Source organism: Vipera ursinii (genome assembly GCF_947247035.1).
Source record: "Vipera ursinii genome assembly, chromosome: W".
In the NCBI taxonomy this organism is placed as follows: Eukaryota; Metazoa; Chordata; class Lepidosauria; order Squamata; family Viperidae; genus Vipera; species Vipera ursinii.
The window spans coordinates 2200408-2344586 of NC_139522.1; positions in this window are offsets into that span (position 1 = coordinate 2200408).

A 144179-nucleotide genomic window follows, 5' to 3' on the forward strand; every position below is an offset into this window, starting at 1 on the left:
CAGAACAAGAGGGTCAGAACGCCTCACCGCTTGCAAGTAGCGGAGAGGCCTTCCCTGAGATCGATATGGCCCTCTGTTCCTGCACCTGCTGCCATTCCCTAATGTCGTGGGAATGGGCAATCCCACGACTTGCCCTGGAGCCCCGGGGGCAACCGACCCCCGCTCCTCCCCTCCGCGATCAATCCCGGCCCTGGCCTGAACAGCGGTTGCTGGACTGCCCCCCATATCCAAACAACCAAAAGAAGTTCCCACCCCCCTCCCTAACCTCCTAAAAAATTTAACCAAAAAACTAACCAGGGGCCTCTTATTTGGCTTATATCGGAGGCCCCTACCCGTGCCCAGCCATCTCTCAGGGTCCCAAGACTCGGGCCCTTCATCAAGAGGAGATGTAAAGAGTAAGGCGGGTCGCTCCCAGGATGGGGGGGCCCCCTGAGGGCGTATAAGGTCGTGCTAGAATAAGTCAGACGCATGATCTTAAACAAGTCCGACAAAAAAGACAGCAAGGCAGACCAGATCGACACGGGAGGATCTCAAAATAAATAAGTCGAAGGCAAATGACCAGAGAGCCAGCCCAGCTCCACTGCCACTAGAGCTGGGAAATCCCGGAACAGATCGAATCCCGCCCTCTCACGGCGGTCGAGGCCGGGGGGCAACCTGGTACATAAGACCGGGGGAGCAATACCACCCAGAGCTCTCACCTCTGGGAGGCAGCAGATGTAAAATCTTAACCACTCTCCCACAGTGGTTATAACCCGGGCCTTCCATTATAGGGGAGGGGGGAGAAGAGGAGGGAGTTAGAGCAAAAGAATCTATAAAATACATCAGGATTAATAAGCCGGTATAGTCACAAAATGGTAGGAGAGATTCCGATTGTATAAGTCACTTCCATGTTGCAAAAAGACTGGATGATAGTCAGTCAAGGAGGAAACCACAACATGGTCTAATCATTTTCTGGCGGCGCAGAGATTAAATTTTGCCTCACAAACGTCCGAGGCAACAGCGTCCGCGTTCCACCACCAGGCCAGGTCACCATGTCAGAGAGGCCAACTCCCTTCATCGTCAGCCATCTCGGAAACCAGCCAGACGACGTCTCCACCACTCCAGCATTTTCACCCCCCCACCGCTCCAAGCCGCGATTCATAGTCAGTCCAACAACACGCGGCTCCCCAAGCAGCAGGAAGGCATTCCGGAGCACCACCAAGCTGTAAAAAATTAATCCGGGCGTCACAGGTCTCAGGAACGCCACCAGGCTCCGTAGAGGGGGTCTCGAGACCCCCGTTGCACAGACGGTCAGCCGGTCGGCGCCACGTTGAGCAGAGCTCCAGCGAAAAATCGGGATCTTTTCGGGCACCTCAGCAGCCTCAGCAGCCTCCATCGGGGCTCCGCCCAGCTCCTCCGCGTCCAACAGCCTCCATTGGAGTTCGCCGGGTCCCTGCGGCACCGACAAACAGCTGGTCGGCGCCGTACAACACGGGGTTCTGCTCAGCTCTTCCATGTCCACCAAGCCGTCCAGAAACTCCTCCAGGCTCCTCCGGGCTCAGCTGATAGTCCTCAAAGAGTCCTCAGAGTCCTCGGAGCCCTCAGCGAGTCCAGGCTCCCAGAGCCAAGGTAAACCATGTAGGCGTTCTAAAGGCAGGCACCGAAGCTCAGCTCCCTCGTCCTCGTCCTCATCCTCACCCGAAACCTTCACAGGACTCAAATATCACTGTGAAGCTCCCCAGGGTCGCCACATTGCTAAAATTGCCGAAGCTCCTAACGGAGCTCAGCCATGCACGTCCGCCATCTTGGGCATGCAGCAATTACTGCCTCAATGCGGCGTGGCATGGAAGCTATCAGCCTGTGGCACTGCTGAGGTGTTATGGAAGACCAGGATGCTTCAATAGCGGCCTTCAGCTCTTCTGCATTGTTCGGTCTCATGTCTCTCATCTTTCTCTTGGCAATGCCCCATAGATTTTCTATGGGGTTCAGGTCAGGCGCGTTTGCTGGCCAATCAAGCACAGTAATCCCACGGTCATTGAACCAGGTTTTGGTGCTTTTGGCAGTGTGGGCAGGTGCCAAGTCCTGCTGGAAAATGAAGTCAGCATCCCCATAAAGCTCGTCTGCGGAAGGAAGCATGAAGTGCTCCAAAATCTCCTGGTAGACGGCTGCGTTGACCCTGGACTTAATGAAGCACAGTGGACCAACACCAGCAGATGACATGGCTCCCCAAATCAACACAGACTGTGGAAACTTCACACTGGACTTCAAGCATCTTGCAGTGTGTGCCTCTCCATTCTTCCTCCAGACTCTGGGTCCTTGGTTTCCAAATGAGATGCAAAAGTTGCTCTCATCAGAAAAGAGGACTTTGGACCACTGAGCAACAGACCAGGTCTGTTTTTCTTTAGCCCAGGTAAGACACTTCTGATGTTGTTTGTTGTTCAGGAGCGGCTTGACAAGAGGAATACGACATTTGAAGCCCATGTCCAGGATCCGTCTGTGTGTGGTGGCTCTTGATGCACTGACTCCAGCCTCAGTCCACTCCTTGTGAAAGTCCCCAACACTTTTGAATGGCCTTTTCCTGACAATCCTGACAATCCTCTCCAGGCTGCGGTCATCCCTGCTGCTTGTGCACCTTTTTCTTCCACACTTTTCCCTTCCACATAACTTTCTATTAATGTGCTTTGATACAGCACTTGGGGAACATCCAACTTCTTTTGCAATTACCTTTTGAGGCTTTCCCTCCTTATGGAGGGTGTCAATGATGGTTTTCTGCACAACTGTCAGGTCAGCAGTCTTCCCCATGATTGTGATTCCTACTGAACCAGACTGAGAGACCATTTAAAGGCTCAGGAACCCTTTGCAGGTGTTATGGCTTAATTAGTTGATTAGAGTGGGACACTTTGAGCCTATAATATTGCACCTTTTCACAATATTCTAATTTTCTGAGATTGTGGATTTGGGGTTTTCATGAGCTGTAAGCCATAATCATCACAATTATGACAAATCACGGCTTGAACTATCTTGCTTTGCATGTAATGAGTCTATCTCATATATTAGTTTCCCCTTTTAAGTTGCATCACTGAAATAAATGAATTTTTGCACAATATTCTAATTTTTTGAGTTTCACCTGTAAATCAGCCTGCACTAACTGTAAAACCCTGTTAGTTTGTCTCAAGCTTTTCTTACTTACAGTGCTATTCAAAGAGAAAAAAGATGGGTTGCTTAGGCTCTGGGTGGACTTTAAGGGCCTCAACAGGGTGAGTGTGGAAAATATGTACCCCCTTCCCTTATTGAAAGACTTGCTAACTCATCTGGCAAAGGGGAGAATCTTTACCAAATTAGACCTAAAAGAGGAGTACTACTGCGTAAGAATTAGAGAAGGTGATGAATGGAAAACTGCTTTCAACAGCCCTCTGAGTAGCTATCAGTTTAAGGTCATGCCATTTGGATTACAGGGAGCACCTGCCATATTTCATGCATCTGATTAACCAGGTGCTAAACTAACATTTATACAAAGGGGTTTTGGTGTATCTTGATGACATCTTAATCTATACAGAGACTATGGCAGAGCATATAGGTTTAGTGCAAGTGGTATTGAAAAAACTGCTGAACACTAAACTCTATGCCAAACTTTCTAAATGTGAATTCCATCAGACACGTTTGGATTATTTGGACTATAGAATTTCTAGCGAAGGCATCGAAATGGATCCAACTAAGGTGAAGGCTGTTATAGAATGGCAGCCCCCAAAGACTTGGAAACAACTCCAGAGTTTCCTTGGATTTGCTAATTTCTACCGTCAGTTCATTCCTTTGTTTGCCGAGATTGCTTTGCCCCTAACAGAACTATTAAAAACTGGCAAGGATGGGGGGAAACCTCATCCAGGTCAGCCTTTGCACTGGTCGTTAGAGTGCCAAACCACTTTTGAGAATTTAAAAAGACTGTTCACTGCTGAACCAATTCTAAAGCATCCTCACCAAGAGGAGCAATTTGTAATTCAAGCTATGTGGATTACCAACAGACAAATTGGACTGATCTCCTCCCTTTCGCTGAGGTGGCTTATAACAACACTGTACACAGCAGCACCAGATTTATGCCATTTAAAATAGCCACAGGGAGGGATTTCATCCCGATGCCTGAATACCCCCAGGAACCACCTGTATCTCAGGCTTTAGATCAATGGGTGTCTGCTTCTAAGGAGGTGTAGGACAATGCAAATAAAGCTTTGAAAAAAGCCTCAGAGACTTACAAAAAACAAGCTGATAAGAAAAGGGCACCTCAAAAGTCATTTTGTGTGGCAGAGAAGGTTTATCTTTCCACAAAATATTTAAGACTCAAATTACCTAGCAAAAAATTGGGGCCAAAATACCTGGGACCATTTCCCATAGTGTGGATTTTAAACCCAGTGACTGTGGAACTAAAACTTCCTCGACTTTTAGGAAAGACCCACCCAGTATTTCACTGCAGTTTGTTGAAGCCTTTCAGAGATTCTACCATGAGACCCCCTCCCAAGAAAGCACCTGGCCCGCTTGTGGTAGCTGGAGAGACTCATTACGAAGTGAAGCATATTCTTGATTCTAGATTATATAAAGGGAAATTGCAATATTTAGTGCAGTGGAAGGGATATCCATTATCAGAGGCTACCTGGGTGAAGTGTACTGATGTGAAAGCTGATAGGCTCATACATAAATTTTATGATAAACATCCAAACAAACCTGTAATGTAGTGGGTCCGACGCAAGGAAGAGACGTCAGCCGGAGTACGTGTTCAGCTCTTTATTGGAAGGGGGGTATCGTACTGAGGAATGAGGGTTACCTGGCCTCCTTAAATACCTAGCCAGGTAAGCGGACAGCCAATGGGGTTGGCCCTAGGTTTCCCGCCAAAACCGTTCAGGCCAACGCCCCCTGGTGGCTGTTGCTATGCAGGTGCATAACACCCCTCCCCCCTTAGAGAAAAAACACATAACAGCTATAGAACAATTTTGCAACTAGCTACATAACTATATACACTGTGTGTCAATGCACGGCAACTGTGGGGTGATCACTTGCACACATAGTCTGCCAGGTAGGCAGGTGTCCTGTGGGGCCGGGTGGACCGTCTGGGCGTGGCTTGGCCCTGGGCTTGGACAGCTGGTTCGTGAGGCCTCTGTGCTGGGTTGAGCAGAGCTGGGTTCAGGAGGCCCTCCTCCTCTGGTTCCTGTTCTGTGTTGTTTCCGGCTGGGCTGACCTCTCCCGGGGTGTGGCTCTCCTGTTGGGCGTGTGTGGTGCACTCAGGGACCCTTCCTCTGAGCTGGTCGATGTGTCGCCTTATGTGTCTGTGCCCCTCCACCCCCACGATGTAAGAGAGGGGCCCAGTTTTCTCAACCACTGTCCCCGGAATCCATGGATGTCCTGCCCCATAGTTCCTTGCCCAGACCAGGTCCCCCACGTTGAGAACTCTGTGTGGGGGCTGCAGCTGCTGCTGATGATGGTGATGGTGGCCTATCCATCTTGGCTGCTACTCGGTCTGGGTGTAAACGGTCCAGCTTGGTGATGAGACGCCGTCCCCATCACAGTTCTGCTGGGCTCTTCCCAGTAGTAACGCACGGTGTAGTGTGTTGGGCAAGTAGAAATTTTGCCAGTCTGTGATGCCAGTCCCCGCTGATGATGCGCCGGAGTGCGTCCTTGGTCGTCCTTACCATCAGCTTGCCCGTTAGTCGATGGGTGAAAGGGCATGGAGGTGGCGTGTCTAATCCAATTCGCCTTCAAGAATGCCTGGAAATCAGTAGCGGTAAACTGAGGCCCGTTATCTGATACAAGGACGTTGGGGAGGCCGTGTGTGGCAAAGAGAGCTCTGAGCACCTGGATTGTCCTAGCCGAGGTCATGTTGGGAACAGGGACTACCTCCAGCCACTTGGAGTGGCTGTCCACTACCACTAAGAACAGTTGGCCCTGAAATGGCCCTGCATAGTCAATGTGGATGCGGGACCAGGGTGTGTGTGTGGCCTCCCACGTGTGTACTGGTGCATGGGGCATTTCTGGCCTGGATCTCTGGCACGTGTAACAGGCCTTGACCCTTTCCTCAATGTCCCTGTCCAGCCCTGGCCACCAGAGGTAGCTTCTGGCCAGTGCCTTCATCCTAACCACCCCCGGGTGTCCCTCATGTAAGGATTCCAATACCCTCCGCCAGACTGCGGTGGGGATAATGACCCTGCTTCCCCAGAGGAGGCAAACCCTGTGTGTGGAGAGCTCGTGGGGCCTGGTGAAATAGGCCTGGAACTCAGGCCCCAGGGACTTGTCCTGCCACCCTGTGCAAACCCATGAGTGTACCCTGCTCAAGATGTTGTCTGTGGCTGTGTTGCTGGCAATGTCCTTGGCATGAACTGGGCATTCTGGCAATTCTTGCAAGGCTAGGATCTGTGTTGCTGGTGCCGGGTCTGGTTCAGTTGTATCGAGGGGAAGCCTATTTAAACCGTCTGCGTGGCCCATCTCCTTCCCTGGCTTGTGCACCAGCTTGCAATTGTATGCTGCAAGGAAGATGGGCCACCGGAGCATCCTGGGGGACAGAATTTGGGGCGTCTGCCTGTCCGTTGTGAACAGGCCCAGGAGTGGTTTGTGGTCCGTGAAAACAGTGAACTCCCTGCCATACAGATAATCGTGGAACTTTTTAATTCCTGCCACGATTGCCAGGGCTTCCCTGTCAATTTGGGCATAGTTCCTTTCTGCTCCAGACAGCGTCCTTGAATAGTAGGCGATGGGGATTTGAGCCCCATTAGGCTCTAGGTGACTGAGGACAGCGCCCACGCCATAAGGGGATGCATCGCACGCAATGCATATGGGCTTTGTTTCTATGAGGTGTGTTACTGTGGACTTGTCAGACAGTAGTGCCTTCAATGCTCTAAAGCTTTGCTCGTGGATGGAAGTCCAGGCCCATGCTGCCTTTTTATCCAGTAACCTGTGAAGTGGCTCTGCAATGGCTGCCTTGTGTGGGAGGAATGTATGATAGAAATTTAGCAGACCCAGGAATGCCTGTAGCTCTGCCTTGTTCTTGGGTGTGGGTGCTAGTTTGATGGCCCTCACCTTGGACTCTGTGGGGTGGATTCCCTTGGCATCTACCCTGAATCCCAAGAATTCTGTGGAGGAAACACCTATGCTGCATTTCTCCCTCTTAAGTTTGAGGCCAGCTGTGTGCAGCCTGGACAGCACCTCCCTAAGCCTACCTGCCAGCTCTTCTGCTGATGCTCCTGCAATCAGGATGTCATCAAAATAGGGGCAAACTCCTGGGATGCCCCTGAGTGTCTTCTCCATAACTTCCTGGAAGATGCCAGGAGCAACGCTGACCCCAAACTGCAGCCTGTTCACCCGGAACGCTCCCCTGTGTGTTACTATAGTCTGAATGTCAGCTGTTGCCCTAGTAACTGTGAGTTGCTGGTACGCCTGCGCAAGATAGAGCCTTGCAAAGATGGCGCCGCCTTGGAGGGAAGCGAGAACGTGGCTGACCGTGGGGACCGGGTAAGCATGCGGGTTTAGGGCGCGGTTCACCAAGCACTTGTAGTCGGCGCAGATCCTTATTTCCCCGTTGGATTTGAGGGGGGTGACGATAGGGGTTTCCCACTCCCCCCCATCTACGGGCTCTAAGATCCCCTGGGCCACCAGCTTATCCAGTTCGCACTCGATTTTGTGTTTGAGCGCGAAGGGGACTCGCCGCAGCCAGACCCTGACGGGGGGAATGTTCGAGTTAAGCTTGAACGATATGGGGGGCCCTGTGTACCTGCCCAGCATTTCGTCGAAGACGTCTGCGAACTCCTTGCAGACGGCCTCGACGGAGTCTCCCTGGATCCGGTGGATCCCGGAGACTGATTCCCAGGGCCTCAAACCAGTCTAGACCGACCAGGCTGGCTCTCCGGCCCTCTACCACTACAACCTCCAGGTGCTCTTCGCGACCCTTAAACTCCACCGAGATGGTAGCCTCCCCCTTTACCTTGACCGGCGAATTCTGGAAATCGGTCAGGGTTAAATTTGTAGGCCATAATTTAATCCGCTGCTTGCTCTGGCTATTAATATAGTTAAGGGTCTCGTCCGAAATGATTGAGACCGCTGATCCGTAGTCAAGCTCCATGCTGCAAGGAACACCTTGCAAGCGGATTGTTAATCTAATTTTGGGTTTGAGCAGCCGGCAGCTACCCATGTGGTTAATGGCCAGCTGGCTCTCAACATAGCCAATTTGCGTTTTGGTCGGGGCCCCAGTACCTTCGAATGGCGATTCCTCCAGTTGCAGCTCGTGGATCTCCTCTCGGGGGCGGCGGCTATGACAGACCGCAGCTATGTGGCCTGTCTTCTTACAGGCCCGACACGTGGCCAACCAGAACTTACAGAGGCTGCACACGTGGTTCCCACCACACCCTGCACACTTGTGAGGGTTGGCGGCATTGCTGGGAGGCCTGGGCTTGTCCGGGCATCTGACTCGCTGGTCGGGGGTCGACTTTCGCTGGAGGAGGTCGATGCTCTGGTCGTCCTCGGCTGTGGCGACCTGCCGGTGGATGCTGGCTGCCTGGCTGCCGGTCCGGGTCTCCTGGACTACTTGGACGGCCCCGCAGGCCGCTTCATGGGCCAGGATGGCGTCTTCGGCTTCCTGGAGCGAAACCTCCTCTCTTTCGAACAGGCGCTCTTGCAGCCGCCTGTCTCGTAGGCCGCAGATCAGCCGGTCCCGTAGCCGCTCCTCCAAGTTTGAAAACTTGCAGGCGACGGCGGCTTCTCGTAGGGCGGCGAGGAATTCGGCACCGGACTCGTCGGGGCGCTGGTCTCTTTTTTCAAACTGTGACCTCGCGGCCACTTTGGAGCGCCGGGGCCGGAAGTTGGTGTTGAGCTTGGCCATGAGGTCCTGGTACGCGATGGTATTGATTGCTTCTGGGGCGAACAGGTTCGCGGCGATCTCTAGGAGTGCAGGCCCCCCAATGCAGAGCAGGGCTGCCGCCTTCGCGCCATCCTCAGAGATCTGGTTGAAGTGCATGTACAGTTCGGCGTGAGCCAGGTACCTGGCCCATGTCTCGGGGTGGCGGGTGTTGAATTCGCGGGGTTGTCCGGCCCTTGCCATCGTGGCGTTGGTTTTGGGTCTTGAGTCACGGATGCGGTGACCGGCGTGGTCCGGTTGGCTGGCGGTCACGTTGGGAGGAAGGGGAAGATTCCTCCTTCCTTCAGCGTGCGGTGCGCTCCCCAAGTGACTTCAGCTCCTTGTCGGCAGCAATCCCACCTTCATCGCCACTGTAATGTAGTGGGTCCGACGCAAGGAAGAGACACCAGCCGGAGTACGTGTTCAGCTCTTTATTGGAAGGGGGGTAGCATACTGAGGAATGAGGGTTACCTGGCCTCCTTAAATACCTAGCCAGGTAAGCGGACAGCCAATGGGGTTGGCCCTAGGTTTCCAGCCGAAACTGGGTTTCCCGCCAAAACCGTTCAGGCCAACGCCCCCTGGTGGCTGTTGCTATGCAGGTGCCTGCATACATAACACCACCGAGGGGGAATTCCCAACTTTTATTCTTTTTTGATTTGCAGGATTTTTCCTTTCTTTTAAGAGGAGCCAAATGTCAACCTTGTAACAAACTGAAATGAAGCCATTTTTCATTTTGTCTTCATTGCCACATTTTAGTTTAGAGATTTTAGATGAAGGAGGTGGAGCGGGATGTTAAGTTTCTCAGTTAGCCATAATAATACTTCTGTGTCAGAATCAAGGTCAGTCCTGATAAGAGTTTTGGTGGGCTGAAAAGCTGGGAGGAGAGCCCACGTTTTGAAATAATTGGTGAATGTGATTTATGACAGCAATTTGGGATGGGAATTGCAAGTTGTTACTTTGTAACCAAAGGGAGGGGATTTTAGTCTTGGGTTCACCTATGTAAGTGCCGATACTTTGTTTCCTAAATAAAACGTTCTTTAAGGAAGAAATCTTTGACTCAAACTTCTTTTAATTGGTTTCATCTATCGGAACCATGACACACAGACTTATTATGCTGAGGTAACCCAGGTGTAAATGCAGTACACAGTGGTTTGTATTTAATTATGGTTTATATTACACTATCTACAAATATACACTAGAAATAAAATACATACACGTGGTGAAACAGCAACTCCAATACACAGTAATTACAGCAGTCAAACGGATGAGAGAAAGTAACTCCAGCAAAAAACTTTTCTTTAATACTCAACCTCTTAAAGGCACAGACACGGACCCTGCTGAGTCATTCCTAATATTGCATCATCCTGTTGGAAGAAAAGTCTTCATCATGGTTCCTCCAAGCAGGGAATAAACATGGCAACTGCTATGGGAAGAAGGTTGTAGTTTATTGCAGAGGAATGCCAGACAGAAAGATGGATCCAACAGAAAGAAGAGGCTGACCACATGTGGGTAGTGAGTTTTTATACCCCCTGGACTCTATTGTCTGGAGTTATTTCCTGTTTTAAGCTTTGTATTTCCTTTGTCACATATTCTGTCCTGAGCCTAGGTGTGCCCCTCTAGGATTCTTGGTGGTTGAAGTCCCAGCCCACCTCCCTGGGGCTGGGGTATGTAGATTTTAGATGTCTGAAGTCTTCTTAGCTTCAACCTTCCTGGATGGTTTACATCTGCATTTCTATAGAGTTGGTTTCTGCCTGGGGGAGGGAGACTTGGGGCTATTAAGAAAAACTGGGCATGCTTTTCTGCCTCTTTAACTTCTTTTTAGGAAATGTATTTTCCTGCCCTTTTAATATTTCCTTCTCTGGGGAGCTGACTTCCCACAATCCCCCCTTTGTGCCATAAGTGTGTGAATGACACACTTACTGGCACAAGATTAAAATTGGTCTGATCAGGGATACTTGGTAAACAAACTTTAAATTGTTAATGCAGAAAGAAAAACACTAATGGAAGCAGCAGAAAAAGATCCCTGCCCATAAAGTTCTAAACGTCAGGGCAAAAATTAGGTGGAAAAGAAATTTATAGTTACCAATATTCTGTGCCAATTATTTTCAAATGTTGGATGTCACCTTTAGCTTCCAGACAGGTTTGCACATTCCTCTCAAAATTCTTCACAGCCATGGTTTGCCTCAGTACATACCACTGGCTGCCCATTTTCAAGAGTTGTTTCCTGCCTTAGCTCTTAATTCAGTGCATCCAGGTTTGTAATTTGTAATGTCCAATTGATGTTAGCCAGTATGCAAGCAAGGCTATTCAATCCTTTAAATTGCACACAGTGAGCCCAATCTGAGTCCACCAGAGCAAGATATTCAGGGCTTAGATCTCTTTCATGGCATATGAATTGCAAATCACCTGAGGGGTCCTGGTTCCCTCCCCCTTTGAATTTTGCTGGAGGTTGTTCCTACACAGGGCAAGAATCAGGCTGGAGCTTTACTGAAGGTAAGTAGAAGGGAGACTCAATGTGATTCTAAATGGTGTGTGTGTGTGTGTCTCTGTGTGTAGCTACTAATACAAACAGGCAATACAAACATTCTGGATAAATTTTTCCTCCCACCATACAGAAGTCCCAAGGAGTTCAGGACTTGCTGTGCCAACTATTCCCAAATGCCATCTCTCCATAAATACATTCAACTGGCTTATTACAATACAAATGAAGCAAGAAAGAAAACTTTAAAATGAGTTTACACCCTCCCCCCATAGTCCAATTTTTCTTTTAAAGCTTCACGTGGGATCCCATGGCTCCTTCCTTCAGCTTTTCACAGGTATCTGGGGGACTGGTAGAACTTGGGGCATCCTCAGGTTGCATGGTGGCTTTTTGTAGATGGCTGGATTCAAAACTCAATTCCATGGCTCCATGGCATCTGGGTCAGTATGTGCTCTGCTTCCAAAGGTTGGGGAGGGTTATCTGTGCAGAGCTGAAAGACATGAGAACAAGAACTCCTCCCCCCTTTCTGGGTGGACTCTCCCAGGAGAGGCAGACAAAGGCATGGAAAACAAAGGATAAGAAAAGGAGAAATAGAATTGGGAGTGGGGTAATTTGCAGGAAGAGTTTTGAAAAGGCATTAATACTGCGGTTGTTAAAGATTCTGGTAAGAGAACATACATGAAAGGTATTGATAAAAGAAGGACATCGCCTCCTCACCCCAAAGAAAAAATATCTTGGCAAATACAGGAAGAACCCAATAACTAGTCTGACTCAGTGGCAGCCTGAGGCTAAATAAACAAACACTTAACACACACACTGGCTACAAGGAATGTAGAACTGGCTAACAGCAATTAGAACTGATAGAATTAGAATAGGAACACCAAAAGGTACACAACAATAAAATAATTAACACCGGATCCCTCCTGGAGCAAATGTTAACACCTTTTAGACAGATTTGAGAAAGAAATTAACCCAAACCCAACAATAGACACTGACCAACAAATCAGAAAAGACAAATTTAAACTCACCAAAAGGAAATGACAATTTTGGAAACCATGAAAAGGTATAAGAACTCATGCTTAGGACCATTCTGTCTCACTAGCTGGGGTTTCATGCTGAACTGTCACTCAACTTTAATCTCTGTGATCAAACCTATATTTCCAGTAGCTGGCTTCACGTTCTATTTGTTCCCCTCTGCACTGATTCTGAGAATCCCAGCTGGAAGAGTCTTGAATGGGAGAATTCCTCCCAACAGTCTCATTTCTGAACTGAACATTTGTAACGTGTTAGGACTTAGGTTATATCAGTCACAATGTCTGTAACTGGTCCAATGAAATAACAACAACAACAATAATAATACGGTTTGCATCCATCCATGGTTTTCCGCGGAGCTCCGGGAGATGAAGCGTCGGAGACGGGGCCTAGAGAGCGGTTGGAGATCCAGCCGATCCGAATCCGACCGATTGCGACTAAGAGCCTATATTAGGTCTTATCTCGCTGCGATAAGGGTGGCGAGGTCTAATCACTTTGCTACCCTTATCGCGTCTGCAGATAATCGCCCGGTCGCCCTGTTTAGGGTGACTCGCTCCCTCCTTAATCAAGAGGTGAGGGAGGAACCCTTGCAGGGTCGTGCTGAGGAGTTTAACCAACATCTGTCGGACAAAATCGCTCAGATTCGGACCGGTCTGGACTCTGACTGGGCAGAGTCTGACGATCAGGACACGGGCGGTCTTGTCGATATTACCTGGGAGGAGTTTGATTCTGTGACTCCGGAGGAAGTGGACAGGATTATGGGGAGGCTGAGCTCCACCACATGTTTATTGGACCCGTGCCCTTCCTGGCTGGTTTATGCAGCCCGGGAGAGGACACGAAGCTGGTTCCAGGCAGTTATATCGGATTCTTTGAGTGAGGGTAGTTTCCCCGCCGTCTTAAAAGAGGCGGTGGTGAGGCCTCTCCTCAAGAAGCCTGCCTTGGACCCAGCTGTGTTGAACAACTTTCGTCCGGTCTCCAACCTTCGCTTTCTTGCGAAGGTTGTTGAGAGTGTGGTGGCGCATCAGCTCCCTTTGGTCCTGGATGAAGCGGATTATCTAGACCCGTACCAATCGGGTTTCAGGCCCAGGTACAGCACGGAGACGGCATTGGTCGCGCTGGTGAATGATCTCTGGAGGGCTCGGGACAGGGGATATTCCTCTGTCCTAGTCCTATTACACCTCTCAGCGGCTTTCGATACCATCGACCAAGGTATCTTGCTGCGGCGTCTCAGGGGATTGGGAGTGGGAGGCACGGTTTTGCAGTGGTTCTCCTCCTATCTCCTAGGACGTTCGCAGTCGGTGTTGACAGGGGGGCAGAGGTCGACCTCGAGGTCTCTCGTTTGTGGAGTTCCTCAGGGGTCGGTCCTCTCGCCTCTCCTGTTCAACATCTATATGAAACCGCTGGGTGAGATCATTCGTGGCTTTGGAGATGGGTATCATCAGTACGCTGATGATACCCAGCTTTTCATTTCGACCCCAAACCACCCCAGTGATGCCCTCAACGTGATGTCCCGTTGCCTGGAGGCGGTTCGGGTCTGGATGGGGAGGAACAGACTTCAACTCAACCCCGACAAGACTGAGTGGCTTTGCATACCCGGGTTATTCCGCATATTCCATCTCTCTCTATGGGGGGTGAACTATTACCACCCGTAGATAGGGCTCGCAACTTGGGAGTCCACCTAGATTCACGGCTCACTTTGGAAGACCACATAGTGGCTGTGACTAGGGGGGCTTTCGCCCAGGTTCGCCTGGTGCGCCAGTTGCGGCCCTATCTAGGCCGGGATGACTTATGCACGGTCACTCACGCGCTCGTGACCTCTCGTCTAGACTACTGCAATGCTCTCTACATGGGGCTGCCCTTGAGGACCACCCAGAGGCTCCAACTGGTACAGAATGCAGCCGCGAGAGTTGTGTTGGGAGTCTCCCGATACTCCCATGTCACACCTCTGCTCCATGAGCTGCATTGGTTACCAGTTGTCTTCCGGGTGAGATTCAAGGTACTAGTAATGGTGTTTAAGGCCCTACATGGCAGGGGTTCGGAGTACCTTAGGGAACACCTAACATCAACTTCCCTTTGCCCTGTGCGTTCCCACAGAGAGGGCCTCCTCAGGGTGCCACCGATCAGAGAATGTCGATTGGTGGCCCCCAGGGGGAGATCCTTCTCTGTGGGCGCCCCGGAGCTATGGAATCAGTTACCGGTTGAGCTCCGGATGGCGCCCGATCTTCGCTCCTTCCGTCGCGATCTAAAGACATTCTTATTTGAACAAGCCGGCCTGGCCTGATGGGGGATTGGTGGGGTTTTTTATTGTTATTTTAATATTTGTATTTACTGTTTTTAGTGGGCATATATTTAATTCTTTTTTAAATTTTGTAACTTTGTATTTTTTATTCTTGCCCTGTTCACCGCCCTGAGTCCTTCGGGAGAAGGGCGGTATATAAATAAAATTATTATTATTATTATTAAAGAGAGGGACTGAGTTACTTGGCAATAAACTTACAGATTTTCTGGAGGAATATTTAAGCTAAAAAATGGGGACAGTGAATTAATTGATACAGAACATCCCTGTCCCCGGCAATCAAAAACTACAGGGTTAGCAGTGCATGTAACATAGATGTGTGTGTGGACAAGAATATCAAGCTTGCTATCAAGCAAAATCAAGCTTTTGACAGCAAGTGCCAAACAAAGTACACTAACCAAACAGGTGGTAAGAAAATAAGGGGAACTCAGGCACCACACACAGGTTATGTAGAAAGTAAACACAGGGTCAATTATAAAGGATTCAAATGTCTGTACACCAATGCACAGAGTATGAACAGTAAACAGGGTGAACTAGAAATTCAGGTAAATGAGGGCAGATATGATAATGTTGCCATTATGGAAACCTGGTGGGTTGAAACCCACAAATGGAATCATTTAAAGGAAACAGACCAAATAAAAGAGATGGAGTTTCTCTCTATATAAGAAATGACTACATCTCCACAGAAACAGAGCACAACAATGATGAAAAATCTTGAATGCATTTGGGTCAATATAAAAAGGGGAAAAAATGACATTGCCATAGGTGTATACTATAGGCCACCCAACCAAACAGAGGAAACAGGTGAACCTTTTGCTAGTCAGCTAACTAAGGTATGTAGGAAGCACAAGCAATAGAACATAGTCAAACTAGAGTCTTGGACTTTAAGAGAGCTAATTTCAATAAACTTAGAGAGGGCTTGGGAGGGATTCCATGGATGAGAATCCTCAAGGGAAAAACAATTCAAAAAGCTTGGGAAATTTTGAAAAAAAAGTTTAGCACAATACCAACAAAGAAAAAATAACAGCTCTCAAAAGATATTAGCATGGCTGCATAAAGAATTTTCTGATAAATTGAAAGATAAAAAAGACAAGCATAAAAAGTGGAAAGGGGCACATAACTAAAGCAGAATATCAGCAAATAGTCCAAGCCTGCAAAGATGAAGTGAGGAAAGTTAAGGCTCAAAATGAACTAAGGCTTGTGACCAAAGTCAAAAATAACAAAAAAGCTTCTTTCAACAAGAAAAAAAAGAAAAAAAATAAAGAAATGATTGTGGCAAGAAGGTGAGAAGCAACAGGGAAAAAGTAGAACTATTTAACTCTTTTTTTTCTGTGTCTTTACACAAAAGAAAAAAAGTTATCAAAAACAATACATAAAAAATAGATTAGAAACACAAACTAAAATACGCAAGAAAATGGCAAGTGAGCACCTATCCAACCTAGACGAGTTCAAATTACCAGGACCAGATGGATTACACCCCAAGGTTCTCAAGGAACTGGCAGATATGATCTCAGAACCATTGAACTATATTTTTCAAAGATCCTGGAGCACTAGGGAACTACCAGAGGACTGGAAAAGAGCTGATGTAGTTCCCTTTTTTTTCTCTTAAAAAAAGAAGAAAGGAAAGAAAAAATAGATCTAGGAAACTACAGACCTATCAGCCTGACCTCACCTGGGCAGATACTGGAAAAGATAATCAGACAACAAATCAACAAACACCTAGAGGCAAACAAAGTCATTACTAAAAGCCAACATGGGTTTGTCAAAAACAGATCATGCTAAACAAATCTTATTGCATTCTTTGACCAAGTGACAAAATTAGTGGACCAGAGGAATGCTGTTGATACGGGTACAGAATGCGGCTGCGAGAGTTGTCTTGGGAGTTTCCCGGTACTCCCATGTTACACCTTTGCTCCGCGAGCTGCATTGGTTACCAGTTGTCTTCCGGGTGAGGTTCAAGGTCTTGGTTATGATCTTTAAGTCCTTACATGGCATGGGTCCGGGATACCTCGAGGACCACCTGCTGCCGGCGTCAACTCCCCTCCTCAGGGTGCCTCTGGTCAGGGAATGTCGACTGGTGGCCCCCAGGGGGAGGGCCTTCTCTGTGGGTGCTCCGGCATTATGGAACCAACTGCCGGTTGAGCTCCGGATGACATCGGACCTCCGATCCTTCCGTCACGGGTTGAAGACCCACTTATTTGAGTTAGCTGGTCTGGCCTGATGGGGAATATGGGTTTTTAATTGGTTTTTATTACATTATTGCTGTATTTTAATTGGGCATGGTTTAATTCTCTTTTAATTTTTGTATAGCTATTTATATATGCCCTGTGAACCGCCCTGAGTCCCTTGGGAGAAGGGCGGTATAGAAATCAAATAAATGAAATGAAAATGAAATGAAATTTACTTGGGCTTCAGTAAGGCATTTGATAAAGTTGGTATAGGGTTTCCTGCCTGAGCAGAGGGTTGGACTAGATGACCAAGGTCCCTTCCAACTTTATCATTCTTATTAAATGCAAAAGTGAAACTTTTCCAGCAGATGAACTTAAAAACATTCCCCCCTGCTAACTTTGGGCTGTTCTTAAGAGTACATTGAGAGAAAGAGAAAACAAACAAACAAACAAACACATTTTTCTTCACTCTGTTTGTTGGCCAGACAGACAGAGTGAGGGTATTTTCTTTTTGGTAGCTTATTTTAAGCAGAATTTCTAGCAGAATTTTAAAATTCTTTTCTCTTTGGATTAGACAGTTAACAGTCACATTTACCTCACACACAAAGACTTTGACACACATACAGGTGAAACTCGAAAAATTAGAATATCGTGCAAAAGTTCATTTATTTCAGTAATGCAACTTAAAAGGGGAAACTAATGTATGAGATAGACTAATTACATGCAAAGCAAGATAGTTCAAGCTGTGATTTGTCATAATTGTGATGATTATGGCGTACAGCTCATGAAACCCCCAAATCCACAATCTCAGAAAATTAGAATCTTACATGCAGTCAATAAAACAAGGAGTGTACATAGAACAATATCGGACCTCTGAAAAGTATAAGCATGCATATGTACGCAGTACTTGGTTTGGGCCCCTTTTGCAGCAATTACTGCCTCAATGCAGCGTGGCATGGAAGCTATCAGCCTGTGGCACTGCTGAGGTGTTATGGAAGACCAGGATGCTTCAATAGCGGCCTTCAGCTCGTCTGCATTGTTCGGTCTCATGTCTCTCATCTTTCTCTTGGCAATGCCCCATAGATTCTCTATGGGGTTCAGGTCAGGCGAGTTTGCTGGCCAATCAAGCACAGTAATCCCACGGTCATTGAACCAGGTTTTGCTGCTTTTGGCAGTGTGGGCAGGTGCCAAGTCCTGCTGGAAAATGAAGTCAGCATCCCTATAAAGCTCGTCTGCGGAAGGAAGCATGAAGTGCTCCAAAATCTCCTGGTACACGGCTGCGTTGATCCTGGACTTAATGAAGCACAGTGGACCAACACCAGCAGATGACATGGCTCCCCAAATCAACACAGACTGTGGAAACTTCACACTGGACTTCAAGCATCTTGCAGTGTGTGCCTCTCCATTCTTCCTCCAGACTCTGGGTCCTTGGTTTCCAAATGAGATGCAAAAGTTGCTCTCATCAGAAAAGAGGACTTTGGACCACTGAGCAACAGACCAGGTCTGTTTTTCTTTAGCCCAGGTAAGACGCTTCTTGTTAAGTCGGGTTCATGGATTGATGAGATGCAGACGTGAGGGTACAAGGAGCCTTTATTAGATGACAGCGTGATCTGAACTGAGGAACACAGGTTACCTGGCTTGCTTTATACCTGTCCAGGTGAATGTCTGGCCAATAGGTTTAAACTCAGGTTTCCCGCCGGCAGGGCAGCCAATCCCTTTAAATCCGGCTTTCCCGCTGAACGCTGTTCCTGCACGGAGCTGTCCAGCTCCGCACCTCCTTATTTGGCTGCTACACGTGTATGCTAACCCAGCATACACTACACCCCTTCCCCCATAAGAATAGACAATGCCCTTGTGTTACAATTCCCAATTTCCCCCCAACATAACTATATACAATAAACCTCCTTCACAGACTCCCCGTGCCCTCCCCTCAAGTTCGCACATAATCTGAGAGGTAAGCAGGAGGCCTCGGGGTTCCCCCCCTTCAGGCAAGGTGTTACCACTTGTGTTGTTTGGCCTGAGGTTGTGGTGTGCCCCAGGTACCGGTGATGATGTTTCAGGTGTGGGGTTGTGACTGCCCACATTGGACCTGGAGTTATGAGGGCTCCCTGGTACTGTGGCAGATGTCATAGGCCCGTTATTATTGTCCAGGTGTTGATGGGGTAGGAATTGTCCCAAAGACCAAGATTTGGAAAACACTCCCCTTTCCCCTGTGTCCCCTTTGTCATTTTGAGTGAGTTCAGGTCCGGGAAGGTCCTCCTGGTTGTTACTGGCTGGAACTTTTTCAGGAACACAACGCCTGAGCTGGTCAACATGTCTCCTCCATTGGAGGCCCCCCTCCACCCTTACAATGTATGACAATGGGCCTGTTCTCTCAACCACTTCCCCCTGCACCCATGCCTCCCCAAATCCAACAGAAAAAAGAGGCTGACCACATGTGGGTAGTGAGTTTTTATACCCCCTGGACTCTATTGTCTGGAGTTATTTCCTGTTTCAAGCTTTGTATTTCCTTTGTCACATATTCTGTCCTGAGCCTAGGTGTGCCCCTCTAGGATTCTTGCTGGTTGAAGTCCCAGCCCACCTCCCTGGGGCTGGGGTATGTAGATTTTAGATGTCTGAAGTCTTCTTAGCTTCAACCTTCCTGGATGGTTTACATCTGCATTTCTATAGAGTTGGTTTCTGCCTGGGGGAGGGAGACTTGGGGCTATTAAGAAAAACTGGGCATGCTTTTCTGCCTCTTTAACTTCTTTTTAGGAAATGTATTTTCCTGCCCTTTTAATATTTCCTTCTCTGGGGAGCTGACTTCCCACAATCCTATCATTGCATCATCCACATTACATTACATTTTTAAATAAGCTGTTTAGCCTTTAAATCATTAAAGCTTGACAATATCATCTTTCAAGCAAACTATTACTTTTGACAGGGTCTGTTAGCACTCAAAGACAAATTTATCATCTTATAGGCTTTTGTAGATTTTGTAGATGACAGTCCACTTTCTGATGCTCCACATACCCAGAGTAGAGTGTTTTGACTTGAAAACTCTTCCCCATATCATTACCTCACTTCCTGCTCTACTCCCAGTGCTGGATATTTTTGGATATATAACAGAATAACAGAGTTGGAAGGGACCTTGGAGGTTGATGAGAAACCCCCTTCACCCCAATGAAAGGATATAATTTAATCAAACAAAATACATTAGCCAATACAGAAAAAAAACAATGCAAAAAAATCAGTCTGACTCAGGTCCAAGCTAAGCAGTCCCAGGCAAACAAACACTTAACATACCAGATACAAAGTGTCACCTTAAACATTTAAAATAAGCTTAACCGCCAGAATGCAAGACCAGCTATCAACAATTAAGACTGACAGGATTAGAACAAGGACATAAAAAGAACATAATAATAACAAATAGATAACAAATAGAAACACATCAGATCCTCTCCTGAGGCAAGGATTAACCTTTTTCCTGAGAAATATCTGTTAAATTAACCCATCAATAGACACTGCTCCATGAATCAGAAATGACAGTTTTGAAAACAAGAAAAGGTATAAAAACACACACTTGGGGACCACTCTTTCTAGCTAGCTGGGGATTCATGCTGAATTGTCACTCAACTTTAATCTCCGTGATTAAACCTTTCTTTCCAGTAGCTGGCTTCTTGTTCTATTTGTTCTTTGAGCTCTGATTGTGGAAATCCCAGCTGGAAGAGCCCAAAATGGGGGAGTTCCTCCCAACAAGGTCTTCTAGTCCAACCCCCATATCAGGCCGGAAACCGAAACCCTACAACTTTTCAGACAAATGGTTGTCCAATCGCTTCTTAAAAGAGTCCAGTCTGCTTCCAAGTGCAATTCAAGGTGTTGGTGATCACTTTTAAAGCCCTTCATGGCATGGGTCCAGGTTACTTGAGGCACTGTCTCACCCCACTCATGCTGGCAGAGGCATGCTGCAGGTCCCATCAGCCCAATTATTTTAGCTGGAGGGGTCCAGGAGGAGGGCCTTCTCTGCTGTTGCTCCTGCCTCTGGAACATCTTGCCCCTCCCCCCCATGTGAGGTTAGCCCCAACCCTATCTTTTCATAAAGGTCTAAAGACATGGCTCTGCCAGTCGGCTTGGGTTCCCAGTGGGGGAACAGCGCAATGGAGGTGGTTGATTAATAACAGATCTCAACTCCCCCCCACTCTGCCCCCGCCCTTCCCATGTTGGACTAGATGACCTCCAAGGTCCCTTCCAACTTACTTCTTATTCTTATTCTTATTCTTATTCTTATTCTTATTCTTATTCTTATTCTTATTCTTATTCTTATTCTTATTCTTATTCTTATTCTTATTCTTATTCTTATTCTTATTCTTATTCTTATTCTTATTATTCCATTGCTTTAATGTCTGATTTTAACTTTTTATGTTTTAACTGTATATGTAACTGTAAGCCACCCAGAGTTACCCTATGGTAAGATGGGCGGCCAATATATTTTATAAATACATACATACATACATACATACTTCCAGTGTTGGAGCACACAGAACCTATGGAGTCATTCCACTGAGTAATTGTTCTGTCAGGAAATTTCTCCTTAGTTCTAGGTTGCTTTTCTCCTTGATTAGTTTCCATCCATTGCTTCTTGTCCTGCCCTCAGGTGCTTTCGAGAATAGCTTGACTCCCTCTTATTTGTAGTAACCCCTGAAATATTGAAACACTGCTATCATGTCACCCCTAGTCCTTCTTTTCATTAAACAAGACATACCCAATTCCAGCAACCATTCTTTATATGTTTTAGCCTCCAGTCCTCTGATCATTTTTGTTGCTCTTCTCTGCACTCTTTCTAGAGTCTCAACATCTCTTTTACATCATGGTGACCAAAATTGCATGTAGTATTCCAGGTGTGGTCTTACCAAAGCATTATAAAGTGGTACTCACACTTCATGTGATCTTGATTCTATCCCTCTGTTAATGCAGCCTAGGACTGCATTGACCTTTTTTTGGCAGCCGCTGCACACTGCTGGCTCATATTTAAGTGATTGAGGGTGAAGGTTCATTCTCCAAGCTTGTGGGTTGGTTTCTGAACATTTCATTACCAGGCTAGGTAACATATTCAGCGGTGTTTAGGGGATGTCTGTGTCAGTGCTCTTCTATTTATAAGGGCTTCAGGTGTGGGTGTGTCAAGTGAAGGTCTTGTGATGAGTCATCAGAGAGAGGCTTGTGATGGGTCTTGTGATGGGGAGGTTACTTCAGGTCATGGTCGTTGGAGGGTATGAATTATCAGTGGGTCAGGGGTGAGTCATCAGTGAGAGGCTGGTGATGGGTCTTCTGATAGAGAGATTACATCAGGTCAGGGTCACTGGAAGGTGAACTTCTGGGGGGGAGGGGCTTGCATGGGTGGGTGAGGGTTGGTGCTATCTCCGGTTGGCTGTGCAATTGATTTGGATTCTGAGGGGTTCGTAGGCTGGTTGTGCATCAATGTGTCTGTTGATGGAATTGCTTGTGGAGTACCAGGCTTCGATGAACTCATGAGCATGGAGGGTGGTAGTGAGGCTGATGATTTTAGTGTTGCTCCAATTGAACTGGTGTTGTTTAGTGTCAATGTGGGTAGCGATTAAGGATTTGGGATTGTGGCGTTTGACTGCTAGGCAGTGTTCATGATCCTGGTTTTTAATTGACGTGATGTTTACCTTGCATAGAAGTGGTTGCAATTGTTACAGTTGATTTTGTAGATGACATTGTTTCTTTTATCCTTCTGTGTCTTGTCTTTGGTTCTGGATAATTTCTGGCGGAGTGTGGCTGTGGGTTTGTGGGCTATGGTTATTCCTAGGAGTTAGAGAATTCTGGCTGTCATTTCTGACTCCCCTTTTGTGTATGATAGGGTTAGTTTTTGCGTGGTGGTCGGCTGTGTGGTGTGTTGTGGTTTGGGTGCTGTGTGTCGGAATATGAAGTTTTTCAGATAGCCATTACAGAGAAAGACGTCAAGCAGCCATTTATCTTCTGCTTTTCTTAGTCTTATGGTGCTGCAGTGTGTCCTGGCCCTTCTGAAGAGGGTCTGAACACAGCTTCTTTTGTGTGCAATGGGGTGGTTGCTTAAGAAGCTGAGGATCTGGTCCGTGTGTGTAGGTTTGCGGTAGACACAGGTTCCCAGTTCTCCATTGTCCAGTCTCCTTACGCTGATGTCGAAGAATGGGAGTCTGTTGTCTGTTTCCTCTTCACGTGTAAATTTGATCCCAGGGAATATGTTCTTAAGTGTGTGGTGTATTTCTTCAATTTGGGAGTGTTTGATGATGACAAAGGTGTCATCAATGTAGCGTGTCCAGAGCTTTGGTTGGATGGTGGGTAAGCTTTGTAGGTAGAGCTATGGATACCCACCATCTTAAAGGCAGAAAGCAGCCCCAGTCTTCCTGCCATAGGAAAACAGCCTCAAGCAGAAGCCTGAAGAGGCTAGGCTTTATGAATGGATATTTTGTATCTTGATATTTTGTCTCTTGAGAAACCTATATGTGGGCCAAGAAGCAACAGTGAGAACTGGACACGGAACCACTGATTGGTTCAAAATTGGGAAAGGAGTCTGGCAAGGCTGTATACTGTCGCCCTGCCTATTTAACTTATATGCAGAGCACATCATGAGAAAGGCAGGGCTAGATGAATCAAAAGTTGGAATTAAGATTGCCGGAAGAAATATCAACAACCTAAGATATGCAGATGATACCACTCTAATGGCAGAAAGTGAAGAAGAACTAAAGAGCCTCTTGTTGCGGGTGAAGAAGGAGAGTGCAAAACTTGGGTTGAAACTTAACATTAAGAAAACCAAGATCATGGCATCCGGCCCTCTCAATTCCTGGCAAATAGATGGGGAAGAAATGGAGGTAGTGACAGATTTTATTTTCCCAGGCTCCAAGGTCACCGCAGATGGGGACCGTAGCCAAGAAATTAAAAGACGCTTGCTCCTTGGGAGGAAAGCCATGGCAAATCTAGACAGCACACTAAAAAGCAGAGACATCACCCTGTCAACAAAAGTGCGTATAGTCAAGGCTATGGTCTTCCCAGTTGCAATGTATGGCAGTGAAAGCTGGACAATAAGAAAGGCTGAGCGCCAAAGAATTGAAGCCTTTGAACTATGGTGCTGGAGAAGACTCCTGCGAGTTCCTTGGACTGCAAGGTGATCAAACCGGTCAGTCCTAGAGGAGATCAACCCTGACTGCTCTTTAGAAGGCCAGATCCTGAAGCTAAAACTCAAATACTTTGGCCACCTAATGAGAAGGAAGGACTCACTGGAGAAGAGCCTAATGCTGGGAAATATTGAGGGCAAGAGAAGAAGGGGACGACAGAGAATGAGGTGGCTGGATGGAGTCACTGAAGCAGTAGGCGTGAGCTTAAATGGACTCCAGAAGATGGTAGAGGACAGGAAGGCCTGGAGGAACGTTGTCCATAGGGTCGCGATGGGTCAGACACGACTTCGCAGCTAACAACAACAAATTTTGTATCCATTCAGAAAGCTGGGCCACTCTATTCATAAACAAAGAGCAGCAGAAACTCCAGATAAGCAACACAATAGGCAAGGAGCCAAAACTGACAAGATTAGCTCAAACAAAACACCTAGGATTTGCATTTCCCCTTTTGCCTATAGAGCTAGCCATGACCCTATAGGAATCTGGCAACAGCCATTAAAATAATCAAGGACATATTCTTGCACAGGAACAGGTATCTCAATCACAAAGCCCCAAAGAATGTATAAAAGCCCACCTACTCTCAACCCCATTTTGTCAGCCGCCCCCAAAATATGCTGCTGTCACTGTACTTTCTGGTTACCAAATAAACAGAGACCTCCTTGCAGCCTGCCTCCATTTTATTTCAGCATCTTTCTCTCAGCTTGGAACCAGACCTGATTTTACTTCCAACAGTATATATACACATTACATGTAGTCATGACAATCAGTTTAAATAGTGTTTTTATCATCTTTTATCATTATGATCACAAGTCACGATGGCCCTTAACCGAGATGGCCTCACTTAATGAACCCCACCCCTTGATTTCCCTGATGCAGTTGTTAAATGACCACATGGGTTATTAAACAGAGCATCGGGTGCCTTGGGTGGCGGGTCCACACAGCTGGTTCCAAAAAGGAGGCAGACAAGCAGCAAAAAGCTTTGCAAAACCAAAAACAACTCAGCAGGGGGGAAGAGCCCAGCTAGATTAGGGCTCAGTGTTGTGTTCAATATTGAAGAGGCTTCCAAACAAGCCTCCATGCTTGGTCAGAAGAAGTCCTGTTACATTAAAACACCAGGGAGGAAGCTCAATGATCCATTCACTGGTGGTATTTTGCAAAAGAAGGAAGCCACGCTTGTGGACTAGGCCTCTGCCCTGATCAGCTGGCAGTCAGGAGACTGCAGGTCTCTCCTAGCTCTTGCTAGGCTTTGGGGAACTGAGCCCCCTGCATGAAAAGGCAGCAGCTCCAGGACAAGCTTCTCAAAACCTTTCCCCTCCCTCCCTCACAAACCCACATTTTTTCAATAAAGAAAACAGAAAAAAACTGGGCAAAACAGATCTCTTAATCTTTCTCCCTCCCCCCCATTACATGCTGAAACTAAACTTTTTGTTTCCTTTTTGGCTTTAGATGTTGTTTATCTCAATGTGCCTGTTGATGGCCAATTTGTCTGAATGCTAGGCTTCCAGGAATTCTCTAGGATTTTTGGACTTGGCTTGGTCTAGGTCTAGGATGCTCAGTTTCCCAGTTGAAACTATGGTTAAGTCCATGTGTTGTGAAATTAAGGCATTTTCATCATATCTTCTGACTGCTAGTTGGTGTTCATGGATGCGTTCTGCTAGTCTTCTGCCTGTTTGTCCTACATTGTGGCTGTTGCAGTTGTTACACTGCATGTTGTAGATGACTCCTGTTGTTTTTTTCTTCTGGGGCTGCTGGGTCTTTAGGTTTACTTCAGATGCTTTGAAGGGCTTTAGTAGGCTTGTGTGCTATGGTGATGCCATGTGGTTGCAATAGTCTGTTCGTGGTTTCTGAGATGGTGGGAGCCACAGCAGAAAGGGTCTCCTTCTGGTACCCAGAGCATGTACTCTTTACAGTACTCTGATAAACTCCACCCATGATAAGATTTGGGAATTAAATGACCAAAGCCCAGGTGTTTCGAAAGGAGTAACTTTTTTTTTCTTTGTAGCCTTACCTTATAGAAACTGGTCCCTTCTATGAAGTGTTAACTTTATAGGGCTTCTTCCTTTTATATAAGTCATTTATACTTTTATTAATGGTGTGCCATATTTTTTAAAAAATCTTCATTTTTATATTGTAAATAACCTTTCCCATCTAGTAAGTTATGTATTATTTTTTTCTCTTTCTGTTTTTAAGTTTATAAGCTAACCACCTTCCCAGTTTATTGGCATTTTCAAAAAAGTTCTGTTTCGCTCTCTGTATCTGTTCTGCCACTTTTTCTGAGTCCAACAGATTTAGTTTATGTTTTATTATGTCCATTTCTCTTTTCAAAGTCTTTTTGTGGATTTTTTTGCAGTTCTAATTCTAACTTTCCAAATTTTTCTTTTAATAATGCATATTGCTGTTTTCTTTATTTTTCCTTGCCATCTATGTTATAGCTATGCCTCTAAAGTACGCTTTAGCTGTATCCCATAGATTTTTTACTGTTGTATCTTCTTTTTTATTTTCTTTGAAGAAAAATTCCATTTCTTTTTTCGCTAACTCTATAAATTCTTTTTCTTTTAATATGGATTGATTTAAAGTCCATCTTGGTCTTTTTTGTATTCCTTTCCAGGTCACTCAGAGGATTATGATCTGCCCATGTGCCTATTTCTATCTCAATATCCTGTATGTTCATTCTCACGTCAGCAGTCATCCAAATCATATAAATCCTTGACCATGGCTATTTGAATAAAAGGTGTATTGCAATTTTTGTGGATTAATCTCCCTCCAGACGTCTTGGATTCCAATTTCCTCCGCCTTATCAAAAAATGTCTTAGGTAACCTGCTTCCAGTTTTTCCTGTTTTATTACTTTTATAATCAATTTTTCCATCTATTATTGCGTTGAAATCTCCTAGTGAGCAAATATTTTGGTACTCCATTTCTATTATTTTTCTATGTAGGTTTTTATAAAATTTTTCTTGATTGTTGTTTGGTGCGTAAATTGCCACTAACTATATTTGCTTTTGGCGCAGATGTATTTCTACCATTAAGATTCTTCCTTCTTTATCTGAATATACCAATTTAGAATCTATTGTCTCTTTAATATATACAGCGACCCCTCTTTTTTTCTGATGCGCTGATGTGTAGTAAAGTTTTCCAATTTTTGGGTATTTCAATAGTTTATGATGTTGTTTTTTTATATGTGTTTCTTGTAGACAAATTATATCTAGATTCAGTTTCTGTAACTTCCTAAAAACCTTATTTCTTTTGATTGGGAAATTTAGTCCATTTATATTTACTGAAAAGATTCCATTTTCTTTCTCCATTTCCATTTCCATTTATTTATATTTAGATCTAGTGGATCTAGTAGTCCTCTGTTCTCTGGCAAATCCCTCACCTTCACCCTCTTGATCGTCTTTCTCTTTCTGTTCTCCTGTTTGTGCAGTCGCTCCTTGAGTCATCTCTTCTGTTTGTTTCTGCTCCTTACTCTCCCCTTGTCTTTGTTTCACTCCTTCATCTAGAATTGCTCTATTGCTTACTTCAAAATCTTCTGCTTTCCAGACAGAATCCAATCAATATCTTATATTGTTCCAGTTTATTAAAATGCCTTCCGGCATCAGCCATCTAAAGTTTATACCATTGGCAATCAGCTTTGTAGTCAGGAAGTGATAATGTCTTCGAGTATCTCTTACTCTCTTGGGTATCTGCTTTAAAACCACAATTTCTTTATTTTTATATTGTATTGGCTCATCTCTGGCTTTCCGTAGTACTTCATCTCTTGTTGTCTTCTTTATAAACCGTACATGTACTTCCCTTGGCAGTTTATTTCTTCTTGCATAGCTTGAGTTCATACGGAATATTTCATCAACCACTACTTGAATTTCTCCTCTATCTATATTCTCCTCCTCTCTCTCTATATATATATATTTTACCTCCAGAGAAGATGGCCGTGGCTCGCGGCTGAGCTAGAGAATGCGGGAGGGTGAGTCCTGGCTGGCTGAGCCCTGAGGAGGCTGTTGCTTGCTGCACGGCCTCGGCTGGGCACCGGGAGTTCCCGGTGCCGTAACAACTTGCCGATGCCACGGGAGATGTCGGTGTGGCGGTCCAGGTGCGCCGGGCCTGACCCGCGGCGGCGGCAACGTTTCTGAGGCCGCCGGAGATGAGTCGGGCGGCGAGGAGCCTGGGCCTAAAGTGGCCGGGCCGATCCAAGTGGTGGGGCGCCTGGGGCCTGCAGCGGAGTGCCTGGGGCCTGCGGCGACCGCGGTGATGCCTTTTGAGGCCGTTCGGCATTTTCACTGGATGGCGAGGCACCGGGACCCACGGCAGTTGGGATGCTTCGGCGAGGCTTTTCGGCCTATGATGACTGCAGTAACATCTTATGGGGCCCGCTCGAGGTGCGATCCGGGCGGTGAGATGCCCAGGGCCTGTGGTGGCCGAGACGATCTTCTCGTGGCCATTTGTGATCTGGGCGGAGGGGCGCTTGGCCTGGGATGGCCGAGTGCTCAATCTGACGGTCGGTTGGTGGACTTTCCCCTCCGGTGGAAGTTCCGCGGGGGTGGAGACATGCCAACCGAGGGGCCACGGGCTTTTCCTCCCCTGTGAAGGCCCTTTTGGGGCCGTTTGTTGGAGGATGGAGGCTGCCGGCGATACCGCCCGAAGAAGAAGACCATGGTGAGACCACCCATTTCCCTGGACGATATTTAAATTATGTGGCTTGCTACAGCCTTTCGGTCGTGAATTCAACTGGAGATGGGGATGCATGACTGGTTTGAACTTTATTGCTACCATTTTCCATCCGGGGTGGCTTTGGAGGTGCTGCGGTGGGGCCTAACGATGTTAGGCGGCAGGAGGGCCCGGCTGTGGTTGGCCGGACCTGTAACCTGAAGCCAGAGACTTGATTACATCTATTCGTTATTAGAACTATGGATGCCTCCACCGACAAATGGACTATTACTACCTCCCAGTCATTGGACTTTTCTTCTCCCTCTCTGCAACCTGTTCGGAACTGGATGGCGAAATTCCCTGATGCCAGAAGATCTTCTTGTCACTGTGAGAGGGTGACTTTGCTTGGGAGTCACTATCCAGCCCTGTAATTTTATCATCAATGGCTGTTGTATTGATTTTAGCCGATTCGTTTCCTCCTGCTTATAGCTTACTTTATTTTTTTCTATCTTATTGATGATCTATTCCGCGGGCACTTTGCTTGCCCTGAGAGATTCCCCCCTCTCCCAGGTGTGGCCCTCTGGTTTGTGCCGCCGATTCCTTAATGACGGATCCTGGGATCCCGAGAGGTGGCATGGCACAAAGAGGAGGCTTAGGGATTTTTTACGTAAACTTTTTAACGGGTTAGGGAGGGGGGAGGGATGTAAGTTCCAGCAGAAAGTTGGGGGGACTTTGCTGGATCTTTCCCAATCCAGGTTGGTAAATGGTCGCTGTGGTGGGGGGGAAGGTCTTGGGACCCGAGGGGATGGGGTGAGGACATTGATCCCCACGGTGATTGGGAATGGCGGCAGACGGATGAACAGAGGGCCATATCGAAACTTGGGATCGCGCCCCCGCTATCTTCGAGCGGTGGCGCACTCCAACCCTCTGGCCTCATCCTGCTTTTCCGGGGGTGGGGGAGGACAGGTGCCTGAGCTCAGGCTGGTTTATTTGAATGCCAGGTCTGTGGTGAATAAGGCTCCCCTCATTCGGGATTTGATTGAAGAGGAAGGTGCAGACCTGGCATGCATTACTGAAACCTGGTTGGACCCAGAGGGAGGGGTCCCTTTGATTGAGTTATGCCCACCAGGTTTCCGTGTGCTTCACCAGCCTCGGGCTCAGGGTAGGGGCGGGGGGGTGGCAGTTGTTTTTAAGGAGGCCCTTTGTCTGCGGCAGACCACTGCCCCTCAGATTGGCAGATGTGAGTCCCTTCTCCTGAGGTGGGGTCCTGGGGGTCAGTTGGGTCTGTTGCTCAAGTACCTTTCTCCCAGCTGTGTGGCAACAGCCCTGCCCGGGCTACTCGACGCTCTCTCAGGGTTGGCGGTTGAGTTTCCCAGGCTTATGGTTCTGGGAGATTTTAATCTGCCTTCCCTGGGTGGTGCGTTGGGGGTGGCCCGAGAGTTCATGGCTTCCATGATAGCCATGGACCTGACCCAGATTATCCAGGGTCCGACTCACGAGGGGGGAAACACGCCCGACCTTATTTTCATCTCTGGGCAGTGGTTTAATGGTCTGGGTGGGGTTACTCCAACATCTCAACCCCTTTCATGGACAGACCATTATCTCCTGTGGCTGAGCCTCCGTCATGCCACTCCCCGCTGCTGGGAGGCGGAACCGACCAGGTGGTTCCGCCCCAGGAGCCTGATGGACCCAGATAGGTTCCAGACGGCGCTTGGACTGATTCCTTCCTCCCTTTCCCACAGCCTGATCGAGACCTTAGTTGATGCCTGGCAACGGGTGGCTTCGGAGGCTCTCGACTGTGTTGTGCCTTTGCGGCCTCTGACCCGGCGCAGATCACGGCTCGCTCCTTGGTTCTCCACGGACCTGCGGGAGATGAAGCGCCGGAGAAGGGGCCTAGAGGGCATTGGTCGCGCTGGTGAATGATCTCTGGCGGGCCCGAGACAGGGGTTATTCCTCTGTCCTGGTCCTTTTAGATCTCTCAGCGGCTTTTGATACCATCGACCATGGTATCTTGCTGCGACGTCTTGCAGGGTTGGGAGTGGGAGGCACCGTTTTACGGTGGTTCTCCTCCTACCTCTCGGGCCGCTCGCAGACGGTGTTGACAGGAGGGCAGAGGTCAGCTCCTAGGCCCCTTAGTTGTGGGGTGCCTTAGGGGTCGGTACTCTCGCCCCTCCTGTTCAACGTCTATATGAAGCCGCTGGGTGAGATCATCCGTGGTTTTGGGGTGAGGTATCATCAATATGCCAATGATACCCAGCTCTTTATCTCCACCCCGAACCAAGCCAGTGATGCCCTCGATGTGATGTCCCGTTGCCTGGAAGCGGTACGGATTTGGATGGGGAAGAACAGGCTCCAGCTCAACCTGGCCAAGACTGAGTGGCTTTACGTACCGGCATCTCGACTTGTCCAAGAGGTTCCACCTTTGGTTATGGGAGGAGAGGTGTTGCCTCCCGTTGATAGGGCGTGCAATTTAGGCATCCTCCTGGACTCACGACTCAGTTTTGAAGATCATATTGGAGTCGTGGCCAGGGGGGCATTTGCCCAGGTTCGCCTAGTGCGCCAGTTGCGCCCCTATCTGGACCGAGATGCCCTACGTACGATCACTCATGCACTCGTTGACTCTCGGATAGATTACTGCAATGCTCTTTACATGGGGCTGCCCTTGAAGACCACCTGGAGGCTTCAGCTGTGCAGAATGCAGCCGCGTGGGTAGTGATGGGAGCATCCCGATACTCCCATATTACACTCCTCCTGCGTGAGCTGCATTGGCTACCGGTTGTCTTCCGGGCGAGATTTAAGGTGCTGGTACTTACCTTTAAAGCCCTACATGGCTTAGGCCCGGGATATTTGCAGGACTGCCTGCTGCCGGGGACGACTTCCCATCGCCCAGTGCGCTCACACAGAGAGGGTCTCCTCAGGGTGCCGTCGGCCAGACAATGTCGGCTGGCGACCCCCAGGGGGAGGGCCTTCTCTGTGGGAGCACCAGCCCTTTGGAACCAACTCCCCCTTGACTTTCAGATGGCCCCGGACCTCTGGTCCTTTCGCCGCGACCTCAAAACTTTCCTTTTCCATCAGGCTGACCTGGATTGACGATGGGTTTTTAAAATGTTTTAATTTTTAACTATGTAGTTAATTTATTTTGGGGCTGTTTATTTAATTCTTTTTTAATTTTTGTATTGTTGTTTTTATTGTTGTTAGCCGCCCTGAGTCCTTCGGGAGATAGGGCGGCATATAAGTCCCAAAAATAAATAAATAAATCTGCCTTTAAAACCTCCTCCAGGATGTCAATAATCACGTCTGCTATATTTTCTTCTCTATCCTCAGGAATATTTTGAAATCTTAAACAGTGTTCTGCTTTTTCCATCTCTAAAATTTTAATTGCGTTCTCTAATTTTTCATTTTCTTGTAATAACATTTCTATCTTTTTATTGTTATCATTGGACTTTTCTTCAATTTTCTGTATTCTCTGTTGCTTTTTAATTATCATTTGATTTTGAGCTTCAAATTTTTCCTTTATATCCAGGATTTCTTCACTTACTTTCTCAAGTTTACTTTGTGTCTCTTTATGGTTCTTTTGTGTCTCTGCATGATTCCTCTGCATCATCTCTTGATTACTTTGCATCATCTCTTGAAGCAGTTTTAATGAAGTCTGTGTTTCACTTTGAGCAGTACTTATTTTTTCATGTTGCAACATTGCTTCAATAGATCCCTGTGTTGTTGGACTAGATTGTCCTACTGAGGGTGCAGAAGAGGTTTTTTTCATAAGTCTGGTAATATTTGATGAACTCATTTTACAGCTTACAGTCTAAGGCCAAAACAGTATCTATTTAAGTTTAGCCAAAATCAACAAAAATAACTTTTTTTATCCAATTTATATCCGGCCCTTCTCAGGGTGGCTTACAATCTAAGAAGCACAAATCAATGTGCTTAGCAATAGCCTTCATTCTATGTATATGCCTGCTTATTAGGGCTTTTGCCCCCGCCCCAAGCAGCATTTTTACAAAGTCAGCTTATTGCCCCCAACAACCTGGGTCCTCATTTTACCTACCTCGGAAGGATGGAAGGCTGAGTCAACCTTGAGCCTGGTGGGACTCGAACCTGCACTAATTGCAGGCAGCTGGTGTTACTTAAGGAGGCATTAGCCCACTGCTCCACCAATGCTTTAAAAAGTCTTTTTCCCTTGCAATCTCACAACAAGGAACTTTTGTTATTTGCAGCTGTGTCCTCCAAGATCACTGTTGTAAAAACATTTTTTCCATTTCTCACTATTTGTACTGTCGTTTCTTCTTTTGCCACTAGATGTCCTCCTCAGCTTATTTATAAATGTCCGATATTCTTAACAAAGAGCACTTCCCCTTCTCTGTAATTACTTGCCACTTTTTACTTTAATCATTCTGGTGGTCTTTACTTTTCAGCCCTTTCCCACCAGGGGCTCAACATTTATAATCCTCAAGGAAAAGGAAAGAAAATTCTGGCTCACCCAACCTCTGCATGCAGTGGAGAATGAGCTGTTTTGCAGTGCTTCCCTTCCTGCTGGAGACAACTAGGGCTGCCTTGGCTCACCCGGCAGCCTTCCCCCCACTTTTTCAGAGGGGTCTGCAGTCCGCTCCGATTGGTCACCACCTGATCTGAGCTCCTGAAGTATCCCTCCTTCTTCATTGCCCCTCCAGGGCAACTTTCCAACCCTTTAAGGGTCGCTAGGCAAAAAGAAACCAGACTGGAAAGCCGAGGCACCAGCTTTTCCCAGTTCTCCCATCGGCTGCCAAACAGGAAGTCCTTGGCTGCCAAACAGGAATTGTATGATAAGGAGGAAACTTCAAGAGAGAAAACTGTAAAATATCTTGAAGAAAATAATCTTCCAAAGATCTCAGAGACATTTAAAATTATGTTAGATGAAAGGGTTACAATGATGGAAATATCAGAGGCCATAAAAAGACAAAAAAATGGAAAAACACCAGGGCAAGATGGGCTTCTGGCGGAGCTATATAAGAACCTCCAAGAGATACTAAGTGAACTGTTGAAAGACGTTTGCAATGAAGTCTTATTAGAAGCCAGACTGTTGTGATTCAGCGTCAGCCTGTAGTTTCGGCAGCTGAATCGGACAATTCTGAGGAGGAGGAGGAGGAGGGGTTTGGAGAGCCTTTGGTTGCAGATGCATCGCAGAGCTCTCAGCCAGGCCCCTCCCATCTTGTTCCTCCTCAGACCCAGCTGTGTGAGCCTGAAAGATTAGACGAAGATGATCCACAGCTGGCTTTGTTCAAGGACGCTCAAAGCAGGAGGCAGACAAGCAGAAGTGAACAAAGAAAAGCAATGAGGCACCTCGGGAGGAGGCAAAGAGAAGCCATGCCCTGAGACTGTTGTTTAAAAGGGGAATGTGTGGGAGGTGCTGGTTGCTGAAGGCAACCGTTTGCAGAGCTTCTGATATAAGAGCCTTGGTGGAGCAGTGGGCTAATGCCTCCTTAAGTAACACCAGCTGCCTGCAATTAGTGCAGGTTCGCATCCCACCAGGCTCAAGGTTGACTCAGCCTTCCATCCTTCCGAGGTAGGTAAAATGAGGACCCAGATTGTTGGGGGCAATTAAGCTGACTTTGTAATAATGCCGCTTGGGGGTGTGTGAAAGCCCTAATAAGCAGGCATATACATAGAATGAAGGCTACTGCTAAGTTTGTAAGCCGCCCTGAGTCTTCGGAGAAGGGCGGGATATAAATGGAATAAAAATAAAAATAAATAAATAAATATAGTCTCAGTCTGTATTTGTTTTACTCTGTTTTGAACTGTTTCGTTTAGTTTTTGCAAATAAATTTGGTTGGCTTAATTCCAGCCTCTTGAATATAACAAAGGGGTTGTCCCTAACATTTCTGCAGGGCCAGTTGTAGGCTGGAACAGAACAGTTTGCCTTCAGCCTCCCACCCCTTATTATTACTATGGAGCAGCTACGTGCTGAGAAAACCCAGCTCACCCAGCAACTCGCTTTGTTGGCAGCTCAGGTGGCTCAATTGCAAGCACAGGTCCATGCTGCACCACCACCATCACCACCACCCAGGAGAAAATGTCAAGTTGCGATGCCGGATAAATTTAATAGCAATCCAGAGCTGTTTCCTGCTTTCCTGGGACAATGCCAGCTATTTATCAGTGTGAGAGCAGCTGATTTCCCCACTGACCGGGATAAGGTGGGGTTTGTGTTAAGCCTTCTCTCTGGTGATGCAGCTCGTTGGGGCACACCTCTGCTGGCTCAACCTAGTCTCCTGCAGAAGAAGACTCGGTTTCAGTGGAACGCTCCAGAACAACGGGCTTTCCAGGCTTTGAAGGAAGCCTTCATGACAGAGCCCATCTTGAAGCATCCTGACCCGCAACGGCCATTTGTCGTGGAGGCGGACGCCTCCGACATTGCCATTGGGGCAGTGTTACTCCAGGCAATGACGCCCAGTGGTACCCTCTTCCCTTGCGCGTACCATTCACGAAAACTGAACCCTTTGGAGCGCAATTATACAATCTGGGAGAAGGAGCTGATGGCCATCAAAGTGGCGTTCGAGGCCTGGAGGCATCATCTGGAGGGAGCATGGCATCAAATCGAGGTCCGGATGGACCATAAGAATTTGGAAAGCCTGCAGACCGCTCGGAAATTGAATCAACGCCAGATTCGGTGGTCTCTTTTCTTTGCGAGGTTCAATTTCCAAGTCAAGTACATACCCAGCGGTCACAATCAAAGAGCGGATGCTCTGTCCAGGAAGCCCAAATATTCCCGAGCAGAAGACAAGCTTCTCCCCATCGAGTCTTTTGCTGCGGTGCAGGAGCCGATTGATATACGGGCTCGGATCCAGGAGGCACAGTAGCTGGATGTGTGGGTGGCTCAGCGGAAGGAGGAGGTGGGGCCAGATACTTTTTGGACAGTCACAGATGGACTCTTGTATTATCGTGACTGGCTCTATGTTCTGGGAGGACCACTCAGGGGACTCATTCTCAGCCAGTGTCACGATAACCCGGCGGCGGGGCATTTTGGCCTGTTCAAGACCCTGAACTTGGTCTCCCGTACCTTCTGGTGGCCCCGAGTCCGACATGACATCCAGACCTATGTCACTTCCTGTATCCCATGTAGGCAGGCCAAGTCAGCGACAGGGCCCCCGCCTGGATTACTGCAGCCCTTGCCGACACCCAAAAGACCCTGGGGGGATGTGTCCATGGACTTTCTGACAGATTTACCCCCGTCTTCTGGTTTTATGACTGTGTTTGTGGTGGTGGACATGCTGACCAAGATCGCGCATTTCATCCCATGTCATGGTTTACCATCAGCCCATGCCACTAGTCGTATGTTCATTCAGCAGGTGTTTTGGCTGCATGGCCTCCCTGATAGAGTCGTCTCTGACAGAGGGGCCCAGTTTACAGCCCGTTTCTGGCAGGAGTTGATGCATGCGTTGGATATCAAGATTTGCCTCTCGTCCGTGCATCATCCTCAAACTGATGGGGAAACCGAGAAGGTCATCGGTATTCTAGAACAATATCTGCGCTGCTATGTCAATCTGCAGCAAAACAATTGGGTGGACTATCTGGCCATAGCTGAGTTTGCATTTAACAATTCACAGCACACCTCCACACAGATGACACCGTTCTTGGCCAATGTGGGATATCACCCCCGGTTTTTCCCCCTTTCTCCCGTGGACTCACCGGAGCCGGCAGCGAACGACTTCATGGCAGAGTTACAGGCGATCCATCGATTGGTGCGACGTCAGTTAGAGAAGGCCAAGGCCGATTACAAAAGGTTTGCTGACCGTTCAAGGCGGGATACGCCTCCACTATCGGTGGGAGATCGGGTCTGGTTGTCCACCAGGAATCTACCATCAACACGGCTGGTGAGAAAGTTAGATCACCGATATTTAGGACCGTTCCCAGTCGAGGCTGTCATCAATCCGGTCGCCTATCGCTTAACTCTGCCACGTTCCCTGCGCAATTTGCAACTGACTTTATCCACTATCGGATTTTGTGTATTTGAAAGCCTGTTCCCTATTCTTCTTATTGAAGGTTAAGAACTTTGAGAGAATTGTTATTTCTTCTTCCCTTTTTTTTCTTTTGAACTTTGATTCTGCTGGGTGAAAGAGGAAATTGAAACTTAAGAGATGGCTGCGAGACGTGGGGGAGGGCCCCCGCTTTCTAAGAATGTTATCTCCTCACCTATACCACAAGCTGCAGGGCAGACTTCGATGAAACCTACAGTACAACCACCCTCTCCCCCACCTCCTGCATTTACACTGACAGACATCCAGCAAGTTGTGATGCAGTCAACGCAAGTTTTGCAACAAGAAATAAAGAATCAAAACAACCAGATGAGGGAAGATATAGTGCATGCACTCCAGGGCTTAGCTGCACATATAGAACGCCTGGATGTTCGTGTGGACTCAGTTATGGAGTATGTGGAGAACTTAGAAAATAAAATTATTGATGCTGAACAGAAGATTGATAGAGCAGAGGCCAAGATTGACAGAACAGAAGACGAGGTTATTATATCAGAATATAAGAACATGGAGTTTGCTTTGCGTATTAGAGGCCTCAAAGAGAATCCTAAAGAAAATCTGGAATGGGAAATAGCACAAGCAGTGGCTCCTGTTTTGAAATGGGAACCTGAAGAACTACTTAAGGAAATGGATAAGATATTTAGGGTTAACTCCTGGATTGCTAGGCAAAAAAATCTACCTAGAGATGTAGTGATTTATTTTTCCAGGAGATCAACCAGAAATTCTATTATCCAGGCTTTTTATCGGGGAAAATTTCAGATTACAGGCCAAGATATTATGATTTTAAAGGAGATACCTTCAAAAATTCTAAGAAAGAGGAAAGACTTTGCCTTTTTGTCTGATGAGCTTAAGAAGCGACAAATCCAGTTCAGATGGGAAATACCTATTGGAATTGTGGTAAATTATGCAGGGACCAGATACAGACTGGATACAATCTTAAAAGGAAAAGATTTCTACACTAAGGTCCTGAAAGCAGGTTTACCACCATCTCCCCGAATTAAAAGAACAGAAGCTAGACAAGATGATAAACAATTGAGTGAAGGGGCAATGTTACTGCCCCTTGAGGAGACGCAGAAGCCGGAGGTCATGGAGCAGAGTTTGGTATTAAAGGAAGATCTAAAAGAACAGAGGATGACAAGAGCTGCAAATAAGCGTATGGAAAAAGAGCAAAAATAAAAGCCTGTAACTGGTCCAGCTACTCAAGATGCGGCCGTTTTAGAGCCCGTGGGAGGAGCACGTCCTAAGAGAGCAACAGCTGATCTTCAGGCCACGTTCCAAAGGCTCATGGTCACCAGAGATGGTGAAGTTCCTGACATGGAATGTTAATGGGTTAAATTCACCACAGAAAAGAAAGAAAGTATTTTTTTATCTGAAACAACATAAAAATGACATTGTTTGCTTACAAGAGACACATATTGCATTAAAAGATCAAAAATATTTGATTAATTCCCGATTGGGAACACATTTTGCATCTTTTGCTCCGGACAAGAAGGCTGGAGTGGTTATTTACTTAAGAAAAGACTTTTCAGCAAGATTGATTGAATCGGATAAACAAGGGAGATATGTTAGTATTGAATTAACATTACAAGGAAAGAAAGTTCTTCTTATTGGATTATATGCTCCAAATCAACAACAGCAAAAAAAAATTTAATTTTTACATCAGAGACTAATTGAACTGGATTACAAATCTGTTATTATGATGGGGGACTGGAATGGGGTTTTTGTGCCATCTGAAGACAAGAAGGGATCTTCTAAAAACTTTTTTAATTCAAAATTGCCTAAAGCTTTTTTTATTTGAAGGAAGATCTGGAATTAAGAGATGTATGGCGGGAAAGGAATATGAGAGACAGAGATTTTACTTTTTTTTCGGATAGACATAAATCTTTTTCCAGGATTGACTTTATTTTGATTACTACTGATCTTTCCTCTTTGGTTAAGAACGTTAAGATTTTTCCTAGGACAATGTCTGACCATAGTCCTGTTTGGCTGGAGTTCTTTGCTGAAGACACTAGTAGGAGATCCTGGAGGCTGAATGAGAATTTATTTACAAATGACTTGTTCTTGCAGAAATATAGAGAACATATGAAAGAATTTTTTGTCATGAATATGCATAAAGGTACCTCGATGGAAATGGTTTGGGATGCTAGTAAAGCCTATATGAGAGGGTTTTTGATTTATATGAATAATGCTTATAGGCGTAAGCAAGTGCAAAAACGTTTAGATATTGAGGAAGAGATTAAAACTAAGGAGAAAAAGTTCATTTTGAATCCATTGGATAATAATTTAAAGATCTCAATACATTTATTGAAAGAACAATTTAATATGCTATTGGCTGATCAAGTAGCAACTAATTTGCGTTATGCCAAACACAATACTTTTTGTAACGCCAATAAGCCTGGTAGATGGTTGGCTTATCAATTAAGGAAGAAACAGAAATTATGTACTATAGACAAAATAGAATATAAAGGAAAAGAAGTCTACCAACAAAATTTGATTAAGAGGAGTTTTCTAGATTTTTACTCGAAATTATATTCTAAAGAGAATATACAAGCTTTAGATGTAGACAAGTATTTACAGGGAGCTCATTTTCCAAGACTTTCACAAGAACAACAACTTGAGATGAATTGCCCAATTAGATCAGAAGAAATTTCTTTAGCTATTAAACAGTTGAAATTGGGCAAAGCTCCGGGAACAGATGGATTAACAGCAATTTATTATAAAAAGTTGTTGCCTGAAATGATTGAACCCTTAAAAATTTTGTTTAATGAAATTCAGACTGGAGGCGCAGTTCCTCCATCATGGAGGACAGCTTTTGTATCGTTGATCCCAAAGGAGGATCAAGATCTTACTCAACCTAAAAATTATAGACCTATATCGCTTTTAAATACAGATTATAAGATTTTTGCTAAAGTATTGGCTAATAGATTAATGCAAGTTTTGAAACAAATGATTCATAGTGATCAATCGGGATTTATATCTGGGAGGTATATGAAATATAATGTAAGACAAATTGTTAACTTGCTTGAATATTTGGATAAGAACAACCAAGTCTCAGCAGCATTGATATTTTTGGATGCAGAGAAAGCCTTTGACCAATTGAACTGGCAATTTTTATTAAGAGTTGTTGAGGAGATGAATTTTGGAGAAGGTTTTCTTCATGCTATTTGTAAGGTACACACCTGTCTGGCCACCTGATTGGCCAAGCTGCGCGGCGGGAATTCCTGGACACCGGGTTGGGTGGCCAGGGGCAGCGCGGGAAACCTGAGCCTGCGGGTTGGACAGCGCCGGGCAAGCCGGGCACATAAATACCAGCGACCGGGCAGGTAGGGTCAGTTCGGCCACGTGTACTTCAATAAACAAGTTAACAGCAGTCCGTCTCAGCGTGTTCACTCGCCCAACCGACTAGACACAACAGTGGTGACGAGGATGGGATCGGCAGCGGCAGAGACAGAGCGCGAGACGAGCAAATGTGGAGCGGGAAATTCAAAGAGACGTCAATAGCGAAAACCCCGAACCCTGCGGAGGAGAATGGCGCAAGTCGACTCAATCCGGGAATTCGACCCTCAGTACCCAGAGGACTGGGAGGAATACATGGGACAGGTCGAGGGGTACATGCTGGTGAACGGAATCACGGAGGATCGGAAGAAAGCCGCCGCGTTGCTAACGATTAGCGGGACGCCAGTCTACCGGGTCGCCGTGGGTTTGTGCCAGCCAGCAGCGGTAGCCAGCGTCTCTTACGCCGAACTCCTGGGGAAACTGCGTGAGCATTTCACCCCGAAAAGATTGGAACTGTTCTGGAGGAGGATTTTCGAAAAACGCAACCAGAAACCGGGGGAATCAATAACGCAGTTCGTGGCAGCAGTGAGAGAAGCCGCGCTCCGCTGCAAGTATGATAACCTGGAGGTGCGCATTTGAGATTGAGTGGTCCTGGGCTTACGCGACTAACAACTCCAGAACAGGATCATATCCAAGCCCACGGGGAACTTACAAGAAGTCTTCGACGAGCTGCTCACCTACGAGAGCACCGGCCAACGAGACCCCCCCCACAACAGCAATGGCGCGAACGGGTCCATTCACCAAGAGTGCCTTGTGGACGGTGGGGTGGAGGACTACCAATGGGAGACAGACATCAATGAAGTCACCCGCCGGTTCGGTAAAGCCACAATGAAGCCTCAGCGAGTGGACGATGGCAAGCGGAACAGGAGGCCACCTCCCCCGCAAGCAAGACCACCGAGGGAAGGCCTGAACAGGCACAGGGACTCCAAAACCAAGTGTGGGAGCTGCGGCGGCAACCATCCACACGCAAGCTGCCGGTTTAGGAACGCCAAATGCAGAAATTGCAGGAAAACCGGCCACATTCAGAGCATCTGCAGGAGCAAGCCGCGGGAGAACCTGAACGACATCGACGCCTGGGCCGCTGGTAAGGTAACCCCCCGAAACGGTGGCAAAGGGCCCCTTAGGCCACGCACGCACACACAGGACTGGGGAGGGGCAAGGGCCATCAACCAAGTGTTTAGGCCCAAACTACTAGTCGAGGTCCAGTTACAGGGCACCCCTTGCAGAATGGAGGTAGATTCGGGAGCGGCCGTGTCCATAATCTCTAGAGAGACACTGGCCCGCATCGAGGCCAACAGCAGGGTCCCAATCAAGCAATCACACATACAACTGGCAGACTTCCAAAAATCACCTATCAAAGTTTGCGGGTCCATCACTATAGACGTCAGTTTCAAGGGGTTCAAAGGACCCCTCGAACTTCTAGTCACAGAGGGCCGGAGGACCAGCCTAATCAGCCTCAACTGGTTCGAGCCGCTAGGCATATGGGTCGGGGGAATAAACTCCATTCAAACACAGACCCTGCAGGCCGTCTGTGACAAATAGGCGGACGTTTTCGACGACACCTTAGGGAAATATAAGGGCCCACTGATCAGCTTTAAACTAGACCCCACAGTACAGCCCATCCGAATTAAAGTCAGGCGAGTGCCATTCGCACTCAAGCAAAAGATAGAAGCCGAACTAGACAAGCTAGTAGGCCAGGGGGTGCTAGAACCGGTAGACGGGGGCCCTGGGAAACGCCTATCGTTACCCCCCTTAAACCTAACGGGGACGTGAGAATTTGCGCGGACTATAAAGCCACGCTAAACCGCAGATTAAAGCAGCATGCTTACCCGGTCCCAACGGTGAAGCAAGTCCTCGCTACCATCCAGGACGGCGCCATCTTCACTAAACTCGATTTGGCGCAGGCGTATTTGCAACTCACAGTCACCAGAGAAGCAGCAGATGCTCAGACGATTGTTACCCACAAGGGGGCGTTCCGAGTCAATAGGCTGCAATTTGGAATAGCTACAGCCCCAGGTATCTTCCAAGAAGTGATGGAGAAGACACTAAAAGGTATACCTGGGGTGTGCCCGTATTTTGATGACGTGCTCATTGCAGGAAAAAATGAGGGGACACTAGCTGAAAGATTAGAAAAGGTTCTGGATAGGTTTAGGAAGGCTGGGCTTAAATTAAAGAAGGGGAAGTGCTCCATAGGAGTACCTTCCACAGAGTTTCTGGGATACAGGATACAGGATACAGGGCATACATCCCACAGAGGGGAAAATAAAAGCAATCAAGGCAGCCCCAGAACCAAAAAACAAGGCAGAACTACAGGCATTCTTAGGCCTGATTAATTTTTATCACACATTCATCCCCCTCAAGGCTGCCATAGCTGAGCCACTACACAGGCTGTTGGACAACAAAACACCATGGCACTGGCAAGAACAACATAAAAAAAGTTTCCAGTCCCTTAAGGACATATTAGCCAGCAAACCTGCAGTGACACACTTCATTGAGGGGAAGCCAATCTGTTTAGCATGTGATGCTTCACCATACGGGGTAGGAGCCGTGATCAGCCATTGGGATGGCAACGGGCATCAAAGGCCCATAGCATATTATTCAAGAACTCTAACCAAGGCTGAGCACAACTATGCCCAAATAGACCGGGAAGCATTAGCGATAGTGGCAGGGGTAAGGAAATTCCATGATTACCTATATGGTAGGGAATTCACAATACTCACAGACCACAAACCCCTCCTAGGGTTATTCACCACAGACAAACAGACCCCGCAAATAATGTCACCTAGGATGCTGAGGTGGTCCATATTCCTGTCTGCCTACACATTTTCCTTACAATACAGACCGGGAAGGACATGGGCCACGCGGATGCACTAAGCAGATTACCATTACCTGAAACTGACAATGACCCAGCACCAGCCAGTCAAATCCTAACAATAGAAGAGCTCCCTGAATGCCCAGTGACGGCCAAAGACATTGCCATAGCCACCAGCAAGGACCCGGTGCTAAGGAGGGTGGCGACATGGGTCCTAGGCGGGTGGAGCCAAGGGAGTCAGGAACCACAATTCCAGGCCTACCTAAGGAGGCGGGATGAAATATCAACCCACCGAGGGTGCCTCTTGTGGGGGAACAGGGTAATAATTCCAGAGGAGCTAAGGGAAAGAGTCATCAGTGATTTGCATGAGGGACACCAGGGGATAGTACGCATGAAAGCCCTGGCCAGGAGTCACCTTTGGTGGCCAGGGCTGGACAAGGCTATTGAAGAGAGGGTAGCAGGGTGTTACCTCTGCCAGAGATCCAGGCCAGAACAAACCCATGCACCGGTTCATAGGTGGGAGGCCACACAGAACCCATGGTCACGCATACATATCGATTACGCAGGCCCCTTCCAAGGAAAAACATTCCTAATAGTGGTAGACAGCTACTCCCGGTGGTTAGAGGTAGTGCCAGTCAAACACACAACATCAGCAAAAACCATACAGGTCCTGAGGGGACTCTTTGCCACCCACGGGTTACCTGATGTGATTGTGTCTGACAATGGGCCCCAATTCACATCCAATGAATTTCAGGACTTCCTCAAGGCCAATTGGATTAGGCACGCGACGTCGGCTCCCTTCCACCCATCCAGCAACGGCTTGGCAGAAAGGAACATAAGGACCACGAAAGACGCTCTACGCAGAATCATCACCAGTGATTGGCCCCAAAGACTGGCTCAGTTCCTACTGGCACAACACACCACCCCCTGCACAGCCACCGGGAAGAGCCCGGCAGAAATGAGGTGGGGCAAGAAACTCACCACCAAACTTGACAGACTCCATCCCGACAGGTCAACACCAGAGGTGGAGCAAGATTGTGTTGCGCCCCGCGGGCTCAACGCCCACCAGCACCACGGGCGCGACACTCACCAGCACCTGCTCCCACGATCGATGCCAGCACTCCAGTCCCCGGCGGGGCCCAGGCCGCGGTAGAATCTCACCGGCTGCGGCAGCGACGGCGGCTTGCTGAAGACCGCGCACCTCCACACGTGCGCATCGAGCCGGCTGGGGCCTCGGTGATGCGTGCGTGCGCTGTGCGGCCCGACCTTGCCCTGCCGGCTACGGTGGCCTCGCAGGGTCCTGGGCCCGGCCTCGTCCTGCCGGCTACGGTGGCCTCGCAGGGTCCTGGGCCCGGCCTCGTCCTGCCGGCTACGGTGGCCTTGCAGGGCCATGGGCCCGGCCTCGTCCTGCCGGCTATGGTGGCCTTGCAGGGCCATGGGCCCAAGACAGCTGCAGGCCCAGCTCTCGCGGCGTTGGCGGACAGGACACACCAGCCTGGGGCCCGGGAGCTGGTGAAACGGGGACGCGAAGCCGGGGGCTTGCCGGTCCTGCGAAGGGGGGGTGAGCAGCTGGGGGGAGCAGCGCTTAAAGCGTCGGGTAGGAAAGTGCCAGTGCCGGGGACGGGTGTGGGGGTGGCGTCTGGCGGCGACGGGGAGGGCGTACGCGAGGGAACTCACCTGGGGGATGGAGGGTGCCGGGTGTTGGGACGCATCACAAAGGAAGGTGTTTGGGAGGAATGGGCATTAAGTAAGGGATGGGCGGATGTGGGTGCGGTCGGGTGGGCCGTGGGCGTGTACATGCAACGTGTATTTAACAGCATTGGATGCGGGTAGCAGCCAACGCTGGCTTTGTTCCTTTTGGAGTTTATTTGCTTTTGCTCAATAAACCGTTCCTGAAGAACTCCGCATTCGTCTCGGTTGCTTGATTTTCTGCTCTCCGGACGAGGCTTGAGAGATTGCACAGCCCGGACTCTGGACATTGGGGACTTAGTGTGGGCCAGGAACTACAGCCAAGGAGACAAGTGGCTGCCAGGGGTAGTGGTGGACAAGCTAGGGCCGCTGTCCTACATCATTGAGGGGGAAGGGGAACGCCAGGTCAGGAGACACATAGACCAACTAAGGAAAAGGGCCCCAGAAATCACACCACATAAGCAGACCCAGCATCCACCCAACACCGCTCATGGGGGAATAGCCACGCTCCCATTCACACCACACCAGGCCTACACAGGACCCATGTCCAGGACGTCTGGAATGGGGGGAGTCGGGGTTGTCACAACCGACCCAGGGACACCTGAGACCATCACCAACGGGGGGAAGGGGAGCACACGGAATCCTCACTGCCAATGGGGCTGGATCAGGGCAGGGACCAGTTAAGGGCATCCGAGCCAGCCCTGGAAGGGGGGGCTGAGCCAGACAGACCAACAGGGAGATACCCTACCAGGGTGCACAAGGCCCCAGCTTACTTAAAGGATTACATAAGACAATAACAGCTTCAATTGGGGGGAAAGGGGTGTAAGGTACACACCTGTCTGGCCACCTGATTGGCCAAGCTGCGCGGCGGGAATTCCTGGACACCGGGTTGGTTGGCCAGGGGCAGCGCGGGAAACCTGAGCCTGCGGGTTGGACAGCGCCGGGCAAGCCGGGCACATAAATACCAGCGACCGGGCAGGTAGGGTCAGTTCGGCCACGTGTACTTCAATAAACAAGTTAACAGCAGTCCGTCTCAGCGTGTTCACTCGCCCAACCGACTAGACACAACACTATTAAAGCTATATATCAACAACAAACTGCACAAATTATAGTTAATGGGGGATTAACAGAGACTTTTAAAATTGAAAAAGGTACAAGACAGGGTTGCCCCCTATCACCATTATTGTTTGTTTTAACATTACAGATTTTACTAATTAAAATTCGAGAGTCCTCTTTGATAAAGGGAATTAAAATAAAACAGAATGATTATAGATTGAGAGCTTTTGCTGATGACTTGGTTGTGATGGTATCCCAACCGTTACAGTCGGTTATAGACTTGATGGAAATTATAACTCAGTATGGTAAGGTTTCTGGGTTTAAGGTGAATAGTAATAAGACTAAGATATTATCCAAGAATTTATCTATGAGAAAGGGATATGTTATCTAAATTAACAGGTTTTGAAATAGTGAAGAAGGTTAAATATCTAGGAGTATATATTGCAGCCTCAAATGTAAAATTGTATAAGAATAATTATGAAACACTATGGTTGAAGGTACAAAGGGACTTAAATAATTGGAAAAAATTACAATTATCATTACTGGGAAGAATTGCAGTTGTTAAAATGAATGTTCTACCAAAGTTTCTCTTTCTGTTTCAGATGATACCTATATTGAAAAAGGATGCCAACCTTGATCAATGGCAGAAGGGTATTAACGAATTTATCTGGGTGGGGAAAAAACCAAGAGTTAAATTCAAGATTTTACAAGATGCCAGGGAAAGAGGGGGACTCAAGGCGCCGAATTTGAAATTGTACTATGATGCGGTTGCCTTGACCTGGGTAAGTGATTGGCTTAATCTAACTAACAAGAGAATACTTCATCTTGAGGGATGGGATTTGGTATATGGATGGCATGCATACTTGCTTTATGATAAGAAGGTAGACAGGGCTTTTAAATCCCATATTCTTAGAAGTGATTTATTGCGTGTCTGGAAAAAGTATTATTATAAGTTAAATTATAAAATACCAATTTGGGGAATTCCTGGACACGCGATAGAGGGTGTATCTATGGGAGTGAGTATGGATATGGTTTCTTATAAGGAACTACTTAGATTGCAATGGAATGATTGGCAACTTAAACCAGTAGAGGAGTTAAGACAAGAAAACATAAGTTACTCTTGGTTTCAATATACCCAATTGAAAGCTAGGTGGAAGTCAGATCAAAAGGTTGGCATCACTACTACAGATCAAAATTTAGTAAAGCAAATTAGAGATTCAAATTGTGCACATATAAAGAGGATATATAATGCTTTAATTGAATTGGATTCGGAAACGGAACTGGTTAAAGACTGTATGATAAAGTGGGCACAAAATATTCAGGAACCAATTTCGTTGGACACCTGGGAGATAATCTGGGTCAGAAATGTTAAATTTACCCAGGCTCAAAATTTAAGAGAAAATTTTTATAAAATGTTTTATAGATGGCATCTGGATCCCAAGAAGTTGTCCAACATGTATCCTAATTTACAGTCTAAATGTTGGAGGTGTGGTAGTTTAGAAGCTACCTATTTTCACATGTGGTGGACTTGTAGAAATATAAAAGCTTTTTGGATTAAAATTTGGTGGAACATTTAAAAGATTTTTAAGAGAAAGATAAAGTTTTCCCTGTGAAATGATCTGACGAGGACGATGGATCGTTAAAGGTGCTTCCAAGTAAAAGCATCACGCAGAGATGCAATCATATTAGCTTTATTCAATGATAGATCAAAGAGAAAGAAATACTTGGCATGAAAGCATTCATGCCTGCATGTGAGAGAGAAATAAAATAAAAGCAAGCTAGCATTACATAACTAAAACAGAAGAAGAACTAGAAGCTAGGAGTAGAATCTTAAGAGGCTAGAACTAGAAGTAGAACGAGAACAAAGAGCAGCCCCTCGTGCAGAGGTATTTATGGGGGGTCTTGGTCCCTCCCTGACCATAAAACACTCTGCCAATGGGGTCTGTCGGGGTCTGAGACCCTTGGCTCATCAGTGGAAGCAAAGAAGCCTCTTTGCCTCCATCTGATGACCCTTTTGGGGAACTGCCATGGCTGGCACTAAACATCTGACAATTCCCCTTCTTGCCAGCCATTGACAGGGACCAGTGAATGTGTGTGAGGGACGAGCAGGTGTCATGGACATGCATAAAAACATTCAGAAGGCCAAACACAAACGCTTACACAGAAGGTTGTGCCGGTCAATGGGAACAGGTTTGGTGAACAGATCAGCTATCTGGTCAGTTGTGTTACAGTGCTCAACATGAATGAAACCCTTTTTGGTAAGCTGCCTGACATTTTTATAGCGTATGTCTATGTGCCGAGACCTAGATCCTACTGCATAAGCGCCCGAGATTGCAATTGCGGCCGTGTTGTCCTCTAGAATTTGGATGGGCAGAGGAGGAGATGCCCAGATCCTTGTTATCAGCTCATTGAACCAAGTCAAATCATTGGCCGTGTCTGACAGGCTGGCATATTCAGCCTCGGCCGTGGAGCAAGAAATAAATTTTTGCTGTCTAACATGCCAATGTATTGGACAGCCATTTAGCAATATGAGGAAACCAGAGGTGCTCCGTCTACTTTTGGTGTCGCCAGTCCAGTCTGCGTCTGAGTAAGCGGAGAGCTGGGCCGTCTTCCCCTTCTCTGGTTCTAGCATTAGGTGAGCATCAGCTGTGCCCTTAAGGTATCTAAGCACCCTTTTAACAGCAGTCCAGTGGAATTCCTTTGGGTGTTCCACGTGCCTGGACAATAGATTCACAGCTAAAGCTATGTCAGGTCTGCTCCAATTGCTGATGTATAGCAAGGAGCCAATCACAGATCTGTAAAGCGTGTTATCTGTGAACTCAGGACCGTCCTTATGAGTGTGGTTGTAAAAGTCGCTTTGCATTGGGCTATGCGTAGGATTAGATTCTGTCATTTTGCATTTGGCCAGTAATTCCTCTATCTTTTCTTTTTGAGATAGAGCGAACCCCCCTTAGTGGCCAAAATATGCACACCCAAGTACTTGTCAACCCGCCCCAAAGACTTCAGAGTAAACTTTTCTTCCAGGGCCTTGGCAAATTCATCACACCTTTCCTTGTCAGGCCCTACATATAATAGGTCGTCCACATAAACTAACACCCGTTCTGTGGTACCTTTGGAGTTGCGTGTGAAGACACATTCATCTGCATGGGACGCATTGAAACCAACTTGTTCTAAACTCTTTCTAAGACAGTCATACCATAATTTCCCTGACTTCTTGAGACCATATAACCCTTTGTGGAGCAACCATGTATTTCCCCCTTCTTGCTGGTAGCCAGGAGGACCCCTCACGTAGATCTGCCGGTCCAGGTTGGCGTGGAGGTAAGCCGTCTGGATGTCGAATTGGAAGACTTCTTCTCCCAGAGTGGCTGCAGTCACGAGGGCGGCCTTGACGCTCTCTGCGCGGACGGTTGGAGAGTACGTCTCAGCGTAGTCTTCCATATAGCGCTGAGCGAAGCCCTGGGCTACCAAACGGGCCTTGTATAGGTAGAGGCCATTGGCAAGTGGTTTGGCCTTGTAAACCCACCTTGTGCCAATGACTTTCCTCTCCTTTGGTGGTTGCTGGGGGGTGAAGACTTTGACTTTCTTTAAGCTCTGCATCTCCTTCTCCATCGCGAGCTGCCATTTCTCCTGCTCTTCGATGGGCAGCTCCTGGATGTCAGAGAAGGATTTTGGGGTGACCACAACGCTGTTGACAGACACGATGTGGCCAATGTCAATTCTCTTTGGCGGGACCCCTTTGTTGGACCGCTTTGACCTCCTTACCTTCTGCCACTCACCGCTCTTTTCTTCCGTGGGTCTCTGAGGCGTCGCTGGGGGTGAAGACGGCGTGTCTTCCTCCATGGGACTGGATGCATCTTCGTCTTGTTCCTCACATTCGTCGGTGGCAGGGTACGTGGTCGCCTCTGGTGATGTCGTGGTCGGTGTGTCCTTGCTGGGTCGGTTGGCATATGGGCTCAGATCATTTGAGTGGATCTGAGTCCAATTGGAGTCCTCTTCGAAAGAGGCAGATTGGGAAGTCACAGGCCTGCCCCCTTCTCCCAGGAAACGATAGGCCTTGGAGCCAGGAGCATAGCCCAAGAACCTTAGTCTCTGGGAAACAGATCTCCCCTTCTTCCGCAGCTGCTTGGGGATGTGCACCCATGCGTAGGAACCAAACACACGCAAATGTCCCAGATTTGGTTTCCTACCGTGAACCAGGAAATATGGGGTCTGGTTCACAACACTGCTCCAGGTGCGGTTTAAGGTGTAATTGGCGTAGTGGATTGCTTCCCCCCAGTATGATTCTGCGACTTTAGCGTCTGCAATCAGACTACGCATCATGGTTTGCAGAATTCCATTTCTTTTCTCAGCTACACCATTTTGTGAGTGGGTGAATGGTGCAGTAAGAAAATGGCGGATGCCCTTACGCCTTACCCAGTCCTGGAACTTTTGAGACATGAACTCAGCCCCGCGATCGCTCTGCAATTGTGCGATCTTGGTCTTGTACTGGGTCTCTACGAAGTTGTACAGTGACTTTATGGCGTCAAAGGCTTCAGATTTTTCTGTGAGGGTATACACGTGGCCGTATCATGAAAAATCATCAACGGCAGTGAGAAAATACTTTTTCTTTCCTAGGGATGGTGTAAAAGGCCCAACCAGATCAACATGTACTAGTTGGTATGGGTACTGAGCCTTACGCAGTGACACCTTTGGGGTAGGGGCAGCCTTCCTCTTTGTTTTCTTGCAAATGGCACAGTCCAGAAACACGTCACAATCCTTGAGCTGGACTCCCTCAGCAAATTCTCCCATCTTTTTAACTACAGGGAAGCTTGCATGACCTAATCTTCTGTGTAATAGGTGTGCACACTTATCGTGGAGCGGCTTCCCCACTGACACCCTCTTGGCTCTAGTTGCTTTGAGTGGTGCTGTAGGAGCCTGCTGAGATTCAGGTTCATTGCCCACACTGCCCTTGGAAAGCCTTGGGGCAGGCTGTGGTGGCTTGGGTGCAACTGCTTGCTTTGAGGCCCCTTCTGAGGTGAGTGTGCACTTAGGAGAAAAATATGGGAGACCATTTATGATGGTAATATTTCCAATGACCCTCTGGTTCCGGGTGACATGACCTCCCCCCTTGCGAAATAAAACTTCCACTTTGTCATTGTCACATAATTTGATGATGCTTAATAGGTTGTTGGCAATGGAAGGAGCATGCAAAACACCTTCAACTTTTCCAAGTCCAGGTACAGAAACAAAGCCCTTGTCAACAACTAAAGCCTTATCACCATTTGCCACTTTGACAGATGAGTTAATTTTCTTTAACCTTTTAAAACCTTGACTCATATTAGTAATGTGAGAAGAAGCTCCAGAGTCCAGTAACCATAAGTCAGTGGAGCTATCAGCCTTTGTTGTGGGGGTGAGGGAACAAGTATGCAGAAAATTTCCTTTGCCCCTGCCATGCCCCCTTCCTTGCCCCTTGGCCCTTACTTGATTGGGACCACATTTAGGGGCTTGATGTTGATGGGGGCAGTCTTTCTTGAGGTGCTCCTCAGAGCCACAGATGAAACACTTAAGTAGAGCATTAATTTGCTCTGAGTTGTGGCGCCCCCTTCTGGCTTGCTGAGTGGTGACTCTGGCGTATTCCCCTGCATCTCGTCTCCTTCTATCTTCCTCGATGAGTCTCCCTGTGAGGTAGGACAGATTTATGTCTTCCCTCCTGACCGCTTCGAGTGAAACAATGAAATTGCTCCAACTCCTGTCCAGGGAAGCAAAAATGACCGCGACCATGTTCGCATCAGTTACTGGGAAATTTCTGGACATCAATTCTGCCCTGAGTGCTTTTAATTTTGCAAGATGTTCAGGCATGCTGGCACCAAACCTCAGTCTGGTTGTATAAAGCTCAGTTGTATGTCTGGTGATGGAACCAATGGTATCGCTGTTGAATAAATTGTATAATAACTGCCAAACTTCATCAGCTTTGAGTCCTGCTGGAATGCTGGAGAACAGGTTATTATCCAGAGAACTGAGCAGAGTCGAGTAAGCCTGTAGGTGTCGCCACTCTTCTCGAGGTCCCCATGGGGGAGGGGGTGGTTTCTGAACCATTTCTAGAGTCCCATTCTTTAAGAGATATACCTGGGTTCGCGCCAAAAGCCCTGGGGTCCCGGGGTCACTAAGGGTGGCGGGCACCATATTTGGAGGCCTCGTGGTCGCTAGGGAAAGACTCACCAGGGGTTCAGAGGCTTTCTGCGCTGGTGTCCTCCTCTTTTTTGTTGCAAGTAGCTTTACAAGCAGCTCTTCACGTTCCTGTTGTGTCATCTTGCTCACACGGCTTTTGGCTTCAGCCAGGTCCGTCTCTGCAGCATCTGAGCAGTCTTGGGCAGTCTGCAAGACTTCTATGCTCTCCTCTGTGGCGTTCAGGGGTAGAAAGGCATGCATTGGACTCCCAGATGCTCTGCTGGATCCTCTGACGGGATGGAGGTCATCTGTGCTCTCACCTGCAGCGGAGATTGCTTCAGAGGCTGAAGGCTTGGATGTAGGCAGGGACGCCGTCTTTGATCGATGACTTCTGGTCACGATGGGAGAGGTCCTGCCATCTGTTATAAATGGATTTGAGCTGGATCTTCCAGACATATTGTAGTATAGTTCCTGGCTGGCTTGGAAGCGTTCCTTTAAACCATGCTCCTTGCTACCAACTTGTGAAATGATCTGACGAGGACGATGGATCGTTAAAGGTGCTTCCAAGTAAAAGCATCACGCAGAGATGCAATCATATTAGCTTTATTCAATGATAGATCAAAGAGTAAGAAATACTTGGCATGAAAGCATTCATGCCTGCATGTGAGAGAGAAATAAAATAAAAGCAAGCTAGCATTACATAACTAAAACAGAAGAAGAACTAGAAGCTAGGAGTAGAATCTTAAGAGGCTAGAACTAGAAGTAGAACGAGAACAAAGAGCAGCCCCTCGTGCAGAGGTATTTATGGGGGGGTCTTGGTCCCTCCCTGACCATAAAACACTCTGCCAATGGGGTCTGTCGGGGTCTGAGATCCTTGGCTCATCAGTGGAAGCAAAGAAGCCTCTTTGCCTCCATCTGATGACCCTTTTGGGGAACTGCCATGGCTGGCACTAAACATCTGAAAATTCCCCGCAATTGTTTTTATTGGGCATTGTTGTAGATTGTGATGTTAAAGAAACTAACTTGATGTTGAACATGATAACGGCAGCACGATTACTGGTGGGACAATATTGGAAGAAGGATAGTTTGCCCACTGTAGAAGAATGGGTGTTTAAAGTTTCGAATCTTGCAGAAATGTCTAAGATTTCTGCTTATCTGAAGGATCATTCACAGGAAAGATATATTTCAGTTTGGAGGAGATGGATAAATTATATTCAAAACAAATATGGGACTAAAAGTACCATTTAGCTTATGAGTAGATTTTAGTGGGATATTGTTATTGGTACGTTGTTTGTAGTTATGTTAAAAGAGAGTTAAAGCGCATTATGAATTTGGTTAATTGTATATTATGCATAATTTTTATTTAGAATATGATTATTGTAACTATAATCCTGTATTTAGCTCTGGGAAGTGGGGGGGGGAAGTGGGTGGGTTTGGGGTGGGAGGGATTTGGGGATATATTGTAAAGTTTTGTTTTTGTAAAACTCTTTAATAAAAAAAAATTGAAAAAAACAATAAGCAAAGAAGATTTGCCTCTCATCCGTGCATCACCCTCAAACTGACGGGGGAACTGAGAAGGTCATCGGTATTCTGGAACAATATCTGCACTGCTACGTCAATCAGCAGCAAAACAATTGGGAGGACTATCTGGCCATAGCTGAGTTTTCATTCAACAATTTGCAGCACACCTCCACACAGATGAAACTGTTCTTGGCCAATGTGGGATATCACCCCCGGTTTTTCCCCCTTTCTCCAGTGGATTCACCGGAGCCGGCAGCGAACAACTACATGGCAGAGTTACAGCCGATCCATCGATTGGTGCGGTGTCAGAGAAGGCCAAGGCCGATTACAAAAGGTTTGCTGATCGGTCAAGGCGGGATACGCCTCCACTATCGGTGGGAGATCGGGTCTGGTTGTCCACCAGGAACCTACCGTCAACACGGCCTGTGAGAAAGTTAGATCACCGATATTTAGGACTGTTCCCTATAGAGGCTGTCATCAATCCGGTCGCCTATCGCTTAACTCTGCCACATTCCCTGCGTGTGCATCCAGTCTTTCATCGGTCTCTGTTGGTCCCTGAGCAACCGGCATGTCCACTCCGCCGAGCAGAACTTCCCCCACCAGAACATTGTGATGAAGACAGCACCCCCGTGTACGAGGTCACCAGCATCAGGGACTCCGGTTGGCTTAAAGGTCGTTTCCAGTACCTGATTGAATGGAAGGGCTACGGACCAGAGGAGTTCACCTAGGAAGATGCAACCACCATTCATACTCCTGCTTTGGTGTCTGCCTTTCTTGAACAATTCCCATCTCGACCGCATCCAGATCAGCAGACCCAGGGGAAGGGCCCTGCGGTGCAGGATACTGTTGTGATTCAGCGTCAGCCTGTGGTTTCGGCAGCTGAATCGGAAAATTCTGAGGAGGAGAAGGGGTTTGGAGAGCCTTTGGTTGCAGATGCATTGCAGAGCTCTCAGCCATGCCCCTCCCATCTTGTTCCTCCTCAGACCCAGCTGTGTGAGCCTGAAAGATTAGACGAAGATGATCCACAGCTGGCTTTGTTCAAGGACACTCGAAGCAGGAGGCAGACAAGCAGAAGTGAACAAAGAAAAGCAATGAGGCACCTCGGGAGGAGGCAAAGAGAAGCCACGCCCTGAGACTGTTGTTTAAAAGGGGAATGTGTGACAGGTGCTGGTTGCTGAAGGCAACCGTTTGCAGAGCTTCTGATATAGTCTCGGTCTGTATTTGTTTTACTCTGTTTTGAACTGTTTTGTTTAGTTCTTGCAAATAAATTTGGTTGGCTTAATTCCAGCCTCTTGAATGTCAGGGACAAAGGGGTTGTCCCTGACATTTCTGCAGGGCTGGTTTGTAGGCTGGAACAGAACACAAGACTTCCATCTACATGGATGGAAGCAAATATTACTCTAATACCAAAAGAAGATTCCGATTTGACTCAGATTAAGAACTATAGACCAATTTCACTGCTAAATGTGGATTATAAAATTTTTACTTCAGTAATGGCTGAGATACTGAAAAAATACTTAGTCGAATATATACATCCAGATCAAAATGGCTTTTTACCAAAGAGACAAATTAAGAACAATCTAAAAGTGATAATAGACGTATTAGAATATTGTTAAGGAATTTGTTGTGCAGAGGTCTCCTTGTGCTACCAAAGAGTTGCACAGACAAGGAAGGGTACTGAGAGCAGTAAGAGTCACACAGTAAACACAAGAGTACACTGAGTTGTAAAAGCAAAAAGTAGTTTACTTTTGAGGTGGTGTAAAAAACAAAAATGCACAGTCAAAAATAAACAGTCCAAGTAGCAATCCAAAATACAAAGTCTTCTTACCGGTCCAGAGGTCAATACACAGTTCAGGTTTATCACAGTAACAGAGCAAAAACAGTAATAGTAGAGAGCAGTGAATTCAGAGAGAGAAAGAAGCTACGTTACTAGCTCCCTCTTATGGCCATGAGAACACTTACACAACCATTGGCCAATTAACAACTTAAAGACATAACATCATGGTTAATATATTTTAAACCCAACATTGTAGGCTAACATCATATGCCTAACAAATATTATGAGCTACACCCAGGGAAACAAATGGCACTAATATTCTTGTATGCCCAAAAAGCATTTGATAATGTCTCCTGGCAATTCATGATTCACCAACTACAAATAATGGACTTTGGACAGAATTTTATAAATATGATAAAAACAATATATACAGGTGAAACTCGAAAAATTAGAATATCATGCAAAAGTTCATTTATTTCAGTAATGCAACTTAAAAGGGGAAACTAATATATGAGATAGACTCATTACATACAAAGCAAGATAGTTCAAGCCGTGATTTGTCATAATTGTGATGATTATGGCATACAGCTCATGAAAACACCAAATCCACAATCTCAGAAAATTAAAATATTGTGAAAAGGTGCAATATTCTAGGCTCAAAGTGTCCCACTCTAATCAACTAATTAAGCTATAACACCTGCAAAGGGTTCCTGAGTCTTTAGATGGTTTTTCAGTCTGGTTCAGTAGGAATCACAATCATGGGGAAGACTGCTGACCCGACAGTTGTGCAGAAAACCATCATTGACACCCTCCATAAGGAGGGAAAGCCTCAAAAGGTAATTGCAAAAGAGGTTGGATGTTCCCCAAGTGCTGTATCAAAGCACATTAATAGAAAGTTATGTGGAAGGGAAAAGTGTGGAAGAAAAAGGTGCACAAGCAGCAGGGATGACCGCAGCCTGGAGAGGATTGTCAGGAAAAGGTCATTCAAAAGTGTTGGGGACTTTCACAAGTAGTGGACTGAGGCTGGAGTCAGTACATCAAGAGCCAACACACACAGACGGATCCTGGACATGGGCTTCAAATGTCGTATTCCTCTTGTCAAGCCGCTCCTGAAAAACAAACAACGTCAGAAGCGTCTTACCTGGGCTAAAGAAAAACAGACCTGGTCTGTTGCTCAGTGGTCCAAAGTCCTCTTTTCTGATGAGAGCAACTTTTGCATCTCATTTGGAAACCAAGGTCCCAGAGTCTGGAGGAAGAATGGAGAGGCACACACTGCAAGATGCTTGAAGTCCAGTGTGAAGTTTCCACAGTCTGTGTTGATTTGGGGAGCCATGTCATCTGCTGGTGTTGGTCCACTGTGCTTCATTAAGTCCAGGGTCAACGCAGCTGTCTACCAGGAGATTTTGGAGCACTTCATGCTTCCTTCCGCAGATGAGCTTTATGGGGATGCTGTCTACATTTTCCAGCAGGACTTGGTGTTATGTATATGGAGTTCTTACAGTATTGAGCCACTGACACCACCAGGTGGCGACATACTCTATCCGGATTGGCTGGATAGTCCATGGCGGGAAATCCAGATGAGGAGATTGGTTTCAAGTTCACCTGGCTAGGTGTATATGAAGGACCAACAGTGGCCTTTGTTCCCAGTCCGGTGTGTCCATTCAATAAAGAGTGATCTGATGCTGTAACATGTTATCCGAGTCGTCCATGTGGTCCACGCAGTCCAGGCTTGCAATATAACAGTGGCGACGAGGGTGGGATGCTGTTCCCATCGGTGCTGAGTCAATTGCAGAAGTCATCTTCTCTACGAAGTAGCATTGCTGGACCGGACGCATCATGGCAAAATTCGGACAAACAAGCGAATTCCGCTTCAACATTGATGAGCCCGAACAATGGGAAGCACACCTGGGTCAGATTGAAGGGTTCCTGTTGATCAACCGGTTCACCGAGGACCGGATTAAAGCGGCATCCCTGCTGTGCCTCAGTGGGCAGGATGTATACGATATAGCTGTTGGATTGTGCGCTCCGACACCCATCGCGACTGTACCATATGCAGAACTTAAGGAAAAACTGGCTGGCCACTTCATGCCCTCGAGGGCTCCAATTTACTGGCGTTTCCAGTTTAACCAATGCATCCAGTGTCCGGGGGAGACAACAGCACAATACGTAGTGGCGCTCAGACAGGCTAAGTTCACCGATCTCGAAGACAGAATTCGAGATCAGGTTGTATTCGGGCTAAGAGATCATCAGCTCCAACAGAAAATCCTAGCAAAACCTCCGATGAACCTGCGAGAGGTCCTAGACAAAGTAATGGCTCACAAGATGGCCACCAGCCCTGGCAAGCAAACACACTGTTCCAGCAGCAGCCCAGGTGGGACAGTCCATTTGGAGTCCGCTGCATTTGGAGGAAGCGGACAGATGGACAAAGAGGCAGAAGTTGATGCGGTGCATCATAAGCTAGGAAGACAACCAACGCAGCGGGATTACGACGGAAGCCATCGGAAAACCTCAGCGGCCAGCAAAAGCACCGCATGCAGCTGCAACTGCAGCTGCAGAGAACAAAGACCTTCCAGCGTCTCCAACCAAAAATGTGCCAGCTACGGAGGGAACCATCCCAGAGCAACATGCAGATTCCGCTCTGCGAAGTGTCGCTCCTGCGGCAAGACGGGGCACATCGCAGCCATCTGCCAGAATCGCAACAGGGACAGCCTGAATGAACTCCAAGCCATGGCATCGGCATTAGAAGGTACTGGGCCCCCACGGTGCAGGTTACCAAAGGTTGGGGGGAGCTGAGGAACCGTGTCGCACACAGACATCCATCATTTGCTCAAACCAAAAATCACAATAGAGGTCCATCTGCAATGTGTTCCTTGCACGATGGAGCTTGACTCCGGCTCCGCTGTCTCAATAATCTCATATGAGACATTTAAAGGCATTTGCAGACGGAGCAAGCGGAGTGTTCCCTTAAAGCCCACAAATGTACAATTGTCAGATTTTCAGCACACACCCATTAGACTAAGGGGAAAGGCTACCTTGCTAGTGAGGTTCAAGGAATTCCAGGATCCTTTGGACATCCTGGTAACTGATGGGCAAAGGACTAGTCTAGTGGGGCTGGATTGGTTCGATGCTCTGGGCATTTGGCTGGGGGGGTGTAAATAGCATCCAGCCCAAAAGCCTCGAATCCATCTGCAAAACGTTTGCAGATGTATTCGATGACAAGCTGGGTAAATACACAGGCCCCCCTATTAATTTCAAGCTGAACCTCAGTGTCCTACCGGTACGAATCAAGCCTTGAAGAGTCCCATTCGCTCTCAAACATAAAATTGAGAGCGAATTGGACAGGCGCGTAGAACAAGGGGTGCTAGAGCCCGTGGAAGGGGGAGAATGGGAGACCCCTATAGTGACCCCCTTGAAGGCTAATGGAGAGGTAAGAATATGTGCAGATTATAAGGCCACGGTAAACCGGGCCTTGAATCCGCATGCTTACCCGTTCCCGACGGTCCAACACGTCCTCTCTGCAGTTCAGGGTGGCGCCATCTTTGCCAAGTTAGATTTGGCGCAGGCGTATCAGCAGCTCCCTATTACCAAGGAAACGGCAGATGCTCAGACAATAGTGAAACATACAGGAGCTTTCAGAGTCAATTGCTTGCAGTTTGGCATCTCTGTAGCTCCTGGGATTTTCCAAGAAGTGATGGAAAGGACTCTGAAGGGAATTCCTGGGGTATGTCCTTATTTTCATGATGTTCTGATTGCTGGAGAATCTGAGGACATCTTGGCTGAAAGGCTGCAGGCTGTTTTAAGCAGATTCCGCTCTGCTGGGCTCAAACTAAAAAGGGGTAAGTGCAGTATAGGAGTGGCATCCACTGAATTCTTAGGGTTCAGGATTGATGCCAGGGGAATTCACCCCACAGACTCTAAGGTGAGAGCAATAAAAATGGCTCCAACCCCAACGAACAAGGCTGAATTGCAAGCTTTCCTGGGGTTACTTAATTTCTACCATGCGTTTTTGCCCCACAAAGCAGCAATTGCGGAGCCCTTACACAGATTATTAGATAAGAAATCCCCATGGAACTGGACCTAAATCCATGAACAGAGTTTCAGGAATCGTAAACAACTATTGTCCAGTGACTCAACTGTCACGCATTTTTATGGAAAATAAGCCCATATGCATCGCTTGTGATGCATCCCCTTATGGCGTGGGTGCTGTATTGAGTCACATATAAGAAAATGGGGAGCAAAGGCCCATTGCATATTACTCCCGAACCCTGTCTAGGGCAGAAAGGAATTATGCCCAAATTGACAAGGAGGCCTTAGCAATTGTGACAGGAGTCAAAAAATTCCATGATTATCTGTATGGCAGAGAATTCACTATTTTTACAGATCACAAACCATTTTTGGGGTTGTTCACAACTGATAAACAAACACCACAAATTTTCCCCCCAAGAATGCTAAGGTGGTCTATATTCTTATCTGCCTATACTTGCAAACTGGTCCACAGACCAGGGAAGGATATGGGCCACGCTGATGCATTAAGCAGATTACCACTAATGATCACTGAGCCTGACCCAGCACCTGCGGAGCAGATCCTAGCCATCCAAGATCTACCAGATTGTCCACTTCAGGTGAAGGACATTGCTGTTGGAACCATGGCGGACAAGGTACTGTGCAGAGTCCTAACGTGGGTGGCATCTGGGTGGCAAGAAAAGAGTCCTGGCTCAGAGTTTCAGGCATATTTCATGAGAAGGCATGAGTTGTCTTCTCATAAGGGATGCCTGTTGTGGGGTAGTAGAGTTATCATCCTGGAGAAACTGTGGGAGAGAGTCTTGCAGTCGCTACATGAGGGTCACCCAGGCATAGTCAGGATGAAGGCACTAGCTCGAAGTTACTTATGGTGGCCTGCTCTTGACAAAGCCATAGAAGAGCAGGTAGCTGGGTGATATACATGCCAAATGTCAAGGCCTGAACAGCCGCAAGCCCCTGTACACAAGTGGTAACCGACTCATACTCCATGGTCAAGGGTACACATCGATTATGCGGGTCCCTTTCAAGGTCAGCTGTTTTTGGTGGTAGTGGACAGTCATTCAAAATGGCTAGAAGTAGTTCCTGTTGCTAGTATGAGTACAGGAAAGACTATCCAGGTGCTCAGGGGACTATTTGCAAATCATGGTTTACCTGATGTGTTGGTCTCTGACAATGACCCACAATTCACATCTGCTGATTTCCAGGCATTCACCAGGGCCAACTTGATTAGGCATGTCACATCCGCACCCTTCTGCCCATCGTCTAACAGCCTAGCAGAACGAATGGTGAGAACGACTAAGGACGCATTGAGGCGCATCATCAGTGGAGACTGGCACCAAAGGTTGGCTCAATTCCTCTTAGCACAACACAACACACCGTGCACATCAACGGGCAAGAGTCCTGCTGAGTTACGTTGGGGATGTCGCCTCATCACTAAGTTGGACAGACTTCACCTGGACAGAGTGGCTGCACAAATGGAGCAACCCGACATTCCTAGAGAACTGCACATAGGTGATATTGTTTGGGTCAGGAACTATGGTCCTGGGCACATGTGGATTCAAGGGGTGGTGGTTAATAAAACGGGCCCTGTATCATACATTGTAGAGGTGGACGAAGGCTGCCAGGTCAGAAGACATCTAGATCAAGTGAGGAGGTGAGCCCCTGAAAAATCTCAGGCAACTCAACATGACCAACCATCTTCCTCAGTTCCTTTGGGTCGGGGGGGAGGTGGAAGAACACACTGAAAGTAGATATTTACCCAGAAGCGTTGGTTGGGCAGAGCAACAACAGGCCCATGCCCAAAATGACGAGGGGGCCAATAGGGCATGGGATCAGGGCGAAACAGATGACCAAACAGATGACCAGATTGTGGACCCAGTTGACATGAACAAGGAGCAAACACTGAAACGGTCCGCCAGGTCTCATAGGCCACCGGCGCATCTAGAGGAGTTTGTGAGGTTTTCAGGCAAGGGTCACTTAGGGCCTAGTCGTGTCCAAATAATCAGATATACATTTGTACGTTGTCAATTGTTGTGTTTTTATTACATATGGGGGGAAGGGGGTTTATGTATATAGAGTTCTTACAGCATTGAACCACTGACACCACCAGGTGGCGACATACTCTATCCGGATTGGCTGGATAGTCCATGGCGGAAATCCAGACGAGGAGATTGGTTCCAGGTTCACCTGGCTAGGTGTATATGAAGGACCAACAGTGGCCTTTGTTCCCAGTCCGGTGTGTCCATTCAATAAAGAGTGATCTGATGCTGTAACATGTTGTCTGAGTCGTCCATGCGGTCCATGCGGTCCAGGCTTGCAATATAACACTTGGCACCTGCCCACACTGCCAAAAGCACCAAAACCTGGTTCAATGACTGTGGGATTACTGTGCTTGATTGGCCAGCAAACTCGCCTTACCTGAACCCCATAGAGAATCTATGGGGCATAGCCAAGAGAAAGATGAGAGACATGAGACCGAACAATGCAGAAGAGCTGAAGGCCGCTATTGAAGCATCCTGGTGTTCCATAACACCTCAGCAGAGCCACAGGCTGATAGCTTCCATGCCACGCCGCATTGAGACAGTAATTGCTGCAAAAGGGGCCCAAACCAAGTACTGAGTACATATGCATGCTTATACTTTTCAGAGGTCTGATATTGTACTATGTACACTCCTTGTTTTATTGATTGCATGTAATATTCTAATTTTCTGAGATTGTGGATTTGGGGTTTTCATGAGCTGTACGCCATAATCATCACAATTATGACAAATCACAGCTTGAACTATCTTGCTTTGCATGTAATGAGTCTATCTCATATATTAGTTTCCCTTTTAAGTTGCATTACTGAAATAAATGAACTTTTGCACGATATTCTAATTTTTCGAGTTTCACCTGTAACAAACAGACAGCCACAGTGATTGTGAATGGAGATTGCACTGAGAGCTTTGAGATAAGAAAAGGCACAAGGCAAGGATGCCCATTATCCTCTCTGTTATTCATCTTCACCTTGGAAGTTTTAAATAGAAATATTAGACAAGATAAAGAAAGTAAAGGGTTGGGGATAAAGGGTGAAACATACAAATTACAAGCATTTGCTGACGATTTAGTATTTATTTTGGAAGAACCCCTGGAGATGATTCCTAAATTGTGGGAAAAGAAAGAACAGTATGGAGAAATAGCGGGATTAAAAATAAATAAAGAAAAAACTAAGATAATAGTAAAGAATCTTACAGATAAGCAAAAAAAACCAAAAAACGATTGTCAGAATCAATAGAGGTACAGATAGTGAAAAAGGTTAAATATTTGGGTATATATTTATCACCCAAATGCTCAACAATAAAAGAAGAAAACTATATAAGGCTATTGAAACAAATAAAATTAGACTTGGAAAAGTGGAAGAATTTGCAACTGTCAATACTAGGAAGAATTGCTACAGTTAAAATGAATATATTGCCGAAGATTTAATTTTTATTTCAAACAATTCCAATAAAACTTGAGAAAAAATTCTTCCAAGATTTAAATTCATTAATTTTGAAGTGTGTTCGGCAAGGAAAGAAAGCTAGAATAAAGATGAAAACGTTGCAAAATGCTAAGGAAAATGGAGGTTTTGGGCTACCTGAGTGGGCTTTGTACTATCAAGCATCTGTATTAACATTGGTGAAAGAATGGATAACTCTCAGGAATAAAAGGTTGTTATATTTGGAGGGACATGACTTACAATTGGGGTGGCACGCTTTTTTGTGGTACGGCAAAAATAAAATTCATACGTATTTCCAAAATCACTATATTAGAAATGCTTTGATAACAGTATGGGAAAAAATTAAACCCAAAATATATGTTAAAATTCCAGGGTGGCTATCAATGATGGAAGCTTTCTCACATCCAAATTTGGTAGACTTTGAAAAAATTCGGACATATAGAGATATTCTAAATACTGATGGGACATTAAAATTGAAACAAGAACTGGAAAATCAGGGTATCAACCTGTCATGGTGGGCACAGCTACAAATGCAAAATAGATATGAAAAAGGTGTGAAACCGTAGGGGTTTTATAAAGAATAAACTGTATTTGATAAGATATTGTTAACCTCTGGTGAGAATCTAATTAAGAAAATGTATAATTTTTTGTTAATTTTGGAGATGAAAAGTGAACAAACTAAAGAAACAATGACAAGGTGGGCAAAAAACTTTGGTTACAACATAGAACTAGAAAAATGGCAAAAATTATGGGAGAGAAATTATAAGGTGGTAACTCTTCCACAGGGCCTAATTCTTCTGGAGTGGAGGATGAGAGTCATCCTTGCACTGTTTCCTTCCCTCAAGAAGGCAGGTCAAGTAGATACTTTTCATACTGATATCATCTCCTAAGAGGCCAAAAAGTTACAGTTCCTCTTATTATCCAGTGTAGTCTTTATAGGCCATTATTAAACTTCATGTTCAATATTAACATTGTTTCATACCTCAAATACCAACTAGGTTATTAGAATATTAATGTTCAAAGTAATTGAAATACATTCCAGATCTATCTTTTAGAATTATAGTATACAGCGGTTCTGGATTTTTGGTGTAGCCAGACGTGTGAGGGAATCGCTCCTTGTGTCGCCTGGATTTCTTCATCGGGAGGGCCCTGTAAAGGGGTCGAAGGTCACCCTGGAGGGGTGATGAGTGGGGGAGAGGTCTCTCTCCAGTCGGTGGTAGAAGGGCGGCGGCCCTCCCGTCAGCTTGGAGCTACTCTCCGAACCGAAGAAGAAAGGATCGGCCACTCCCATGGCCCAACATTTAGCCATTTCCTGCCGAAGCCAAAAGCACAACAAAGCACTTGAAAGCACTTGAAAACTGGGTGAGAATTGCCTTCTTGTTTTCCTAATTGTCTACTTTCCCTGCCAAAAGCTTCTCGAATTTGCTTCCCCCTGCGAGGAGAGAGGGTGTTAGGCATATGGTGTTAGCCTACAATGTTGGGTTGAAAATATATTAACCATAATGCTATGTCTTTAAGAAGTTAATTGGCCAATGGGTGTGTAAGTGTTCTCATGGCCATAAGAGGAAGCTAGGAACGTAGCTTCTCTCTCTCTCTGAATTCACTGATCTCTACTGTTACTGTTTTTGCTCTGCTGTTAGTTTACTACTGTTGTAACCTAAACTGTGTATTGACCTCTGGACCGGTAAGAAGACTTTGTAGCTTTGGACTGTTGCTATTGTTTATGACCTGGACTGTTTATTTTTGACTGTGCATTTTTGTTCTTACACCACCTCAAAAGTAAACTACTTTTTACTTTTACTACTCTCAGTACCCTTCCTTGTCTGTGCAACTCTTTGGTAGCACAAGGAGACCCTGCACAACAAATTCTTTAACACTGGTTATGGGCCCAGGCCTGTACTGAGAGTTAGTACACACAGTTTTCCTAGCTGAGTTTGTGTTAGCTATTTGGTGTAAAATGGCACAAGAATTGTTGTCAGGCATCTCCTGGATAACCCGGTTGGATGGGACAAACTATGTTTCCTGGTCCACGAAATGCTGCTTGCTTTTGCGCAAGGAAGGACTATGGACTGTTGTAAATAACCCACCAGATACTACTGCTTGGGATCCAGATGACGAAGAGGATGCAAAGAAGATACACGACTTTAAACGTAGCAACGAGAAAGCTCTTTGCATTATTGGACTAACACTGAATGACCAGCAGTTTGTCCATATTCGTGGTGAGGAGTCTGCTGCTAGGTGTTGGGGTGTTTTGTGAAAGCTTTATGTTCGAGACAGTGTGGGTGCACATATACACCTTACACGTAAGCTGTTTAGGGCTCGTCTGCAGAAGAATGGAGATATGCTGACCCATTTAAATTACATGAAGGCAATTTTTCAAGAGCTTCATGAAAAGGAGCTGATTTTTTCAGAGTTGCATCAGGTCTACATTATTCTGTCATCTTTGGATGAGAGTTATGATGAGTATGTTTCTTCTTTGGAAGTCCTGACCAGAGAGGAACTGACATTGACCAACATTACTGGGAGACTGCTGGAAGAGTCCAGAAGGAGGCGTGACAGAGACCAGCTGAGAGAGACACAACCACTAGAGGAGCAGCCATTTACCACTGCTTACAATGTCAAGAAATGTTATTCTTGTGGGGCTAGAGGGCATATAGCCAAATTCTGTAGAAAGGGTAGAAAACAGAATGTAAATAGCAGTGGGAAGGCTAAAAAGGGCATTGGTTTGGCTATTTCTGGTGAACCAACATCCAGAAACAATGAATTGTGGGTTGTTGATAGTGGGGCTTCACAATGCATTACTAAAGTGAAAGAGAGGTTTATTAATATGAAAAACAGCAACCAATATGTTTCACTGGCAAACGGTTGGAGGATGAAGGCCTCTGGTGAAGGTAATTCCTATTGTCCATGCATTGATGAACAGTTACCTATGTTATATATACCTAAGCTAAGATTCAACCTGTTATCTGTAAGGGAATTGGTTAAGGTTGGGTTTGTGGTAACATTCAGAGGGGAGCAATGCACTATTGAGAGGAATGGAACCTGTGTAACTGCTAATTTGAAAGATGGTTTATTCTTTCTCACAAGTAACCAGGTTAGTACAGTTAAAGCTAACTCAATATGTGAGAACAAGAAGCCACATGATGAATGTATACATTTATTGCATAGGCGGTTAGGGCATGTAAACTTTAAATCACTACGTAAAACAGTTGAATTAGTAGACGGAATTAAACTGAAGCCATGTAGTAAGTATTTGAATTGCAATGCCTGTAATCAGGAAAAGAGTAAGGCAACTCCTGCAAGCAGGGTAAACAGCTTCAAAACAACTGTTCCTTTGGAAGTTGTGTTTGCTGATTTAATTGGACCCATGAAACCAAGTTTAGGAGGATCATGTTATGTTTTAAGTATATTGGACCACTACTCTCGTTATGGTTTTTGTTATCTGCTTAAGTCAAAGGCAGACACTTTCCAACAATTTGCAAACTGGCTGAAGTTTGTCGAGAGAAAAACAAAGAGAAAGGTTCAGTGTATAATTACTGATAATGGTACTGAATTTACAAATAAAAGATATAAATATAAAAGATGAAGAGGAGATAGGGGAGATAAAAGAGGAATCAGAGGAAGGAAAGGAGTCAGAAATTCAAAGCCCTGTAGTTCCTTGGCGTTCAACGCGCATCAGACGTCCACCTGATCGCTATGAAGCTAGTGTATGTCAAGTTAGTTCAGTACCTTCTAACTATGATGAGATCAGGATGTATCCTGAAAAGGAACAGGCATCATGGAAAGCTGCGATAAAGATGGCTAATAATGCTGCAGTAAGAACAAGATCTAAATATACTGATCTTCGTTATTTAAATGTCAGACAATGTATCAAGGATAAATTAATACAGCTAGAGTATTGTTCATCTGATGTAAATATTGCAGACCATTTTACGAAGGTACAAAGTGCTGTGAAACACAATGCTAATTGTGAAAGAATGTGCATAAGATTGTAAGAGTTATATATTATTCTACCCAAAGGGGAGAATGTTAGGCATATGGTGTTAGCCTACAATGTTGGGTTGAAAATATATTAACCATAATACTATGTCTTTAAGAAGTTAATTGGCCAATGGGTGTGTAAGTGTTCTCATGGCCATAAGAGGAAGCTAGGAACGTAGCTTCTCTCTCTCTCTGAATTCACTGATCTCTACTGTTACTGTTTTTGCTCTGCTGTTAGTTTACTACTGTTGTAACCTAAACTGTGTATTGACCTCTGGACCGGTAAGAAGACTTTGTAGCTTTGGACTGTTGCTATTGTTTATGACCTGGACTGTTTATTTTTGACTGTGCATTTTTGTTCTTACACCACCTCAAAAGTAAACTACTTTTTACTTTTACTACTCTCAGTACCCTTCCTTGTCTGTGCAACTCTTTGGTAGCACAAGGAGACCCTGCACAACAAATTCCTTAACAGAGGGAAGGGATTTTTTTCCCCACCCTCCTTAAGAGCAGCCTTTGTCTACATTGGGAGAGAAAAGAAAAAGCCTTCTACTAAATTATGCTGATTTATTGGACTTAATGCCTTTCTACTTTTGGCCCAAAGTTCCTATATTTACAGAAATGGATTATTCTACCTATTAGCCTAAAAAAGGGGACAAAAAAGAAATAAATAAAAAGATAATATCTGAAAAGGATTTGAAGTACTCTGGGGATATCTAGTGAATACTATTGGCAAACAAGCTTGCTTACATTTTGGTCTGTCCTTGGCATTAAGATAAAAACCTGAAACAGCTGGAGATGAATTTGGCTTAGACTTGTGGAGGTGGACTCTTACTGATTTTTGTTTGAAAAATAGCCTCCACCAAAGACTATTTATAATTATTACAAAATGGAGAAGGATCAGCCACAAACCTCACTTGACTATAACCTCATACTTGAAACAATCTACAGAGTCACTGAGATGTCTATCTCCAGATTTAATAATTTACATGCCAACCTTAAGTCACAAATTGAAACCCAGACTGTAACTAAAGAATTTATACTTCAGAATATGACAAAATATAACAAAATTACTATTGAGACAGAGGAATATAAGCAACAACTATCCAAAGAACCAACAACTCTAAAAGTACAAGGAACTATCACTATGGCAAATAACCTTAAGGACCAACAACAAACTATGGGAAAACGTAATACTCAACTTTTGACTCCATCAAAAGAGCCTATAACTTTAGAAGTATACTATGTGCAAGATAGTGATGCTAACATAGAGGACATGGAAGATCAACAAAGACAGTTTCCTGAAAGCCTGGATAGCCAAACATTAATTACAAAATTGGATAAGACTCTTTACTTAAAGCAGATGAACCCAGATGGAAGAGGAATCCAGACCGAACTGAAGATAAAGTTTTTAGAGCAAATACAGAGACTAGAACTAACAGGGCAACAACATAATGATTACAAATGGTTTGGTTTTTGTGGATCACTGATGGCTAGATGGCCTCCTTCGATTCAAATAATATGTATTGGAGTGAAGGGAGACCTATCTGGCAATTCAAAGGCCTTGGTCTGGAAACCTGATTGGCAAAAAAAGAAAGCCAGAGTTAGCTTTAAAAAGTGAGTTCTTAGAGAACCATTAAAGTTTATCCTTTTAGTAATCACTGATCTATCAGGATCTAAAATAGAAAATGTTTATGAGATAGAACTAGAATGTGTTTATGTATCTATTAGGCTTATTTTAGACATTATAATTTGTGCACTGACATAATGGAAATTTGGTTTATAGATCCCACATTTGATGTTAAAAGACGTTTGATTATTCTATTTAAGAATTAAGAATTAGCTAAGGTTTAAAACAGAATCTGGTTGTGTATAAATAGTTGTAGATTGATAAACATAGGCTGTGGTCCTGTCAGTAACGTTTTGATGTATTAGGATGTGAAACAGACAATGTTTATTAGGTAGAACATAGCTACTCAACCACTGTGTACATGTTAGATGCTATAGTTTTTGCTGTAATGAAATAAGGGAAATTTGGGTTGTGAATATTATTTGGGATGTTAAAGACTAAATTTGAATAATATAATTAAAATTAAAATTAGGTAAACTTTAATAACAGGACATAGATATATTTCAATGAAATTGAATTGACAAATTTTTCAACTGACCATGCTATTTCTAGAAATTTATTAGTTTAAACTGGTTGTATGAAATGTTAAGGGAAATTGAGAAGGATGTTTTGATAATGTAACCTGAATTATGTACTGAAAACTCTGTTACTGAATCTCTGATTACCCAGTCATCATGATGCTTTCTAAATATGTAGATTTTAACTGAAAAACCAATAAAAGTTGTTTTTTAAAAAAAGAAATATAGTATGCACACTGTACTACTTTGGGAATACTTTTTCCCTAATAAAATGGTTATATATATATATATATATATATATATATATATATATATATATATATATATATATATATATCCATATATATATATATATTAAAAAGAATTGTGGTAGAACTATAATCTAAAAGATTCAAGGCAGCATTAAAATATACTCAGTTGCCAATGCTAGTACAGGTAGTTCTCGACTTATGTCAATTGAGCCCAAAATTTATGTTGCTAAGTGAGACATTGGTTAAGTGAGTTTTGCCACATTTTATAACCTTTCTTGCCACAGTTAAGTGGCTCACTTCAGTTGTTAAGTTAGTGACATGGTTGTTAAGTGAATCTGGCTTCCTCAATGACATGTCAGAAGGTTGCAAAAGGTGATCACATGACCCTAGGACACTGCAACTGTCATAAATATGAGTCAGTTGACATGCTTCTGTATTTTGATCATGTGACCATAGGGATGCTGCAACAGTCGTGTGAAAAATGGTCATAAGTTACTTTTTTCAGTGCCATTTTAACTTTGAATGGTCATTAAATGAACTGTTGTAAGTTGAGGACTACCTATACTGTAAATACATTTTTGCTAAGCACTAAATAATTTCCACAGGACTGGATAAACAGTTTCACAACTGGTATGCCATGCAGAAGCAGAATTTCCCCTTTTTCTCATCTGAACCATGGTGAGTTGAATTAATCTAACTATGAGGTCACACTGTATACTGAACCTTCAAGTAATTGCACTGGTTCAGCCACAAACTAGCCAACCACAGTGGTGAAGTTAATTTAGCATGCTGTGAAAATCCAGAAAAATGTCAGGAATGGCTATGCAAACACAGCTATGCTGTCAGAAGATAGCACTGAAATCTAGCCTCTAATAGAAATCCCAAGTGGTTGCAGCAGAGAGATAATCTAGCAGTACATAAGGCTCACTCCATCAGCTCAGGGAAGATGCCAGATTTCACATTATCTTCTTTAGCAGCCATTCCATTAGTTTACCTGAAGGACATTTGGCTACTCCCATTTGTAGACCATTTCCATTTTAAGATGATAATTTTATTCAGTTTTTTGACAGGAGTCCTAGGATCTGCTTGCAAATACTACACAGTTTAGGAGGGCATGCATACACATATACACACAAATAGTTATATCTATACACAGACCACCCTTCTTTCCCCCCAGCAGAACACAGAACGACAGAGTTGGCAATTTCAGTGAAGCTGACATTGCAAGACTCAAAATTGTTAAAGCTCCCTCAGTATGTGTCCCCTTCTCAGTTACCCAAATGACTTCTGCTCATGTTCTGGAAGTTTCTCTTTTTGCCAAGCCTGCTGACCATAAAGTGCACTTAAGGCAGAAGTCATGTCATCACATAATCTTTTTACAGAGAGGGCTTAATGGTCAAGATAGGATCAAAAAGGAAAGGACAATCTGAAAAATGTTGCAGAATTGCAGCAAAACATTTTACACACTTCCCTCATTGTGCTTAGAATCACTGAAAAAATATTTGTTTATAACACAGCCACAATAAATTATGTTGCATAAAGTTAATAGTGTATTAAAATGTATTCGATTTATGAACTCTTAGAATTGTTTATAACAAGTCTGTAAAAAACCCTAATATTTTCATACTGCAGAAAACAAAATACAAGTGGGAGAGAACTTCTCTAAAACTATCCAATGAATTCATCACTCAGCTGACTAAGGTCAGCTCAGCATATACCGTGTTTCCCCCAAAATAAGACCTGCTCTTATACTATTTTTGCCTCCAAAAGAGGCATTAGGTCTTATTTTTGGGACATCACTTATATTGTTTGTGATACCTGCCTCATCTCGCAGCGGCGGCAGCACCAACAGCCCCACCCAGCAGAAGCCCACGTGGCTGCCAGCCCACTTCTTCTGCAGCTGCTAGTGGCAGGAGGCTGCGTGGCACATTGCACCGCTGCCACCACAACCAAGTGAGGCAGGTGGGGGAGGGGTGGAGCTGCCCCACGCGCTCTGCACCCGCTTACTTCAGCCAGTCCATTCCTTGCTCAGCGACCTTCCCTTTCACTCCCCTCCCAAGCCGGACTGCTATGCTATGGAGGATGGGTGGAGTAGGCCCGGTCCCCCTCTGCTATTTCGAAGCCAGGGGGGAATGACAGCAAAAGGCTCCGCTGCCGCTGTGGGCCAACTATGCAAGATCTTTTTTTTTTTTCACGAAAAGTTGGAAGGTCGGACTGAACTTTTTTTAGTCCCACAAACTTTGTTTCCCTGCAGCAGGAGAGAAACGTGACAGAGCTTGGAAAGCAGGTTAGTGAAGAAATGCTTTCAGGAAGAGAGAGGAGCTGGACAGTGGTGTGCCAAACTATACAGCAGCGCCGGGAGGAGAAGTGGCAGAAAATGATGCTGCCATTTCCAGAACAGAGAAGGGAGACATGGGGCAATGCATGGCAGCAAGCAAGTGCTCTTCTCTGCTCTGCATTGCCACTCCCCTCCCCGTTCTCTGTTCTCTCCAGTGGTGGCGATGGAGGGCTGGCAGAGGGAGGCGGTAAGGGAGGCTTGCACTGCCTAGTCATGGTGCAAGTTCCAAAACTCTCAACATCTTTTTTGTGATATGGTGACCAAAATTGGCTGCAGTATTCCAGGTGTGGTCTTACTAGGGTTTTATAAAGCAGTACTAATACTTCGCATGAACTTGATTCTATGCCTCCTGTTAAGTACTGGGATCTTTGAGGCATTGACGAGGTGAAGGAGTAAGTAACAACACATTTATTTGGTTAACACAGAAGCAGCACTAACTGCCGCTTAGCTTCTATTTATACGGACCGCCGATAGGCAGAGGCCAATGGAATTCAAGGAGTTATTCCTGCCCAAAGCACAAACTAACAATTCTGCAGACAGGCAGTCTGGAGTTTAAACGGACACAGCAGTTAACAATTTATAACTGTTTCCAAGTAATTTTCAACAATACATAACACCCCTTCCCCCTAGATAGTTCACAATTTAAAGTATTGAACATAGTCCTGCAAATACATTGGTGGCTTCCGCAACTGCTCCAAACGTCTCGAAACTGCCGGCAGTTCCTGGTCTGCCAGCTCTCTTGCCTGGCTGGGTGGACCGGGACTTTGGGACCCATTTGCTACGGGTAGACCCGTGTCCCTTTGGCTGGTCTGGCTGGGTAGACCTGAGCCAATGTCCATTGGCAGAACAGTTTCTGCTGAGCTGTAAGTCGGGGCCGTCTGCTGGTTTTGCTCAGTGGGTGCAGTCTCTGTGTGCAGGGGTGACTCGCTTCCCGCTAGTATACCGTCCATGCCTCTAGAAGTCTCTCCAGCACTTTGAGACTCCAATGCAAGGCCACTGTCATGCCATTCCTGATTTTGGCTCTCAACTATGTTATGAGCCAGCGACTGGTTCGCTAGCCTCTGGCGCAATTGGTCGATGTGCCGGCGTAGCACTTGACCGTCTTCCAGGACCACTGTCAAGCCATCCCCAACGAAAACACAGTCGATGAGCCGCGGTACGGTTAACAACGATGGGTCCTTTGTTCGCAAACTCCAAAGTAAATGAAAAGTCAGCGTTGGAAGCCACATGCCTCCAACGCAGGCTTTATAACCGATACACATCTTGGCCCCACCCTCCCCAAAACAAGCCAGCATCCGGCTGGTGCCTGTTAAACCCCCATCCTCCTTCCGCCCCCTTGCGCGTCCTCCTGCCCGTGCTCCCCTGTGATCCGTTCACCGCAAAGTAAGTATCCAGCCTCCCCCCAGTCCCGACCCTAAACTCCCAGTGCATAACCATCCCTCTGTAACCCATCGCGTCCTCCTCACCCCCACCTAACTCTAATACACCTTTCCACACATCCCATAATGAGTCTTTGTCAGGTCCTGGCTCCAGACCATCCAGAGTTGCTGGTGTTGGCTGATTGTCGGGAGACCTCCCTGACTTGCAGTCAATGGCGTAGACAGGCCTGTCCTGCCAGGACCCTTCTCGACCAGCCATGAGCCCTCCCGGCGTAAGCCTATCCATGGTCGGGCCTCTGGCGTGAGGAACGCCTGACTCCGTCGGCAACTGTTGGGGTCCTTGTGTGGCTGAGCAGTCCGGGCTGTCCTTTCGAGTGCCTGCAGGTCCTCCTGTGGGACCCTCTAATGCAGGCGTGACTAGGAGCCGCGAATCAGCTGGCTGTAGGAGCGGTGGAACCGGGAGACGCGGAGCAGCTGGTTGCCGGGCTCGTGAGGTGACTGACGGCTGAGAGGACCTTGCCGGAGCCCGCAAAGCAGGAAGTAACCAGGCCTGCACGGCTGGGTTCCGCGGAACAGCTGGCTGTCCAGCCTGTGCAGTCAGGGGCCAACGCCCAGCTGATCGTTGGGACCGCCGCTTATCCACAGCCTCCTCCCGTGTTTGGGCGCAGGGCTGTGTGGGTGGATGGATACATTAAGTCCTGTGCCAGTTCCCGAACACCCCTCGTAGTGTCGGGCCCACGGGGCTTGACAGGCGGCTCCCCTTACCAGGGCTCTACCTGGAAGATAAGAAGGAGACGGTAAGCACACTCCTACGTGAGCGACAGGTTCCGCACGACCCTCCCCCCAGGCTTACCTGGATACTTGCGGTGAAACGCCCGAACCAGCCGAGGTGCTTGAATGTCCTCCTCCGCTACCCATGATGCCTCGGATGCTGGATACCCCTTCCACAATAGGAGGTATTGCACCTTTCCTCTCCGTATCCTAGAATCAATTATCTCTTGTACTTCGTAATATCCATTGTGCACAGGTCCGGGAGTCCCCTTCTCCCCCCTCCCTGTGGCCACAGGGGCCGGTTTCAGCAGGCTGCTGTGGAAAACCAGGTGAACCCTGCCAAGGAACTTGGGTAGCCGGAGTCGAACCGTCACTGGTTTGATGATTTGGATGACCTGGAATGGTCCTACAAATTTGGGGCCCAATTTCCTACTCGGTATTTGTAATCGCAGGTATTTCGTGGAAAGATAAACCCAATCCCCAATCTTGGGGGTGTTAAAAGGCTGTCGTTTCTTATCTGCCTGCTCCTTATTTGTGCTAGCTGCTTTTTCCAATGCCTCCTTAGTCGCCTTCCATACCCCCTCCATCTGTTCCATCCATACTCTGGGCTGACAAGGGGGGGGGCGTCCCTTGACCATACTCGGGAATAGGAACGAAGTCGTATCCCAATACCACCCTGAATGGGGAGAAACCAGTACTACTATGGACCACGTTGTTATGGGCCACCTCTGCGAACGCCAACAGATCCACCCAGTCCGTCTGCTGGTAGGTCATGTAACTACGCAAGTATCGTTCCACCGAAGCGTTAGCTCGTTCAGCTGCTCCATTAGTACAGGGATGGTATCCAGAACTCAGACCCTGGGACGAACCAATAAACCGGACAAACTCCCGCCAGAATTGGGCTGTGAACTGTACCCCACGGTCCGAAATAATACATCTGGGTACACCATGTAAACGGTAAACATGGGTCAGGAACAGCCAGGCTAACCGCCGGGCCGATGGCAGCCCCTTGCATGGCACAAAATGGGCCTGTTTTGAGAACAGGTATACAACTGTCCATATAATGGTATAGCCACATCTTTCTGGTAGCTCTACAACAAAGTCCATGGCTATATCCTGCCATGGTCTGACAGGATCGGCTACTGGTTGCAGGAGCCCCAAAGGCTTTCCCGCCCGAGGTTTTGTAGTGGCACAGACATGGCAGTTCCGCACATACTCTTCGATGTCTTTTTTCATGCCTGGCCACCAAAACTGCCGTCGAGCCAGGTGCAACGTTTTTAAGAACCCAAAATGGCTGGATTGCTTAGTGTCATAGCATCTGTACAGTATGGTGGTTCTGAGTGTCAGTGGTATATACATCCTGTCCCTGTACCAGGCCAACCCGTCTCTTCTTGTCAGAAGGTGCGGATGACTCCGTCACCAATCATCTTCCTTGAGCGTTTCCCGTAGGCGATGAGGTAGGTCATCTATTGCTTCACACTTTGTGGTTCTTATTGTTTCAGACTCACAAGGGGGTATAAGCGCCTGTACCACTTCCTTCCTCCGATTGTCATACTGTGGTAAACGCGAGAGCGCGTCCGCCAAGAAGTTCTTTCCCCCTGGTACCAGATGGGCCAACATGTCCTTCATAAGGGGCAGAGGGTACAGGTGCTCAATGCATACCACGTTGACTCCACGGTAGTCTACACACAAACAAAGAGTGCCATCTTTCTTCTCCCTGAATAGGACAGGAGCTGCCATCCTCAAACGCGCAGGTTGAATGAAACCTCTCGCCAGGTTCTTATCTATATATCGCCTTAACTCCTGCATTTCTCGTGGCGCCATGGCATACATTCGAGGCTTAGGCAGCTTAAACCCCGGCTCCAATTCGATGGCGCAATCCGTTGGCCGATGGGGTGGTAAGACATCACACTCTCGCTCATTGAAGACTTCCAGTAAGTCAGAATATTCTGGCGGTACTTGGACCTCTGCCCCAGACCCAACTCCACAGGCTTTCTCCTTCTTTGGCCTTGTTTCTCCTACACGAGCATGGTTCGGAGCCTGGGGCCCTACCCCCAGGCGAAGATGATGACAACCCCCCTCCCACCAAATAGTGGGGCCCCATTTGTCCAGCCAGGTAAGACCCAGGATCACCTCCTCGGTCATGGAGGGCACCACAATAAACCGCAGGATTTCCCAGTGCTCCCCCATCTCCAGACGTACGGGCTTCGTTACATGCGTAATAGGTGCAGCCCCCAGGAGAGACCCATCCACCTGCTGGAAATGTATAGGGGAAACCAGTCGCACCACCCCAATACCAACCGCAGACACCACCTTTTGGTTGATCAGACAGCGGGTGCTACCCGAATCTATTAATGCTTTGAACTCCATTTTTCTACCTGAATTGGGACTCACCAACCTTATTGGGATTGTAAAGGGGCATATTGGTGCACTCACCATTGGGTCCTCCTCCTGCTCTTCTGCGCTATCGTAAAGTGCGAGTTCCACATCTGTTGGCCTCTCCGTCTCAGTTTGGGGATTCCTTCTTGGTGTTGCACCCGGGGTCTGGCGTGCAGCCCAGGATCGTTCCACTGGACATCTGGGAGAAGGACCCCGTGCTGGGGTTGTACCCGGATCCACCCGGGGCACCGGCACTGGACATTCCGCAACACGATGTCTTCGGCTGAACGAAGCGAGGCTCGGGATGGCGGTGCTGAGGGTTTCACAGCCGAACTTGCTGGCTTTTGTTCATCCTGCTGCGCTTTGTCCAGGGCTCGTCGAGGCCCGCACGGGTTCTCTGTACGTCCTCTGCAGCCTTGCAAGCTGACGTCCAACTCGACCACCACCCAGAGCCAGTCCTGAAGCCTAGGGGGAATCCCGTGAACAATACAAGCTCTCCAAAGAGCCCCGTCCAGTCCTGTCCAGAACTGGTGGATTAACATTCGCTCTGGCCACAAACGCAGCTTCCCAGCCACTTCCCTAAACTCAGCCACCATTCCCCACTACTCGTTTGCCCGCCTGTCTTCTGGGCTCCGCTCTCAGGCACCATGGGGTGAGGGTCCCGGGCCTTGGGCCGTACATCAGGTGGTGATTCTGCTAGCTCCCCCAAATTAAGGGGTGCTGTGGCTCTGGCCGGCTCTCCTCCTTCAGCCGCCGGAACAGCCCCCTGCATTCCCTCTGCCATATCAGTCGGCCGAGAAGCAAAAGGAGAACATGACAGCAGGGAAACAAAGCTAAATAAATGCTGACTTACTGTCAAGCCGTCCCCAATGAAAACACAGTTGATGAGCCGTGGTACGGTTAACAATGATGGGTCCTTTATTTGCAAACTCCAAAGTAAACAAAAAGTCAGCGTTGGAAGCCACATGCCTCCAACGCAGGCTTTATAACCGATACACATCTCGGCCCCACCCTACCCAGTTCCCAAACGCCCCTTGTAGTGTCGGGCCCACAGGACTCAACAACCACTTTATAAGAGAGTGGTCCTGACACCTTACAAACCACAACTACCACTCACGGCGCCCCTTGACCGTAGTTCTGTGCCCAAACCCGGTCGCCTACTTGCAAGTTCTGAAGGGGCTTTGGCTGTGCTATGTCTGAGGCAACTTGGTCTGGATGCAATCGGTCCAGCTTTGTGGTTAAGCGCCATCCCCATCTGAGTTCTGCTGGGCTTCTGCCCGTAGACGTGCAGGGAGTCGTGCATTGACAGAGTAAAAAGTCTGCCAGCTGATGCTGCCAATCGCTGGTCATGATTCTCTTTAGCGACTCTTTGGTCGTTCGGACCATGCGTTCTGCTTGGCCATTCGAAGCCAGGTGAAAGGGGGCTGAAGTGGCATGCCTGATCATGTTATCCCTGACAAAGGACTGAAATTCCACAGCAGTAAATTGAGCCCCGTTGTCAGATACTATTATGTCGGGTAACCCATGTGTGGAAAAGATTCTGTGCAGTTCCTGGATGGTCCTGGCAGTAGTCATAGTAGAGACAGGTGCAACATCTAACCACTTAGAGTGACTGTCCATGACAATAAGGAACAGTTGTCCCTGGAATGGTCCCACAAAGTCTATGTGGATTCTGGACCATGGGATTTGCATGGTTTCCCAGCGATGTACTGGGGCTTGAGGCATTTCAGGTCTGGAGTGCTGGCAAACGTGGCAACTTTGTACTTGGACCTCAATATCCTTATCTAACCCTGGCCACCACAGGTAGCTTCTTGTGAGTGCCTTCATCCTGACTATTCCAGGATGTCCCTCATGCAGAGATTCTAAGACCCTAGTCCTCAAGGAGTTTGGAACTACGACCCAACTTCCCCAAAGAATGCGGCCTTTGTGAGCTGACAGCTCATCCTTTCTTCTACTGAAGCTGTGAAAGTCTGCCCCCAGAGTAGCTTCTGGCCACCCACTGAGCACCAAGTTCAAAACGCGACTGAGCGTTTTGTCAGAAGCTGTCTCAGCAGCCACATCCCCAGTGTGAAGGGGAGACTCTGGCAAGTCCTGGATTGCCAGGATGCATGCAGCAGGTAAGGGGTCTGGCTCTGAGTTTGGCAGGGGCAGTCTGCTGAGCACGTCAGCATGGCCCATTTCCCTGCCCGGTTTGTGAATTAGACTGTAACTATAAGCAGCAAAAAATGGATCATCTCAGCATCCGTGGAGATAGGATCTGAGGAGTTTGTTTGTCGTGAACAGACCAAGAAGTGGCTTATGGTCACTAAAGACCGTGAATGGGCAACCATAAAGGAAATCATGAAATTTTTTGATGCCGGCCACGATGGCCAGCGCCTCTTTATCGATCTGGGCGTAGTGTCCTTGAATAACAATAACAATCATCATCATCATCATCATCTATAGGAGCTTGGCTCCCATCAGCCATTAGATGGCTCAAGTTGGCTCTATTCCGTATGGAGAGGCATCACATGCAATGCTGATGGGCAGCTTTTCATTAAAATGTGTTAGGAAGTTTGATAGCAGTGATATGACTGCTCTAAAACTTTGCTCATGGACACTCATCCACTGCCATTGTGCCTTCTTATCCAAGAGCCTGTGTAAGGGCTCCACCAATGCAGCCTTATATGGAAGGAATGCATGGTAGAAATTGAGTAATCCTAAAAATGCCAGTAGCTCCCCTTTCGACTTTGGTCTGGGAGCCTGCTGAATAGCTTTGAGCTTGGATTCAGTGGGGTGTATGCCTGCGGCATCTATGCAAAAACCAAGGAACTCAGTGGAGTTCACTCATATCCAGGGCTTTTTTTCTAAAAAAAAAAAAGGTGCCGGAACTCTCATCTTGGTGGGTGCAGGAGGCGAGGGGGGTGGCACCGCTGCAGTCACGGGTGCGAGGGGTGTTGGCGGCGGGCTGCCCCCTGGGGCCGGAGCCAGCGCATCTGGTGCTATGGGAGCAGCGGGGCCCGCTCTATATGGCAGGGCTGCGCGGGGCGTGCAGCAGAAGCGGTTCGGGCCAGACGATACAGGGCGAGGCGACGGTGGTGCAGGTCCAGTACCGGGTAGGCCACCAGACTGGCTGACATGGGTGAGCACAAGGAAGGAGTGCACATGGACTCCACAGAATCCACCTCCCACTCCTTGTCCTCTCTTACTTACCTAGTTGAGATGGTGTAGTTGGGCAGCAGGAAGGGATACAAAGTTCCTGCCAACTCACCTTCGCTGCAGACAACTTGCCGGTGCAACGTTTGCCGGCCAGGTCTTTTGGCGTGCTCAGCAGCAATTCCTATTGGCTTTCGAAAGCCAATAGAGGAAGTAGCATAGCTTGTGCAAAAGCATTTTTTGTGTGTGTGCAAAAAAAAGGTGCCGGAATGCCATTCTGAGCGTTCTATGAGAAAAAAGCCCTGCTTTTATGTTTTAATCTTCTGATTTTCAAAATATATTTTTTTCTATTGTAAGTTGCCCCAAACCTCGCCATGTGGATTGCATATAAATATTATATAATCAGTAAAGAAAGGTAGAACATATGTTAAATATACATCAAATGATAATATGCTTCCCTACAAAGTCAATTCTTGCTCAGTGACAGACCAAGGAGTTAACTTGGAAAAGCAAGAGGAAAATCTAGAAGAGATCTGTGCAACTTGTAGAAGGGAAAGGCCCACACTGATAAATTAAAAATCTTTGTGGTCTGCAAAAGAATGCTGGTGGGCTAATCAATGATTTGGTGACTAGAGGAGCATCTACAGTGTTGGAGCTTGTGGTCATGGTAAGCTATGGAGGCACTAGTGAACGGCTTGGAGCAGCGTCAGCGTTTGAAGTGGTGGAGTGGTGGAGATGGTCCTGGTTGGCTTCTGGGACGGTTGGCGGTGAGGGGAGTTGGAGCTCCGCGGCCGCTTTGGTATGGTGACCATGGCCGGGTGGTGGAGTGTGGACGTCTATGCCTGGACATTTGGAGGCATAAACTACTGTAACTGACGGGACCATGTCTTTTGGGCCCCACTGAAGTACTATGGGGCCCTGGTTCCCTCCCTATCAGTCGACTATCATCTGGTCCCTTCCATGACGCGAAAAGGAACTTGAAACCGGAGCTTCTCTTACCACTCTGTGACTTTATGGGTTTTTAGCCCTAATTCATCTCGCTGACTTGTTTGCCCTATTGTCCCCCTTTTTTTTCCTTTCCCCTTGGGTTTTGGAAGGTTCCGGGTGTATAACCACTGTGGGAGAGTGGTTAAGAGTTAAGAGTTTCCACCTGTTACCATCCTAGAGGTGAGAGCTCTAGGCGGTATCTCTTTCCCCGGCTGTATATTCCAGGCTGCTCCTCGGTCCTGACCGTTGTGAGGGGACGGGGATTGTTCCGGGGTTACCCAGCTCTAGTGGCAGCGGAGCTGGGTTTGCAGTCTGGATATTCTCCTTCCACTTTAAGATCCTCCCATTTTATTTATTTTGATCTGGGTCTGCTTTTTTTGCTGGATTATCTAATTATTATCATGAGCCTGAGTTACCCCAGTACGGTTTTGTTCACCCTCAGGGGTGCCCCCCCATCCTGGGTGCGACCCGCCTTATCTTCTACTCTGCCTCTTGATGACGGGCCCGATTGTCGGGACCCTGAGAGATGGCTGGGCAGGAACAGGGGCCTCAGATATAAATTTAATAAGAGGCCCCTGGTTACTTTTTTAGCCAAATTTTTTGTAGGGTTAGGGAGGGGGGAGGGTTGTGGTTGGTTGGAGATGGGGGGTAATCCACCAACTGTTGTTCAGGCCAGGTCCAGGATAGATCGCGTAGAGAGGGAGCCGGGGTCGGCCACCTCTGGAGCTCCGGAGCGGGTCGTGGGATTGCCTATTCCCACGACGATAGGGAATGGCAGCAGGTGTAAGATCAGAGGGCCGTACCGACCTCCGGGAGGGCATCTCCGCTATTTACAAGCGGTGAGGCGCTCCGACCCTCTGTCTTCGACCCGAGGTCCCGGGAGCGGGGACGTGCAACCACCTGAGCTCCGGCTGGTGTACCTGAATGCCAGGTCCGTCGCTAATAAGGCTCCTCTCATCCGGGATCTGGTCGAGGGTGAGCATGCGGACCTGGCCTGCATCACGGAGACCTGGTTGGGCCCAGAGGGCGGTATCCCCCTGGTTGATCTTTGCCCACCAGGCTTCCGGGTGCTACACCGGCCTCGGACTCAGGGTAGGGGTGGGGGAGTGGCTGTGGTTATGAGGGAGACCTTATGTCCGCAGGAGGCCACCGCTCTTCAGATAGTCGGGTGCGAATCTCTCTTATTGAGGTTTGGTCCTAGGGCGCAGTTGGGCTTGCTGCTGGTGTACCCTTCGCCTAGTCGTGCAGCAGCAGCCCTGCCTGAGCTTCTCGATATCCTCTCAGGGGTGGTGATTGAGTTCTCCAAACTTATGGTTTTGGGAGACTTCAATCTACCATCCCTGGGAGGAGCATCTGAGTTAGCTCGGGAGTTCATGGCTTCCATGACGGCCATGGACCTGATGCAAGTAATTCATGGACCGACTCATGAGGGAGGCCACACCCTTGACTTGGTTTTCTTTCTTTTTTTTTATTGAAAAGTTTTACAATACATTTATCTTTAACAATCCCTCCCCCCTCCCTCCGCCCACCCATTCCTAACCCTCCCTAACCCTCCCCCCTCCCCCCTCCCCCCTCCCCGACTTCCCAGAGCTAAATACAAGGTATAAAAGCAAAAAACAATCATAAACAACCATATGCTAACAACAATAAACTATTAAGTCTATCGCACTCTAGCTCATATGAAATGACTGCAAGCAATACTAATATCACATTAAAAAAAAGAAAAAAACTTATTCAAATGCTAATTGACTTGGTTTTCTTATCTGGACGGTGGTTAGATGATCTTGGTGGGGGCTCCCCAATTGTTGTGCCCCTGTCATGGACCGATCATCATCTCCTGTGGCTGGTCTTCCGTTTTGCCACTCCCCACCGTGGGGGTGTTGAGCCAACTAGATGGTTCCGCCCCAGGCGCTTAATGGACCCTGAGAGGTTCCAGGCAGCACTGGGGTCCCCACCTGCCTCCTCTGCTCACAGCTCGGCAGATGCCTTAGTGGAAGCCTGGGAAAGGACGGCCACGGAGACACTTGACTGAGTTGTACCCTTGCGGCCCCTGACCCAGCGCAGATCCCAATGGGCTCCATGGTTCTCCGCGGAGCTCCGGGAGATGAAGCGCCGGAGACGGGGCCTAGAGAGCGGTTGGAGGTCCAGCTGATCTGAATCCGACCGATTGCGACTAAGAACCCATATTAGGTCTAATCTCGCAGCGATGAGGGTGGCGAGGTCTAACTACTTCGCTGCCCTCATCGCATCCGCAGATAATCGCCCGGCCGCCCTGTTTAGGGTGACCCGCTCCCTCCTTAATCAGGAGGTGAGTGAGGAACCCTTTCAGGGGCGTGCCGAAGAGTTTAGTCAACATCTGTCGGACAAAATCGCTCGGATTCGGACCAGTCTGGACTCCGACTGGGCAGCATTGGACGATCAGGACATGAGCGGTCTTGTCAATGTTACCTGGGAGGAGTTCGATCCTGTAACTCCGGAGGAAGTGGACAGGATTATGGGGAGGCTGAGCTCCACCACATGTTTATTGGACCCGTGCCCTTCCTGGCTGGTTTATGCAGCCCGGGAGGGGACACGAGGCTGGTTCCAGGCGGTTATATCTGCCTCTTTGAGTGAGGGTAGTTTTCCCGCCGCCTTGAAAGAGGCGGTGGTAAGACCTCTCCTCAAGAAGCCTGCCTTGGACCCGGCTGTGCTAAATAACTTTCGTCCGGTCTCCAACCTTCGCTTTCTTGCGAAGGTTGTTGAGAGTGTGGTGGCGCATCAGCTCCCTCTGGTCCTGGATGAAGCGGATTATCTAGACCCGTACCAATCGGGCTTCAGGCCCGGGTACAGCACGGAGACGGCATTGGTCGCGCTGGTGAATGATCTCTGGAGGGCTCGGGACAGGGGATATTCCTCTGTCCTAGTCCTATTAGACCTCTCAGCGGCTTTCGATACCATCGACCATGGTATCCTGCTGCGGCGCCTCAGGGGATTGGGAGTGGGAGGCACAGTTCTTCAGTGGTTCTCCTCCTATCTCCTGGGATGCTCACAGTCGGTGTTGGCAGGGGGGCAGAGGTCGACCGCGAGGCCTCTCGTTTGTGGAGTTCCTCAGGGGTCGGTCCTCTCGCCTCTCCTGTTCAACATCTACATGAAACCGCTGGGTGAGATCATTCGTGGTTTTGGAGTTGGGTATCATCAGTATGCTGATGATACCCAGCTTTTCATTTCGACCCCAAACCACCCCAGTGATGCCCTCGACGTGATGTCCCGATGCCTGGAGGCGGTCCGGGTCTGGATGGGGATGAACAGGCTTCGACTCAACCCTGACAAGACTGAGTGGCTGTGCGTACCGGCATCTCGGGATATTCAGGATATCCCACCCCTCACTATGGGGGGTGAGTTATTACCCCCTGTAGATAGGGCTCGCAACTTGGGAGTCCTCCTAGATTCACAGCTTTCCCTAGAACACCATATAGTAGCTGTGACTAGGGGGGCCTTCGCCCAGGTTCGCCTGGTGTGCCAGTTGCGGCCCTATCTAGACCGGGATGCCTTACGTACGGTCACTCATGCGCTCGTGACCTCTCGTCTTGACTACTGCAACGCTCTCTACATGGGGCTACCCTTGAAGACCACTCGGAGGCTCCAACTGGTACAGAATGCAGCCGCGAGAGTTGTGTTGGGAGTTTCCCGACACTCCCATGTCACACCTTTGCTCCGTGAGCTGCATTGGCTTCCAGTTGTCTTCCGGGTGAGGTTCAAGGTGTTAGTAATGACCTACAAAGCCCTACATGGCATGGGTCCGGAATACCTTGGGGAGCACCTGCGGCCGGCGTCAACTTCCCTCCGCCCAGTACGCTCCCACAGAGAGGGCCTCCTCAGGGTGCCACCGGTCAAAGAATGCCGACTGGTGGCCCCCAGGGGAAGGGCGTTCTCTGTGGGTGCACCGGATCTATGGAACCATTTTCCGGTCGAGCTCCGGATGGCGCCCGATCTCCGCTCCTTCCGGCGTGATCTTAAAACCCATTTCTTTGAACAAGCTGGCCTGGCCTGATGGGACGGGGTTGGATTTTATAAATGGATTTTAACTTTTAATCTGTATTAATTTATTACGGGCACTGTTTAATTACTTTTAATAATTTTTAATTTTTGTATCTTGTTTTTATGTATTGCCCTGTTCACCGCCCTGAGTCCTTCGGGAGAAGGGCGGTATACAAATTAAATTAATAATAATAATAATAATAATAATAATAATAATAATAATAATAATAATAATAATAATAACAACAACAACAACAACAACAACAACAACAACAACATGACTTTCAGGGCAGTGGTGGTGATTTTATTATTATTATTATTTTTAAAAAGTCTGTGCTCTGTCCAAGGGTGCTTGGTAGACTGCATGTACAGGCCTGGTCTAGAATTTATTTTGGAGCATTCAGCTATCTAGAGCAGGCATGTCAAACTCATTTTGTTTGAGGCAACTTCTTATAAAAGAATTGCCATTAATTTGTTTTAATAAAATAATTTAAATCAATTTTTCACTTGATTTCAAATTAAATGATTTATATTGGTTGACAATGAGATTTTTTTTAGTACAATTGCCAAATGCAATAAACTGGTTTTAGGTATATGTTACTGGAAGGAAAAAGCAATCCCTGCTGTGTTACTGATCCCAGAGAAGCATTTGCATGTATGCAGGTATCCTTAGGGTGTCATAGTTATGGATGAGAAATATTGGTTGCAAAGTTGGCATTTCTGGATGTAATACAGATATTTTGGACTTATTTTTGTTTCTTTGCATGTTTGATATTTTTAAAAAGGCATATGCTACTGACTACACTTATGCACATATGTAACATCTTTTGCTAGGATACATGACTACTGCTTGCCCAGAATGTTAAAAGTGAAAGATTGTGAATAAACAAAATTTTAATGTACAGATAATACCCCCAGAAATTATTTTAGCCTTTTAAATAAATGTTGTTATTGATGTTAAGCTCACCACGGAAAACGTCATATATTGTTATGTATATACTAGGTTAATTATTTAAAGACTGAAGTGCAACATAAGTAGATTCTAAATAATCTATTTTTCAAAACACACAACAGTCCAAACAGTAAAAGTAAAGTCCAAATTAAGAATATTTCATTCTTAAGAATTGTTTAATTTAAAGTGGTTTAGTTGTAATAGATGGTTATAGATTCAAAATAGTTTTCAAGAGTATTTACAAAAGATACTCTTTTTTTCCTAGCATCAGCTAAATTAGACATATTACATTGAGAAAAATGTTTCTCATTTCTTTCCTTATTGATTTATTGATTTCATTGAACAGATGTTAACATAGGAAATAGATTATTTTGTTATCTAATTTTACCTTCCAAAAGACAGAAGCAGATGAAAAATGTGAGGTTGTTTTCTTTTGGCTTTTTTGAATTAGCTGTTTTAGATTCTAAATCTTTAGTTCCTAAAGAAGTAACCTTGTAAATAATTTTAATGTCGTCTAGTGCAGGGTAGGCAAACTTGGCTCTTTTATGACTCAAGGACTTCAACTCCCAGCATGGCTCAGCTTGGAAACCTCTCAGTGTGGCTGACTCAGGATTTCTGGGAGTTGAAGTCCATGAGTCATAAAAAAGAGCCAAGATTGCAATAGGCTTTCCAAACCCAATAGAGGCAGCTTTTTTTTTTTGCAAAAAAAAATGGTGCCGGAACGCCGTTCTGAGCGTTCTATGAGAAAAAAAAGCCCTGTGCAAGACATACAGGTCTAGACTCTATGTAATGAGTGACTGTGGATTTTTCTGATAAGAGGGCCTTAAGGTCTTGAAAACTCTTTTCATGTATACCAATCCATTGCCATACAGTTTTCTTTTCGAGTACCCTGTGGAGGGGCTCTGCTATAGCTGCCTTATGAGGTAGAAATGTGTGATAAAAGTTCAGTAACCCCAAAAATGCTTGTAATTCTTCTTTGTTTTTGGGACTAGGAGCCATTTTGATGGCCTTTACCTTTGATTCTGCGGGGTGGATTCCACTGGCATCGATACAGAACCCCAAAAATTCTGTTGATGAGACCCCAATACTACATTTATTCTTTTTTAGTTTAAGGCCCGCATCGCGAAGTCTTTGTAAGACAGCCCTGAGCCTATTTGCTAATACTTCTGCAGATTCTCCAGCAATGAGAACATCATCAAAATACGGGCAAACACCTTGAATGCCCTTGAGGGTGCGTTCCATGATCCCTTGGAATATCCCTGGTGCTACGCTTACGCCAAACTGCAACCGCTTGACTTTGAAAGCTCCTCTATGTGTCACTATTGTTTGGGCCGCTGCTGTGGCCTCGTCTACTGGCAGTTGTTGATACGCTTGTGCTAAATCGAGCTTAGAAAAAATGGCGCCCCCTTGCAAAGAGGCTAGAATATGGCTGACTATTGGAACCGGGTAGGCATGCTGGTTTAAAGCTTTGTTTAGGGTACATTTGTTGTCCGTGCAAATGCGAACCTCCCCATTTGGTTTAAGTGGGGTGACAATAGGGGTCTCCCACTCTCCCCCTTCAACAGGCTGTAACACCCCTTGTTCTACTAATTTATCAATTTCTGAATCGATTTTATGCTTTAATGCAAAAGGAACTCTGCGCGGTTTAACTCTGATCGGTATTACATTGGGGTCTAATTTAAATGAAATAGGTGGGCCTGTATACGTTCCTAATTTAGAATCGAACACATCTGCGTATTCTTCACAGACAGCTCTGAGGTCAGTACTCTGCGTTCGGTTGATGCCTGTTATCTGAATTCCTAAAGCCTCAAACCAATCAAGTCCTATAAGACTTGTTCTTTGGCCCTCTACTACTACAACATCCAGGTGCCCCGAAAACCCTTTAAATTTTACTGATAGGGTGGCCTCCCCCTTAATTTTAACTTGGGCATTCTGGAAGTTGGTTAAGATAATGTTCAAGGGTTTCAATTTAACCCAGTGATTGCTGCATTTGCAGACATATTTGAATGTCTCATGTGAAATGATTGAGACTGCTGAACCGGAGTCCAATTCCATTTCGCATGGAATGCCCTGCAGTTCAATTGAGAGCTTAAGTTTAGATTTAAGGGGACGATGAGCCCCTGTGTGGCAAATACTTCTCTGGCTTTTGAAAAAACCCACACTGGTTGGACCCTGGGCCCCGGTACCTCTCCTTGTCGGTTCCCCCGACTGATGCTTGGGTTGTCCGTCTCTCTGGCGAGCCCGGCATACAACTGCAATGTGTCCGGTCCTACCACAGGCCCTGCACATGGCCATACGGAATCTGCAGTTTGCGTGGGAATAGTTGCCTCCACACCCCATACATCTAGGGAAGAGAACTGCCTTGTAAGTGTTTTCTTTTTGTTGATTTCTGCGTTCTTGTGTGCCCGGCTGTTTCTGTAGCTTGTCTATCTCCGTCTCTTCTTCCACTGCTGGTTCGCTGCTGAATTTAGGGACCTCTTGGTGAACGGTTTCTTCAACCTTGAGAGGTTTGGCGGTTTGCACTACTTGCATGGCTCCTCCGGCTGCTTCGTCGGCCATTATTTTGTCTTGTGCCTCCAAGAATGTCAAATTGGGTCTGGCGAATAGTCTTTGTTGGAGGGCTTTGTCTCTGAGGCCGCAAACGAGCCAATCTCTCAGGCGTTCTTCAAGGTTTGAGAATCTGCAAAGACGTGTGGCCTGGCGTAGGCCCACGATGTATTCTGATGCCGTTTCTCCTGGACATTGCACCCTCCGGTCAAACTTGAATCTCCATGCCATTTCTGACATTTTTGGCTTAAAATGTCCGTTAAGTTTTTCTTTGAGGTCGGCATAGGATACTGCTTCGATTGGCGTGGGAGCAGAATTCCTGAGCCAGCATGGCTCAGCTTGGAAACCTCTCTCTTTTCCCTCAGCGTGGCTGACTCAGGATTTCTGGGAGTTGAAGTCCATGAGTCATAAAAAAGAGCCAAGATTGCAATAGGCTTTCCAAACCCAATAGAGTTAGCTTTTTTTTGCAAAAAAAAAGGTGCCGGAATGCTGTTCTGAGCATTCTATGAGAAAAAAAGCCCTGCTCCTATCTGTCATTTGTCCCTCTTAAGCTTCAGCCCCGCTTCGTAGAAACGCTGAAGGACAGCTTTGAGCCATTCTGCCAATATTTCTACTGACTCCCCAGCTATGAGGACATCATCGAAATAAAGGCACACACCTGGGATATTTTTAAGCCTGCGCTCCAACACGCTTTGGAAAATACCTGCGGCCACACTGACCCCAAATTTCAGACAATGAACCCTGAATGCTCCCCTGTGGGTTACTATAGTTTGAGCTTCTGCCATGGCATCATCCACGGGCAGTTGCTGGTACGCCTGTGCCAAATCCAATTTGGCAAATATGCGACCTCCCTGTAGTGATGCCAAGATATGGCTGACTACAGGTTCCGGATATGTATGCTGTTGAAGTGCTTTATTTATAGTGCACTTATAATCCGCGCATGTGCGCACCTCACCATTGGATTTAAGTGGTGTGACTATGGGAGTTTCCCACAAACTGCTATCTACTGGCTGCAACACGCCTTGTTGCACCAGCTTGTCCAGCTCTGCATCTATTTTTGGTTTGAGGGCAAAAGGCATGCTGCAAGGCTTGATCCTAATTGGGGTTACAGTTGGATCAAGGTGGAGGGCGATTGCAGCTCGCTTGTACTTGCCTAAGCTAGGGCTGAAAACATCAGCATATTCCTGGCAAACAGTTATCAGATCCGCTGCTTGTGTTCTATTTATGCCAGTCACGTGGATGCCCAGGGCATCAAACCAGTCTAAGCCAATGAGGCTTGTGCGGTGGCCTTCAACTACCATGACGTCAAAGGAACCCTCAAACTCTTTGAACTGTACTGTCAGCATAGCCTCCCCTTTAACCGCTACACGGGAATTTTGAAAATCAGTCAACACTAGATTTGACTGCTTGAGTTTAACTCTTTTGCCGCTGCGACTGCAGATGTAGTTAAAAGTTCTTTGTGAGACTATGGACAGGGCTGACCCGGTGTCCAAGCTTGACTTTAAGCCTAAGCTTTTCTTTAAGGGGACAATGGGCTCCTGTTCTAAAAATGCTCCTTCTGCTGGAGCAAAATCCAACTCTGTTTTGCCCCGGGGCCCCTGTACCTTTCCTGGGGAATTCTTGTTTTAGAGAGTCCCTCTGGTGACCTTTACAGACACTGGTGATGTGGCCTTGTTTGCCACATGCTCGACACACTGCTGTACAGATTCTACACTCAGAGCGCTGATGTCTGCCCCCAGAGCCCGTGCAGCTAGGAAAGGGCACTGCCTTGTCAAGTGACCACCGCCCTCTTTCTGGTAGCTTCTGTAGCAGATCAATCTCATTGTCCACGTCTGGGTCATTGGCTCTTTCTGAGTCCTCATGGTGGATGGTTGCTGGGCTTGGAATGTTCTTGGAGGGCCGTAAGGCTTTGACAGCTCCCCCGGCAGCTTCTTCTGCCATTACCTCTTTCAGAGCACCCTGGAACGTCAATGTCTCCTTCGCAAACAGCTTCTGCTGAAGGTCCCTGTTCTGCAAACTGCATACCAGACAGTCTCTGAGCCTCTCTTCTAAGTCTGTGAAGTTGCAGAGCCTGGACGCTTGTCGTAGCGCAGCCACAAGTTCAGCAGCTGTTGCTGCTCCCTTTGTTTGAACGTGTGTCTCCATGCAATGATGGAGAGCTAAGGCTCAAAATGTTCCTTGAGCTTTTTCTTGAGCTCAGGGTAGGCAACCGACTCTAGTGTAGCTGGAGTGACTAAGTTTTTGGCTATATCGAATGCCGCCTGGCCACACACGCAAAGTAGCATTGCAGCCTTTAAGCCATCTTCACTAACTTGGTTCACACTTAGATAGTTCTCGACTCGTGAAATGTACAAGCTCCACCTCTCTTGGTGCGACACGTCAAACTCCGACAGCTTGCCGATCTTGGCCATGGTTAGCTGTTACTGACCTCTCAATGCCTTGTGCTGCTAAGGGCTTCTGTGTTGATCCTAGGGACGGGTCCCTTAGGATGTTTGTGCCTCCAGTGTGGCTTGCTGGCCAGCAGAGGGGGGAACACAGTTCCTACCAGGGCGCTGATGGCTGGTCTTACCCCTAGTGACTCTTGGCTTTGTCTTCCTTAGCAGCACATCCCACCTTTGTTGCCACTCTTAAGTACTTTGATCTTTGAGGCATTGATGAGGTGAAGGAATAAGTAACAACATGTTTATCTGGTCAACACAGAAGCAGCACTAACTGCTGCTTAGCTTCTATTTATATGGACCGCCGATAGATGGCGGCCAATGGAATTCAAGCAGTTATTCCCACCCAAAACACAAACTAACAATTCTGCACACAGGCAGTCTGGAGTTTAAACGGACACAGCAGTTACCCATTTATAACTGTTTCCAAGTAATTTACAGCAATACATAACACCTCCGTTTATAAAACCCAGGATTGTATTAGCTTTTTTGGCTGCTGATGCACACTGCTGGCTCATAGTCAAGTGATCATCCACTAGGACTCCAAGGTCCCTCTCACAGTTGCTGTTTTTAAGTCAGGTCTCGCCTAATCTGTACTTGTACCTTTGGTTTTTCCTGCCTAAATGTAAAACTTTGCTTTTCTCCACACTGAAACTCATTTTGTTGGATAGGACCCATTGTTCAAGTTTGTCAAGATCTTTTTGGATCCTGAGTTTGTCTTCTGGGGTGTTGGATAATCCTGCCAGTTTAGTGTCATCTGCAAATTTGATAAGTTCCCCTTCTATTCCCTCATCTAGGTCGTTTATAAAGATGTTGAAGAGTACTGGGCCTAGGACAGAACCTTGTGGTACTTCACTGCTTACTTCTCTCCATGTGGATGTAGTGCCATTGAGGACTACTTGTTGAGTACAGTTTGCCAGCCAGCTACAGAGCCATCTGGTGGTGATGTTGTCTATTCCACCTTTTTCTAGCTTACCAAGGAGTAGGTTGTGGTCTACCTTGTCAAATGCCTTACTGAAGTTCAAGTATACTATGTCCACTGAATTTCGTTGGTCTACTAGTTTACTCGCTTTATCAAAGAATGAAATAAGATTGGTTTGGCATGATCTGTTTTTAACAAACCCGTGCTGGCTACTAGTTGTAAATTTGTTTGCTTCTAGTTGTTCACAGATCTTTTTTTGATTATCTTTTCTAGGATCTTCACAGGTATTGATGTTAAACTGATTGGTCTGTAGTTTCCTGGGTCTGTTTTTTCCCTTTCTTGAAGATGGGAACCACATCGGCCCTTTTCCAATCCTCAGGTATTTCCCCGGTGCTCCAGGATTTTTGAAAGATATGGTGCAGTTGTTCTGAGATAACATCTGCCAGCTCCTTCAGAACTCTGGGGTGTAGTCTGTCAGGTCCTGATGATTTATATTCATCAAGGTCAATTAGGTGTTCTCGTACCATTTTCCTGCTTATTTTTTGTTTCTAGTTTGTCTTTTGCAGTGGTTTTTTTGGTATGTTGGGCTGTAGTTTCTTTTTGTGTGAAGACTGATGCAAAGAATGAGTTAAGCAGCTCTGTTTTCTCCCTGTTGCCTGTTATTTCCTTGCCATCCTCTCTCTTTAGTGGACCTACAATTTCCCTAACTTTTTTCTTGTTGTTAATATGTTGGAAGAAACTTTATTATCCTTGATTTCTGTTGCAAGTCTTTGTTCATTCTGAGCCTTTGCTTTCCTGACTTCATATTTGCATGTTCTGTCTGCTGATAATCAGCCTTAGTTATGTGCCCCTCTTTACATTTTTTGTATTTGTCCTTTTTATCTTTCAGTTTATCAGAGAGAAACCATGCTGGTTTCTTCTTGAATTTCTTGTTTTTCTTTTTCAGTGGTATTGTGCTGGTATGGGCTTTTATGATCACATTTTTCAGAGTTTCCCATGCTTCTTGGATTGTTTTCCCCTTTAGGATTTTCATCCATGGAATCTTTCCTAGGTTCTCTCTGAGTTTGTTAAAATTGGCTCTTTTGAAGTTTAAGACACTGGTTGGATTGTTTAGTATTGCTAGTGTTTGCATTATATTAAATTCCAGTATGACATGGTCACTTTCACCCAAAGTTCCGGCAACTTCAACTCCCTCTATCACTTCTTCTCTATTAGTAAGAATTAAGTCCAGTATAGCTTTATATAAATTTAAATAATAAATAAATAAATAAATAAATAAATGTCTAGTTCCCTCCTCCACCTTTTGGGTGACAAAGTTGTCGGCTAGGTTGTTTAGGAATCTGTTTGATCTCCCGCTCGCTGCAGTGTTTGTCTCCCAGGTGATATCTGAATAGTTGAAGTCTCCCATTACTACTGTGGTATGCTTCCTACATACATTTGTTAACTGGTTGGCAAAGAGTTCATCTATTTCTTCTGATTGGTTGGGTGGCCTGTAATATACACCTATGGCAATGTCACTTTTTTCCCTCTTTTGTATTGACCCATATACATTCTGGAGAGATTTTATCTTTGATCATGTACATTTCTGTAGTTGTGTAGTGTTCTCTTACATATAGTGCAACTCCCCCTCCTCTTTTTGTAGACCTGTTTCTTTTGAACAATTTGTATACATCCAACAGTCCATTCCATTCCATTCATGGGTTTTGTCCCACCAAGTTTCTGTAATGCCAACTATGTCATACCCACCCTCGTGTACTATTGCTTCTAGCTTGCCCTGTTTGTTCCCCAAGCTTTGAGCATTTGTATATAAGCATTTAAGACTTTGATGCGTGTCTGTGGGTATGTTTTCTGCATCTCCTGATTGTTGTTTGAGTTTTTCTTTTTTCTCATCACTGCCTACCTCATTGTTTGATTTGTTTTCTTGGGATATATGATTGGTTTTGGGCTCTACAGAGTCTAAAGATTGGTCACCCTTCCCCCTCAATTTTAGTTTTTTTTAATTGAAAAGTTTTACAGTACATTTTGTTTATAACAAAACAAAACAAAACCCCTCCCAACCCCCTCCCCTCTTCCCAACCCACCCCAACACCTCCCTCCCTCCCCCTCCCCCCTCCCCAACTTCCCAGAGCTAAATACAAGGTATAAAAGTAGAAACAATCATAATCTACCATATGCAAACAACAATAAACTATTAAATCTATCGCACTTTAACTCTTAGAAAATGACTACAAGCAATATAAATATCACATCAATACTTATTCAAATGCTAAATGAAACTTTCTAGTCCCATATTTATTCTGGATGTAATCAATCCATTTTTTCCACTCCACAATATATCTCTGTTGCGAATGGTCTTTCAAATACGCTGAGATCTTTACCATTTCCGCCAGGTTGGAAACTTTTAAAGTCCATTCTTCTATAGTCGGCAGTTCTTCCTTCTTCCAATATTGCCCTACTAAAAGTCTTGCTGCCGTAATTAAATTCAACATCAACTTAGTGTCCACAACAGTAGTGTCAGTAATAATGCCCAGTAAAAACAATTGCGGACAAAACTTTATCCTTTTATTAAATATCTTCTGCATATTCCACCAAATTTTAATCCAAAATGCTTTAACCTTCTTACAGGTCCACCATATATGAAAATACGTTGCATCTTCACCACCACACCTCCAACATTTAGTCTGGCAGTTCGGATACATACTTGCTAATTTTTTGGGATCTAAATGCCACCTATAAAACATTTTATAAAAGTTCTCTCTTAAATTTTGAGCTTGCGTAAATTTTACATTTCTCACCCAAATCTTTTCCCAAGTATCCATTGTAATGACTTCTTGAAAATTCTGAGCCCACTTTATCATACAATCATTAACAAGTTCTGTTTCTGAGTCAATTTCTATCAGTGCAAGATATATCCGTTTGATATGTGCTTGACCTTGATTTCTAATTTGCTTTACCAGATTTTCATCAGTCATTGAAAAACCAATTTTCTGATCTTCTTTCCACCTGGCCTGTAATTGCCCATACTGAAACCAAGTTTGAACAATCTTTTCTTCTCGTAAGAAATTATACGGCTTCAAATGCCATACATTCCTTTCCAAACTTAAAATTTCCTTATATGTGGTCACATCATGTTTAAACCCAACACTTATATTTTCTATTGCGTTTTTCGGTATTGCCCATAAAGGTATCTTATAATTTAGCTTATGTCTATACTTTTTCCAAACTCGCAACAGAGCATGTCTTAAAATATGCACCTTGAACACATTGTCCACCTTCTTATCATACAATAGGTATGCATGCCAACCGAATAGCAAATCATGACCTTCAAGATTTAATAATCTCACTTGTGTTAGATTAATCCAATCACTTATCGCTGACAAAGCAGAAGCTTCATAATATAGTTTAAAATTAGGCATTTTAAGACCACCTCTCTCATGTGTATCCTGCATAATCTTAAATTTAACTCGTGGCCTTTTCCCTGCCCAAACAAATTTATTAATACCCTTTTGCCATTCCTCCAAGTTTGAATCCTTTTTAAGAATAGGTATCATTTGAAATAAAAATAGAAATTTCGGCAAGACATTCATTTTCACTGCTGCAATTCTTCCCAATAGAGACAATTGTAGTTTTTTCCAACTATCCAATTCTTTTTGAACTTTTCCCCATAACTTTTCATAATTATTTTTATATAGCTTTGCATTTGAGGGTGACAAATATACCCCCAAATATTTCACCCTTTTGACAATTTCAAATCCCATTAACCCTTCTAAAGCAGCCTTTTGTGCTACTGTCATATTCTTAGACAACATTTTAGTTTTTTGTATGTTAACCTTGAATCCAGAAACTTTCCCATATTGCATTATTATCTCCATCAGTTCTACAACTGAATCTTCAGGCTGGGTCACCGTAACAACCAGATCGTCTGCAAATGCCCTCAATCTATAATCCTGATCTCTTATTTGAATTCCCTTAATTTTTTCCGAATCTCGTATTTTAATCAATAAAATCTCCAATGTTAAAACAAATAATAAAGGTGACAACGGGCACCCCTGCCTTGTGCCCTTTTCAATGTTACATACTTCGGTCAGACTATTATTTACTATTATACGGGCTGTTTGCTTTTGATATAGTGCCCTAATTGGTTGTAGAAATTTATCCCCAAAATTCATTTTATCTAATACTTTCAACAAAAATTGCCAATCCAATTGATCAAAAGGTTTTTCAGCATCCAAAAAGATCAACGCTGCAGGAACTGATTGTTTCTTTCCAAAAATTCCAACAAATCAACTATATGCCTCACGTTGTTCTTCATTTGTCTACCACTTATAAACCCAGTTTGATCACCATGAATTACTTGTTGCAGTACCCTCATTAATCTGTTAGCTAAAACCTTAGCAAATATCTTGTAGTCCGTATTCAAAAGTGATATTGGTCTATAATTTTTTGCTTGAGTGACATCCTGATCTTCCTTCGGTATCAGAGAAATAAAAGCAGTTTTCCAAGACGGAGGCACCCCTCCTCCCATTTGAATTGTCTGAAACAATTCCCTTAATGGCTTTACCATCTCTATCTGTAAATTTTTATAATACACAGCAGTCAACCCATCCGTCCCTGGCGCCTTGCCCACTTTCAATTGTTTAATTGCTGACAAAATTTCTTCCTCAGTTATCAATTGATTCATCTCTTCCTTTTGTTCTTGTGTAAGAACAGGAATATTAGCATTCATCAAATATACATCAATATCTACCTCACTAATCTTATCTCTAGCATATAACTTAGAGTAAAAATCAACAAAAGTTTTCTTAATAAGACTCTGCTGATACACTACCTTACCCTTATGTTCTATTCTATCTATATTAAAAGCCCTTTGCTTCTTCCTTAACAAATAAGCTAACCATCTACCTGGTTTATTGGCATTGCAAAAAGTATTATGTCTAACATACCGTAGATTAGTTGCCACTTGATCAGCCATCAACTTGTCAAACTGTCCCCTTAATAAATTAATTGCCTCTTTAATCTTCACATCCAATGGATTCAAAATTAAAGCCTTTTCTTTTTCCCTAATTTCATTCTCTAATTCCTTCCTCCTAAATTCCAAATTACGTCTATATTTGTTATTCAAATATATTAACACACTTCTCATGTAAGCTTTACTAGCATCCCAGACCATTTCAATAGAAGTACCCTTATGCATATTAATTTCAACAAAATCCTTCATCTGTTTTTTACATTCGTCCACATTTTCCTGATTTCTAAACAGATTCTCATTTAGACGCCAGGAGCGCCTATCTCTATTATCCTTGTCTATCTCTAGCCAGACTGGGCTATGATCAGACATGGTTCTTTGACAAATCTTAATCTTCTTAGTCCTGGAAAAGAAATCATTGGTTATTAGTATAAAATCAATCCTAGAAAAAGATTGATGTCTATCGGGAAAAAAAGTATAGTCCTTTTCTTGTAGATTTCTTTCTCTCCAAATATCTCGCAGTTCCAAATCATCCTTCATCTCAAAAAAGGATTTAGGCAGTTTAGCATGACTTGGGACACTTTTAAAAGAACCACTCTTGTCCATTTGTACATCCAAAACACCATTCCAGTCTCCCATAAAAATAAAAGATTTATAATCCAACTGAGTAATCTTGCTGTGTAGTAAACTATAAAAGTCTGCTTGTTGTTGATTAGGAGCATATAATCCAACCAAAAGTGTTTTCTTGCCTTCTATTAACAGTTCAATTATAACATATCTACCTTGTTTATCTGCTTCAAGTAACTCCGCTGTCAAGGTATTCTTAACATAAACAACCACTCCATTTTTCTTGTCCGTTGCAGAGGCAATAAACTGTGTACCCAGTCTTGAATTTAATAAGTACTTTTGATCCATAACTCTAATATGTGTTTCTTGTAAACAAATAACATCATTCTTAAATTGTTTTAAATATTGAAAAACTTTCTTTCTCTTCTGCGGTGAATTTAAACCATTAACATTCCAAGTTAGAAACTTTGTCGCCATCCTTCGCGACCCGAAGCTTTTGGAGCACTTCTTCCAGGATCCCCTGTACTTTCTTAGGTCGCACCCCTCCCACAGCTTCGCTATAGGTACGTTTTGGAGGTCCCGTGACTTTCTGCTGGTCTTGATCTTGTTCTCGTCTCATTCGTCTCGAAGCAGCACGCGTCATCCTCTGGTCTCTAGCCTCTTCCGATGATACTGAAATTTGATCCACTCCTGTAGCTTTCTCATCTATCTGCGTTGTTCCTTCAGCACCTTGTAAGTTCTCACTGCGTAATTGAGGCTCTCCCTCGCCATTCTTCTTTGTAGATTCCAAAAGTGGTATGGGGGTTGCTTTTAAAACATTACTGTAAAAATCACATGCCTGCATCACTGTAGTAAGACGATGTCTCGTACCTTCATGCATCACCACCATACCCACTGGTATCTCCCATCTGAACTTAATATCACGTCGCCTTAATTCTTGTGCTAAAAAAGCAAACGCCTTCCTTCTCCTTAAGATTCTTGGAGGGATCTCTTTTAAAACCAAGACTTCTTGCTCAGCAATTGCAAATTTAGTATTGTAAGAGGCTTGAATGACCTCATTTCTAATTGCTCTCTTTGTAAAATAAACCACCACATCTCTGGGTAATTTCCTTTGTCTTGCAATCCACGAATTAACACGAAAAATTTTGTCTATATCTTCCATAATTACATCTGCTGGTCACCCCAGCACCCCTTCCAAAACCTCAGAAACCATTTCCTTCAAATTTTCTTTAGGATCCTCTTTTAAGCCTCTGATTCTCACAGCAAACTCCATCTGTGATACTGTACCAAGGTCAAATCACTATCAATTTTCTCCACCAAATTCTCAGTCTCTGACATTTTTGCATCTAATCTGATATTGTTTTGGCTGAGATCTTCCACTCTTTCATCCAAGCGCTCAATACATATAGCCATGCCTTGAAATGCAAGTAAGATGTCTGCCCTTATTTCTGTTAGCTTCTCATCCAGCTTCTCATCCATAACCTCAGCTAGTTTTTCTGTTAACTTCTCATCCAGCTTTTCATCCATAATCTCAGCTAATTGTTGGGATTGCTTTTCCATAGCCTCTTGCATCACATTCTGCAAATCTTTAACTGTAAGGGCTGGTGCAGGTGCGGGTGCAGGGGGCAATAAAGCTTGCAATGAAGACTGCTGCACCGGAGAAGCCCCCGTGCTTCTAAGAACTTTAGAAGATTTAGCCACCATTTTCACCCACTATTGCCTGCTATGCACTTTCACTTTCAAACTCCGCAAAGTCCATTGAGTTAAAGATCATAAATCCACTTTCACCTGATTCTCCTGTATCGCTCTGCCTGCATCCAAGTTCTCCAAAGTTCTCTCTTGCTGGCAGGGATGGTTGCAGATGCCCTGTTCTGCTCCAAAAAGCCCGGAGCAGAAGCGCCTCGCAGTCCGGAGCAAACCCAGGCTTCGGGGGGGCTCAATCCTTCAGCTGCCAAAACTTTAAGTTCTGGCGGCCCCGAAGAGCTCTACCCCTACCTGGGCACTCACCCCCTCCTCTTCTCCCGAGGAGGGGGCTTCCGAGCCGCCGAAACAGCTGATCGGCGCTGTTTTTGGCGGCTCTACGGAGCCACGGGGCTGAAAGCCTGAAAATGGCTGCCTCCGGTGACGCCTTGCCACCCGCAAGTCCCCCTCAATTTTAGTTTAAAGCCCTCCTGATGAGTTGGTGAAGTGTACAAAGGAATTACTAAGAATATAGTTAGTACTCAGTATGTTGCTGAGAAATTAACCATAAAAAGTACATTTAATAATTTTAACTTGAGAGAAGATTTGAATCTGAGATAATAATAATAATAATAATAATAATAATAATAATAATAATAATAATAATAATAATAATAATAATAATAATAATTTGGAAGGGACCTTGGAGGAGGTCATCTAGTCCAACCCCCTGCTCAGGCAGGAAACCCTATACCATTTCAGGCAAATGGCTGTCCAGTTTCTTCTTAAAAACCTCCAGTGTTGGAGCATTCACCACCTCTGGAGGCAGGTTGTTCCACTGGTTAATTGGTCTAACTGTCAGGAAGTTTCTCCTTAGTTCTAGGTTGCTTCTCTCCTTGACTAGTTTCCATCCGTTGCTTCTTGTCCTGCTTTCAGGTGCTTTGGAAAATAGCTTGACTCCCTCTTCTTTGTGGCAGCCCCTGAGATATTGGAACACTGCTATCATGGCACCCCTCACTCTTCTCTTCATTAAACTACACATACCCAATTCCAGCAACCGTTCCCTATATGTTTTAGCCTCCAGTCCCCCAATCATCTTTGTTGCTCTTCTCTGTACCCTTTCTAGAGTCTCAACATCTTTTTTACATCGTGGTGACCAAAACTGGATGCAGTATTCCAGGTGTGGCCTTACCAAAGCATTGTAAAGTGGTATTAGTACTTCACTTGATCTTTATTCTATCCCTCTGTTAATGCAGCCTAGCACTGTGTTGGCTTTTTTGGCAGCTGCAGCACACTGCTGGCTCATATTGAAGTGATTGTCTACTAGGACTCCGAGATCCCTCTCACAGTTACTACTATTGAGCAAGGTACCACCTATACTATACCTGTGCATTTGATTTTTCCTGCCTAAATGTAGAACCTTACTTTTTTTACCATTGAATTTCATTTTGTTAGATAGCGCCCAGTGTTCGAGTCTGTCCAGATCCTCCTGTATTTTAAGCCTATCTTCTGGAGTATTGGCTATTCCTGCCAGCTTGGTGTCGTCTGCAAATTTGATGAGTTCCTCATCTATCCCCTCATCCAAATCGTTAATGAAGATATTGAAGAGCACTGGGCCCAGAACAGAGCCTTTGGGGCACCCCACTACTAGATATGTGCCAACATTTCCATTATTTGTTAATAAAGAGAAAAATTGAAAATATATTACCTTCTAACCTCTTGTATTCTAACCTATGTGTAATATTTATAGACATTTGTTTTCTCATTACAACTCTTTAGTCAGTTCTTTCTCCCTTTAAAAACCATACTCTAAATCATACTCTACTTATTTGCCTTGCTGGGTAATATATAACATGTGTGGAAGCTGTTCTTGCTTAAATTTGATTAATTCTCTGTTGTGAATATATGCTGTCAACCTTCAACTGAATTTGGCTGCAGCCATCTTCACTTTGTTTTCGGTTGCCACAGTGATGGGAGGGGGGAGATGTATTCTCTTAGTTTAGACATAACAATAAATTGTTCTGTGGGAACCAAGGTCAAGTTACCTAAGTTTTGGTGGGCTGAAGCTACCGTTAGAAAGCCCGCCAAAGGAGTTAATTGGGGATTGTGATTTATGACACACTGCAGGGGTGGGGAGTTCAACTTGTTATTTTGTAATCTTGGGGGGGGGAACTAGTCTTGGTTTTACCTTTGTTCATGCTAATACTATGTAGCCATTAAATGTGTTCTTTGAGGAAAGCAATTGCCTCAGAGTTCTTATTTCTACTGGTCTCATCTATCGGAACCATGACATTAAACCAAGACTCCAAAATTCACTAACCCACAGGGTCCTGAGCCCCGGTTGCCTACCTAAAATCAGGGAGGACGGCAAAGACTCAGGGAAAATGCAGAGATGGAAAAGAAAGGGGAATCAATCTCGAGCCTCGGGGCAGTGGATGGAGTGCAGGCTGCTGCCCAGGTGGAGAGTGTGGTCCTTGCAGCTGGACCGAGACCAAAGGCCTGAGAGGTCCCATTGGAGAGGCTGACTTGGCGGTCAAACGCTGCCCTGCCGCTCAAAAGCACAGTGAAAGCTGAAGAGGTCGAGTTCCCACTGATCTCGTCCCAGGGGTTCCATTCACCTGTGGTGATGACGGCAAAATGACCAGCTGCTTCGAATGAGTCAGGGGAATGGAAATACTTGACCGCTATCCACAGCCACTCGGTCAAATGTCTCAGGGAAAGGTTTGACAGGCTGGAGATGGGTGAAGGAGGACAGGCCATGCGCCAGGTGGGCAAGAAGACAGGCGGCCCTGTGAGACTCCACTGCCCCAATGAAGTCCCAGTCCCATAGTAGTGGCACGGGCCACCTCCCCGCTGCTGAAACCAGACCTAACATCGAGTCCTGTGCACTGGCAGAGCCCTGACGACTACCGGCACCACACCAGTCCGGATCGACCTCAGCGAGAGGTCAGTCTTGAGTATTACTGGCGTTCTGCCTAGCCCTGACTGCTACCAATGCCTGATAAGCCCTGACTGTTATTGGCGCTATGCCATCCCCAAGCTCCGGTGGTGCCCAGTCAGCCCAGACAACTACCAACACCTAGCAGGTCCCGACCACTACCGGTGTCATGCCAGCCCTGACAGTCATCGGCGTCCTGCCAGGCCAGGACCCCCGCTGTTCTGTCCTCTCCCACTGCGTAGCCTCAAAGAGGCTCAAAAGTCCAACAGAAGCCAAACATAGGCTGAACAAATGAAACTGGACTTCTAACAGTTAACTCTCTCCAAAGTTTATATCAGACAGCAATGTTGTAATTACCGGGCAATGTTCCCAGGTTCTTGGCAGACGGCCAGCAGCTTCAGAGCCTAGATATGGACAAGCAGACACGCTACAAAACTCAAACGCCAACAAATTGTCCACCACGCCTCTCCTGCTCAGCCACACCCCTTGTTCTGTACCAGCCTGCTACCGGCCCTGCAGAAAAGGCAGGGACAACCCCTTTTACAAGAAGGCAAGAGGCTGGAATTATGCCTGCCAAATTTATTACTACAAAAACAAACGGAACAAGACAAACCAAGAAACAGGAGCTTTAAGAAACAGGAACTATCCGAGCGGTTGCCTTCAGCAAACCAGCCCTCCCCACACATTCCCCTTATATAGAGTTCAGGGCGTGGCTTCTCTCTGCCTCCTTCCAAGAAGCCCCATTGCCTTCCTCTGTTTACTCCTAATTGACTGCCTCCTGCGTCGGGCGTCCTTGAACAGGGCCAGCTGTGGGTCATCTTCATCCATGCTGTAAGGCTCACACAGCTGGGTCTCCATGGTGACCAAGTGGAAGGGGCCTGGCTGAGGGCTCTCATCAGCAAGATCTTCAACCCCCTCAGCAAGGTCTTCAACACCCCCCCCCCTCTTCCTCTGAGTCGTCCGACCCAACTGCCGAACCCACAGGCTGACCCTGAATCACAACACCCCTTTTATACTCTGTAGGGTGTGGCCCTACGTCTCCCGGCCACGCCTCTTGGGACGTTGCAACAATTGCTGCTGTTGTTGACGACGTATTCTACCTCTCTCCCTTGCATCCAAAAGGGACTCTTCCTCAGTGCTGCCAGCCTCTATCTGCTGTTCTGCCTCCCCCTCTGTTTGGCTGGGGTCCATAGGCACGTCAGCCACTGTCAGTTCTTGCTGACTCACCAGGGGAGTCAGCCCCTCCGGCATGCCACTTGTGCCAGCTTCCTCCTCCTCCAACTTATCCTCCGAGTCAGTATGCCATGATAAAGCACCCTCCAGGGCAGGGGTCACAACACTATCCCCCACCGCAGGGCCCTTCCCCTGGGTCTGACGGTCCGGATGTGGTCGGGATGGAAACTGGTCGTGGATGGCCCGTACGAGGTCCGGGGCGTGTACAGAGGAGGCATCCACCCATGAGAAGTCCTTGGGCCCGTATCCCTTCCATTTGATTAGGTATTGAAAGCGCCCCTTTAGCCAACGGGAGTCTCGGATGCTGGCTACGTCGTGCTCTGGTGAACCATCTCCCGCGGGCGTGGTAACTGGAACAGGAGCTGTCGGGCGTCGGAGGGAACTTGATGGAGCCTCAGGGACCAGAAGGGACCGGTGGAAGACAGGGTGAATCCGCAAAGTTAAACAATAAGCCACCGGACTGATGACCGTCTCAATGGGGAATGGGCCGATGAACCGATGATCCAATTTCTTCACCAGGCGTTCTGTCGGGAGGTGTTTTGTGGATAACCACACCTGGTCTCCCACTGCCAGCGGTGGCATCGCCCGTCGGGAGCGGTCGGCGAACCGTTTGTAATCCTCCTTGGCCCGGATTAGCTGCCGACACACCAACTGCTGAACCGCTTGCAACTTCGACAGAAAGTCCTGGGTCTCGGGAACAGAAGAATCCAATGGGGCCAGGGGGAAGAGCCATGGATGGTACCCCACATTGGCATAGAATGGGGTCATCTGGGTGGAGCTATGTTGGGAGTTGTTGAAAGCAAACTCTGCCAGGGAGAGGTAATCGGCCCAGTAATCCTGCTGTTGGTTCACAAAGCAGCGCAGATACTGCTCCAGGATGCCGATTACCTTCTCTGTCCCCCCCGTTGGTTTCTGGATGGTGCGCCGACAGGCACACCTGCACCTCCAATGCGGCCATCAGGCTCCTCCAGAATTGGGCCGTAAATTGTACACCGCGGTCCGAAACCACCCTGTCCAGCAAGCTGTGGAGGCGGAAGATATGCTGGAGAAACAAACGGGCGGTGGTGCGGGCTGTTGGCAACCCGCGGCACGGAATAAAATGTGCCATTTTCATCAGCATATCCACCACCACCAGCATGGTGGTGAACCCAGCGGACGGTGGCAGGTCCGTCAGGAAGTCCATAGAGATCACTTCCCATGGCCTCTCCAGTGTCGGCAGTGGCTGGAGGAGGCCGGGAGGTTCACCCGTCGTGGCCTTTGCTTGTCGGCACAGCATGCAGGACGTCACGTACGTGTGCATGTCATGCTGTACCCAAGGCCACCAAAAGGTCTGCGTCACTAGGTGGAGGGTCTTAAAGAATCCGAAGTGCCCCGCCGCAGGGTTGTTCTGGCACTGACTCATGACGAGGGCTCGGAGCGGCCCCGTGGGCATGTAAATCCACCCCTTATGTTTGAGTAAGCCCTCCTCCAAAGTCCACGGGGATGCGGGACCAACCTCGGCTTGACTTTGCTGTGACCAATCGTCCAGGCGCTGCGCCTCTAGCACCTGAGCTCATAAGTCCACCGGCTCCTGGACTGCGGCTAAGGACTCTGCGGGCAGTAACGTCCGTGGGGCAAGTGGATCCTCGGTGCGGAGGTATTCAGGCTTTCTGGACAGCGCATCCGCCCTCCGGTTGTGACCACTGGGAATATAGGTCACGCGGAAGTTGAACCAGGAGAAAAACGGACCACCGGATCTGCCGCTAGTTCAACTTCCTGGCGGTCTTTAAATGCTCCAGGTTCCAATGGTCCGTCCAAACATCCACCGTGTGCCGGGCCTCTTTGAGGTGATGCCGCCAGGCCTCGAACGCGGCCTTGATGGCCAGAAACTCTTTTTCCCAGATGGTGTAATTGCGCTCGGAAGGATTGAGTTTCCGTAAATAATAAGCACAGGGAAAAAGAGTGCCGCCATCCACTGAAGCCTGCAGTAATACTGCCCCAATGGCCACATCTGACGCATCCGTTTCCACCATGAAGGGATGACGCGGGTCTGGTTGTCTCAGGATGGGCTTGGTGGTGAATGCCTGTTTCAAAGCCTGGAATGCCTGTTGCTGCAGGGGACCCCACTGGAACAGGACCTTCTTGTGGAGGAGCTGGGTCAGCGGATCCTTCAGGGACGCATAGCCCGGGATGAAGGTGCGGTAGTAGTTGGTGAACCCCAGAAGGTGCTGAACCTCCTTCACCCGGCGAGGGGGTTCTCAACTACACAAGGCCTCCATCTTGCGAGGGTCCATGGCTATGCCTTCGGGAGAGATGATGTGGCCCAGGAACTCTATGGAAGTCTGGAAGAAATGGCACTTCTCCAGCTTCGCATAGAGCTGATTCTCCCAAAGGCGTTGCAGAACGAGGCGTACTTGCTGGAGGTGGCTTTCCCTGGACCGGGAGTAGATCAAAATATCGTTCAGGTAGACCACCATGAACCGGTCCAGCATGTCCCAGAACACCTCGTTCATGAAGTGTTGGAAGACCGCAGGGGCGTTGGTGAACCCGAACAGCATTACGATGTACTCGAAGTGGCCGTATCGGGTGCCAAACGCCATCTTCCATTCATCGCCCTCACGCACTTGCAACAGGTTGTAGGCCCCACGCAGGTCGAGCTTCGTGAAGATGGTTGCCTCATGCAGCCTCTCCATGAGCTCCAGGATCAGCGGCAGGGGATATCGATTCCTCACCGTGATGGTGTTCAGTCGGCAGTAATCACAGCACAACATATTATTTAATATATTTTGGTACTTTTTCCAAACTCGGAGCAAAGCGTTCCTTAAAATATGAGTCTTAAAAATATTATCCACCTTTTTGTCATAAAATAAATACGCATGCCATCCATACAATAAATCATACCCCTCAATATTCAATATCTTTCATCCGTTAAATTGAACCAATCACTAATTGTTGATAACACAACTGCATCATAATATAATCTCAAATTGGGCATCTTCAAACCCCCTCTCTCACGTGCATCTTGCATTATTTTAAGCTTAACTCTTGGTCTTTTCCTTGCCCAGATAAATTTATTTATACCTTTTTGCCACTCATTTAAATTTGCATCTTTCTTAAGTATTGGTATCATTTGAAACAAAAATAAAAAATTTGGTAAGACATTCATCTTCACGGCTGCTATTCTCCCCAACCAAGACAATTGTAATTTTTTCCAACTATCAATCTCCTTTTGTACTTTTTGCCATAACAATTCATAATTGTTTTTATATAATTTCACATTCAATGCTGTGATATATACCCCCAAGTATTTAACCTTTTTTACTATTTCAAATCCTGTTGATTTTTCTAACGCTTCTCTTTGTTTTATAGTCATATTTTTTGTTAATATTTTAGTTTTTTGCTTATAACTTTAAATCCAGAAACTTGTCCATATTGTATTATCACATCCAATAATTCTAAAACCGATTGATTAGGTTGAGTTAAAGTAACAACCAAGTCATCTGCAAATGCTGTCAATCTATAATCTTGATGCCTAATTTTAATTCCCTTTATCTTATTTGATTCACATATTTTAATCAATAATATTTCCAGTGTTAGAACAAACAACAATGGTGATAAAGGGCATCCCTGCCTTGTTCCTTTTTCAATTTTACAAATTTCTGTTAAATTACCATTAACAATTATTTGTGCCGTTTGCTTTTGATATATTGGTTTAATAGCCTGTAAAAAATAATCCCCAAATTCCATCTTTTCTATTACTTTCAATAAAAATTGCCAATTCAATTAATCAACAACAACAACTTTATTGATTAGCCCTTGGGCCATATCAAAGTACAAAGTTCCAGCAACAAACCGTCACCAAAACTTGATAAAAGCAATCCAAAATGGAACTTGATAAAATACAATTTAAAATGGAATTAAAATACAATTTAAGTTGAAATAGTAATAAAATACAAATTTAAGATATAGATAAAATATGATAACATTATATTTCGGAGTCGCCCTTACAATCTACCCCAATCAGTCCCACATATGCAGATCTTAACCGGATCATTTTGTTTAAATACTGTGCTACGTTGACTGTTATTTTCAAGTTCTGGCCAGACATAAAGTAAGTTATTTTGATATGGGGATCCCAATGGGTCATTCATTTGGTATATAGACCAAGATACCTGTTGTGACTCAGGGCCAGCCTGTGGGTCCGACAGCCGGCTCCGACGTATCGGAGGACTCAGATGAGGGGGAGGAGGGAGACGAACCGGCTGATGATGGTTTGGAGGCTTTGCAGAGTCCTCAGCCGGGGACCTCTTCTCAGCTGCGTGAGCCCGAGAGTGCGGAGGATGATGACCCACAGCTGGCCCTGTTCAAGGACGCCCGACGCAGGAGGCAGTCGAGCAGGAACAAACAAAGAAAGGCTATGGGACTCCTCGGGAGGAGGCACAGGGAGACCACGCCCTGAGCTCTCTATAAAAGGAGTGTTTGGGGAGGGGCTGGTTGCTGAAAGCAACTTTTCCGCTTGAGAAGACAAGCTCTAGTGTTTTTGTTAACTGCGTAATTTAATCTTGGCAGAAGCCTTTTAGCCTTGGACGCTCTCCAGTCTCTTCTTTCTGATAAGGGGTTTGTTAGAAGAGGGCTGGTTCAGAACAGTTTGCTTTCAGCCTCCCACCCCTTACAACTACGATGGAGCAGCTTCTTGCCGAGAATGCTCAGCTCACCCAGCAACTCACTTTGCTGGCAGCTCAAGTGGGGCAACTACAAGCCCAGGTACATGCTGCACCCCCACCCAGGAGGAAATGTCAGATAGCTATGCCGGATAAATTTGCTGGCAATCCAGAACTGTTTCCTGCCTTCCTGGGACAATGCCAGCTTTTTATCAGCGTGAGAGCAGCTGATTTCCCCACTGACAGAGATAAGGTGGGTTTCGTGTTGAGCCTTCTGTCGGGAGATGCAGCTCGTTGGGGCACGCCTCTGTTGGCACAGCCTAGCCCTTTGTTGGATAACTTTGGGGGGTTTTGTGACCATATGCGCCTCATGTATGAGGACCCAATTAAGGCGCAGACGGCCACCCGACGCCTGAAAGCTTTGAGGCAGGGTCAGCGCCCCCTACAGGCCTACATCAGCGATTTCCGGCTGCTTAGCCAGGATTCCGCCTGGAATGAGGCTGCGCTCGTGGATGCCTTCCAGGATGGCTTGTCGGAGGAGATGTTGGATGAGCTGGCCCGCGTGGACATTCCCTCAGACCTGAATGGGCTGATCCATCTTTGTCTGCGGATCGATGCCCGGCTGCAGCAGCGAAAGAGTCGCCGTGTCACCCCACAGACCCCTGCCGCTCCTGTTGTGCGTGAGCCCCCAGTCCAGAGGGAGGAGCCAATGGAGCTGGGTGCCGCCAGGTCCCGTCTATCGGAGACGGAAATGGACAGACGACGATCGGGGGGGTTGTGTTTTTACTGTGGGGACCCTGGACATTTGGCTGCTTCTTGCCCGAAGAAGCGTCAGCGGGCGTCAGTGATCAAGCCTGCCCCGAGAAAGTCCCCTGCTTTGCTGTCGGGAAACGGCCCGAGCCCGATCTAGACGGTGTGAAAGATCGGGCGACCCACAACGACCACGCCGAGCGACGCCGTTCCGACGGTGCCTGTGAACCTCCACGGCATTTGATTCTGGAGGCACGTCTGATCCTTCCTGGCAAGCCAGAGGGGATTCCGGTCCATGCCTTAATTGACTCTGGGGCTACCACTAACTTTATGGATTCGGCCTTTGTGGCCAAATGGGCTGTTCCCCAGTGTCCAGTGGATCCGCCCATGCTTGTGGAGACCATCGATGGTCGAGTGCTCCTGTCTGGGCCTATTACGGCCGCCACGCAACCCGTGTGTATGGCCATCACTACCCATGTGGAGGCCATTCAGTTCTACGTCACTTCGGATCTGCACTTCCCCGTGGTCTTGGGACTGGCGTGGCTCCGGGCGCATGATCCACAGATCTATTGGTCTCAGAACTTGGTCACCTTCCCAAGTTTGCAGTGCGTGGACCACACCCGCCATATCTGTGCCGGCCAGGTGGAGGGTTCCCCAGGGGTTTCCTTGCCTCCCGAACTGTCCGACTTTGCTGACGTGTTCAGCGAGTCAGAGGCGGACCAATTACCCCCGCACAGGCCCTACGACTGCTCCATTGACCTAGTCCCTGATGCGCCTCTCCCAGTGGGGCGTTTGTACTCCATGTCGGAGCCCGAGTTGGCTGCATTGCGGGACTTCCTGACAAAGAATTTGGCTCGTGGTTTCATCCGGCCCTCGTCCTCGCCAGTGTCTGCGCCCGTGCTCTTCGTCAAAAAGAAGTCGGGCGAGTTACGGCTTTGCTGTGACTACCGGAAACTCAACGCCATCACGGTGCGTAACCGCTACCCGCTGCCCCTCATCCCCGAGCTCTTGGACCGACTCCGGGAGGCTAAGATCTTCACGAAACTGGACCTGCGTGGAGCTTACAACCTCGTCAGGGTTCGGCCGGGTGATGAGTGGAAGACGGCGTTTGGTACTCGCTATGGACATTTCGAGTACACGGTGATGCCGTTTGGCTTGACCAACGCCCCCGCTGTGTTTCAGCATTTTATGAACGATATCTTTCGGGATCTGTTGGACCAGTTTGTCGTGATTTACCTGGACGACATCCTGATTTACTCCCCGTCGCGTGAAGCGCATCATCAGCATCTCCGTCAGGTCCTGCAGCGCCTCCGGGAACATCGGCTGTTTGCCAAGTTGGAGAAGTGCCAGTTCTACCAGGTGACCATCGATTTCCTGGGTCACCGCATTTCTCCTGAGGGCATCGCCATGGAGCCGAGTAAAGTCGAGTCGTTGCAGAGTTGGCAACCCCCGCGTCGCGTGAAGGACGTTCAGCGACTCCTTGGATTTGCCAACTACTATCGGACATTCATCCCTGGCTTTGCTGCCTTGACAGCCCCCCTCACCCGGCTCCTGCAGAAGAAGACTCGGTTCCAGTGGAACGCCCCCGAACAACAGGCGTTCCAGGCTTTGAAGGACGCCTTCATGAAGGAGCCCATCTTGAAACATCCCGACCCGCAATGGCCGTTTGTCGTGGAGGCGGACGCCTCCGACATTGCCATTGGGGCCGTGTTACTCCAGGCGACGACGCCCAGCGGTACCCTTTTCCCTTGCGCGTATCACTCTTGGAAATTGAACCCCTCGGAGCGCAACTATACCATCTGGGAGAAGGAGCTGCTGGCCATCAAGGCGGCGTTCGAGGCTTGGAGGCATCATCTGGAGGGGGCGCGGCATCAGATCGAGGTCCGGACGGACCACAAGAATCTGGAAAGCCTGCAGACCGCTCGGAATTTGAATCAACGCCAGATCCGGTGGTCCCTCTTCTTTGCGAGGTTTGACTTCCGGGTGCGGTACATACCAAGCGGGCACAACCAGAGAGCGGATGCTCTGTCCAGAAAGCCCGAATACACCCGAGCGGAAGACAAGCTTCCGCCCAGGACAGTGATCCCCGTCGAGTCTTTTGCTGCGGTGCGGGAGCCGGTGGATATACGGGCTCGGATCCGGGAGGCGCAGCAGCAGGAGGCGTGGGTGGCTCAGCGGAAGGAAGAGGTGGGGCCAGATTCGCCTTGGTCGGTCGCGGATGGACTCCTGTATTATCGTGACCGGCTCTATGTTCCAGGAGGGCCACTCAGGGGACTCGTCCTCAGCCAGTGTCATGATAACCCGGCTGCGGGGCATTTTGGCCTGTTCAAGACTCTGAACTTGGTCTCCCGTACTTTTTGGTGGCCCCGAGTCCGACACGATGTCCAGTCTTATGTCACCTCCTGCATTCCTTGCAGGCAGGCCAAGTCAGCGACAGGGGCCCCGCCTGGTTTACTGCAGCCCTTGCCAACACCCAAGAGACCCTGGGGGGCTGTGTCCATGGACTTTCTGACGGATCTACCCCCATCCTCCGGCTTCACGACAGTGTTTGTGGTGGTGGACATGCTGACCAAGATGGCGCACTTCATCCCTTGTCGCGGCTTACCGTCAGCTCGCGCCACTAGTCGCATGTTCATCCAACAGGTGTTCCGGCTGCACGGCCTTCCCGATAGAGTCGTCTCCGATAGGGGGGCCCAGTTTACAGCCCGCTTCTGGCAGGAGTTGATGCGGGCGTTGGACATTAAGGTTTGCCTCTCGTCCGCGCATCATCCACAAACCGACGGGGGTACCGAGAAGGTCATCGGCATCTTAGAGCAGTATCTGCGCTGCTACGTTAACCTGCAGCAGGACAATTGGGTGGACTATTTGGCCATAGCCGAGTTTGCCTTTAACAACTCGCAGCACACCTCCACGCAGATGACACCGTTCTTGGCCAACGTGGGTTATCACCCCCGGTTTTTCCCCCTTTCTCCCGTGGACTCATCGGAGCCGGCAGCGAACGAATTTATGACGGAGTTACAGGCGATCCATCGGTTGGTGCGACGGCAGCTGGAGAAGGCCAAGGCCGACTACAAGAGGTTCGCCGATCGGTCGAGAAGGGATACGCCTCCACTATCGGTGGGGGATCGGGTCTGGCTGTCCACCAGGAACCTACCATCCACTCGGCCGGCGAGGAAGCTGGACCACCGTTACCTTGGACCGTTCCCAGTCGAGGCCGTCATCAATCCGATCGCCTATCGTTTAACTCTGCCACGTTCCCTGCGCGTGCACCCCGTCTTCCATCGGTCCTTGTTGGTCCCCGAACAACCGGCCTGTCCACTTCGCCAAGCGGAACCTCCCCCATCAGGAACTCGTGATGGAGGCAGCACCCCCGAGTACGAGGTCGCCAGCATCAGGGATTCCCGCTGGCTGAAAGGTCGCTTCCAGTACCTGATCGAGTGGAAAGGGTACGGGCCGGAGGACTTCACATGGGAAGACGCGACCGCCGTTCATGCCCCTGCGTTGGTGACTGCTTTTCACGAACAGTTCCCATCCCGACCGCATCCGGATCAGCAGACCCGGGGGAAGGGCCCTGCGGTGCGGGATAGTGTTGTGACTCAGGGCCAGCCTGTGGGTCCGACAGCCGGCTCCGACGTATCGGAGGACTCAGATGAGGGGGAGGAGGGAGACGAACCGGCTGATGATGGTTTGGAGGCTTTGCAGAGTCCTCAGCCGGGGACCTCTTCTCAGCTGCGTGAGCCCGAGAGTGCGGAGGATGATGACCCACAGCTGGCCCTGTTCAAGGACGCCCGACGCAGGAGGCAGTCGAGCAGGAACAAACAAAGAAAGGCTATGGGACTCCTCGGGAGGAGGCACAGGGAGACCACGCCCTGAGCTCTCTATAAAAGGAGTGTTTGGGGAGGGGCTGGTTGCTGAAAGCAACTTTTCCGCTTGAGAAGACAAGCTCTAGTGTTTTTGTTAACTGCGTAATTTAATCTTGGCAGAAGCCTTTTAGCCTTGGACGCTCTCCAGTCTCTTCTTTCTGATAAGGGGTTTGTTAGAAGAGGGCTGGTTCAGAACAATACCTGTCTCTCACCCTCTTATACAGACAACAGTCAAATAGGATGTGAGCCAAGTCCTCTACCTCTGCCGCTCCGCAAATGCAGAGACGCTCATTGTACGGTATAGCATGAAATATCCCATATCTGACCATTGTATCAAGCTGTTCGAATCTCGCTCTCGTAAATATCTCCCTAAGATGTTTTCGGAGTTGTAACTTCAAATAACTGTCCACTTGAAAAGTACATTTGTATTTACTCAGCCATTTCAAGTTACCCACCTTACTAAGGATAGCTATATCAGTTTGTGCTTCTATATCCTTAATTCTTTGGGCAATTAATCAAAAGCCTTCTCTGCATCTAAAAATATCAATGCAGCAGAGACTTGGTTGTTTCTTTCCAAATATTCCAATAAATTAACAATTTGTCTTACATTGTATTTCATTTGTCTACCAGTTATAAACCCCAACTGATCATTATATATCACTTGTTGCATTATATTCATTATTCTATTTGCCAATACTTTAGCAAATATCTTATAATCAGTGTTTAAAAGAGATATTGGTCTATAATTCTTTGGTTGACTAAGATCTTGATCCTCCTTTGGAATCAATGTTATGAAAGCTGTTCTCCATGATGGGGGAACTACTCCCCCAAGTTGAATTGTTCTAAATAAGTCCTTCAAAGGCTCCACCATTTCTGACTGCAAATTTTTATAATAACTAGCTGTCAATCCATCTGTCCCTGGTGATTTACCCAATTTCAACTGTTTAATTGCTAAAACAATCTCTTCAGAAGTTATTAACTGATTCATTCCATCCTGCTGCTCTTAAGTAACCTTAGGAATATTCACCTCTTGTAAATATTTATCTATATCTATACTTTGAATTGTATCACTTGCATAAAATTTAGAATAAAATTCTGAAAATACCTTTCTAATAATATCTTGTTGATAAACCTTTTTACCTTTATATTCTATTTTCTCTATTGTCCGAGACTTTTCTTTTTTCCTTAAACAAGTAAGCTAACCATCTACCTGGCTTATTAGCGTTATAAAAAGTATTATGTTTAGTGTATCGTATGTTGGTTGCCACCTGGTCTGCTATCAACATATTAAACTGCCCTTTCAATAAGTTAATTGTTTCTTTCACTTTCTTATCAGCTGGGTTCAACATAAGTAACCTCTCCTTCATCTTTATTTCCTCTTCTAACTCCTTTCGCTTTTGTTCCTTTTTACGTCTATACTTGTTATTCAAATGTATTAGGACTCCTCTCATATAAGCTTTACTTGCATCCCAAACCATTTCAATCGAGGTGCCCTTATGCATATTCATTACAAAAAATTCTCTCATTTGTTTTCTACATTCATTCACAACTTCCTCATATCTAAACAAATTTTCATTTAATCTCCAGGATCTTCTATCCCTTTTCTATTGAACCAGTTCCATTCACACTGGACTATGATCTGTTAATGTTCTTGGGCATATCTTAATTTTCTTCACCCTAGAAAAAAATCATTGGTAATTAGTATAAAATCAATCCTTGAAAAAGATTGGTGCCTATCTGAAAAAATGTAAATGTAAGATGGTCTCACGAGGTCGATGATTCGTTAAGGTGCTTCCAAGCAAAAGGCATCACGCAGGAATGCTTTATTTAACGATAAAGTAAATAGAAAGAGTTCCCTGGCATGGAGGCATCCATGCCTGGGTTGAGCTCATGGATTAGCAAGCAAGCAAGCAGAAGAAAGAACAAAGAGAACAGAGAGGTGGCTGAAGATGGCGCTGGAGGAGGGGGCCTCATCTGGAGCCCCCCCGAAGACCATCGGGCAAGCAGGGCATCTGGGCGGCGGCAAAAAGTAGGCTGGAGGGCCCGGGGGTTCACTGGGGGCCCTCTGGGGTTGCAGGACGTAGTTGGGAAGCTCCAGGCCGGACGCCTCCCGGCAGTTAGGCCCCAGGGAGAGGGTTGGAGGCCTCTGGGGGTAGCAAGGGAGGCTGGCTACCCCCGATGTCAAGGCCGCGGTCCTTTTGGCTTCCAGGGCCGCAATCAGGGTCTGGATGGCTGCTTCAAGCCCTGCTGTAGCAGTCTCGGCTGGGCAGGCTTAGATGCTATCATAGGCCTTGAGGCTTTCCAGTGGGGAGGACCAGGGGGTTTCCATGCTGCTTCGGCTGGATGCCACCGATTGCTGGGCCTCGAGGCTTGGATGAGGCCTATCAATATCAGGCCACGTGGGTGTCCTGGGGGCCGCCATCTTGCTTCCGGTTGGGGCCGGAAGTTGCAGATTAGAGTTTGGCGGGAGATTTCGCGCCAAAAGCTCCGGGGTCCCGGGGTCACTCAGGGTGGCCGGTGCCATGTTAGGGGGCCTCGTGGGCGTTGGGGAAGGACTTACCCGGTGTTCAGAGCCCCCCTGCACTGGCATCCCCCGTGGAGAGGCTTGTGACGTCCTTTGTGCTTCAAGAAGCGTTAGGAGCAGCTCTTCGCGTTCCTGTTCAGTCATCTGGCCCACGCGGCGCTTGTCTTGGGCCCGGGCCGCTTCCGCTGCGTCTGGGCAGTCTTGGGTAGACTGTAAGCCTTCCATGCTTCCCTCTGTGGCTTGCAGCTGTAGGGAGGCATGCGAAGGGGTCCCTGGCGCTGAGCTTGCGTCAGGGGCTGGATGCAGGGCTGCCGTCCTGGATTGAAGACTCCTGGTCACAATCGGGGATCTCCTGCCATCCGTTTCAAATGGGTTCTTGCTGAAACCTCCAGGCAACTTGCACTAGACTCTGGCTTGGAAGCATTGCCTTAAACCATCCTCTTGCTTCCAATTTGTAAGATGGTCTCACGAGGTCGATGATTCGTTAAGGTGCTTCCAAGCAAAAGGCATCACACAGGAATGCAATCATTCAAAGCTTTATTTAACGATAAAGTAAATAGAAAGAGTTCCCTGGCATGGAGGCATCCATGCCTGGGTTGAGCTCATGGATTAGCAAGCAAGCAAGCAGAAGAAAGAACAAAGAGAACAGAGAGAGAGCAGCCCCTGAGCAGAGGTTTTTATGGGGGGTCTCAGCCCCTCCCTTACCATAAAACTCTCGCCAATGGGGCTGCAGGGGCCGGGGACCCCTGACCCACCAGTGGGAGCAAAGAAGCCTTTTTGCTCCCATCTGATGACCTTTTTGGGGAACTGCCATGGCTGGCACAAAACATCTAACAATCCCCCTTCTTGCCAGCCAATGCCAGGGACCAGTGAATGTATGTGAGGGGGCGAGCAGGTGTCATAGACATGCATATACACGTTCAGAAGACCAAACACAAACGCTTACACAGAAGGTTGTGCTGGTCAATGGGAACAGGTTTGGTGAACAGATCAGCTATCTGGTCAGTTGTGTTACAATGCTCAACATGTATAAACCCCTCTTTGGTAAGCTGCCTGACATTTTTATAGCGTATGTCTATGTGGCGGGACCTAGAGCCCACTGCATATGCCCCCGAGATTGCAATTGCAGCCGTATTATCCTCTTGAATTTGAATGGGCAGAGGGGGAGATGCCCAGATGCTCGTTATCAGAGCATCGAACCAAATCAAATCATTGGCGGTGTCCGACAGGCTGGCATATTCCGCCTCGGCCGTGGAGCAAGAAACAAATTTTTGCTGCCTAACATACCAATGGATAGGACAGCCATTTAGCAATATGAGGAAACCAGAGGTGCTCCGTCTATTCTTGGTGTCGCCAGCCCAGTCTGCGTCTGAGTAAGCGGAGAGCTGGGCCGTCTTCCACTTCTCTGGTTCCAGCACAAGGAGAGCATCGGTCGTGCCCCTGAGGTACCTAAGTACCCTTTTAACGGCAGTCCAGTGGAATTCTTTTGGGTGTTCCACATGCCTGGACAGTAGATTCACGGCTAAAGCTATGTCAGGTCTGCTCCAATTGCTGATATATAGCAAGGAGCCGATCACAGATCTGTAAAGCGTATTATCTGTGAACTCAGGACCGTCCTTGTGAGTGTGATTGTAATAGTCACTTTGTATCGGGCTACGTGTTGGGTTAGATTCTGCCATTTTGCATTTGGCCAATAACTCCTCTATCTTTTCTTTCTGAGATAGGGCGAACCCCCCCTTAGTGGCCAAGATGTGCACACCCAAGTACTTGTCAACCCGCCCCAAAGATTTCAGGGTAAACTTTTCCCCCAGGACCTTGGCAAATTCGTCACACCCTTCCTTGTCAGGCCCTACATATAGGAGGTCATCCACATAAACTAACACCCGTTCTGTGGTACCCTTGGAGTTGCATGTGAAAACACATTCATCTGCATGGGATGCAGTGAAACCAACTCGTTCTAAACTTTCTCTAAGGCAGTCGTACCATAGTTTCCCCGACTGCTTAAGGCCATATAACCCTTTGTGGAGCAACCATGTATATCCCCCTTCCTGCTGGTAGCCAGGAGGGGCCCTCACGTAGATCTGCCGGTCTAAGTTGGCGTGGAGGTAAGCCATCTGGATGTCGAATTGGAAGACTTCCTCCTGCAGAGCGGCTGCAGTTACGAGGGCGGCCTTGATGCTCTCTGCCCGGACGGTTGGAGAGTAGGTCTCCCCGTAGTCCTCCATGTAGCGCTGAGCCAACCCCTGAGCTACCAAACGGGCCTTATACAGGTAGAGGCCATTGGCAAGTGGTTTGGCCTTGTAAACCCACCTTGTGCCAATGACTTTCCTCTCCTTTGGTGGCTGCTGGGGGGTGAAGACCTTGAGTTTCTTCAGGCTCTCCATTTCCTTCTCCATCACGAGCTGCCATTTCTCCTGTTCTTCGATGGGCAGCTCCTGGATGTCAGAGAAGGATTTTGGGGTGACCACAACGCTGTTGACAGACGCGATGTGCCCAATGTCGATTCTCTTTGGCGGGATCCCTTTGTTGGACCGCTTTGATCTCCTGACCTTCTGCCACTCACCGCCCTTTTCTTCCGCGGGTCTCTGAGGCGTCGCTGGGGGTGAAGACGGCGTGTCTTCCCCCTTGGGACTGGACGGCTCATCCTCCCCATCTGATCCAGGTAGGATGACATCCTTCGTCTTGTTCCTCACTTTCGTCGGTGGCAGGGTATGTGGTTGTCTCAGGTGATGTCGTGGTCGGTGTGTCCTTGCTGGGTCGGTTGACATATGGGCTCAGATCATTCGAGTGGATCTGGGTCCAATTGGAGTCCTCTTCGAAGGAGGCAGATTGGGAAGTCACAGTCCTGCCCCCTTCTCCCAGGAAACGGTAGGCCTTGGAGCCAGGAGCATAGCCCAAGAACCTCAGTCTCTGGGAGACAGATCTCCCCTTCTTCCGCAGCTGCTTGGGGATGTGCACCCAAGCGTAGGAGCCAAACACACGCAGGTGTCCCAGACTTGGTTTCCTACCGTGGACCAGGAAATATGGGGTCTGGTCCACAACACTGCTCCAGGTGCGTTTTAAGGTGTAATTGGCGTAGTGCACCGTCTCTGCCCAGTATGATTCTGCGACCCCAGCGTCTGCAATCAGACTACGCATCATAGTTTGCAGGATTCCATTGTTCTGTACTACCCTGCTACCGGCCCTGCAGAAAAGGCAGGGACAACCCCTTTACAAACGGCAAGAGGCTGAAATTACGCCTGCCAAATTTATAGCTACAAAAACAAACAAGACACGAACCAAGAAACAGGAGCTTTAAGAAACACGAACTATCCAAGCGGTTGCCTTCAGCAAACCAGCCCTCCCCACACATTCCCCTTATATAGAGTTCAGGGCGTGGCTTCTCTCTGCCTCCTTCCGAGAAGCCCCATTGCCTTCCTCTGTTTACTCCTAATTGACTGCCTCCTGCGTCGGGCATCCTTGAACAGGGCCAACTGTGGGTCATCTTCATCCATGCTGTAAGGCTCACACAGCTGGGTCTCCGTGGTGACCAAGTGGGAGGGGCCTGGCTGAGGGCTCTCATCAGCAAGATCTTCAACCTCCTGAGCAAGGTCTTCAACACCCCCCTCCTCCTCCTCTGAGTCGTCCGACCCAACTGCTGAACCCACAGGCTGACCCTAAATCACAACATCCATTTCTTTTCTCTGCCACGCCATTTTGAGAGGGAGTGAATGGCGCGGTAAGAAAATGGCAGATGCCCTTACGCCTTACCCAGTCCTGGAATTTTCGGGACATGAACTCAGCCCCGCGGTCGCTCTGCAGTTGTGCGATCTTGGTCTTATACTGGGTCTCTACAAAGTTGTACAGTGACTTTATGGCGTCAAAGGCTTCAGATTTTTCTGTGAGGGCATACACGTGGCCGTATCGTGAAAAATCATCAACGGCAGTGAGAAAATACTGTCTTTTCCCTAGGGATGGTGTGAAAGGCCCAACCAAATCAACATGTACTAGTTGGTACGGGTATTGGGTCTTACGCAGTGACACCTTAGGGATGGGGGCAGCCTTCCTCTTTGTCCTCTTACAGATGGCACAGTCCAGGAACACCTCACAATCCTTGAGCTGGACTCCCTCAGCAAACTCTCCCATCTTTTTAACCACAGGGAAGCTCGCATGACCTAATCTTCGGTGTAAGAGATGGGCACACGTATCGTGGAGCGGCTTCCCCACTGACACCCTCTTGGCTCTGGTTGCCTTGAGCGGTGCTGTAGGTGCCTGCTGAGATTCGGGTTTCTTGTCCACACTGCCCTTGGAAAGTTGTGGGGCTGGCTGAGGTGGCTTGGGTGCAACCACTTCGGCCTTGCGCTCCTTAGACCGCCTTGGGGCTGGCTGTGGGGGCTTTCTCTTTTTCCGTGTGCAGGCCCCTTCTGAGGTGGCACCCTGTGGACTGTCCTCTGTGGCTGAGTTCTCAGGGGAGAAGTATGGCAAACCATTTATGATGGCAATACTTCCAATGACCCTCTGGTTCCGGGTGACATGACCTCCCCCTTTGCGAAATAAAACTTCCACCCTGTCATCATCACATAATTTGATAATGCTTAATAGGTTGTTGGCAATGGAGGGAGCATGCAATACCCCTTCAACTGGCCGGCGTGTCTGCTCTGAACTTTTTGGAGCAGAGCCAGGCGTCTGCGAACCATCCCTGCCTGAAGAAAGGACTATGATTTAAAGGAGCAGGCAGAGCGCTACAAGAGATAAAGGTGAAGAGGCTTATTTTATTATACTCTCTAACTACTTGAACTTTTTAAACTCTAAGTGAAAGTGCGTCATATTTGAGGATTAAAAGATGGCGGCGAAACCTCCCCCTAAAACTCTTCGGAGTGGTGGATCCTCGCCAGTGCAACAATCATCTTTACAGGCGTTGCACCCTTCTGAAGCGCTGACAGCGAAGGAGTTTTGAGATGCTGTGGATAAACTTTTGGACTCAATTAATCAATCAATGGCTGATAAATTTGCGCAGATGGAGGAGAAATTGGAGAAACTGGAGGAGAGAATGGAAGAGAGGATGGAACAGAAGCTCAGCGTGATGAAGGTAGACATTTTGTCTTCAGTGCATAAAGTGGCGGAATGTGTGGAAGAATTAGATGAAAAGATGGATGATTTGGCTCAAAGGAATGCTATATTAGAAGTTAAAGTAAGAGAGAATGAAAATGTAAGAGATAAACTGGAGAAGGACTTAAGCTTAGCCCAATTTTACCAGATGCAGTTTGCTGTCAGAATCAGAGGCTTAAAAGAGGATACTAAAGAAGATTTGAAGCAGCTGATCTCTGAGGCTTTTGAAGAAGTATTAAACCTGCCAGCATCTGAAATAAGAGCAGCTATGGATAAAGTGTTTCGGGTGAACTCATGGATTGCCAGACAGAGGAAGTTGCCTAGAGATGTGGTGGTTTATTTTGCAAAAAGAGAGATCAGAGATCAAATTATACAAGCCGCCTATGATGTTAAAGTGGTGATTGCTGAACAAGAAGTTTTGGTTTTAAAAGAAATTCCTCCAAGGATTTTAAGGGGAAGGAAGGATTATACATTCCTCGTGCATGAGCTCAAGCAAAGAGATATAAGGTTCAGATGGGAGATTCCTCAGGGGCTGATGGTGATGCATGAAGGTAAAAGGTACCGGTTGATTACTGTGAAGCAAGCGCGTGATTTCTACAATAATGTCCTAAAAGCAACCCCATTAACGCTCCTGGAAGCTGGAAAAGGATCTGGAGAAGAAGAACAACAAGAGGAGGAAACAGAGGAAAGTGGTGTGGGAGGAGATCAAGTTACAACTTCTTTGGATGATCCTAGAGAGCAAAGAGTGACGCGTGCTGCTTTAAAACGAGCAAAGAAAATAATAGAACAAGATCAGCAAAAGTCTTCAGTTTCTTCGCAACGTACATACAGTCAAGCTGTGGGAGGGGCACGGCCTAAAGAAGTTAGTCCTATCAAGGCTGTGGTCCAAGGGCTTCTGGATGATATGCATGGCAACTAAATTTTTAACTTGGAATGTTAATGGACTAAATTCACCGCAGAAGAGGAAGAAAGTTTTTCAATATTTAAAGCAATTTAAGATAGATGTTATATGTTTGCAAGAAACGCATATTAGAGTTTTGGATCAAAAGTATTTACTGAACTCGAGACTGGGTACGCATTTTGTTGCCTCTGCAGAGAATAAGAAAAATGGAGTAGTTGTTTATGTTAAAAGTGCCTTAACAGCAGATTTAATTGAAGCAGATAAGCATGGAAGATATGTTATGATTGAGCTGCTGTTAGAAGGTAAAAAGATGCTTCTAGTTGGACTATATGCACCTAACCAACAACAAGCTGATTTTTTTAGCTTACTTCATACAAAGCTTACCCAGTTGGATTATAAATCTTTTATTTTTATGGGAGATTGGAATGGTGTTCTGGATGTACACTTGGATAAAGCTGGAGCTTTTAAGCGTATTCCAAGCCACGCCAGACTGCCTAAAACTTTTTTTGAATTGAAGGATGATCTCGAATTGCGAGATATCTGGCGGGAGAGGCACCTGCAGGAGAAGGATTATACTTTTTACTCTGACAGACACCAATCTTTCTCAAGGATTGATTTTATTTTGTTGACTAATGATTTCTTTTTGAGAACTAAAAAAGTGAAGATATGTGCAAGAACTATTTCAGACCACAGTCCAGTTTGGTTGGAGATTGATAAGGAGAAAAGAGACAGGCGCTCGTGGCGCGTAAATGAGAACTTGTTTAGAGATCAGAGAAATGTGGAAGAATGTAAACAGCGGATGAAGGATTTTTTTGAGATTAATATGAATAAGGGTACCTCTATGGATATGGTTTGGGATGCTAGTAAGGCCTATATGAGAGGTGTGTTGATATATATGAATAATAGACGTAGACGTGTAGTGGAAGCCAGAAGGAAAGAACTGGAGAATGAAATAAAGGAAAAAGAAAGGGCTTTGATTTTGAATCCAGGGGACGTGAAGATTAAAGAGGCTATTAGGCTGTTAAGAGGACAATTTGATAAATTAATGGCAGACCAAGTGGCAACCAATCTGCGGTTTGCTAGGCATAATACTTTTTGCAACGCTAATAAACCAGGCAGATGGTTAGCCTATAGACTGAGGAAGAAACAAAGGGCCTCTAATATAGACAAGATTGAATATAAAGGAAGGGTCGTGTTTCAACAGAATCTTATTAAGGATGCTTTTGTGGATTTTTATTCGAAATTATATACCAAAGAGGAAATTGAGGTAAAAGACATTGATAAATATTTGGAGAATGCTAATATTCCGGTCCTTACGCAAGCACAAAGAGAGGGGATTAACCAACTGATCACAGAAGAAGAAATCCTTACAGCAATTAAGGATTTGAAGGTTGATAAGGCGCCCGGTACAGATGGCTTGTCTGCGGCTTTTTATAAAAATTTACAATTTGAGATGATAAAACCGTTAAAGGAACTGTTCCAGACAATCCAGAGGGGGGGAAAGGTGCCACCGTCTTGGAGAACAGCTTTTATCTCATTGATTCCGAAGGAAGATCAGGATGCTACTCAAGTTAAAAACTACAGACCGATTTCGCTTTTAAATACAGATTATAAGATATTTGCTAAGGTTTTGGCTAATAGACTGATGAGGGTTCTGCAACAGGTGATTCATGGGGATCAAACGGGGTTTATCAGTGGTAGGCAAATGAAAAATAATGTTAGACATATAGTTGATGTGTTAGAGTATTTGGAAAGGCACAACCAGATCTCTGCAGCGCTAATCTTTTTAGATGCTGAAAAGGCTTTTGATCAATTGAATTGGCAATTTCTGTTGAGAATGTTAGATAAAATGGATTTTGGGGAAAATTTCTTACAGCCGATTAGGGCATTATATCAAAAGCAAACTGCCCGAATCATAGTTAACAATAGTCTGACGGCAGTATGTAATATTGAGAAGGGTACAAGGCAAGGATGTCCGTTATCGCCCTTGTTATTTGTATTAACTTTAGAGATATTATTGAACAAGATTCGGAATTCGGAAAAAATTAAGGGGATACAAGTTGGAGATCAGGACTATAGATTGAGAGCATTTGCAGATGATCTGGTTGTTACAGTGACCCAGCCAGAGAACTCTGTTGTGGACCTGATAGAGATAATAACACAATATGGGAAGGTTTCTGGATTTAAAGTAAACATACAGAAAACTAAAATTTTGGCTAGAAACATGACAGTTTCACAGAAGGCCTTCTTGGAAGGATTAACTGGATTTGAGATTGTTAAAAGGGTTAAATATTTGGGGGTAATTTTGTCGCCCTCGAATACAAAGCTATATAAAAATAATTATGAAAAATTGTGGGGGAAAATTCAAAAAGAATTGGAGAGTTGGCAAAAATTGCAATTGACTTTGTTGGGACGGATTGCAGCAGTGAAAATGAATGTCCTGCCCAAATTTTTATTTTTATTCCAAATGATACCGATTCTTAAGAAAGATTCTAATTTGGAGGAATGGCAGCGTGGTATCAATAAATTTGTGTGGGCAGGGAAAAAGCCACGAGTTAAACTTAAGATTATGCAGGATATTCGTGAGAGAGGTGGCCTTAAATTGCCTAATTTTAAATTATATTATGAAGCTGCTGCATTAGTAGGAATAAGTGATTGGATCAATTTGACGCAATCGAGGTTATTAAATCTTGAGGGCCATGATTTGTTGTTTGGCTGGCATGCATATTTGTTGTATGATAAGAAGGTAGGTACTGTGTTTAGGACGCATATTTTAAGACAGGCATTGCTGAGAGTTTGGAAGAAGTATAGACATAAGCTAAGTTGTAAGATACCATTGTGGGCAATTCCAAAACACGCAATAGAAAATATACATGCTGGTTTCAAACACGATGAGACTACCTACAAGGAAATTTTAAGTTTGGAAAGGAATGTTTGGTGCTTGAAATCATATAGCTTCTTGCGAGAAGAGAAGGTTGTTCAAACATGGTTTCAATATACTCAGTTACGGGCCAGGTGGAAAGAAGACCAGAAAATTGGATTTGCAACGATTGATGAAAATCTGATAAAGCAAATTAGAAATCAGGGACCTGCACACATTAAACGGATATATCTTGCATTGATAGAGATTGATTCAGAAACAGAGCTTGTTAAGGACTGTATGATAAAATGGGCCCAAAATATTCAGGAAGTTATTACAATGGACATGTGGGAGAAGATCTGGGTGAGGAATGTGAAATTTACTCAAGCTCAAAATTTAAGAGAGAATTTTTATAAGATGTTTTATAGATGGCATTTAGATCCTAAAAAGCTTGCAAGTATGTACCCGAATTATCAGCCTAAGTGTTGGAGGTGCGGGGTTGAAGATGCAACATATTTTCACATATGGTGGACATGTAAAAAGGTTAAGGCCTTTTGGATTAAAATCTGGTGGAATATACAGAAGATCTTTAAAAGGAGGATAAAGTTTTGTCCGCAATTTTTTTTGTTGGGAATAATTGTTGATGCTACAGTGGTGGACTCTAAGTTGATGCTGAATTTAGTCACGGCAGCAAGACTTTTGATAGGACAATATTGGAAGAAAGAGGAGCTGCCGACTATAGAAGAATGGACTTTAAAGGTTTCCGACCTGGCAGAGATGGCGAAGATATCGGCTTATTTGAAAGATCACTCGCAAGAACGTTATATTATGGAATGGAGAAAGTGGATTGAGTTTATCCAGAATAAGTATAGGGTTAAGAAGTTTTATCTAGCATTCGAATAAGTCTTCTTTCGTGTTTTTTCTTTTCTTTTCCTATTTTTTTTATATATATTTAATAATGTTAAGTTTTGTTTGTTCTTATATAAGTTAGAGAGTGATGGATTTTAGAATTTATGGTTGTTAGTATATGGTTGCTTATGATTGCTTTTATATATATATACCTTGTATTTAGCTCTGGGAAGTCCGGGGGGGAGGGGGGTGGGGGGGAGGTAGGGGAGGGAAGAGGGAGGGGGGAAGGGGGGAGGTAAGGGGGGAGGGAAGAGGTAGGGGGGAGGTAGGGAGGGGAGGGTGGAGGGGGATGGGGGTTTTTAATGGAAAATTGTATTGTAAAACTTTTCAATAAAAAAAAAAATACCCCTTCAACTTTTCCTAGTCTGGGTACAGAGACAGTGCCCTCCCCAACAACCAAAGCCTTATCACCATTGGCCACCTTGACAGATGAGTTAATTTTCTTTAACCTTTTAAACCCTTGTTTCATATTGGTAATGTGAGATGAAGCTCCAGAGTCCAGTAACCATAAGTCAGTGGGGCTATCAGCCTTTGTGGTGGGGGTGAGAGGACAAGTATGCACAAAATTGCCCTTGGCACTACCTTTGCCCCCGCCACGCCCCCTACCTTGCCCCTTGCCCCTTCCTTAATTGGGACCACGCTTGGGGTCTTCTTGGTGATGGGGGCAGTCCTTCTTCAGATGCCCCTCAGAGCCACAGATGAAACACTTAAGTAGAGCATTAACCTGCTCTGAGTTGTGGTGCCTCCTGCTGGCTCGCTGGGTGGTGACTCTGGCGTATTCTCCTGCATCTCTTCATCTCCTATCTTCCTCAATGAGCCTCCCTGTGAGGTAGGACAGAGTCATGGCTTCCTTCCTGGTCCCCTCCAGTGAAACAATGAAACTGCTCCAATTTTTGTCCAGGGAAGCCAGAATGACAGCGACCATGTTCACCTCAAGTACAAGGTAGTCTCTGTACATCAGTTCTGCTCTGAGCGCCTTTAATTTTCCCAGGTGCTCGGCCATGTTAGCTCCAAATCTGAGTCTGGTGGTGGAAAACTCAGTTGTGAGTCTGGTGAGCGAACCGATGCTGTCGCTGTTGAATAAATTGTATAATAACCGCCAAACTTCACCAGCTGTGAGCCCATCTGGAATGCTGGAGTACAAGTTAGTATCCAGTGAACTCAGTAGAGTGGTATATGCTTTCCTATGATACCACTTTTCTTGGGGTCCCCAGGGAAGAGGTGGGGGGTCCAGAACCATCTCTAGAGTCCCTTGCTCTAATAGATACATCTGCACTTCTTTACTCCATCTGCTGAAATTTTCCCCCCCAAGTTGCAGTTTTTCAAATTTATTTAAGAATGCAGGAGCAGATGAAGAAGAATTCTCCTTGGCTCTATATGCATTTATATAGATCTGTGAATTTTCCATTGAGGTGAATGGAAGAGGGACCCCTCTGCTGGTAGATGGTGGTATTTTACTCTGATTTTTGGATGGCCCCGACTGGGCATGCTCAGAGCTCATTTGGGCCTGGGAGGCGGAGAGAGTGGATGTCTGTCTCTCTGCCTCTGGACTAGGCCCAGTCCTGGGCCTGTAGGCTGGAATTTGGGCTTGAAGAGGGGCTGAAGGCCGCAGAAGCCACAAAGATTCCTCCTGAAAGGCCCCCTGCACTGGAACACTCACCGAGGGGCGAAGGCCGCAGGATGGGGGCTGGATGGCACATGGATTGCCTGGATTGCTCGGATTGCCCGGAGGAGCCCATCACTGGTCCTGAAGACCCTGGAGGCGGCTGAAGACGGCGCTGGAGGAGGGGGCCTCATCTGGAGCCCCCCGAAGACCATCGGGCAAGCAGGGCATCTGGGCGGCGGCAAAAAGTAGGCTGGAGGGCCCGGGGGTTCACTGGGGGCCCTCTGGGGTTGCAGGACGTAGTTGGGAGCCTCCAGGCCGGACGCCTCCCGGCAGTTAGGCCCCAGGGAGAGGGTTGGAGGCCTCTGGGGGTAGCAAGGGAGGCTGGCTACCCCCGATGTCAAGGCCGCGGTCCTTTTGGCTTCCAGGGCCGCAATCAGGGTCTGGATGGCTGCTTCAAGCCCTGCTGTAGCAGTCTCGGCTGGGCAGGCTTAGATGCTATCATAGGCCTTGAGGCTTTCCAGTGGGGAGGACCAGGGGATTTCCATGCTGCTTCGGCTGGATGCCACCGATTGCTGGGCCTCGAGGCTTGGCTGAGGCCTATCAATATCAGGCCACGTGGGTGTCCTGGGGGCCGCCATCTTGCTTCCGGTTGGGGCCGGAAGTTGCAGATTAGAGTTTGGCGGGAGATTTCGCGCCAAAAGCTCCGGGGTCCCGGGGTCACTCAGGGTGGCCGGTGCCATGTTAGGGGGCCTCGTGGGCGTTGGGGAAGGACTTACCCGGTGTCCAGAGCCCCCCTGCACTGGCATCCCCCGTGGAGAGGCTTGTGACGTCCTTTGTGCTGCAAGAAGCGTTAGGAGCAGCTCTTCGCGTTCCTGTTCAGTCATCTGGCCCACGCGGCGCTTGTCTTGGGCCCGGGCCGCTTCCGCTGTGTCTGGGCAGTCTTGGGTAGACTGTAAGCCTTCCATGCTTCCCTCTGTGGCTTGCAGCTGTAGGGAGGCATGCGAAGGGGTCCCTGGCGCTGAGCTTGCGTCAGGGGCTGGATGCAGGGCTGCCATCCTGGATTGAAGACTCCTGGTCACAATCGGGGATCTCCTGCCATCCGTTTCAAATGGGTTCTTGCTGAAACCTCCAGGCATCTTGCACTAGACGCTGGCTTGGAAGCATTGCCTTAAACCATCCTCTTGCTTCCAATTTGTAAGATGGTCTCACGAGGTCGATGATTCATTAAGGTGTTTCCAAGCAAAAGACATCACACAGGAATGCAATCATTCAAAGCTTTATTTAACGATAAAGTAAATAGAAAGAGTTCCCTGGCATGGAGGCATCCATGCCTGGGTTGAGCTCATGGATTAGCAAGCAAGCAAGCAGAAGAAAGAACAAAGAGAACAGAGAGAGAGAGCAGCCTCTGAGCAGAGGTTTTTATGGGGGGTCTCAGCCCCTCCCTTACCATAAAACTCTCGCCAATGGGGCTGCAGGGGCCGGGGACCCCTGACCCACCAGTGGGAGCAAAGAAGCCTTTTTGCTCCCATCTGATGACCTTTTTGGGGAACTGCCATGGCTGGCACAAAACATCTAACAGTAAAATCCCTCTCTTCCATATTTCGCTCTCTCCAAATGTGTCTCAATTCCAGGTCATCCATAAGCTCAAAAAAGATCTAGGCAGTTTCTCACGGTTTGATATTCCATTAGAAGACCTTTTTTTGTCTTTTCCTGTGTCCAGGACTCCATTCCAATCTCCCATTAAAATACAAGATTTATAATCCCATTGGGTTATTCTGTCATGTAAAAGTTTATAAAAATTTTCTTGATGTTGATTTGGTGCGTATATTCCAACCAAAAGTATTATCTTTACTTCTAAGTTCAATTGCAATATATCGTCCTTGTGCATCTGCCTCAATTAATTTAGCAGTTAGATCTTTCTTTAAGTATATAACTACTCCATTCTTCTTATCCGGGGCAGATGCAACAAAATGTATTCCCAATCTGGAGTTTGTCAAATACTTTTGGTCTACTACTCTAATATGTGTCTCTTGCAAACAAATAACATCATTTTTATATTGTTTCAAATAATGAAATATTTTTTCCTCTTTTGTGGTGAATTTAAGCCATTAACATTCCAAGTTAGAAACTTGGTCGCCATGTTTCGTGACTAGAAGCTTTTGGAACAATTCCTGCAGATTCATATGAACCTGTTGCTTTGGTCTTGCCCCTCCCACTGCTTCCGTTTTAGTAACTACTTGAGTTTTAATTTGATCTTGCTGTTTCTGCTGTTCTTGCGCTTTTCGACTGGCTGCTGCTTGCGTCACTCTTTGACCTCTAGGTTCCTCTATTGATTTCAAAGGCTGGTCCATATCCACAACTAATTGTAGTTCTTCTTCAACCAACAAATTCGAACCTTCCGCATAAATCTGCTTCTCTTCCATTTGAGCCTGTTTTTTCTCTCCTCCACTTCTTTTTTTTCCAGGAAATAGTGGCAAATCTGCTTTCAGTACATTAAAATAAAATTCTTTTGCTTTCCCTATTGTATTAAGACGATATCTAGTACCTAAGTAGTTAACCACTATTCCAGCCGGTATATCCCATCTGAACTGATGCTGCCTTTTTTCAATTAATTTACCAGAAAAGCAAACTCTTTCCTTTTTCTTAAATTTTTTGGAGGAATTTCTTTCAATATCACAAGTTGGGGGGGGGGATTAAAGCCTGTAAGTTTGATTGCTGTGCTGGCGAAGTCCCTGCACTCCTGGGGGCCCCAGGTTTTGACGATTTTAATGACATCTTAAATCAATTTTATTCTCTGTATTTAAAAAGATTAATCAAGCCAAAATGTTTGTAGTCTTGCTGTTCTCTTCTTAAAATTCTTTTAGGTTCTTATAATTTTCTTATAGTCTTTACAGTGTTCAATATCCAAACAGCCACTTTCACTTTCAAAACACTTTCGATTCTTTGTTACAAAGAATCATTCAGGCGCCATCTTCCCTTTCTTTTTAAAACGACAGAAAGAAAGTTGAGATTCCAGAGTTAAAGTCTTATACTCAGTGCTTTTTTGTAAAAGAAAAAGGTGCCGGAACTCACACATGTCATACAACCCACCTTGCCTACCCTATAAGGTTCCATCCAAAAAAGGTGCCAGAACTCCATTCTGAGCGTTCCATGAGAAAAAAAGCCCTGCTTATACTTGCTGTTTATACTGCTCCCGCATCCGCTCTGCCTGCGTTAATTCCTCAAGATAACAATCAGATCAAGTCAAGTCCAGCAGGAGTGGATTCAGCATCTTGCTCTGCTTTAAAGCAGAGAAATCCTCCGCTCTGGAGTGTTTCCAGGCTTCGGGGGAGCTCTCACCCTCCAAGGCCCAGAATAAACACTCTGGGGCTCTAGGGGAGCTCTACCCCTACCTGGAATCTCCCCTTCCCCTCTTCGCCCGAGGGGAAGGGTTTTCAGCTGCGGAGCAGCTGATTGTCGGCTTCTCCGTGGCTTTTATGGAATCAGAGGGCTGGCGGTCAATTTCAACCATCCTCGCCACTCAAGCGCCACCCGGAAGATCTTCATGTGATCCAATGACCAGACGCAGGGGCTGAGTGGCAAATTTGATGGGTCCTGCCACCAGCTCCTGCCCATCGATGGTTTCCACCCTCAACAGGGGGTCTACTGGACACAAGGGGATGTTACACTGGGCCGCAAAGGCCTGGTCCATAATGTTTGTGGTGGCCCCTGAGTCCACCAGCGCATGCACCAGAATACCCCCTTGTCGGTTTGACATGAAAACCTGGGTAGCCAGGATCAAATGCCAAGGGGGGCCAGAGTCCACATCTGCCATGTCGGGTGGCAAACTGGTACGTGCCCGGCCTAGGGTTTCCCTTAGACTGGGCCTGCCCCATTTCCCGATTTGTTTATCCTAGTTCGGGGCTCGAGGCCAGGCTTTGATGCCCCACCTTTCTTTTGTGGACAGGAGGCAGCGAAGTGTCCAGGTGTGCCACAATACAAGCACAACCCCCCCTGGCGTCTGCGAGTCTTTTCCTGGGCCGTCAAGCGAGGTCGAGCTGCTCCAAGCTCCATCGGTTCTTCTGCCGTAGCTACAAAGCTTGGGATGACTCAGGGTGCCACCAGTACAGGGCGAGAAGCAACATATACCCCATATGGTGCAGGCAGCAGCTCTGGGGCCATCCATCGACTTTTCTGACACTGCAGGCGTGCATCAATCCAGAGACACTGAACCACCAAGGCATCGAAGGTTGGGGGGACCTCGACTCTGGCCAATTCATCCTGCAGTTCTTCCGACAGGCCATCTTGGAAGGCATCCATTAATGCCGCCTCATTCCAGGTGGAGTCTTGAGATAGCAGTCGGAATTCTGTGATGTAATCCTGCAGGGGGCGCCTCCCCTGTTTAATGTCTCTGAGGCGCCTCGCCACGGTCTGTGCCCTAATGGGGTCTTCGTACATTTGCTGCAGGTAGCGCAAGAACCCCTGGCAGTCTGGCAGAAGGGGACTATTCTGGGCTAAGAAGGGCATGGCCCATCGAGCAGCAGAGCCAGAAAGAAGACTGATGATGAACCCCACCCTAGTTCCATCATCTGGGAAGTCTTCTGCTCTTAGGGCCATATACAGTTGGCACTGCCCCATGAACGCTGAGAACATGTCCGGCTGCCCAGTGAACTTATCTGGCATGGCTACTGGACATTTCCGACGTGGCTGGGGAGGGGCAGGCACATTCAATTGAGCCACTTGACCAGCAAGCTGTGTGACTTGCTGGCGTAGCAGTTGGTTCTCAGCTAGCAACTGCTGTTGTTGTTGGGGGTCCATGTTGATTTAAAGGTGGCTTGTTATGGGGTGGTGGACAGGTTTGTTCTGTCCTCTCCCACTGAGTAGCCTCAAAGAGGCTCAAAAGTCCAACAGAAGCCAACCATAGGCTGAACAAATGAAAACTGGACGTCTAACAGTTAACTCTCTCCAAAGTTTATATCAGACAGCAATGTTGTAATTACCGGGCAATGTTCCCAGGTTCTTGGCAGACGGCCAGCAGCTTCAGAGCCTAGATACGGACAAGCAGACACGCTACAAAACTCAAATGCCAACAAATTGTCTACCACGCCTCTCCTGCGCAGCCACACCCCTTTTATACTCTGTAGGGTGTGGCCCTACGTCTCCCGGCCACACCTCTTGGGACGTTGCAATAATTGCTGCTGTTGTTGATGACGTATTCTACGTCTCTCCCTTGCATCCAAAAGGGGCTCTTCCTCGGTGCTGCCGGCCTCTGCCTGCTGTTCTGCCTCCCCCTCTGTTTGGCTGGGGTCCATAGGCACGTCAGCCACAGTCAGTTCTTGCTGACTCACCAGGGGAGTCAGCCCCTCTGGCATGCCGCTCGTGCCAGCTTCCTCCTCCTCCAACTCATCCTCCGAGTTGGAATGCCACGATAATGCACCCTCCGGGGCCGGGGTCACAACACCCACCAAGGGTCTTTCATTGAGGGGGATTTCAGCAACCTCAAGCCCAGTTGCCTGGTTTACTGCAGGCTCTCTGGGACCGACGACGTGCAGATCCACCCTGCCTCCTCAAGCCCACTTTTGATGGTGATCCCGAGAAGGTGACTATTTTCCTGAACCAGGTGTGGTCTCATGTGAATCGTTACGGCCATGCTTATTTAGATGATGCCGAAATGGTTGATTCTGTAGCCACAAATTTGGAAGGGGAAGCCATGGAGTGGATGGCTGCCCTACGTGAGGAGCAGGCACCAGAGCTATGGGATTTCGATCTATTCACGCGCAGGCTGAGAACCAGGTTTGAAGATGAATCCTAGGCTGTGCAAACAAAAAGGACATCCACGATGTGAAGCAGAGGGGTCGGCCTGCAAGAGACTACGTAAGAGAATTTCAAAAGGTGGAGGGATGGATCAGGCAGTGGCCTGAACAATCATTGATCCACTACTTTAAAGCGGGGCTGGACCATGATCTGTTCCAGAAATGCTACAAATTTGGATATCGAACTGACCCGGTACCACAAGCCTGCAACTTCAGGAGCCTGACCAAGGCGAGATCCGGTGAGGCACCAACCGTCACAGCGTTCCCACCTGCCGCATCGACTGGATCCACTAGGGCTCCCACTGTATTCCAGATCAAGTGCTTCAGGTGTGGGCAACTTGGGCATCGAGCAGCGGACTGTCTGGTCCCTTTCCCTCCCCTGAAAAGTGCGACCACAGCTCCCACAAAGCCAAAGAAACAACCTCAACCAGCGCAAGAGAAGTCAAATTGAGTCAGCCAGGGGCAAGTTGTACAAGTCACCTCTCCTCCCCAGGAGAAGCAAGAGGATTCAGCTGAGCGACTGCCCGCACCTGATCCATACAACAGCGATGATGCAGGAGAAGACGACCCAATGGTGAGGCGGCCTATCCCACCTTTTGCCCTTTCTGCCAAATATTTGGTACCTAAGTCATGGGTTCAGATGGATCTGAATGTTTTAGTTGATTCAGGCTGCACCCGATGCTTGATCAACCTCCCCACAGTACTTGAATTGCACATTAGGGCAAAACTGCTGTCTCTACCCATGAGATTTGAGCAGACCAATGGATCTCTCATAGGAGAAGCCCCAGCCACTCACTTGACTGAGCTAGTGTGCCTAGAGATAGGAGAGCATTGGGAGCTAATCCGTTTTGTGGTGATACCAAAAATGACAGAAGCAGTAATTCTGGGGCTAGCTTGGCTTGACAAATGGCACCCAATGGTCTGGTGGGAGAATGGACTGAGGACTTTTAAGACTAGCAACTGGACCTTCACCTCCTACCCCAATCAGTAGCCCATGTGAGAGCCAAGGGCAACACCTGGAGACCTTGAAATCTGCTATGAGTTCCCCTGCCAGGAGAGCCACTCATCCCAAGTGAATATAGAGACCTAGCAGAAGCATTCAGCGAGACAGAATGCAATGTCCTGCCCCTCCACAGAACCACTGACTGCACTATTGAAATTTTACCAGGAGCCAAACTTAGCCAGAGGATTCATTCAGCCAGCAAAATCCCGAGTAGCCACCCCTGTGCTTTTCAAGGAAAAAAAAGGATGGGTCAATGAGGCTGTGCATAGACTATAAAGGGTTAAATTGTGTCAGCATGGAGATTATATACCCCCTCCCCTTGATGAAAGACATGTTAGCCCATTTGGCAAAAGGAAAAGTTTTTACCAAATTAGATCTAAGAGAGGCATATTACCAAGTAAGGATCAAGGAAGGAGACAAGTGGAAAACGGCTTTTAACAGCCCCTTCGGGAGCTTCCAATTCAATGTTATGCCTTTTGGCCTGCAGGGGGCCCCTGCTGTGTTCATGCAACTGATAAATCAAGTGCTGCATAATCACCTTGATAAGGGGGTTTTAGTCTACCTTGACGACATCCTCATCTACACAGAGACCATGGTGGAGCATGTCAAATTAGTATGTGAAGTGCTCAGAAAACTGCTGAGCACTAAAGTTTACGCAACGCTCTGAAAATGTGAGTTCCATCAAACACGCCTAGATTACCTAGGATATAGCAGAGATCTCCAACCTTTTTGATTTGGCAGCCCAGAAAGGGAGGCAGGCACCGCTATGTGCACGCATGCATAAATGGGCTGCACGTGTGCACATGCAAAAATAAGCCCTGTGCATGCATGCACAAATGGGCCACGTATGAGCACATACACTCACACAAATGGCCGTGAGCACATGTGCACATGCAAATGGGCACATGTGAGCGCATACACACATGCAAACGGGGCTGCATGGGTGCAAGTGCTGCAAATGGGGTGGTGCTAGCATTGGCAGGACACTGGGCAGCACTAGTGCCAATGGGATACTCTGGAATGGGGTGGTGCTAGTGCTGGCAGGATGCTTGGGGCGGTGCTAGTGCCAATGGGACACTTGGGGTGGGAGGTGGCGCTAGCACTGGCAGGATGCTCGGGGCAGCACTAGTGGGAGTGTGCGCATGCACTGTCCATCCCTTCACGCGGCCCAGTGGCCAAGTGGCTGCGGCCTGGTAGTGGGCCACAGCCCACAGATTGGGGACCCCTGGAATATAGGATTTCCAGTGAAGGCATTGAGATGTATCCAGCTAAAGTGAAAGCTGTACTGGAATGGCAACCCCCATGGACCCATAAGCAACTCCAGAGTTTTTTGGGGTTCACGAACTTCTACTGGCAATTCATCCCCTCCTTTGCCGAGATTGCTTTGCCAATTACTGAACTGTTAAAAACAGGGAAAAACGGGGAGAAGCCGTGACCCTGCTAGCCAATGACTTGGTCCATAGAATCCGAATCCAAGCCAATGCCAGTGATGTGGCTGTGGGGGGCCATTCGTTTGCAAAGGAATGAGAAGGGGGATTTGCAGCCCTGTGCCTACACCTCCAAAAGGTTAACAGACACTGAACAAAGGTGGGCAATCTGGGAGAAAGAGGCTTTCATGGTGCAGTGGGCTCTGCTCACTTGGTGTCATTTCCTTGAAGGAGGCGACTTGCCTTTTGAAGTATGGACTGATCACAAAAATCTAGAGGCATTAAAAAACCCCCGTAAGTTACCTCCTAAACAAGTTCGATGGGTGCAGTATTTTAACCATTTCAATTTCACACTAAAATACATCCCGGGAGGAAAAAATTTCCTAGCTGACGCCCTATCCAGACTGCCCCAGTACAAAAGCCGTTGAGAGGAGATTGTGAACTCCATCATTCCGCAACCACAGTCAGTCTTTCAAGTAACTACAGGGGGGCAACCACGGGCAAAACCACATGAACCTGATAGCCTGTTGATGAAAAGACTAAAGGAGGAATTATTTATTTATTTTATTTATTTATTTATTGAATTTCTATACCGCCCTTCTCCCAAAGGACTCAGGGCGGTGTACAGAGCAATAAAATACAACATACAAAAGTTAAAAGTAAAATTAAATTAATTTAGCCCTAACAATAAATAGTTAAAAATAAACCCAAACCCTTAGTCCAGGCTGGCCTGTTCAAACAACCAGGTCTTCAGATCACGGCGGAAAGAGCGAAGGTCGGGAGCCATCCGGAGCTCAACAGGCAATTGATTCCAAAGGGCTGGGGCGCCCACAGAGAATGCTCTCCCCCTGGGGTCTGCCAGCCGGCAGTCCCTGACTGACGGCACCCTGAGGAGGCCCTCTCTATGGGAGCGCACAGGACGAAGGGAAGTTGATGCCGGCAGCAGGTGCTCCCATAAGTAATCTGGACCCGTGCCATTTAGGGCTTTATAGGTCATCACCAGCACCTTGAATCTCACCCAGAGGGCAACTGGAAGCCAATGCAGCTCACGGAGAAGAGGTGTTAAATGGGAGTATCGGGAACCCCCCATCACAACTCGCGCGGCCGCATTCTGCACCAGTTGAAGCCTCCGAGTGGTCCTCAAGGGCAGCCCCATGTAGAGAGCATAGCAGTAGTCTATCCGAGAGGTCACAAGCGCATGGGTGACTGTACGCAGGGCATCCCGGTCCAGATAGGGCCGCAACTGGTGCACCAGGCGAACCTGGGCAAAAGCCCCCCTGGCCACAGCTCCTACATGGTCTTCCAGACTGATCTGTAGGTCAAGGAGGATACCCAAGTTGCGAGCCCTATCTACGGGGGGTAACACCTCACCCCCCATAATTAAAGATGGAATGAACTGAATTTCCCGAGATGCCGGTACGTACAACCACTCAGTCTTGTCGGGATTAAGCTGAAGCCTGTTCCTCCCCATCCAGACCCGAACCGCCTCCAAGCATTGGGACATCACATCGAGGGCATCACTGAGGTGGTTTGGGGTAGAGATGAAAAGCTGGGTATCATCAGCATACTGATGATACCCTACTCCAAAACCACGAATGATCTCGCCCAACGGCTTCATATAGATGTTGAACAAGAGAGGCGAGAGGACCGACCCCTGAGGGACTCCACAAACGAGAGGCCTCGAGGCCAACCTCTGCCCTCCTGCCAGCACCGACTGTGAACGACCCAGGAGGTAGGAGGAGAACCACTGCAAGACAGTGCCACCCACTTCCAACCCCCTGAGGCGCCGCAGTAAGATACCATGGTCGATGGTATCAAAAGCCGCTGAGAGGTCTAATAGGACTAGGACAGAGGAACAACCCCTGTCCTGAGCCCGCCAGAGATCATTCACCAGCGCGACCAATGTCGTCTCCGTGCTGTACCTGGACCTAAAGCCCGATTGGTACGGGTCTAGATAATCAGCTTCCTCCAGGAACAAAGGGAGCTGATGCGCCACCACGCTCTCAACAACCTTCGTAAGAAAGCGAAGGTTGGAGACCGGACGATAATTGTTCAAAATAGCCGGGTCCAGGGCAGGCTTCTTGAGGAGGGGCCTCACCACCGCCTCCTTCAAGGCGGCGGGAAAGCTACCCTCACTCAAAGAAGCAGTTATCACTGCTTGGAGCCAGCCTCGTGTCCCCTCCTGAGCTGCATAAACCAGCCAGGAGGGTCACGGGTCCAATAAACACGTGGTGGAGCTCAGCCTTCCCATGATCCTGTTCACATCTTCCGGAGTCACAGGATCGAACTCTTCCCAGATAATATCACCAAGACCGCTCGTGTCACCTCTGTCAGACTCTGCCCAGTCGGAGTCAAGACCGGTCTGAATCCGAGCGATTTTGTCCACCAGATGTTGGCTAAACTCCTCGGCATGACCCTGCAAGGGCTCCTCCCTCACCTCCTGATTGAAGAGGGAGCGGGTCACCCTGAAAAGGGTGGCCGGGCGATTATCTGCGGATGCGATGAGGGCAGCAAAGTGGTTGGACTTCGCCGTCCTCATCGCCGCAAGGTAAGACCTGGTAAAGGTTCTTAGTTGCAATCGGTCAGATTCAGACCGGCTGGATCTCCAACAGCTCTCTAGGCCCCATCTCTGACGCTTCATCTCCCGGAGCTCCGTGGAAAACCACGGAGCCCACTGGGATCTGTGCCAGGTCAGGGGCCGCATGGGCACAATGCGGTCAAGTGCCTCCGTGGCTGCCCTTTCCCAGGCTTCCACCAAGGCATCGGCCGGGCTGTGAGCGAAGGCAGCAGGCGGAGACCCAAGCGCCACCTGAAACCAGGGTCCATTAGGCGCCTAGGGCGGAACCATCTGGTCGGTTCCGTGGCCCAACGACGGGGGGTGGTGAAACGGAAGGCCAGCCACAGGAGATGGTGATCGGTCCATGACAGGGGCATAATAGTTGGAAATCCCCCACCCAGATCATCTAACCACCGTCCATATAAAAAAACAAAATCGAGCGTGTGACCCCCCCATGAGTCGGGCCCTGAATTACTTGCATCAGGTCCATGGCCGTCATGGAAGCCATGAACTCCCGAGCCAACTCTGATGATCCCCCCAGGGATGGCAGATTAAAGTCCCCCAAAATCATAAGTTTGGGGAACTCAATCACCAACCCCGAGAGGATGTCGAGAAGTTCAGAAAGGGCTGCTGCTACGCAACTAGGCGAAAGATACACCAGCAGCAAGCCGAACTGAGCCCAAGGCCAGATCTCAGGAGGAGTGACACACACCCGAATATCTGGACAACGGTGGCCTCCCACGGACATAAGGCCTCCCTCACAATCACTGCCACACCCCCGCCCCTACCCTGAGCCCGAGGCCGGTGGAGCACCCAGAAAACTGGTGGGCAGAGTTCAGTCAGAGGGACACCGCCCTCTGGGCCCAACCAGGTCTCCGTAATGCAAGCCAGGTCCGCATGCTCCTCCTCAACCAAATCTCGGATGAGAGGAGCCTTATTAACTACAGACCTAGCGTTAAAATACAAAAGCCTAAGCTCAGGTGACTGCTCACCCTTGCTCCTGGAACCACGGATCGAAACCGGAGAGTCGGAGCGCATCACCGCTTGGAGACAGCGGGGACGCACTCCCGGATGTCGATACGGCCCTCCGTGGAATCGCCTGCTGCCATTCCCAAACGTTGTGGGGATCTGCAAATCCCACACCCCGCTCCGGAGCTCCGGAGGCGCCCGACTCAGGCCCCATCCCACCGTGATCTGTCCCAAACCTGGACTGAACAGTGGTTGGTGGACACCCCCCAAGTTCCAACCAAGACCGTGATCCCTTCCCCCTCCCTAACCCTTTAAAATATCTGGATAAAAAACAAACCAGAGGCCTCTTCCTAAATTTATACCGGAGGCTCCTATCCCTGCCCAACCATCTCTCAGGGTCCCAACAATTGGGCCTGTCATCAAAAGAAGAACTAAAAAAGAAGGTGGGTCGCACCCAGGAAGGGGGGGTACCCCTGAGAGCGAATAAATCCGTGCTAGAGTAAAATAGGCGAGTCATAATTGTCCATGTAGTTCCAGCAAAGGCAGTCCCATGATCAATAAGGATGGTCCAAAATCAGAAGGTAGATAGACATCCAGTCCGTCAAACCAGCTCCACTCTCACTCGAGCTAGATAACCTCCGAAGCAGGTCGGCCACTGTCCTCTCACGACAGTAACAAGCCTGATCGGGGAAGCGGAACGGAATCAACGTCCAGGGGAAGGCATACCCCCCATAGATCTCTCACCTCCAGGGAGGGTAGTGATGGTACATCTGAGCCACCCTCTCACAGCGACTCAACTCCCGGGTCCTTCTGAATCCTTTGGGATCACGGAAGACAGAGGCACTAAGCAGCAATTGTCCAATGGCATAAAAGCCTTCTGATAACATAATAGAAAAGATGTCCCGGCTGCAGAAAAGTCCTTCTCCGTAGCAGGGAAGGGTCAGGCAACAAGCGGGTCCAACACCGGCCAACGGAATACAACAGGCCTGAGTCCAGCACACCCTGCCACACCAGAAGGAGCCATGGAAAACCACAGCTCCAAAACACAGTTGGCAGGCCAATGTAAGCCTAAACAGGCCAGCACTCAGTCCGCCTGACCACGCATCCATGGTTACCTTAGGGCAGGTGGGGGGAAAATTAAAATTAAAATCCCCACAAATCTTCCGCCAGGCCACAAACTTGGTCTGACTGGCTTCACAGAATGCGGGCGACACGAAGATGGCCTGTGCTGCCCAACAGCCAGCAACACAGACCATTAGCACTCCAACTCCGTGCCGTAGGTCCCCACGTCAGAACGGCCGCGGCACTCCGACTCACCTCCCTGCCAGCCGTTCCTGTCGTTCCTGCCATTCTTCCGTTCCTGCCGTTCTTCCACCATTCCAAGCTAAGCAATTTTAAGCCGCGGCTGTATCGGCTCCGAAAATCAGCTGGTCGGAGCCCTGCAAGCTGGGCTTTTCCGGCCTTGGCCTCGGCCCCTCAGACGGTCGTAGGAACTCACAGGACCCATTTCCTGGTTCGGAGGGCTATGCCGCCGCAAAAAAAAACGGCAACATCAAGCCATCCATCCATCCGTCCCAGCCCTAACACGGAGGGCAAAAGCACCGCTGTAGGGCTCCCAGGGCTGCAACAATAGCTGGAACTCCTCACGGAGCTCAGCCAAGCACGTCCGCCATCTTGGGATAGATAGATAGAATTGAAAACTGATTCCTGGTTCCTGGAAAACAAAACCATACCGATTTGTCAGGACAGGTTGGCTTGGAAGGGGTCAAAACTGTATCTACCAGAGACCCTTAAGTTCAGGCCCTCCAACACAGCCATGATAGCAAACATGCAGGTCACTTTGGATACCTGAAAGCTTTGCATTTCATTCGACAGCAATTTTGGTGGCCAGAGCTAAAGAAAGATGATGAGAATTATGTGAAAAGCTATGCAACTTGTGCAACAATGAAAAAACATCCAGGTAAGCCCCCTGGATTATTGCAGCAAGTTGCAGATCCTTCCCAACCCTGGGAGAAGATTGCTATGGACCTTATTGTGGACTTACCAGAAAGTAGGGGGAATACGGTAAAATGGACTGTGATTGACCTTTTTTCAAAGCAAGCTCACTTCATTGCCTGCTCCAGTCTTCCCTCTGCAAAGAAACTAGCAAGAATGTTTCTCAAACATATCTACCGACTCCATGGAGCTCCAAAGCGGATTATTTCAGATAGGAGAGTGCAATTCACTGCAAAGTTTTGGAGAGACTTTCTTAAACTTATTGGGTCCATGCAGGGACTGTCATCAGCTTTTCATCCGTCTACAAATGGGGCTTCTGAAAAAGCTAACGCTATAGTGGAGCAATACATTAGGTGTTATGTTGATTACCAGCAAACGACATGGGCTGACCTCCTCCCCTTTGCTGAGGTGGCTTATAATAACAGTGCATAGCAGTACTGGACTCACTCCTTTTAAAATAGCTACTGGTAGGGAATTCATTCCCATGCCTGAACTCCCTCAGGACCCTCCCATTTCTCAAACTTTAGATCAGTGGGTGATGCCATGGTTCTGACAAATGCAGCACTTCAAAGAACTTCAAGTCATTGTTTACCTTAAAGAATCTTTTAATATAGTTGCATAGCTTCAGCACGTACATATTGGAAGCCAAGATCTGAATTCTCCTCCCCTGAACACATCGTATCAAGCACAATTCCCTCCCTTAATTAAACGTCATACAGGTGAAACTCAAAAAATTAGAATATCGTGCAAAAGTTCATTTATTTCAGTAATGCAACTTAAAAGGGGAAACTAATATATGAGATAGACTCATTACATGCAAAGCAAGATAGTTCAAGCTGTGATTTGTCATAATTGTGATGATTATGGCGTACAGCTCATGAAAACCCCAAATCCACAATCTCAGAAAATTAGAATATTACATGCAGTCAATAAAACAAGTAGTGTACATAGAACAATATCAGACCTCTGAAAAGTATAAGCATGCATATGTACTCAGTACTTTGTTTGGGCCCCTTTTGCAGCAATTACTGTCTCAATGCGGCGTGGCATGGAAGCTATCAGCCTGTGGCACTGCTGAGGTGTTATGGAAGACCAGGATGCTTCACTAGCGGCCTTCAGCTCTTCTGCATTGTTCGGTGTCATGTCTCTCATTTTTCTCTTGGCAATGCCCCATAGATTCTCTATGGGGTTCAGGTCAGGCGAGTTTGCTGGCCAATCAAGCACAGTAATCCCACGGTCATTGAACCAGGTTTTGCTGCTTTGGGCAGTGTGGGTAGGTGCCAAGTCCTGCTGGAAAATGAAGTCAGCATCCCCATAAAGCTCGTCTGCGGAAGGAAGCATGAAGTGCTCCAAAATCTCCTGGTAGACGGCTGCGTTGACCCTGGACTTAATGAAGCACAGTGGACCAACACCAGCAGATGACATGGCTCCCCAAATCAACACAGACTGTGGAAATTTCACACTGGACTTCAAGCATCTTGCAGTGTGTGCCTCTCCATTCTTGCTCCAGACTCTGGGTCCTTGGTTTCCAAATGAGATGCAAAAGTTGCTCTCATCAGAAAAGAGGACTTTGGACCACTGAACAACAGACCAGGTCTGTTTTTCTTTAGCCCAGGTAAGACGCTTCTGACGTTGTTTGTTGTTCAGGAGCGGCTTGACAAGAGGAATACGACATTTGAAGCCCATGTCCAGGATCCGTCTGTGTGTGGTGGCTCTTGATGCACTGACTCCAGCCTCAGTCCACTCCTTGTGAAAGTCACCAACCCTTTTGAATGGCCTTTTCCTGACAATCCTCTCCAGGCTGCGGTCATCCCTGCTGCTTGTGCACCTTTTTCTTCCACACTTTTCCCTTCCACATAACTTTCTATTAATGTGCTTTGATACAGCACTTGGGGAACATCCAACGTCTTTTGCAATTACCTTTTGAGGCTTTCCCTCCTTATGGAGGGTGTCAATGATGGTTTTCTGCACAACTGTCAGGTCAGCAGTCTTCCCCATGATTGTGATTCCTACTGAACCAGACTGAGAGACCATTTAAAGGCTCAGGAACCCTTTGCAGGTGTTATGGCTTAATTAGCTGATTAGAGTGGGACACTTTGAGCCTAGAATATTGCACCTTTTCACAATATTCTAATTTACTGAGATTGTGGATTTGGGGTTTTCATGAGCTGTAAGCCATAATTATCACAATTATGACAAATCACGGCTTGAACTATCTTGCTTTGCATGTAATTAGTCTATCTCATATATTAGTTTCCCCTTTTAAGTTGCATTACTGAAATAAATGAACTTTTGCACGATATTCTAATTTTTCGAGTTTCACCTGTATTACTGAAAGCTTTTTTCATTCAATACAGTTTGGTTTAATGTCCATCTAGTTCTCTTTTTTTGTCCTTTCCATATGATTGTAACTGGGTTGTGATCCGCCCATGTGCTTGTTTCTATGGCTATATTTTGTATATTTGTAAATAATTCTGTTGACATCCATATCACATCTATCCTCGACCAGGACAAGTGTCTGTTAGAGTAGAATGTATATTGCTTCTTTTCCAGATATTTTTCTCTCCAAACATCTAATATATTTAATTTGTCCACCATATTGTGAAAAGATTTTGGAAGTGTTCTCCTTAGGATCTTGGGGTTTTGTGTTTTTTTTCTGTATTATAATCCAGCTCGGCTTTTACAATACCATTAAAGTCTCCAATCATACATATGCTTTCATATTCCAATTCTATTATTTTCTTGTGTAATTTTGAATACAAATTTTCTTGATTTTCATTTGGAGCGTAAATCGCTACCAATAATATTTTTTTACAATTCATAATTACTTCCACCATTAAGATTCGTCCTTCTTCATCTGAATATATCAATTTAGTTTGTATTGCTTTCTGAATATATAATTTAATTTAATTTAATTTATTAATATTTCTATACCGCCCTTCTCCCGAAGGACTCAGGGCGGTGTACAGGGCAAGAATAAAATACAAAATTACAAAAGTTAAAAGTAATTAAATACATGCCCGTTAAAAGAACAATTAATACATAATAAATAACCCCAATAAAATAATAATAAACCCCCCCCCAATCCCCCCTCAGGCCAGGCCGGCTTGTTCGTACAAGTATGTTTTTAGGTCGCGGCGGAAGGAGCTGAGATCGGGCGCCGTCCGGAGCTCAACTGGTAGCTGGTTCCATAATTCTGGGGCGCCCACAGAGAAAGATCTCCCCCTGGGGGCCACCAATCTACATTCTCTTACCGGTGGCACCCTGAGGAGGCCCTCTCTGTGGGAACGCACAGGGCGGAGGGAAGTTGATGCCGGCAGCAGGTGTTCCCTAATGCCGCACCTTTTTTTACTCTGATCTGCAAGTGAAGTATATAATTCTCCCAATTTTGGATATTCTAATAGATTTTTATGTTGTTTCCTAATATGAACTTCTTGCAAACAAATTATGTCCATTTTTAATTTCCCCAGTTTATTTAGTGTTCTTTTTCTTTTTATGGCTGAATTTAGTCCATTTATATTTATCAAAATTGCTTTTATCTCTTCTTCCATAATTATTTGTTTAAAGTTTTAGCTGATCTCATCATTCTCATCTCTCTGCTCTTTTGCCTCTTTTACACTTGCCCCTTTTCTCAATGCCCTTTCCTCCTGTTCTTTGCTATACTTACTCCGTTGCTTCTCTGTATCATCTCCCTGATGTCTAATTTCTCTTTCCCATCCCAGCCTTTCTTCTTCTTGCTGCCCAAAGTAGCGATCATAAAAAAGTTCTGCTTTCTCTAATGTGTCGAATCTATGTCTCTGTTCTTGCCAATTTACCATTACTCCTTCTGGTATTAACCATCTAAAATTTATCCCTTTTTAAATTAAGATTTCATCAAAAATTGATATTCCTTTCTCAAATCTCTCTTCTTGGAATCTGTTTTAATATCACTATCTCTCTTCCTTTATATTTTATTGCGGCGTTTCTCAGCTTATGTAATATATCTGTCCTTTGTCGAGCCCCGCTGGCTCGCCACTCCTTGGGGACGCCTCTCAACCTCAGGGGGGAACCAGCCAGCCCGGTATTACCTGCCTCCTGCTCCTCCCAACGCACCGACCAGCCTCGTATCTCGTCCCACGGCTCCACAGCGGCACAGACAACTCGTCCCACCACCCATGCGGCACGGGACGCTTGTGGAGCGGGACCAGTGCTGCCGGCCACCGACCGGCTGGAGGCCGCGCCTACGCAATCCCCTTCCTCTGCCGGGGCAGCGTAGGTAACTGCCGTGGTGTTGTGACTCAGGGCCAGCCTGTGGGTCCGACAGCCGGCTCCGATGTATCGGATGACTCAGATGTGGGGGAGGAGGGAAACGAACCGGCTGATGATGATTTGGAGGCTTTGCAGAGCCCTCAGCCGGGGACCTCTTCTCAGCTGCGTGAGCCCGAGAGTGCGGAGGAAGATGACCCACAGCTGGCCCTGTTCAAGGACGCCCGACGCAGGAGGCAGTCGAGCAGGAACAAACAAAGAAAGGCTGTGGGACTCCTCGGGAGGAGGCACAGGGAGACCACGCCCTGAGCTCTCTATAAAAGGAGTGTTTGGGGAGGGGCTGGTTGCTGAAAGCAACTTTTCCGCTTGAGAAGACAAGCTCTAGTGTTTTTGTTAACTGCGTAATTAAATCTTGGCAGATGCCTTTTAGCCTTGGACGCTCTCCAGTCTCTTCTTTCTGAATAGGGGTTTGCCTTACTACAAGGCCAGAAGAGGGCTGGTTCAGAACAGTTTGCTTTCAGCCACCCACCCCTTATTACTACGATGGAGCAGCTTCTTGCCGAGAATGCCCAGCTCACCCAGCAACTCACTTTGCTGGCAGCTCAGGTGGCTCAACTGCAAGCTCAGGTACATGCTGCACCCCCACCCAGGAGGAAATGTCAGATAGCTATGCCGGATAAATTTGCTGGTAATCCAGAACTGTTTCCTGCCTTCCTGGGACAATGCCAGCTTTTTATCAGCGTGAGAGCAGCTGATTTCCCCACTGACCGAGATAAGGTGGGATTCGTGTTGAGCCTTCTGTCGGGAGATGCAGCTCGTTGGGGCACGCCTCTGTTGGCACAGCCTAGCCCTTTGTTGGATAACTTTGGGGGGTTTTGTGACCATATGCGCCTCATGTACGAGGACCCGATTAAGGCGCAGACTGCCACCCGACGCCTGAAAGCTTTGAGGCAGGGTCAGCGCCCTCTA